The sequence below is a fragment of the Xiphophorus couchianus genome, chromosome 20 (genome assembly GCF_001444195.1).
Source record: "Xiphophorus couchianus chromosome 20, X_couchianus-1.0, whole genome shotgun sequence".
NCBI classification, from domain to species: Eukaryota; Metazoa; Chordata; class Actinopteri; order Cyprinodontiformes; family Poeciliidae; genus Xiphophorus; species Xiphophorus couchianus.
Window position 1 is genome coordinate 21,361,734 of NC_040247.1, and position 112,830 is coordinate 21,474,563.

At 38.4% G+C, this 112,830-nt stretch overlaps 5 protein-coding genes across 11 annotated transcripts; 4 read left to right on the forward strand and 1 right to left on the reverse strand.

Annotated features, from left to right (window-relative positions):
• Nucleotides 1-10,953: 10,953 nt before the first annotated feature.
• Nucleotides 10,954-19,552, forward strand: LOC114135694 (ATP-dependent RNA helicase DDX19B). The gene is made up of 12 exons (XM_028003198.1): nt 10,954-11,158; nt 11,504-11,543; nt 12,928-13,017; nt 13,133-13,268; nt 13,506-13,598; nt 13,751-13,853; nt 13,942-14,056; nt 14,154-14,331; nt 15,482-15,719; nt 15,963-16,125; nt 16,399-16,590; nt 16,708-19,552. The coding sequence occupies exons 1-12, from the start codon at nt 11,102-11,104 to the stop codon at nt 16,767-16,769; spliced, it is 1,467 nt and encodes a 488-aa protein (XP_027858999.1). The 5' UTR covers nt 10,954-11,101; the 3' UTR covers nt 16,770-19,552.
• An 863-nt stretch (nt 19,553-20,415) lies between these two features.
• pusl1 (pseudouridine synthase like 1) lies at nt 20,416-32,430 on the reverse strand. The gene is made up of 8 exons (XM_028004160.1): nt 31,872-32,430; nt 31,741-31,801; nt 31,073-31,260; nt 27,032-27,181; nt 25,206-25,376; nt 21,958-22,012; nt 21,608-21,770; nt 20,416-20,549 (listed from the first exon to the last, which is right to left on the reverse strand). Exons 1-8 carry the CDS (start codon nt 31,925-31,927, stop codon nt 20,500-20,502), a joined length of 894 nt encoding a protein of 297 aa, XP_027859961.1. The 5' UTR covers nt 31,928-32,430; the 3' UTR covers nt 20,416-20,499.
• A 739-nt stretch (nt 32,431-33,169) lies between these two features.
• On the forward strand, nt 33,170-95,621 carry LOC114134946 (arf-GAP with coiled-coil, ANK repeat and PH domain-containing protein 3-like). 5 transcript variants are annotated; one of them, XM_028001831.1, is made up of 26 exons: nt 33,170-33,436; nt 60,112-60,169; nt 63,752-63,871; nt 64,273-64,326; nt 68,266-68,324; nt 69,348-69,531; nt 69,696-69,740; nt 69,849-69,944; nt 70,743-70,817; nt 71,886-71,897; nt 81,284-81,396; nt 81,915-81,966; nt 82,170-82,270; nt 83,284-83,395; nt 83,503-83,735; nt 84,303-84,372; nt 84,555-84,649; nt 85,064-85,284; nt 85,363-85,455; nt 85,626-85,715; nt 86,304-86,530; nt 87,395-87,504; nt 87,993-88,103; nt 89,080-89,141; nt 93,358-93,407; nt 94,574-95,621. In XM_028001831.1, the coding sequence occupies exons 1-26, from the start codon at nt 33,390-33,392 to the stop codon at nt 94,640-94,642; spliced, it is 2,559 nt and encodes an 852-aa protein (XP_027857632.1). In that variant the 5' UTR covers nt 33,170-33,389; the 3' UTR covers nt 94,643-95,621. The 5 variants fall into 5 exon arrangements, with proteins under 5 accessions (XP_027857632.1, XP_027857635.1, XP_027857634.1 ...); XM_028001834.1 differs by having other exon boundaries at nt 85,635-85,715; XM_028001833.1 differs by having other exon boundaries at nt 33,171-33,436; nt 86,307-86,530.
• A 1,041-nt stretch (nt 95,622-96,662) lies between these two features.
• On the forward strand, nt 96,663-104,800 carry ube2j2 (ubiquitin-conjugating enzyme E2, J2 (UBC6 homolog, yeast)). 3 transcript variants are annotated; one of them, XM_028001839.1, is made up of 7 exons: nt 96,663-96,866; nt 98,832-98,991; nt 102,249-102,289; nt 102,416-102,518; nt 102,600-102,738; nt 102,829-102,909; nt 103,013-104,800. In XM_028001839.1, the coding sequence occupies exons 2-7, from the start codon at nt 98,861-98,863 to the stop codon at nt 103,301-103,303; spliced, it is 786 nt and encodes a 261-aa protein (XP_027857640.1). In that variant the 5' UTR covers nt 96,663-96,866; nt 98,832-98,860; the 3' UTR covers nt 103,304-104,800. The 3 variants fall into 3 exon arrangements, with proteins under 3 accessions (XP_027857640.1, XP_027857639.1, XP_027857638.1); XM_028001838.1 differs by having other exon boundaries at nt 98,837-98,991; XM_028001837.1 differs by having other exon boundaries at nt 96,668-96,866; nt 98,861-98,991.
• A 3,775-nt stretch (nt 104,801-108,575) lies between these two features.
• LOC114134905 (RING finger protein 224-like) lies at nt 108,576-110,011 on the forward strand. Its single transcript, XM_028001768.1, has 3 exons — nt 108,576-108,768; nt 108,879-109,217; nt 109,352-110,011. The coding sequence occupies exons 2-3, from the start codon at nt 108,910-108,912 to the stop codon at nt 109,431-109,433; spliced, it is 390 nt and encodes a 129-aa protein (XP_027857569.1). The 5' UTR covers nt 108,576-108,768; nt 108,879-108,909; the 3' UTR covers nt 109,434-110,011.
• Nucleotides 110,012-112,830: the final 2,819 nt, after the last annotated feature.

The window sequence follows — 112,830 nt, forward strand, 5'->3', positions numbered from 1 at the left end:
TATAATCTGACCCCAAACAGGTACTCCTTGAAATATTTTTATAGACTCAAACAAACACTCAAAAGAGTTTTTAGGAGCCAAATTCCACCTGCAAAAAACCCATTTAGTGGGTAGAACGCTCACAGTTTAAGATTCTCAAAATCTGACTGGATGCTTGTCCAGTTTCAGACATATTGACATATTATGACATATTATGTCTGTTATGTCCAAGAATTTAAAAGTGGGTTCTTCTTAGATTGGCTACATAAGCACAAGTAAACAGCAGTTTGTAAGAACTGCTAACATGCATTTTAACATTCACATGTGCTAAGTCAGTTGAACACTTTGCAGCTAGGTCCCTTTGCACCAGACCACACCAAGACATTAAAAATTAACGGGACCATGCACGGTCTCTGCAGGGTCTATGAAAAGATCTTCTGGGGATGCATGAACTGTATGAACACATGAAAGTCCTCAGACTGTTTTAATCATGTGCAAATCTTCAGCGGTGGTCCAAAGAAGTTGTTGCAATGCTGTTGGTGGTTTGGATGTTATGTGTGTTGCATATTACTACTGCACCAGCAGCAATCAAAAGGATCTCAGAACGTGTGCTGAGAAAGACAAGGAGAAGAAAACGCTTGTAAACAGTTGCTTAGAAGGTTTATTATATAATAATTCTATAGCAGTCACATTGTAAAATAATACCTAATTTCTGCCACAATATGATCAGGAAAACACAAAGATTTCAGACTTTGGTTGTATGGTTCTTTCTGAATGAACTTGATGAGATATTTAAACGGAGCGCTTTGTTGCAGCATTGTCATTAAAATCCTTGCACAGGATGACAAACCGACAATTGTGTTTGCATGTCTGTAAACAATAGTGCTGCGATTCATGGCAAATTTCAGAATTGTTCTGACAATAAAGAGTATTGCATCATATCATATGATACTGTATCATACTCCTGCTGACACACTGGTGAAAATCTTGATTGCTATTGTAAGACTGAAGCTGATTTCAGAAACCTCCCATATTTATTATAAAAATCTGTGGAAGCTGGAAGGAAACATTGTAATACAGAGGGAATACCTCTGAGCACGAAAGCACCAGGGTATAAGCATTTGGCAAGCATAGAGAATGTGGCTGCCTTCATAATGAAAAGGAGATTTTTCCAAATTTGCTTCAGTTCAGCTACGTTTTAACGATCCTATTCTGGCAAAAGGAGCGTCTGATGGAAAGGCTAAATCAAAAATAGTCTTAAGGTCATACAAAAGTGCATCAGAGTGCAGAGTTTGAAACAAATCATGTTGTGTATTTTATGTCCCGCTCACTTCAACAACACATTTTATAACTAGAACATTTTTGTCAGCCATGCTAAGCGAACTTAAAGGCCAAGGAATAATGATATCACCACGCTGTAGATGTCTTCTACCTCTAATTCAAGCTTACGCTTAAATTACTCTTCACAATAAATTGGTCCCCCATTATTGTAATTAATGTAGTGGGGAATTTAAGTCACTCAGCTAGTGTTTGGAAGATATTACGATAAACGGGCTTTGAAGTGAGCACTCATGAGAAAGTAATCACCGGTGCTGCGAAGGGGGCAGATGAAAGTCAAGCGCTGGATCGCTGCTGGGTTACATAAGCTGTGACAGGTGAAAGGAAGATACGGAAAGCGGAGGAAGAGGAGCATCGCGAGGGATGGGAAGAGGCAGGGATACTCAAGTAGGAAAGACTGGAGGGGCAGAGGGAGCATTCACAGGTCACTGACATAAAGGATACAGCCACACCCTGCAAAGGTTTATCCCAAAAAAACCCAGAAATCACTTCCTTCCTGGTGCACACTAAAATGTGACCTTTGTCTGCCGCATGGAAATGTGGACAGTGATCTCACACTCTGAAGCATTCACGGGAAAAGAAAAAAAAAATATCACCTTAACTTATTTTTCCTGTGAATCAATGGGTGCTATGTCATGTGTACTGCATGCAAATGGGTTGAGTCAAAATTAAATATCCCCTCCACTGCCTGCGCACTCCTCTGAGGTTTGGCCCACTCTGACACACCGGTTTTGTGTTCCTTTTTATGTCAGTATGCACACAAGTAAATATCAGCGGGAGCATGTGTGGTGTATGCAAGCTCACTTAGCAGTGGGATCAGGTATTCTCTGGCTGATTGAGTCTCTGCTGGGAATTTACAAGGGCGACTGCTGATAAGGAGGAAAAAGGAAAAGCATGCAGTCAACCATTGGAAAAATACTACGGCAGAATGTTCTGTTTGCTGAAACATTTGACAAAAAAATAACTACCTTGTCAAGGCTATGGTGGGTAAAAACAACCTGGCTAGATTTGTATTGCATGACGTCAATCTTTCAAGCAGAGTTTCTTCTCATCCTCATCTCCAGAAAGTGCCTGAACCTGAATTCTGTCTGGGTTTTTTTTTTTTTCTTCTTTTTTTTAAACAGATGGGTCTGTCAGGGCATAGTGATTTAAAAAGTAAAAAAAAAAAAAAAAAAAAAGCAGGACTGACAGCCAGAAAGACAGAGATGGAAAGACCACTCTGCGTTCAGAGAGAGGCGGGGCTGGCAGCTTGGAATGATAGAGCGAGATAAAGTGAGATAGAGAATGGCGCGAGATGGAGATGAGGAGATAAGGAGAGATGGAGGGAGAGAAGAGAGGGATAAACAAAAGTGAGAGCGCCGGGGTTGGGAGAGAGGACGAGAGACGGGGGTTCAATATGATGAAATGAAAGCTATGGGAGAAGCAGTTCAGACCCACCAGATGGTTACTATAGCAACCACATTCCCCAGTCTCTCTCTCTCTCTATTTCTTTCTCTCTCTCAGTCTCTCCCTCTTGTTCTCCCTCGCTCTCTCTTTCTCTCTGTTGCTTTGTTGCTGCTTTAATTCTGTGGAGGTAAACTGGAGAGAATGTGTGTGTGTGTGTGAGAGAAAAAGAGAGAAAGAGAGAGAGAGACGGCATTTTACATTTTTGGTGCAGTGGCATATTAAAGCTCCACAACAAACTTCTTTACATTTCTTATAAAGACTCTTTTACGTGTTGATTACCTCATTCCTGCAAAAATACCTGGGCAAAAGCAAACCAACGACCCTTCCTCATATTCACTAGCGCTGAGGTGTTTACTGTTTCTGCATCTGCAAACAGATTCAAACGCAACGACGGCGCTCCGCAGCAGACTATCACTTTCATGTGCAGAAATTCCAATGAAAGACATTTTCAAAACTAAATTGCGCAATCATACACAGATGTATTCACACACACACGCCCACCCCCCCTGCACCCACAGACACAACCCATGAAATATCCAAACCGAGATACTCAACAAAGGGAAGAGCTTTCCAGGCCCCCCTGGCTAATCTCATGCATGGAGATCATTTTCAAAACAGAACAAAATGGTGGGCCATCTCTGCTTAGCGGAGTGGGTTTCTGCAGGGCCCCCGGGGCAGGATAGCATGTAACTGTGTACGTGTGCCTCCTGAATAAAAGATGCTGACCTAGATGGAACGGCGCCATTGGTCACTTCATTTGTTCTACATGTGTGATTGGCTCATGCTCGGACACGACGTGGCCGTCCAACGGACTTGGAGCAAGTGTGTGTGCAAAATGTGCAAAACTTTCTTTTATCTGCCAGTTATTTGGGGAGGGGTTTTTGACAGAAACACTACCTTACAAGAAGATAATTTGAAACACAGTGCTCTGGAGTCAGGGCTTGGAATATATATTGTCATCAGTGGTCAAGCCTCGCACGTGTTCTTCCTTGTCACCTTCTCAGTAGAGGAGCTAATGCACTTTTCCAGCCCCCGTCACTGGAAACAAAGCTCAATTTCTCACCTCTGGGGCTGAATCCTGAGCACATCTTCAAAGATAGAGTTATAAATGAAAACATGAGAGGCATTTTTACCATCAGCCAGCATTACACGGCTCACTGATGCAGACTGCATGCGTGCAGCATGCCGGCCCTCGACCTCGTGGGACTAAACATAGTACATATGTCTGTAGGTCTGTGAGCATGAATGAGCCCAACTCAAAGGGTATTTTGTATCAACACTGTACTGAGCCCTACTACATAATTGATATGCAATTTGACTGCCTGCCATCAATAAATTATTAAGGAATTGAAAATTGTTGCGCTGAGGCCTGACAGCCCTGAGGCTCTTTTGGCCCAACTGGGTGAGTGAACATAGCCGCCTGATTGTCAGTGACTGCTAATGTCTGAGCGAACGAGTAGTCTGCGCAATTTTATTGAAGATTTTCAGGAGAAATCAAGGGTGCTCAGCACTGTGCTACAAGCTATGTGGGAATCAAGCTGGTATTTGTGGGGTTAAGTCCCAGCTGTGAAAGAAGGAAAGATAAAATTCAATGCTCAACATTGCCAGGAAAATACTGCAAGCAAAACCGATTCTTAGAAACAGAGAGAATATGCCTGTTCTTCTGTCTCAACCACACCGGCTGGTAAGCAGTTGTTTCATCCATCCATTTTCGAGATTGCCTAGCAGGCAGGGGACTGTTTCCAGCCACCAATGGCCAGGAGCGCATACCCTGACAGGTTGCTTGATTGTCATTGAGGCAAATAGGAAAAATGCAGCCACTCATGCGTGCTGCATGCACGCTAAGATGCATAATACTGGACTCTGAGAGGAAGTCACACAGGTCTAGGCAAACTCCACACAACACAAAATGCTCTCTGACCAGATTTCAAAGTTTGTCCAGACTTAGTGCATATAACTTAGTGCATAGCTCCACAATAGTCTAACATTTCATATTTGACTGTGTACAATTAAAATCAGCAAGTTGATGCAGATATACTAAAACATATATATTTTTTGAAATAAAAAAATATTTGCATTTCTTTAGCATGCATTCATTTATTTATTTTTTTTGCAAAATTCTTGCTGTTAAAAGAATTGTATTTAAGCCACACAACAAAACTGTCAGTTTGCATATAATCCTAATTAGCCTTCTAATTGTTTTTCGAAGCAGACAAGTCATTTTAAAAGCTTTTTTTGACACCAAAAAAGGCCGTACATTAGCCACTCAGGAAGTGAGTGCCATATATGGACTAGGAGCTGTACTGTGGATTTGCAGTGTCTGATATTGTTGTATGTAGGACAGGGATTGTTTTCTTGATTTAAAAAACTACTACCAAGACCTCAAAGGATGACTTGAGCCTCCATAGTTACCTGAAAGACCCAGGTGTGTGATGACGCAGGGTGAGACTCATCATATGAATAAAATTCTTAAGCCTTGGCTTCAAGGAAAAAACAACAGGCTGATAGACAGGGCGTTGTCTTCCGTGTGTTTATCAAGCATTTTATTCTAATTATTAAGTCAATAAAAGACCATTTTATGTGTATGCTTAAAATCATAATCAGTTAAACTGGCATTCCTCCCCAGATTTACCAAATCCTTTATAAAACGATGTATGCTTCAAATACGACTGAGAGAAAAAACCCTAATATTTGCAACCTGTTTACGTCACTTTTTATACAGTAAATAAAGCAAGGAAACAATGAGGGTCAAGCCAAAACCAACTCTGTGATTAACAGATTTTAAAGGCTTGAAAGGCAATGTGGCCCCAAATCAAATTTGGTTTTTGGCCCCAAAGTCCACATCAGGCTGGATCTACACTGTCTTATGCAGTAAATTCTTATTATTGTATTTTTGAACCACTATGTTATTCGATTTACAGATCCAAACTGGGCCCAAAACTAAAATTGTAATACCAGCCATTTGGGGGCATCTAAATGAAATGGTGTGGCTTCTATATGTATGATTTAAATACATATACAAGTATGTATTTAAATCAATCAAATGGAATAACTCAAACAAGTTTATGAACAAATTTGTAGCAGTTAAAGTTTCATAAACCTTAATTGCTGTTATTACCACAGTTTGTTTCAGCTTCTCCATCCCCAGGCTTAGGGGAAATCTCATCTTCAAACTGGTTCAGACCCATAAAAGCTGAACCCGTTCAAACTCAAATGGCTTCTAATTGGTTTGGAATCTATTCCAACATCTGGTAGAAGACCTTTGTCCACCATAGTGTTTACTAGTTCTAGCTAAACAGTTCCCGATCCTCTTGTGATGCCATCAAATCATGTACATGCAAACCACAGTAAGCAGGATTTTTGCTGCTGGCTGTGGAAATTTTTGCTTCCACTTGTTTTTAATTGTCAGTGTACATTTGCTAGGGAAAAATGTTCTGTTGTTCAGAAAAAGAAGCACAAGAAAACAGCATGTAGGAAAACTAAAATATACTCATTTTACGTTTAAAGGTCTTGTTATAAATATTTCTAAAGCACAACTTACAAGCTGTAAAAAAAAAACTTGAATTTGTGGTTGATTTGATGATACTTGACCTGATGAAACAGTTGCTGCTAAAACACCCAAGTTTATAAAGTACAGAGATTCAGACATAAGCAAGTTGTTGCACCCGCATTGAAATTCCTCAGTGATGTCCATTGTGCACCAGCAGCCTCTAAGCTAAGCCTCAGGAATACAAACCAGCTGTGCGCCCCCTAACTCTTCCCATCTATACTCACTTTCTCTCAGTATGCTCTCGCTTGTTGACTGAAAACAAGTGCTGCATCACCATTTTAGATTCTGGTGTGGGTGTGCAGGGTTTTTTTTTTATATTATTTGTTTTTTCCCCTCTCCCTCTCTGATAAAGATGCATGAAGAGAGCAGTAAGAAGTGAAGAATCAGGGGTATGAATCTTAATGACTTCTACCAGAAGAAAGTGGGATGAAGAAGTCTGGAGAGAATCCGCCCTTAATCTCGCTTTCTCCCCGATCGCTTGTCTGCCTTTCACCCACGGACCCGTTCTTACAGCTTGTTCATGTTTACAGGATTTGTCTCCCTTTGATTCAGATTAATTAACTACCAATGGACAGCCATGTCTCTAAAATCTGTCTTGGTAAAAAAAGAAATAAAATAAAAAATTACTTGAGCACACAAAATAAATCCTTGGGCAGTGTAGTTTCACACATGGCGTCGTTTTTGTGCAATAGTATCGATAGTTGTTCTGGTCATGGAAGAGATAAATGGTATAAGAGGTATCAGTGTTTCAGTAATCTGTTCACATATCTTTATAAACTGGATCGACAATCCCTTACTAAAGCCAAGATACCCATACTAACTGCAGAGGAGCTGCAGAGATTGACAGTGATACATAAAATGTTTCTGGCTTACATTCAAAATGCTATGTGGGACACAAAGCTAACACTGCACACCATCTAAGTACACCACATCCACATGATGAGACAATAAAATTGTGGAACTACGTTTCTTCAGCAGAAACAAGAAAACTTGTCTAATATGATGACATAATATAGCTAAAAACTGGACAAACCTATGAGAAACCCTTTAGGGGCAACAAAAGATTTCAAACTGAAGCAGACCTTTGTCCTTCCACAGCATGATGAACTTACATCCAGAGCTACACCAGAGGAGTTTAGATCACAGCATATTAAGATGCTAACGTGGCCCTGTCAAAGTCAGAACCTAAATTTTAATGAGGATTTATGTCAAGACTTCAATGTTTAAAGTGGTTACCCATCCAGTGTGGCTGAGTTTGAGTTTGTTTGCAAAGGATAATGGGAAAATGTTTCAGTCTGTTGATGTGTGAAAGACTTGCAGCTCAATTTCAATTCAGCTCAAAAAGATTTCACTAATTCCAAATTGAAATGAAATAATTATGGCTAAAGGGGTCCTACTACATGCTGACTTGGGGGCTGGAGGATCAACTTTTCAGATTTTTATTTGTAAAAAAAACAACAAAAAAACTCAAATCTCAGTCAAAAAGACTGCGGTTTATAGTTGTAATGTGAAAATCATCTAACTGTTCGAGAGTTGTGAATATTTTGCGAGGCATTGTATGTGTTATAGTTCATCCATGTTGATGTGTGTATATTTTCAGAAATATTATAAGTGCTTTCTTATGCAGTAAACCTTTCACAAATATGAACCAAGATATTCACTGTACTCTAATCACGTTTATCTCATTAAACTACAAAAAAAATCAAAACCACTGGCATCAACGGCCATAGGAAGAGCTACTAAATAAACCGCTCTGCCATTTTTACTGAAACATTTGTGGCTCAGAGTGGCAGCAATACATCTATATAAGCTGTCTGGTAAATGGGAATAACAAGATGCCCCATAATGTTGTGCCATCCAGATCTTGAAGGAGGTTCTCCGAATGAATTAGTGCCGTAATAACCTATCAGGATGTATTTGTTGGATGCCTTCCCTCAGCAACAGTACAGAACCCACAGATATATTCAATTTATTTCCAAAAACTTGAAGGGCCGTTAATATTGGATTTATATGCCCAGTCTATTTAAATGCAAATGTTGCGAACACTTGCTGAATTTGTAAAACTTCTCCGGCAAGCTGCAAAAGATGAGGCCTGACCGGGCCCATGGCAAACTGCATGTTTGCCCATTCATAAATCCTAGTCAGTGTATAAACGACTGTATGAATGACCAAGGACAGTTTTTATCTTTAAAGCCCTTTGTTGATATTCACTATGTGTCATTATTGAAAAACAACAAAAAGAACGGCACAATGTCATCTTTTAATTTCAAGACGTAATGCTGAAAAAAATCTCGACTGAATATGAGGAGATTATAAAAGCATCTATTGATTGTAAATATACGTATATAAAAATGGAAAAGAGTTAAGGTGACCCTTTACTATGCATTTCTGTGCTGTTTATTCTTTCAAATTGTTCACACAGTGTCTGCTTTGATACCCTCTCTGTCACATTCAGTGCTTGAAATAAGTCCTTATCTGGCAAATAAAGTCCTTCTCTCCTTGTCTTCCCAATTCTCCGGAGACCTCAAACCTTCCTTTTACTCTTTCAGTTGCTATGGATACCTCTGGCAAGGATGCTGATTGGAGGCAGTAGTAAACTCTTCTCTTTGAAATCTTTGTCAAATTTGTCTGCTAACAGATGTCTCAACAACCACCAGTGTACAGCACATATAGTGGAAGGAGGGGTGATATAAGCACAAAGACGAATGTAATTCCCTTCCACACAACCCAAACCCACTGTCATCCTCCATCTATCTGTCTCAGCAGAGTGGATGAAATGTTTGAAATCAATTCTGCATTCACTTAAAGGGCAGCAAGCCACTGCAGCCATGCTCCTGAGGTGACCGGGACTGATCCTACAGGCCTGTGGTTAGTACCTCAACTTACACTGAAACACCAAACTATTATTATGCATCTGAACCTGATTATGTAACGAACAGAATGTCTATGCGAACAAAGTTCGTTTTCTTCTTGTCAGATGGAATAATTGTCTTGGGCTTTGCAAGTGAATACAATTACATAGAAAGCTGTAAAAACGTATATACCGTAAGTCTTGCTTTTAATTACAATTTCTGATAAAATCATTTTAAAACAATTATGTCAATTTATTGTGCAATTGTTGATTTTACAGTAACCCCTCATACTAACAGTGGAGAGGAAACACTCCACTTCAACATGAAGAAATCTCCAGCAGAACTTGACTCAGTGTAAGAGGCTTTCTGGCACGACCGACTGGGGGATTTAGAAAGACAGAGCTGATGCATAAAAAAGGATACAAAAGAACTAATGTAGGATTACTCATGTGCTAGGGAAATGTAAAAAGTTAATAACAACAGAGGAGGAGCATTTAGTTAATGGCAGGATTATTTCTGCAAATGTAATTTCTTACAAAACAAGAATACATAAGAAATGCCCAACAGAGCTAAAAAAAAAAAAAACAGACTTAAATTCATGTTTTATGTATCCGATTGTGCTTGATGTATTATTAAAGCTAACTATAAATTCTATTTTGTAGTTGTGTATCACGGAAAAATGTTTTACCTACCAATTATGCTCTGTTTAGCTAATATGTGACACTAAACCTGCAGGTATTTTTTTTTTTTTTTTTTTTTGGAGAATTATGATTAGATCAATTTAGCTTGTTCCAATCCCTTATAATTTTGTATGACCAAGGGATCTGAATTTCTTCTGTGCTACTGTGTTTTTACAGGATGGTTTGACACACAGCAGATCAGATTGCATACTATGTAAGGACTTTGACTCCCTCTGCAGGCTGAGCGACTGAATAGTGCATTACACATTCACATTTTAATCATCTGGTTTTTACAAAATATTAAAAAGAAAATAACACTTTTTAACAACTTAGTTTCTCTGATTTTTTTTTTCTGTCAGGGCAAAAGTTAAATGTTTGTTCCAAAACTAAATATCTGGGTTACTACATGACAGACCAGCTCTGTGATGATGATGACATTTATCGGCAGTGTCACATGTTGTACGCCCAGGAAAACATTCTGGGGAAGAAATTTCATATGTGCACTGATGAGGTAAAAATAAGCCTGTTTAAAGCTCACTGTACATCCTTGTATACAGCTCCGTTGTGGTGTAAATTTTAAAAAGCTAGCATGCAGAAGCTTAAGGTTGCCTATAATGACTGAGAATTCTGCTTAAGAAACCCAGGTTCAGCAGTGCAAGTGAGATGTTTTGTAACGCACATGTCAGAACATTCCAGGTACTTGTGAGAAATCTGATATACAAGTTTCTGTGTCGTTTGGGCAGCTCATTGAACAGTCTTATTGTAATGTTTTCATATCCCTCTCTGTTTTCTCCAGTCGGCTCTGTGGAAACAATGGTATGCAAGTCTTTTATAAGATTTTATTTTATTTTATCTTGTTTTTTATATGTCGTGTTGTTGTGTATCATCTCTTTGTAGACCACGAGTCTGTTGAATAAAGCAATCAATAATAATAATAATAGTACACTATTATTGTTATCATTGTCATATTCGGTTTTGCATATTATTTATAAAAAGGATTGCATTTCTAAATGCAGTTTTCAATTATAAAGTCTTAGTTCAATTTTATTTCTTTTCAAAATTATCGTGGTAGGAACTATTGTTGCTAATGCCTTTAAGTCAGCCGGAAACATTAAGTCGTTACACCCCCGTCCAGAATCGGGATTGGCACGCCATTGTAACAAGTAGTTACTTTTACATCAGCGAGTGGTCATTCAGAGCCAGACTTCAAACTCATCTATCCAGATTGTAACAGTGGTATATCAACCTGTCCCATAATGGCTTCAGAGTCTTGGGCGCAGGCCGTGGATGAGCAGGAAGCCGCGGCAGAATCGGTAAAAGCCTAAACTTACGCAACGTGAGCTAACCTGTTGTTAGCCTGTTTAAAATGATGCTTTTGCCTTTTGTGGGAACTGTCTGTGTGAAAAATAGGTGTCAGTGGTTGGTTCATAACATACATAATTTTCCAGTGATAGTGCTGACAAAGAGTTAGCCAATTTCCGCGGCAGATTTTCCTTTTGAAGTTTTGTGACTCATAAAACTAAACTACCGGCTAAGTTAGCCCCATGGTAGCTTTAGCACGTAGCGGGCTAGCATGGAAATGATCCAAGCACACTGTTGTTAATTACTACTTACTACAACTCTCTGATTGAAAACTTGTATCATGTTCTTCTCCACAGATTAATAGTCTTCAGATAAAAGAGAAACCAGAAGAAAATGGTAAGTGTAGCTATATTACGAATAAAATAAAAATATAAATTACAGGGAAAGCGTTATTGTATTCCATAATTTTGTTGGTAATATAATTCATATATTATATAATTTTTGTACAGTTTTCCAGTGTTTGTGTAATGGTAAAATACAAAGTCGGTAGTCAAATGGGAAATGTCTCCTGTTTTTGACTTGTATAATAATGTAAAACAAGAAATTATCTAAAGAACTATTACTTTGCCTGATTAATATATTGATAGTGTAATCTAAGTCAGGGATGTCAGGCTCCTATTGTTGAGGGCTGATTCTGAATTTGTTTTTCAGCATCCAAACATGTGGTTTACATGGTTTAAAGCAGAGAAGCATCTAAAAGTTGCATCTTTGAGGACTGCAGCAGATGCCTACTTTATTGTGGTTTATTGTGGTTTTGTAGTTTTTCTGATTAATTTAGAAATTAGCGTTATTTACATAATTAAATGTATTAAATGTGCAAAGAAAGTTTTCAAGGTTGGCTGCACAAAGTCTTCATTTTCACACAGATACACACAGGCAGAGAGTTAATCAGTCAATGTTTCTGGGAGCATTTATACAGTAAAAAAAATGTTAATGTATGTCTTCAAAGTTTAAGCAATCATAAAAACTTTAGTTTTCTTCTTCTTTACTGCCTGTGAGTGCTGTGTTATTTCTTCAGCTACTCTTCATCCATCATGCTCATCTTGTTCAATTTTCAATCTAAATCTTAGAGAAAATCTTAATGCCTTGCTTGTTGTTGCCTTAATTGAGTGCTTCCATATTTATGCCTGTCAAAATAACAATTTTTTCTGGACTATTGTCCTGGAAATCACTGCCATAAACAATAATATTGTTGTTTTAACACCATTTTCTACTAATATATTGACAATGGCATAATAATACAAGTTCTCCCTCTCAAAGTATAATAGCTATTTTTTAATTTATCATGTGATTAATTGATTTGACAGGCTTATTATCTATGTCTTAATCTGGCTTTTTTTTTTTAAACATTAGCTCAGACGAACATGAACAGAACACCACTGACATACACGCACACACACACACACACACACACATGCTACAGGGTTTTTATGCACGCACTGCCGTTTGGAGGAAAACAACTGGAACTTTTGTTTAAAAAAATCAGAAAACAAACAAACCAAAAAAAATAAGACATTCATTAAAAATGGGCAACTGTAAATATTAATATGGATGGATTCTTTAATTATATTGATTCCCTGTTAATGTACTGTTTTGTATGTCTTCAATTGGTGCTCAGATGTACACAACTCTATCCATTTAATCATTTTATAACATGTCGTATTCATTTTGTAGCACAACTTTTAAAAGCAAAAATCAACTTGTAAATATTACTTTTTAGGTACCGTTTCAAATGCCACAGACTCCAGCAGTGGGGCTGCAAAATCAGAAGCTGAACGTGAAGCCAAACCTGCAGATGACGACGACAAGGGTGAGGAGCTTGAAATGTGGCTGTGTCTAAAATATGAGCGTAGGCTTTGATTACACCCATTCAAGTTGCTCAGTCTGTTGTGCTTTAAGGTTGCGTTGCCTTGTATGTCTTTCAGAGGACAAAGCAGCACAATCGCTGTTGAACAAGCTGATACGGAATAATCTCGTAAATACGACAAATCAAGTGGAAGTTCTCCAGAAGGATCCAAACTCCCCACTATACTCTGTGAAGTCCTTTGAAGAGCTACGCCTGTAAGTGTCTCCTCTGCGTTCTTACATTCAAAATGAATAATAAATCTGTTTTTTTGTCCTTTCTATGTCTTTCCTCCATTGATTCATTCCTTCTGTCCATTCTGTCTTCATCACTCTCAAATGTCCTTCCTTCATTGTGGGCGTTTCTGTCATACGTTGATCAAAGCAGTTTCATACAGTACTAAAAAAAAGTCACTAAAACAGTTTGCTTTGGGTTTTTTTTCCATTTCTTCACAGCAAACCACAGCTTCTTCAGGGTGTATATGCCATGGGGTTCAATCGACCATCTAAAATCCAAGAGACCGCCTTACCCATGATGCTGGCAGAGCCGTGAGTTCTACTTGATGTTTTCTATACCTCGTAAAAACCTCTGGTTGGTGCTTTGGGCTGTTATTTTTTTTAAAGAGAAGTTGAAAGAGGGCTGCTTTCTTTTTCTGAAATATGTCTTGCTACTTGGAATCAAATTTAGTCTTTTCCTGAAGTCCACAGAACCTGATTGCCCAGTCTCAGTCAGGGACAGGAAAAACGGCCGCCTTTGTCCTGGCAATGCTCAGCCACGTCGACCCCAACAACAAATATCCCCAGGTTAGAACAACATCTGCATGTTTATGTAAAAGTGTAACTCTCTTCTCAACACTTGAGCTGCAACATTTCTTTGGGTCTTCTCCATTAGTGCTTGTGTGTGTCACCAACATACGAACTGGCACTTCAGACCGGCAAAGTTATCGAACAGATGGGCAAATATTATCCTGAAGTCAAACTAGTCTACGCCATTAGAGGGAACAAGTGTGAGTCTCTCTACAGCACTTTGCTGCCAAAAAGAAAGCAAGCCATTTCTTTTGTTTTGCCTTAATCATGAACAGTGTCGTCTTGGGTCTTTTCCAGTGGAACGAGGCAGTAAACTGCAGGAACAGATAGTTATTGGGACACCTGGTACAATGCTGGACTGGTGCAATAAATTCCGGTTTATAGATCCCAAGAAGATCAGAGTGTTTGTGTTGGACGAAGCCGACGTCATGATCGCCACGCAGGGACACCAGGACCAGAGTATCCGAATCCAGAGGTAAGCTGAAACACACGTGTAACTAAATATTTGATCAAATTTAATTTCAAATTAGCCATATGTTAAATAATAATAATAATCTTGGATGTTAATTGAATTGTCAATTTTTTAATTTTAGTTAAATGTTAGGAGCCATATCAATATAGAAATAATTACGGGAAAAATCCAATAATGCAATCATATTGACCTCTATAGATTTGACATCAAAATGAGTCTGAAATTCAGAAATCCATTTTAAGAAGCTAACAATATAATGTAGAAATTTGAGTCTGTGAATTTGGAAATTTTATAATGAACTGTGATTATTTTACTACTTTGCAGTGTTGAATATGACCAATCTGTTATGAATTAACACAACCTACTTAGTTAAAAGGTCTACAACAAAAAAGTTAGAATTTGAAAACGGATTCATAGTAAGTTTTACTTTCAGAGTTTTGGCCCAGTCATTTAGTCATGTGCTGTAGTGCAGGACTCAGCGATCCTAACAGCCATTAATCATCTAAGATGGAACAACCTATTTGGCCCCTCAAAAAAGATGAATAAGTGCAATAAAACATGTTTTATGGTGAAATTAAACCCATTTTTTTCAGTTTGGATCTTTTAGAAAGAAAATAATCAGTGCTTTACAACAAAGGAGTGTATACATTTTCTTTTATAGAACATTTAAGGAAAATGAAGGGAAAACATGAAGTCATCTATGTTTATAGAGAAAATGACACGTGTATGTTATAAAAAAAATATTATGGCACTGTTAGGGTATTTTTTGTTGTAGACTTTCTTTGTGCACATAATGTGTACATTGAACTTACCTTTTGGATTTGTAAACACTCGGTCTTATGTAATGTTTGGCCAAAGTTAATGAAGATGCTCATCTCTTCAGAACTGCAGGCTGTGGACCTCTTCTCAAGTGACACACCTAACGGGTTTTCCTCGGACGCAGTCTAAACCTTTACCAGAAAAACGCTTTCATTTCTGACTCATGCACATGTAATAATCATTTGAGAAAGATTATTATGTGAGCGTTCACAACTAGAGATATAAACGTGTGTCTCAAAAGTTGAAAATGCAAAAGCAATAGATTTATTGTTTGAAAAGCTTCCTGTTAGCACAGTCGATGGTTTACAACTCTGTCCATGACCTCCGTCTGTAGGATGCTGCCGAAGAACTGCCAGATGTTGCTGTTCTCAGCTACGTTTGAAGAGAGCGTTTGGAACTTCGCGCAGCGCATCGTGCCCGAACCCAACATCATCAAGCTGAAGAGAGAGGAAGAGACTCTGGACACCATCAAGCAGTACTTTGTGCTCTGCAACAGCAGAGAGGAGAAGTTCCAAGCTCTCTGTAACATCTACGGAGCCATTACAATTGCTCAGGCCATGATCTTCTGCCATGTGAGCTCATTTTCTCACATTCCATGCATTAAAAACATTGTGCATATTTTTTTGTCCACTAAATTATTAAATCTTCCAGTTTAACAGAGTTTATTGGTTATAATTATGCTCTGAAAAAATTAGATGGTCATTTTTCCCACAATTCGCAGCACCTGAAGCTTGTTGTGTTATTCTCTTTGCCAAGTGGCTACAGCAACTTTATGGTTGTTTTTTTTTTGTTTTTTTTTCCTCTGTGCAATCCAGACGAGGAAAACTGCAGGTTGGCTTGCAGGGGAGCTGTCCAGAGAAGGCCACCAGGTGGCGCTGCTCAGTGGAGAAATGCAAGTAGAGCAGAGAGCTGCCGTCATAGACCGCTTCCGAGATGGAAAGGAGAAAGTCCTGGTAACCACAAATGTCTGTGCTCGAGGTAAGGATGATGAAGTGGAAAATAAAGGGAATATGAAGTACAGGCTTGGTCAAAATTTGCAACTCATGTTATTCAAAAGATTAGACTGCTGCAGAATTTTGTCTTAAATTATAATAACCAGCGGGAACGTTTTGCAACAATCCTGGCTGTTTTTGAAAAGAGCCATACTGCCTAATGGAGCTTGAAGATGCCTCAGACTTACTGTTATAAATCTGCAACTTAAAGTCTGATTATGCATCATAGTCAGATTTGATTTTCTTTTTTTTTATGCAGGCATTGATGTGGAGCAGGTTTCTGTGGTGATCAATTTCGACTTGCCAGTCGACAAAGATGGTAACCCTGACAACGAGACATACCTGCACAGGATTGGGCGTACCGGCCGATTTGGGAAGAGGGGACTGGCCATCAACATGGTGGACAGTAAGATGAGCATGAACATCCTCAACAGGATCCAGGAGCATTTCAGTAAGTTCAAGCAGCTTCACTCTCCTTCCTACACACACACACACACACACACACACACACACACACCTCGGATCGGGTGTCTGAACTGCTGTAATCTCTGCTTTCTTCCTCCTACAGATAAGAAAATTGAAAGACTAGATACAGATGATCTGGATGAAATTGAGAAAATTGCCAACTAAGCGGAGAAAGTGTCCCCACCCCCTCCTTACTCTCCAAGGACTCTACGCTTCTATGATGTTTTAAGCTTTTATTTTTTATTTTAGCTGTCAGAGAAAAGAGCAGAACCACACCAACAGATCATATGTTTACATGTGGACATGACTCCTTTCAGACAAGTGTTTTTTTTTTTTTTTTTTTGTAAATCTCTGGAACATACCCCATTTCACTCTTTGTACACTTTTTTTCTAAAAAAAAAAATAATAAAGTCTGTAACTTCAGTGCTGTGTATGGATCTTAATGCTCTAAACATTATCAAGTTATTTATTTGGAAACTTGTGAAATTTAGGAACGTTTTAGCAATTTATAGGAATATTCACAAGTTCAAAATTTAAAAAACAAAAAAAGAAGCATTTAAAGGTGCCACAAATGTTTTAATGTAAAAGAAAACGTAGCAGATGGTCGGTACAAAGGGTGAAGTTGGGTATGCTGCTCCAAGTGGTAGTTTGTTCAAATCATTTTGTTTATGAGATGGTGAGGGTTAGGATCTAAGGGTCTATGCAAACTTATCAACCTGATAGATATTATCAAATGCTATCAATATGTATTCTCATAACACAAATTAATCCTGAAATAACCTCTAGCATCAGGGTGTGTAGTCGGATGCCAAATTCGGCTGCGTAGAATGATACTAACTCATAGGCATAAAGGTGCATCTTTGCTTAGCCACTAGTCGTTCGCCAGCCATCAACACACACCATCTGTGTCACTTTTGAAAGCCAGAATGGCCACTATCTGAACAGTCCAGGCAGCCATTTGTCATAAGTCATCTTCTGTTTCTTCATTGGACTCATAAAATCTCATTTTAAGTCCAAAACATGACCTGCAGGGTTCAGTGTGAGTCGTTTTTCTTTCATGTCGTCGCTATCCCATCCAACTAGTTCTAATCAGGGTCTCCAGTTCAGACCTCGGCGCAGTTCCCATTCTTCACCCAGACTGTGCCGTCAAAAGGATTGTGAGTTACAAAATAAATACGCAATGCCTTCCTCAAGTGCATTATATATACGCATAGGATTTTGATATCGCTATTTTAAGACATTGGGCTTAATATTCTGGCTAACACTTGAAATTTTGATATACATACTGAATAATAGGGAGCCTTTAATTATGGGTGTGTGAACTACATTATCTTTTTGAAACCAAATGCTGAATTGAACTTGAGGACCTATGCTAATAATCAGACTCACTGTGTTGCTTCAATATGGTTGCGTGCATAGAAAACATGTACTTGTGTACATATTTAAGAAAATGTATAAGGACAAACATGGGTGAAGTATTTAGGTTTGTCACTTCTAAGAAGTGCAATAAAACATTCCCGACGAGGTTTAATTTTAATAGAATACAGTGAGTCTACAGGACCTTGCAAAAATATTCATGCCCCTGTCAACGTTTTCATTAAAACTGCAAACTTTAATGTCATTTATTTGAGTAGTATGTGATGGGCTATAGCTGTGAACAGGAAGGAACGAGGTGTGCCTTTCTAATTTCTAGTATTTGTTCATCCCCCTGATTCAACACTTTGTAGAAACCCTCTCACTGCAGACACCAGTCTTTTATGGCTAATGTTTGAAAACTTAATTTATATTTTTTCCCCAGCTTAGTCAGATTTGGTGGAAAGTCTGTGACCATCAGTTTTCAAGCTTTGGCTCACATTTTTCAGCCTCTCATACATTTTCTTGCATTTAATTCCTTCCTTCTATTTATTATGACCAGCTTTCCTGGCCTCGCTGAAGAACAGTGTTCAGGATGTTGTGCAGACATCTGACCAGAGCTCCTTCGTGGATTGTGGTGAACGTGAAACGGGACTTTTTTAGGATTTCCTTTTGCCACTCTTCCATGTTTTTGAGAGTGACTTAGACACACTCACTATTTAATAGTCAAGCAATGTCTGCAGTCAACACAGGGGGTTGAATACATATGCACACTACACTTTGCAGTTTCTTTCTTTGAAACCTTTGAAAGGTTTTCGAAAACCAGGCACCATGAACCCTTGTCTTTCCACCTTTCAAATTTACACTAGTTTATGTCTATCGCCCAAAGAAATGCATTGGTGTTTGTTGTCGCAATGAGACATGGGATATGAATCACTTTGCAAGGCACTGTAAATCAGTGTACCTTTGTATCAGTTTGGGGAATGTTGGAAACAAATCACACACACAAAAAAGTGTAATGTTAACACTGGAGCCTCAGAGCCAGTTGCCAGTCAGTGTGAATCTGCAACAAGCCTCAATCAGCAGCACAGAGAAGGTAACTGGTGGTAGTCTGGTTTTAATGGACTGTTAATGGACCTCAAAACTAGCTGAACAAATGCAGACAAATTAGGAGAAGCTAGGAAACAATGAGCATGAGAATACTCAACACTTTGTAGGTAAAAAAAAAGAAAGAAAGAAAAAGTGATGAATGCAGTTTTATTAGGACAACCGGATGTATACATCGAGTGTGTTTGTGTGCACTTTGTTAACCTGTAGTGTAATGGCTCTGTGTGAGAGCCATGGACACAGCAGCTTTTGCTAAAGAACACCACGCCAGCCCCCACCTAACCTCCCCACTTGTAGTACACTATGTTTTGATAATGTTATGAACCCAGTTCATAAATGTGTACATTAGCTAAACAGGCATCCAGCAAGTTGTGTCCGTAGTAGCCAGTGATAGGTTCAAGGTGTGTGGTGTTGTATAAGCGGAGCTGTGTTCATGGACACAGTTATGTATTCTTATATGTTGAATTAAATGAACATATAGAGGTTCACCTTGTTCTCCATTGCTTATTTATGCCAGATTGGAAACTCTGGTTCTCATCATTTAGAAGTGGTACCTTAAGTGCCACAACATTCAGAGACATTTTAAAAACAGGAATATAATAGATGTTGAACTTTAAAAAAAAAACATGGTCAAAGAACGTTGTTATATAATTGATGAGTTCAGCTAATCTTGAGAAACAAATTTTTCCTTAAAAATTAAATCAGACTAAATGTTTCCCGTTTCAGATAAATTAGCATTATCAAAATGATTCCCACAGGGATGACTATGCTTTTAGGTCATTTGAAGATGCCCAGATTATGTGATGACTTTGTAAGCTTCTTATGGGTGAATTCACAATCCTGTGGATGCACTTAAAGAAACACGTCAAACATGCTGTTTGACATTATAAAAGAGTCTGATAAAATATGTTTACCTGACTCTTCCTGTTTAAAGAGTCAGGAAGAATATTGGTTCATCCTTGAGTTTCCTGATGTCTTAAAGTGTCATTATTATATGTTCAAACAATTATATGTAAGTACGATTGGCACGCCAATGTTCAGCCATTTGACTGTTCAGGAAACAGACAGGCTTCATGTCCCAGAGACCAGAAGGACTCGACCTGGGAACTAAAGCACAAGACCCTCCAAAGACACTGACTGAAACTGGTAAGAGTGCCAATATTCAGTGAGAAATACATCTGACATGGGCTGAACAGATATAAAAAGAAACATTTCTAGTTATTTTATCTTTTAGCAAATAGAAATAATTCTGACAAACCTGAGCATTTTATTGCCTTGGAGACAAAATTTCCCGAGTGAAACTAAAGACGTCTAAAGCACCAAAGTTCAAAGGATAACCAATAACTCAAGATAGATGTTACTAAAAAACTTTATTATAGTCATTATCATAAAGACTTTACAAATATATCAAATATTTGTTATTCAGGTAGCATCGTCATGTCTCTGGATCTTCAGTGGCGTCAGGCTTTTGGGAGAACAGAAGGTCTGAGGAAATCAGACACAAAGATTTAACCTGAGACGTTTCCCGATGTACAAGTATGGGAAATATAACAGCATAGCAAAAATAAAACCCTGTAAAATATAACAGCTATATTTAAGATTAAGATAACTAAACCAGTTATGTAGTTCTATATTGTAAACTCTTTGTAGTCATTTTTGCTCCCTGTGTGACTTATCCAGAATGATGTTTAATAACACATTTATAAGACAATATAAGCTTAAACTGTTGATATTTATGAAGAAAGAGAGAGGAACACACATTTCAGCTATAAATCTTTTATACTGTAAATTTAACACAAAGCTATACAGGCCAATTTCTGATTGAAAAATAAAAACAAGCAATTTTAAAATGAATGAAACATCAAGACAATGTCTAATAAAAGCAAATACACATTATAAAATGTTGCTATATCCAGCTCTGATCAACAATGCAGTACAACTGTTGTTCATATCTACTATCAGTGTCTTCATGTTACTTAAATTTTCTGCACATACTGCATTAAAATCTAACTGGAAAACTGGCATAACTTGATATATTTTTTTTAATTTGGCACTAGGGACTGTTTTTATTGCATAAATGGTGTGAGTTTAGCAGTAGAGTGGGAGATGTCAGTTTTAGATGTAAGCCAAACATTATTTCCTTAAAAGCTAAATTGAACAAATTTTACCAAAAAGGTAAAATAAATAAATATACAATTGACGAATCTACATGTAGTGCAATGTTTTTGACCTACTTAGAGTTTATTTGATGGAAGAATGGTAGAGTAACTAGCCTTCATACAGCAAAGGATGATGGTAAAATATTCCCTGTTCATTTGTATTGGGAAACAAAAAGTTTAGAAAAATGTAAGTATTTTAAAAAATAATATAGAAGTTACACACAGGAAACATGAGTGTATTAATGTCCTGAATGTGTTATATTTCAATTAGCCGTCAGAGAGAACAAACTCTTAAAGGCTTTGGATTATATAACAGACTTGCTGTACACATTAAAGAAAAGAGATATTACATATGACTAAAGATTCAGAGTGATTCTCACTCACCGGACTCTTTGTAATCTACACTTTTAAGGAAGAGGCCGTGGGCTGGAGCCGCCACACCCTGAGGGAAGGCCAGAGTGTCCCGCGCATCCAAGATCTGTTTGACCTGGGACACGGACAGCAGCCCCTGGCCTGCAGCCACCAAGACTCCAGCCATCCTCCTCACCTGGATCACAACGACCACAGCTTCACTCTCAGGTTTACGTCAAACATCACTGCAGATATGTGATCGTTTTGGTTTTGATCCGACCCAGCCATCACCAGCAGAGGGCACCACTCACAATGAATTGGAGCAAAATCAGACAAGCACACATTAATAGAGCAGGTATTTGAAAGAGATTAGAGCAACAAACCTGCTTGTAGAGAAAAGATCGACTTTTAAAGGTCAGCTCCCAGAATTGTAGCTGTCTGTAAAAAAATAAAGTAGCGTTAGCAGCAATACGCATAAAACCAGGTTTTTAAAAAATGTTTGCACTTAACCTGAATGATTGATTAACAAAAACGATTTTTAGGTCTCATTTTGAATTATGTTAGGACAGATGTAATTATTCTAACAACCATCAGAGATGAGCAGGAAGACGGGAAACTAAAAAAAGAAAAAGGTAAAAATAACCCATGTCAGACAATTCAGGCGCAACCCGCGTCTGCGTGGATGAGGCTCATGTGACATTCACCCAGACATCAGACAAAATTCAAGAGTCTATTGTTGCATGGATTTGTTTAAATGTCACGTCACGAATATGCCAGAAAGCCACAGGATTTTGAGCGAAGGCATACAAACTCCATTTCTGCATTAAAAATCAGAGCAACCTTTCTAGTCCTTCTTTTTTGTTTTGGTAAAGAAAGATACAAATAAACGAAGAGACATGTGGCAAGAATTGGGTCAAATGCAAATGTGACTCGCAGCTTACTGTCTGATTGCATTTGACAAATATTAAATATAGACCAAGGTTCATTTAACAGGGCTGAAAGCAGTGTGTGCTAGACATCATTATTACACATATATTTAAACCAAAGTTACCAAAAACACAAAAAAACAAATAAAAGTTAAGAGTAGATCAGTATTTTTCTATTTAAGCTGGAAGTTTTACATCTGTTGTGACACAAGGAGATGAATGTGGGGAAAGTTGTAAAATACAAGCCTTTTTGAATTGCTGTTTTTGACCCAAATGACTGCAAAGAGTACCAGGAAAACTAATTAGAAAAATAAAGATATAAAACAACATTCATGCTGGGAGGCTGACACATATATCTTGGAAATATTAAGATAATATCGAGCTGCAGTTGATTTCTTTTAAATAATGATTGTGTGAAATGTAGCTCTAATGACACAGACAAGCTATTTTGTAAACATGCCTTATCATTGTGGTAGCATGAACATATTGACCCATAAATTGCAATTGAGACTTTTGCAAAAATTACAAGCAAAATATATAGATTTATATAATCGCTTTCATTAAAAAAAAGAAAAGCAACACATATCCCTATTGCTGATCAAATACAGTTAATTTGTTACTTTTTTTGGTAACTTTGGTTTTATAAATTCTATTTATAACATATGAAGATTGAGTAGTAATTTTCTAAGACTTACTGTGCAGAATAATCCTTCTCCCTTCATAAATATGCCAGAGTAAAGTATAGAGCATACTTTATAGAGTAAAGTATAAAGAGCTGGTTAATTAGTCAGGCTGTCTGCTCTGGTAGCCAGGCTACAGTCAGCTGCTTTGCAGACATGCACCTTGTGGCTCTACAACTGTAATTTTAAAACAACATTGTCTTAATAAGAATGATTGGTGCCGTCACCAACATACCTGTTCAGATTTTGTGCAAGTGGAAGGAAGCCCACAGAGTCAAATTAGTCTTTCTTGTATGCACAGGAAAACTGTAGAAGATTTTTTCATCCAGCTGACTAGCAGTTTGCATCAACCTTTTAGTGCATTTAGAGTTTACATGTTAAATATGTAGTGCTCTGAAGAAGTATTTACATCCCTACAAATTTACTTTGTTTGTGCTTTTTTGTCACATTATAACATTTTCACATTAAACAAATTTTAATAAAGATGACCTAATTAAATGTAAAAAGCAGTTTTCAAGTCAAATATAATTTATTAAAGGAAAAAAAAGGTCTCAACGTGGAAACCTTTGGGAAAAACGTAAATGGTCTGTTGGAGTTTGGCTCGTAGATGCAGATTTGTTTTTGGCTTTCTTCTTGAACAGCAGCCTCTCGTTTAGTGGGACACTTAAGTTTGTTTTTGTTTTTTTTACTTTTGTTTCATATGACAATAGAAGCTTACAAGTAATAATCCTTACAATCTGCTCACTTTTATAACTTAGAAGGCTGAATTATTTCTCAGTCAGTTCAGCACAAGCCTCAGACAAACTTACCCTTTCAGTGAAAGCACTGCACAGACAGCACAAGGACTCAATGTAGAGTGGTTTACTTGTAAAATAAAATTAGATTAACTTCATAAAAAACAAGAAAAAAACACCACCTTATTTTTAACTATCTACAGCCAGAGCCAATGAGTCCATCCCTTTTCACTGCCCTCTTTTAGGATAAAACCTTGAGGCCAACCTTTGACATTTCTTAATAATTTATCACCTAGTTTCGTTTTATTTTATCGCAGTTACTTAGAATAGTGACGGTCATAAAAAATGAACACTTAACTCAAATGCAGGCTTTCTAGACTAGTGTTGCCTCACATCAACACCTAATTATAAAATATGCAAAAGACTTTAATTTCGTAGAAATGCAAGCATGCAAGCTTGACTGGAAGATGTGCCATGGACCTTTAACCCTGGAGGTCACTTCATGCTGGTGCACCACGTGTGTTGGGGGTTAGGGCATAAGAAATTACATTTATTCTAAGAAGCACTAACCTACTTCTATAACGTGCGCCATATTTTCAGGATTAATAATTAATACTCATGGAAGTGTTATCTAGCATACAGAGTGACCCCCCATGGAAATGTAATCTCCCACAGCCCACGTGGCCCTCTCCATCTCTGCCATGGATTATACTGAATCCTCATTGTCTAAAGTATATAAACCTGCTTAATACATAATCACACACAGCTCCTTAATTAACACAAACAACATCTATACCTGCTTGATCTAACAGCAGGGAACATTTTAAACATCAGCTGTTTAAAAAGGCATTAAATAATACAGAGCGTAGCTGGAAAGTCAAGTCAGTCCAGTTATTAGCAGCTCAGCTAACAGTGTGGAAATCCAGGTCTTTGAGGCTGGAACGCCTGTTTTGCATCACCCTAATTTTTAGCACCCTCAACAGATTCTCTATCAGAATCAAGTTGGGACTTCAATCAAGTTGGCAATCTTTTTCAGAAAACATTTTTTTATCAGAAAATCATACAATGTAAATATTCTTACTGAATATTGTGAGAAGTGTGTGAGTAGCAAAAAAATGCTCTTTTTTTTTTTTTACAAATGTTTACAAAGAGCTTTCATATACATATTTATATATGAGGTCCTGTAAGTATATTAAAATTCAAAAGTAAAGTCCATCAACGCAAGAATTATATATTGACACGCTAAAGCTAAGCTGGGCACAACGTCTTGTTTTCCTGTCCACAATCCTACCTGTGAAAATGTGAATGTGCGAAGGAGCTTCCAGGCTGTATGGAAACCACATCCATCGTCTTCACAGGATTTTTAAAAGGCAAGTCAGAGTTCACTGCCCTGAAGCTGCTGAAATCATGAGTCCCAACCAGCAGTGCAGCGGCCTCATGCATGGCATCTATATCCAGCTCTCTGTAACAAACAAAACATTTGATTTTAAACGCACAAATGACGCAACTCCCGGCAGGCCAGTTTCCCAAAATCAGCCCTTTTCTGGTCTTATTGGGATTCCTTCATGCTGACCTGAAAGCGACTTGTCTAAACAGCTAGGTCAGACTGAAGGGTTCACACTAAGTAAGATGTACTTCTAGGCCTCCTTGTTCCAATTTCCCATGAACTTATATAATATTAACATTCTGAGGAACAAGGCCACGTGAGAGAGCAGAGGCATGTCGACGAGTGGCTCATTTCGAGCAGGGAGTGAGAGTGGGATCACGGCTTGGACTCTCCACAGCTTCACGTCACTGTGTAAATATGAGCCGACAGAGACGGGGATGGATGCAGTGAGGAGTGACTGAGCCATTAAAATCCTTAATGCAATCATTTAAAACCTCTGCCTTACAAAGAAATCTTAATTATTGACTCAATAAAGGAAAAGGTTTGGTACCAAAGAGTGAATGATATTGGATTACCATCGATTGTAGATTAATGTCCTGATATCTCTCTGCCCAGAGACTAATTCCAATAATTACAAGCAGGAGAAGGTTCCACTCCCGTACCATCACACTGCCACTGCCAAAAATCCATTTGCAAAGAGGATTTGGAAAGTTCTTCAAGGCTGTGATTTACATCCTCAACTCTGCTACTTAATGCAAAATGCATTTAAAAACAAGAGAGGAAAGCTGGGCCTGTGTACTTTAAGATTTATTGTCGAAAAGCTTTGTCAACATCAGAAGAAGCAAATTAAAAATGACAAAAACAGAAATCTGTACTTGCAAGAAAAAAACCCATAGGTGCATCTTCAAGAAAGTTTGAGAAATACACAATAAATAAAAAATAAGCTGCATTCATTTCTACTGAAAACCAGCTTGGGAAGTAAAGAACTAAAGCAATCTATCAGATATTTCTTGCAGTGGAAAAGCGGGTGTGATGACGTGGGAGAGGAGCGGCAGATCAAAGAGAAAACGAAGAGACGCTCCTGAGGCAGAGATGCTCAGGGGCAGAAAGACGAGATAAAGGCTGAACATGAGAGGGATAAAGAAGCAGACGACGGAGAGAGAAATTAGGGAAAAGGAGAATGAGAAGAGATTGAGGAACAAGTGAGGGATGGAGAAATGAAAGAAAAAAGGAAAGTGAGTGGAAAAAAAAGGAAACCTGGCTAAAATGCGTGGGTGTTGTTCAGCGTGTATAAGCCCGCAGCTTATCTTGCCCTACTTTTCCCTAAAAAAAAAAAGTAAGAAGAGAAACATACACTCTTTAAAACATTTTTCCTTCATGCTCCCTCGATGTAGTCACAGCCAGAAGAACATTGCCTATGCTTCAAAGCCCTAAACATTTTATCTCTTTGTACACGCTGTCCCTCCTCTCTCCCTCTGCCTCCTTCTTGTTTGCTTTTGGTGTGTCAGCTTACATAAAACCTTCTCGCAGTCCCTAATTTGTAGCTCCACCATTCCCAATTGGGGATTATTCATGCAATTAATATCCAGTTATTCTCTGTGAGCTCTGAGCTTACTGTGAAAAAAAAAAATCATAGTTCAAGCTTTATTTCTCGTGATGCAGCAGAGGAATGGAAAAACATGCAAATAATGGGGGAAACACAGCAAGCAAATAGTGATGGGATCACTCACGTGTTACGGAGACTCCAGCACAGATTCCAGTCTGTGAGAGGGAGCAGAGTGTGGTGGGTGACGCCCAGCGCTATTCGGTAGATGTAGGTCCGAGACTGAGCACAATAACGGGCATGAAAGTCGTCAGGGACGCGGTTAGCATGGGTGACCCTTGAAAAACATAAGACCAGTATTGATTCTGAAAAGTGGGAAACAGCATGTCCATTAATTTAATCTGAAAAATGTCTTTCTTAACCCATTTCCATTCTCCTAGTAATAACAATTCAAGCTAATTCCAATTTCTCTTTAAAGTCTATGAAATTGGATTATGTAAGAACTATCACAATGTTTTTTTCTTCGTATTCCTGAGCTTAATCATTTACATCAGAAGCAGAAGCAAAGCCTCAGCGTGTGTGAGAACTGCTATAAAACCAATCATTATCATAAAAAAAAGATAAAATCATTCCAGGTTTGCCATTTGGTGTTTTTATATCGTATATTAGTGATTATCCTGGTCATCAACTCAAACAACAGTCTCTTTGTGAACTCAAGAAAGAAATTCAACCTTTACCTCAGCTCTGATATTTCCAAAAAACTTGCAGCCGTTCTAAATCCAGTATGTTTCTCATCTCAGAAAGATAAAAATAAGCATCTTGTGAGCTGTATTCTGTACAATCTTCCTGTTATCTGCAAAAACGTAATGCTCTCTCTTGCTTCCTCACAGCCTGAAGTAGTCACATACAAGTTTTGTGTGGTAAAAAAATATTGTTTGTTTCTAAATGGCTTCTTTGATTTAAGTGCTTCCTCTTGACTTGTTTTTGAAACATGTGGTAGCTCTTTATATGCTGTGTTCCCTGATTGGAAAGGTTTTGGATTTTTGAGTTTGCCTGGTCTCCACCGGTTAGAGAGCGATCAAACTGAATGTTGCCCAAATCAGTGATGCACTCATTCAACACCAAACAGACATTCAGATAGGCAGCTGCTTATTTCCAGTAGTCAGTGGGCAAGAGACATGGTACACCCTAGACAGGTTGCCAGCCAGTCACCGGGCTACATAGAGACAACAGAACAATCAATCAAACACACTTATGCCTAAGAACGATTCAGAAAGATCAATGAACCCGACAGTCATGTTTTTAGACTGGGAGGAAGTCAAAGCACTGGGAGCAAAAGGGAGAACATGCAAACTCCATGCAGGAAGACTCAGGCCAGGATTCAAAGCACTTTCTTGCTGCCAGGCAACAATGTGACCAACTGTGTAACTATGCAAGTGTGTAAAGTATTAACTGAGTAAAAATCAGGTTAAGGTCATGGACATATACTGTGATGGATTATCTTGTAGTCCCTCAATATCTTGATGGTTTATTTACAAAATTTTCTAACACTTAATCACTGGATTAAAACAAAACCTGAAGTGAGTTTGAGCTACAGAAATTAAAACCAGGAATACATATCGACTACTAAAAAGGTCTGATGGGTGCATTGCAGATAAATTTAGTAGAGTTCACCACTACTAGGGCTAAAGTGGCAAACAGTATTCTTCAGGGTTAAGTCGTGAACTTGATAAAGGGCTGCAGCAAACTGTAGCACCATGAGAGTGACTGAATGTGACACATCAATACCCTTACAGTTTGTTCACACAGATTTGTGTCTGCAGTGCAGTCAGTCTGATGGTGTACATGTTTAGTGAGTGCTAGATGATGTGGGATACATGTAGCAGTCCCATTTAAGCATGCTCAAGCACGCAAAGGTATGACAACAGTGACAATAAGAAATTCACGCTTGTGTAGGGGTGTGTGCGTGTAGAATCTGAAAAACTAGGTTACACTACCAGGGGAGGAGATTTGAGTGTGGCGCACAGCAGAGAAAACCCTTGTGTATGCCTCTGCCAGCGCCTCCGATGTGAAGTGACGGCTTTTGCCCCCTCCCCACTTACCCACCACACACCCACATCAAATTTTCATACACAGTGTACAAAAGGTGGCTGCACAAATTTGGGAAAATGGGGCATTGTTTGTTGTGGCACCAGTCCATCTATGAGAAAACAGTCATTAACCTGGGCCTTAACATAGACCATTCCGTCAGGACATTTTCTCTTTTACAGTGTGCAGTCTATGTTTAATTCTCATCTTGGCTCTGCATCCCTGGAGGCGGCAGACCAAAGCTGTGAGCCAGCGTTGTTGTGGAAGTTGTCTTTATTTCGGTTACAGGCTCCCTTTGCAGCAAAAACGAATAGTGATGGTGATGAGAGACTTTATTCAGGCTTATTTCTAATGTGACGCAAAACAAAAACATACATGATGCTGATTTAGTCATACATCTATGGAAACAAGAGCATATTTATACTGTATATTCCCATTAAGCCAGATGAAAGCATCCTTGTGAGTGTGTGGAAGTGTGTGTGTGTGTCTGTTAATGGATGGCACAGCCCTAACAGCGGAGCTGGGATAATCCTTTCCAACCTTTTCTCTACAGGTTTAAGGATTAGCAGTATGCAGGGAGCTTCCCTTCCATCCTTCAGCACTTCTATGTGTGTTTGCCAGTTTGGGTTTCACACCATCTGTCCTCACAGGTCTGACTCTTCAAGACAATCTCTCCTTGTTAATATCCACATCTTTGTTGATCCAGCTTTCTCCATTGTTTTCATTTTCAGCTGTTTTTACAATTTAAAAAAAGCTAGTAAGTAACTTATCTAATCATGCATAACTGTAGTGCGTCTTTTGTGAGCACTTAAAAGATCTGAATAGTGCAGAGATCCCTAATGAAGAGATTAAGATGAAGAAACTGGGAGCACCAGAGTGGGGAAAAAAGATTTTATTGTTTATTAATAATACTAACACTTACAACAAGACATTAACCTAAAGTGTACAGCCAGAGCTACAATTTGGATAAAAGCATATGTATGTGTCAGAATGGGCCAATCAACGTCCACACCTGAATCCGTCCACATCCAAACAAGTGGCAAAACTTAAAAGTGTATTTTCACAGATGCTCTAGATCCGGTCTGACTGACATTAAGCAATTTTGAAAACTGGAATGTGCAACATTTTCAGTCTAGATGTGCAAAGATAGTAGAGATACAGATATACCATCAAAAGACTTGCACCAGTAGCAGTCTTTTGTAAAAAAGTAGTTCTACATAGTATTGACTTAGGATGGCTAAATACAAATGCAAGCCACACTTTCAGATAAACTATTTGGAAAATCATGCATCATTTTCAGTCTGCTGCACAGCAGTGCAGTTGCATTGCAGCAAGAAGGTCTTGGGTTCTTTCTGCACAGGGTTTCCATGTTCTCTGTGCATCCCTGGGTTCTCTCTGGGTACTCCAGCTTGCTACAACAGTCCACCAACATGACTTGTAGGTTAACTGGTCTCTCTAAGTTGCCCTAAGGAGAGTGTGTTTATTTATAGTTGTTTGTCCTGTGTGTCTTTGTGTTGCCCAGTGTCAATTACTGCAGATGGTAAACTCTTTATTATGTTATTTTGATGAAAACATCTTCTCAGGAAAAACATTCACTTTTCTCAACCATAAGTTTGGCTCTGTTACAAATAATTTTAATTTTTCATCTGTTCATTTCAACATATGTTAATGTGTCAGAAGTGATGAGGGTTTACAAACTACTTTCTTTTTTGAATCAAAAGGAGTTGTCAAGATGAGCAACAGAGGTTACAGACAGTATCGGAGCAAAGGAAATGGAATGACAGAGATAAATCTGCTTGAGAAATGAGTGAAAGGTTTCCAAAAATCAATAAATGAAAACATAACTTCTTCAAGGAAGACTTATTATACAAGCTTATGAAACGATAGTCTTGTACCAAGAGCAGTGCATGCTTTTTAGAAAATGTTCAATGTGAGATTAACAGAAATGTTAAATCAAATGACAAAGAAAATCTGGTAATGAAAGAAACGAGTGGCTGAACACTTGCACACATCTCAGAAATGTCCCACTGCCAATTTTGAAGGGTTTTCAGATTACAGCTCATTCATCCCATTTGATTTTGAATTTATTGTTTGTCACTTTACATATGTATGATGAGCTTTAACATGAAGCCTGACTCACCTGATTTGCTGTTCCTTGATGTGAAAATTGAGAGCTTTAACCAGAACGTCTTCAGTGAAAGGAGGCTTGTCGTCTTTGCGCTGGAGGTCAAAGTGAGCCGAGTTCGAGAGGGCGTGGACACCTGTATCTGTCCTGCTGGACACCGACAGAGACACTGGGTTGACTGGTCTCAGTCTCTTAATTGCTTCCTGCACAAAGACAGGAAAAAATGCAAAGCTTTCAGTGCATACAAAATGTAGAAAAAGCCTTGAAAAAGTGTGAAGGGCTCTTAATCAAGATTATTTAAAAAAATTTAAAATCTAGATTATATGCTAGCAGGTGATTATCACAGTGTAAGAATCTTGAGTTCCATGTTTTATGGTATTCGTGCAAAAATGAAAAACAACAACATATAAAATTATCTAAATGTTTTTAAAACAGAAAGGTAACAGTTTACATTCTAATAATTTCTATTTGTTCCAGTTATGACAACTGGAATGCTTAGCAGGTTGCAGACACTGTTTTTAAATTTTTTAAAAATACAATTTATATATAGGCCTATATATATATAATTAAGCACTGCTTGTGCTGGTATCTTTTCTTTTTTTTTTTTTGATTACAGCACTTATTGTTTGTGAAGTGCTTTACAAATAAAGCTGCATGGTGGAGTATAAATAAGTAAAACTTACCTCCAAGTGCTCCTGGACCCCCGACTGACCCAGCTGGTGTGGCGGTACTTTTACTACTCCCCTGTAAAAATGTAAAGAAGTAATAAATAAATGATTGCTATTATAATGTAACCCTTGCGCCGCACACTGACCTGTATTTCGTCCCAATGTACTGAAAAAAGATGAGGTAACGTGCCCAGTTGTGCATTGTGTTATGAGAAATCTTCGTTCACAAGTTACCACTTGTTAGTAAAACTACAAAGATGCGATAAAAACCCATTTCACGTTCATGTTTACAGCAACAACGTAAGCGCTGACTTTCACTGTCCTCTCGTATGGAGCACATGCAGTAACAGAAATCAGTGATAGAACCGCATTTGTAGTCCGGAAGTGCAGTAGTAATGCCGCTTACAGTCAATAATACCCAGGTCTCCTTCTCTTTTAGTAAATCAAAATAAAAGAGCAAGGCTGAGTGTATTTTCAATAAATAGTCTTTTTAACATTAAAAGGCAAAAACGCTTCGTGTCACCTTCACACTGGCGGGTAACATTTAAAGATTTGGCATCAGCATTTTAGCACATGCGACAAAAAAAACAACAACTGCTAATTTAAATGTTAACCATCGACAAAAACCCTCTTCCTTCCTAAACACAAGCATGAAATCATGTCATGTTAAATAAAGGCAAGCGCGTCTGGTCGCTTATTGATGACGTCATAGTGAATGAAAAAAAAAAAGGTGTCAGCTGCAAGCCAACCTTCATTGAAAGCAATGAACCCAGAGAGCATAGATGTCAGAGATATGTCAATTGCAAGTGATCAAAAGAGAGTCATTCAATCGATCAAATGTGCAGGAAAAGAGACAATGAGAAGGTTTGATTTATGCTGATTTTTTTTTTAGCTGTTTTATTAAGTGTAAACTTGACAGGTTAATATCTGTATTATTATTATTATTATTATTGTTATTGTTATTATTATTATTATTATTATTATTATTATTATTATTAATATATATATATATATATTAATATGTATATATATTTGCAGATATTGAAGCTTGAATTCAATCTCAATCATTTACAAAGGTAATTTGAATTACGAAGCCTCATTTACACCTGAATATACAGTAGCTGTGAACAGTCAGGTTGGAAACACCAATCTGGTATGTAAAACACAATAAATGTTGGCAAAATCTTCTAAAATTATGATATTAATTAGTTTCATATTTTGTGCCACTTTTACTTAGTAGTCAGAATATATTATAATAATTGTTATTATTATAATAAAATTTACTATTATTATTCTTCTTATTATTATTAAAGGTTCTACCTTTCTACCATTACTCCTGCCATCCTTGTTAGGGTAGGTTGTATCTGTTGGACTCTCTCCCCTCCTCTTTCAGGCTCTGTGTTGCGGCTACGCCCCTCTCCCTCCCCGGCAGCGGCAGCAGCAGTGTAGTAGTATCTCCGCCTGCCGCGCCGCGCCGCGCATTGCTTCAGCTCGCATTTTGTGTCACGGTGCCACCGGGCGAGAAGCGACACACTGCTGCTGCTGCTGCTGCTGCGCGTCAGGGGGGGATATACCCGTCACCATCCTTTACGGTCAAAGCGACATCCCTCCGTGGGCAATGACATTTGCAAATTGAAGTGGGAATACAAGATCACAACAGCAAAATGACGGTGGACTTTGAAGAATGTATAAAAGATTCGCCCAGATTCAGGTAAGACTCCACATCACAGGGTACATCTCAGCGGTGCGCAAAAAAAAAGGCGCACCTTCTTTTGTATGACTGAGTTAAAAAAAAAAAAAAAATCATATCACGCGTGGTTGTTTTTGTTGTTTTTTTTTTTTTAAATGTAGTGCTTTCAAGAATTAGAATGAAAGGATGCCTCGCACATGTGCAACAATAAGATGGCGTTTCTTCTGTCCATATGTCTGTTTCCTATGTGTCCTTCTGATCAGATTTTCAGGCCTTGGCTGAAAACGTCAAATAAGACTATGCAGGATTCATATTAACTTATGATGTGTTTGTTGGAATGCTCTTAGTGGCTGTGGTGTCTTCTGTGGTCTGTTGTTTGAATGTGGGCAAATTAGCTCAGAATTTATGAGAACGTAAATTCTCATAAATGGCCAGACACAGACAGGATCCATGTTGCTTACACGCAAAATCAAATTGCAGTGACTCTCCTTCAGCCTGTACATAATGCTGTGATATGTGGGACTCATTCATTGTGACAGCATGAGCAGATCCTGCTGTGTGAGAGTGTTGCAGCGTGGTATACGGTGTGGGTGCAGTCCTTTCGTCTTGTTCATGCTGAAGGTTGCGGTCAGAAACTGTGTTAAGTCTGGACTGATTGAAGGAAGGGTAGATGCTCTGGCAGCGGCAGCACTGGCGGCCAGGCTGAAAGAGGCAGCGGGAATGGAGCTCATCTAGCAGCCAGGCACACATCCAGATGTTCACCTCCATCACTCCCAGCTGTCTCAATCCTCGTGCCAGTCTGTGGGGTCCAGCGAGGAAAATGTGGAGAACCGAGCAGGCCATGTAGCTCCAGTTTATCCCCAGACACATCTGTTCTTCCTGAAAAGATTTTTTTCGAACCACACTCTTTTGTTGCATTTTTCCCTCCATCTTTTATCTCTGCAGATCAGCGTCTGCTGCCAGTTTGCTGTCTTGATCTCCAGCAATTGTTTCTACTTGCTTTCTCGTTTTGTGACTTGTAATCTATAGAGCAAATTTCGGAGGCAGATGTCCAACCTGCTGCTTCAGTCTTTCTTGAGTGTTTATGGGTGACTCAGACAGCAGTTCAAGGAAAGAAGCAGAGCACTTCCTTGTTTTCTCGCTACTGCTGTACTTTCCCATATTCTTGTGAAGAGAGTATTTGGAAAATTCCACAAAAGCCAAAGGAAACCGATGTGGTTGCTTCACTGGATCACAGTAGCATGTACAGTACCATAATTATAATGAAGGTGGTGAGCAATCTGACATCGTTTACATTTATGAGGCCTTAAATAAGTAATATGGAAATAAAATACAATAATTTGGCCCGATTATAAAGTTAAATCCTGGTTTTGATTTATTTTTTATGATGTAATGATTGTTCACCTGATAAAGCAAGAGAGTCTTATGATTCCAGTTTCCTGTTTTTGACTGAATATCCACTTTAAAACACTGCAGTGCTGGCAAACGTCACTTTTTCAGATTTTGTCATGGTGCAACCAAAAACAGTTATGAATTTTTCGGCCTTTCTTGTGATTGACCAACACAAAGTAGAGCATAACAGTGAAGAGTAAGGACAATCTTGCATGGTTTTCAGATTTTTTGCTAATAAAAATCTGAGAAGCATTTGTAATCGGCCCCTTTTACTCTAATACCCTGGCACAAAATCCTTCTCGGTTTTCAAAAGTCACATCTGTAGAAACCTGTTCCAGTTTTTTTTCAGTGTAAAAGCAGCTGTTCTGTGAAGGCCTTACAGATTTATTAGAGAAAGCGAGAAAACAAGAAAAGCTTAACAGAGACTAAGAAACACATGAGACAGATCAGAAAAAGTTGTGAATAAGTTTAAAAAGCAGAGTTAGGTTATAAAAAAAAATCGTCCAAGTTTTGGTGAAATCAAGATTATAGAGTTTAGTTCAGTTCATCATCTAAATATGAAAAGATTATGGCACAACTGCCAAAACAGGCCTGTCCGCATAAACCAACAAACAATAATTAGAGAATTATAGAACGCTTCGAGTTAATCTATCGCATAAAAACCGGTAAAGTTTGTAGTCATAATGTGACAAAATTAGAAAAAGTTCAAGAGTTTTGAATATTTTTTCAAGGTGCTGTATGTAAGTCTGGAAAAATAAATCAGGCTGTGAGCTATATCAAGACTCACAGCCTTGATAAAAAAAGATATTTTTTCATATCTTGTGCAGATATGAAAAAAAAAACCCAGCTTCCAAAGAAAAATGCTTCACTTGTTAGATGTCAGGATGTTGTGGTTCAACACGTACAGTCCGAAACCAGAATTGTCCAAATAGCATCTTTAGTTGAACAAATACCTTGGGAAGTAAGTTCAGTGAGAGTGAAGAAACTCTGGACCATTAAGAGTTTAAACTCGGCCGTAAAATGGTTTCACAAAATCTCCATAATCCCAGAAAAAAAAAATCTTTTAATCTTTTTAAAAGGAATACTTGTTCTAAAAACAGCAGCCGGCCTGTTTTTAAGTGCTGCGTGACACAACCAGGTAAATAAAGTCAGCTGCTGCAAAACTTTCTATTATATTTATTTTTACTCGCATCCAACTTTCTTCTTTCTCCTTTTGTCTCGTTGTGTCACTCTGGGGAAACGCGAAATTAAAGAAGCCGAGAACCGGTCCTGTCTGTCTTCCTCCTCGTGAAGTTTAAAGAGCTGCACCCTGATGCTGCAGGTCTGAACTTGTATGTGTGCAGTAGTTGTGTGTGCAGAACGAGAAGATGACTTAGGAGCATTTTAGTTAGGATTGCATACTCATAACAGACATCTTTTTGTTCCTGTTTTCTTTATTGTGCCATGCCCCTTATTCAGCAGTCATCCGCTGCATTCATTCTGTTTTGAAAAGATTTCCTCGAACTGTGTCCCTCAGTTCTGTCGTCACCAAACCATTGTAATATGATTTTGCTTGAGATACCCAGAAGTTTAGCACTACGCTTTTAAGAGTAGGCCGTCCATGTGAATCCGTAAACTCATAAATGCATGAGACAAATTTTGTCTCGGTTATCACTGTAAGCACAGAATGGCCGTAGAGTGGGCAACACAAACAGGACTGTCCTCATATTTTGCGCTCCAGCTAAAATACAGCAGCGATACTTCCGTAGAACGTTTCTGTAAAGCATAATTATACCGACAAGAACAAGCGGCATTATATAATGTGTCGACTGAGCCATTCACAGTTAAAATTGGGACATTTCATTGACTGAATCTTTGTGATGAGTCTATTAATACGCACATGGTGGGTGGGAGCTGTAGCCGACCAGCAGCTGCCGAAAGACAGACAACTGAGAGCTGGGGAAAGGAGGGCAGGAGATTTAAGAATGAAGGAGGAGAAGGGCTGCAGAGATAAGAGAATCAGTTTTTGTGTAATTTCTTTTCTGTCGCTTTCCGATCCAAAAGAAGTGTCAGGGGAGTCACTCTGCAGCATGCTCTACATTTATTGGCACTCCTGGCAAAAAAAGAGACTACTTTTTAGAACAAAGACAAAATTATTACAGATAACTTTTATAGCTGTCTTTAGCATTTTGTATTAGCATTTAAAATAGTTAGCGTGGCTAGCAGTACTCCAATATAGTGTTTGTTTGTACTCTTTAGGGAATATAGACTAGCACATGACGTTTCCGAAAGGCTGCCAATATTTCCAAATTTCAGCATATTTTATGATAGAGAGAGAGAGTTGAGAGAGGTTGAAAGCTCAAGAGAATAAAACGGAGAACTCTAGCTGGATTCTTCATAGTCTTCCTGTTATCTGCTCAAAGTCTTGCTCTCAGTCTGAATGAACAGCAGGTTTAGTTTCTTACACCAGTTTTTTCCGGCTTTCTTTTTAGAACCTTTTTGATACTGTTGTTGACTTGTATGGTGTTTTCTTTATAACCTTGTACTTTTATGTTTTTATTATGTAAAGCACTTTGAACTGCCTTGCTGCTGAAAGGTGCTATACAAGTAAACTTTGATTTGATTTTTCGATTGATATAATAAATAGCTAACTTACTGTGTTCTTCTCTCAGAGACCAAAGAAGTGTGCATTTCTTTCTGCATTACTGGAAATAATAGTTTTAAGGCAGATATGTGTGCTACATCACAAGCTGGGAAATGGGTATTTTCTTTAACTTTATATAATTAAAATGCTAAAAATAGCTGAAAAAATGACAAACAAAGCTGTTAAGTCTTCATATTAGTCGTAGTAGTGTATTATAGTACTGATCTTATACTATAGTTCTACATTTTACCACACCTTGTTATAGAACTCGAGCAAAATGTCTAAATTGTGGTACTTTGATAAAAATGATATTATTTTAAGATTTTTAAAAAATTTTTACCCTGGATGCCAATAGATATTATATAATTATGTTAAATGTAGTAGATTTAGTCATTTAAAAAAAAAATCCAGTCAGTAATAACAGCATGTGTGTGTAGGTGTGTTGGGCCATCTGTGTTGAATGATCACTGAAAACAAATTGAGAAGCTGAACGTGGGACAGCAGCTGCCGACTCCTGCTAGGTGTTGTTTAGTTTACTGTGTGTACAGCTGACAGTTTACAGATCTTAACAACAAACTATAACTTTCAGCTCGTCTCTGCCCGTTTTCTTGGGCCTTTAAATAGGACCCAGTTGGTATTAAGCTTAAGGTTGGTGATGAAAATATTACTTTTGGAATAGCTTGAATAATTGAATGCCTTCATATTGTTTAGTAAATGATAGTAATTAAAGAAAATTCAGTTTGTATGACTCACCACTGGATTATACTTGGCTAAAGACTTGACTGTGTCTTGTAAAAAGAAGCCATTTTTCGTGGTTTTATGTGAGATTTTCTCCATTACTTTAATATTACATCTCCCTTTATTGGCATATTAAAGCGCCTTTAAATGTCTGTCTGCTAGCCTGGTTTCTTTTAAGTGTCTGGATATTTATTTCCTACCTGCATCATTATCACCATCACCTCAAATCTTTCTTCTTCACACGTTCTGTCTCCCTGCCGGTCTGATTTAGTGGATCCTTTTTTTTTTTTGGTCAGATGTGTGTGAAGTGTGTAAAATATACATCCTGCTGTGTTTTCCAAGCAGGGGCAGGAAAGTAGGTCTGCCGTTTCCAAAGCGTGACCACTGGCATTGGCAGGGATGGAGAGTACCTGTCCATTAGTCTCACTGAGGGAGGGAGACAGAATGAGACTCGTATCTGTTCACACACAGCTGCTAGCGGCGTGCGCCGGTGGGAGAGGTTTGAAATTGGAGGGCACAGGATCGTCCTTGCATTTATTGGCGCCGAGAAAGCGCATCGACATGTTGAATTTGATTAAAGTTGTCCAAAGGACCTTGGCCGGACTGTGTGTTTGTGAATGTGGAGCAGACGTCCTCCAGAGCAGCATGTGAACCTTTAAACTTCAGCAGCATTAGATCCTGTCTGCAGCATCGGTGGCTTGTCAAAATGTTTAGACAGATTCCAAACCACTCGCATTAAGATGATAATGTCATGATACTCTTTCCCGAGCACTTCTGGTAATGCACCCATGCACGCAGCAGATGTGCACACAGAGTGCTGAATATGCGCCTGACTGGTTTCCTGCAGTCAGTAATGCTCCGCATGTAGAAGTTCCTGATTTATATTAAAGTCTCTGTTTGTTATGGCAAAATCATTTTCATTGAAGGCAGAGGAAGGAAGGCTGTGTTAAAGCCCAGATCCGGTCCCATACACACACAGAATCTATTTCAGCAGGTTTAATTCCAGAATACTCAATATGTAATATTATGGCAAAGCTTTAAGCTGACTTTCATGACAAACGTGTTTTTTAAGCTGGTCAGGTTTGACTCAGATGCTGCATAGAGTGTCATCTAGAATAATAAATGAATGAATTTGAGGATTTAGACAAAGTATTTAGACCACTGACTGGCTGAACTATTTATAGTAATTTTTTTTACTGTTTTCTGTTGCACTGCGCAAATGTTTCAAACAACCCCTATTTACTTTACAATATCTCCTTAAAACCATTTAAGGGGGATTTCTGTTCGATTCCAGCACCTGTAAAAAACAAAATCTGATGACATAGGCTGCAGTATGATACATTTTCAAGTTCAACATACTTTTTTATGTGCCAAACACATTATTTTATTTTTGTTTTTTTCATAAAGGCACGCTGCCATGCATGTTTTAGGCTTTTCTTCGCTTCAGCCCATGTGATTCCAATTGACAGGTGTTTGAATCACATGTGGTAAAGCAGGGAAGCCTCTGAAGCGAGCATTCCTCGAAGACCAGGGCTGGAAAGCACTGTCATAGATTAATTTTACAGTTTTTATTATACTTCAAAAAATGTGCAGGTATTTTGAAGTGATAAATATTGTCTTTGAATAATTACAACTTTTTAAATAGCAGTTTTAAAATCGGCATTATCTGGACCACCAGGAGCAACATGTATGGCAGCTAAGAGACCTTAACTCGTTTTATTGATAAGGTTTTACTTAAGAGATAACATAGATGTGCTGCCCCATAAATACTGTATCAATTTTCCCAGCACCCATACGTTCACATAAATATTTCAGCTCCCATTGAGAGTGTAAAAGTCTAAGCTTTAGTGGAGAGTTTTCATCGCTTCACGTCAGGAGCATGAAAAATGATTCCTGTAAAGGATTTAAAAAATTGCACTGTCCTGCAGGTTCCCTGCAAAATTTCTTCTAAAAATTCCTAGCTTCTCCACACTCAACGTTCAAAGGAGCCCTCGCTCCTTTATGCCAATTTTAAAACATTAAAAACCCTCACTGTGAGTTCACTTTGAATTTATAGCAGATATTTTTAAGGTGAACTAAATACTCAGAAGGAAGTAAGGACGGAAAGAAGGAAGCAAAGTCCATAGGAAGGTTCAGATTATTATTCAAATTATAAAAAAAAAAAAAACGTTTTATTAAATGGATGGTTGCATATCTCAAGCATACCCTTAAGAATGTCCCCATGTGATTTGAGGCAAAAATGAGCAGGAAGTAGACGAAAGATTCTCCACACATCTTTCTCATGAAGACTCTTTTCTCCAGCTGTGGTTTGTGTGGTGGTTAAAGCATTTGTTTACTTTGAAGCAGAGAGTGCACAGATTACAGCTGTGCTCACAAACCTGGGTTTCCTGCTTGGGATTCTGCTTTCATCTCAGGGATACAGCGCGCTCACTGTGATGCCTGATACCATAATTTAAAAATGTAAATGTATTTACATTATTCAGTAGTGAGTACTTGCTTTATCTAGTTTGTGTTCCTGTCCTCTTTGTCCCTGCCGTTCATTCCTTTACCTCCATTTCTCGGCCAGCATATAGGTTGTTATGTCCATGAGAGAGCATCGCTCCAGCACGTGGGCCGTCCCTCTGAATGCATGCTGCAGCAGATTTTCTGCCACCCCGCTGCATGTAATGGCAGAGGGGACTTGGTGTGGTAGCCGTGTATAAAACAAGATTATCTAACACTGATTAAATCAAGAAAGCAGCCTACACAACCTATTAAAGCTCACACACTATCAGCTTCTTAAACCCAATAACCTCAGTGTAGTTTTTCTATCCATACTCTGCAGGAATGCAGGGTTTGATGTACTGCAATTTTCAAGTTCTGATTATGCAGAATAATATTCTCTTCTGTCATTCTGCACTGTGTAGAGTGCCCATATTAATGTGGAATTAGAAGGTTAATAAGTTACTTGAAATTACTACCTACCCAGTCAGCCAGCCTGCAGTCAAGCTGGTTAAAGGCTGCAAACTAGTTTTAAAATACAACTACCTTAATAAGAGTGATGGGTGGTCCTCCTGTTTCCACATCAGGCAATGTTTTTTTTCCAAACAACTTGTTGAAGAAACAGTCATTAGCTTTTTTCAGCTATCTGTAGTACAGCTCTTCGTTATTTTATACATCATGCAGTCCAAAAAAACTCATGACAATAAAAAAGACAAAAACAAAATTGAAGTTCTATTGCCATCTTATTTTATGAAATACCACAGAGGACCATTAAAAGAAGAAAACACACCACATTAAATAAGCTTTTGGTTGCTCATGTTACTTTCTACACTGCAGGAAAGAATTGAGACGTCTGGGACTAAATTAGCCTTTCGAGCACCAATAATAAACGGGAAATAAGTACAAAGCACAACTTGAAGATATGCATAAGTTTGTTGAATACTGTTAAGTCAAATGCTGGGCTAGCTATCTCTGGACTGGTTATATGTGTCAACACATGCAAGGGTTTCTTTTTGTAAAAAAAAGTTTGAATTTTCTGTTTTTACAGAAAATGATGAAATAGTGTTTTTATGTGTGATTTTGAAGTGTTAGGTGGGGCACATGTCCTACTGGCCCTGCCAGTTCTGCATGTAACAATCGTATTGATCTTTAGTAACAGTCTGTTTACTCAGCCTGCTCTCACTAAGAAACACTGAATGCTTTGTAACCTTCAAATGTATGCTAATCCCATTAAATATACCCTTATTTAAGACTAATACTGAATCTAGAAAAGGTTTTTTACTCAGAAATTTTCACCAGGTTTTGCAATTAAAATCAAAGAAAGATATTTCAAATGAGTTTGTAATGGATTTTATATGAACCTGGTGAAAAATAAAGCCAATTGAACAACTTTCATTCTCTGTTATTTACATTCATCCATCTGCACTTTCAGAAAATTTTAACAAAATTTCAGCAGTTAGGAAAATTTGAGATTCAAATAAAATCTTGATACTAAATTGCCCACATTTTTCCTTCTTAATGCTGACACAATCAGCTTTTACATTGGATTTTTTTTTGTCTGATCCAACTAGTGGTGGGGCACGCTTAAAATTGTTCATCGAGGTAATTGTAGGGTAATTAACCAATTTAAAATTGGTGCCAAATATATTGATTAACTAAGGTGTCAGTTTGACAACAAAGATATTTATTGCTTTTAACTAATTGAACGTTATTGAGCCATTCAGTTGGTGCAAAGTGTTGTAACCATTCAGCTTGGAAGTGTTTCAGGAACACCTGATCACTCATGTAACTTCTTTGAAAAAAATACTTCATTAGAAATATCAACTGTGAACGCTAACATTAGCAATGGTTACGTCTCTGCTTGCTGTTTTGCAATGAGATGGTATTTTAGGCCTGAATAGTTCCAGTAATACACCAACTCATTTTTGCAGAACTTGCACACATCTAAAACATTCCATCAAATCATTTTCTTGACGCAAACCTTGCCATATGAGGAAAAATGTGATTAATTGGGTTAACATTTATGTAATTAATTAATCTACATTAACATGGTAAAGTCCCAGCCCTATTTCAAACCCATATTTTTGTTTATATTTTCGGTTGGTCCCATGCCTTTGTACTATAGGTGATGAATCTTTGCTGACAAATCTTTTCTTGAGTTTCACAGAGATGAAGCCTTCAAAACATAAGTTTGAGCTCGGTAGAGTTCACACCCCCATGTAAATGTAATGAAATCACATCATGAATTCATTACATCATTACAGGGAGAGGTATCTACAGGACCAGACACAGTTGTAATTAATAAAACTGTCACATAGACTATTAAGACATACTTGGAAAAACCTTTTTAGATATGATTGTATGTATACATACATGCATGAAGCTAATATACCTTAATGAATTTCTAGTCATGTTATGCATGGTGAAAAGATAAGTGAGTTGACAGTCTTAGTTTTAGTTATCAAAATAACTTCATTAAAGATGAACTCAGAATTGGGGTTATTTGTAAGACAATATAGAACTTTTACTGCAGTATATTTTAGCTAGTTTTGGTGTGGGTACACAATTATGCTAGTTTGTAAGCAATGTAAATACAACCCAGCCTGAATAATAATCATGGACCCATTTGGTGTTTTTGATTCTGGTCTACAGTATTTAGTAACAGGCATTTCTCTTTTGATATCAATGGGACTTAATGGCGAGAGATGCACTTAGACCTAATTTGGACTAGTTTAAGCTTGACCAGTGACCTCAGGTTTCCAATTGTTTTACGATCAGTTAATCCAACATAGTTTAGCAGCTACCAGGTTTTGGTAACATCAACACTGAAGTGTGAATGCACCTACTCAGTAAAGAAGACTCGATTTTAGATCACTTAGTGTCAGCCACTTCTGAAGAAGAGTATCAACTGTGGGAAACGGACTGGAGGAAAAAAATCATAGCTTACATATCATGATACTTATAGCTTTACAAAAACTGAAATCAAGAATACATTTTGGACTTTTGGTCCATCTCTAGTAGCATACTTTTAGTTCCTTTTCTCTGAAAAGACATGTGTAAGCCACAAGTGACTTGTCATTTATTCACAGTGCGGGGATTAGCTGGTGCTGACAAGCCCTTCTCACAATACAAAAAAAAACTGGTTTGGTTCTAAAAGACCAAAAAACAAAAAGAGAAAGTATGAGATGCTTTGTTCCTATATCCTTGTTGCTACTGACTGGGGGATCTACGTACCCGTCACTTTTCACATTTGCCTCGTTTAGCTGAAAAGATTGTACTTTATATGGATTATAGAAGGATGTTTATAAGAGGGAGGAAGCCTGAGAAGGAAAGATGGGGTAAATAATAAATAAATAAAATAAAAAGAATCAGAGGAGTGGACCATGAAGGCCAATCGGGCCAGGAGAAGGATTAATTGCCTTTAAAGCTATTCCCTTGATATATTTAGCAAATTATTATGCTCTTTGCATCACAAACTACATTATTTATGGTGCATGTCCACCTAAACGTGCAGGAGAAGAAGATATTTGTCTTGTTATATGGACGGTGCCGCTCTTTTAGGTGACCAATAAAGAAGTCCTGCGCCCCACTCTGACTCACTTCATGTGAAATAGACAGAAGGAATCGTGTGCGCTGACTCTTGCTCGCGCACATCTGGGATCCACCTAGTCATCTGGTTCAGATTTAGCCCAACTTTCTCTGCCTTTGTGTTTCCCTGAACACTTCTAATTTGCATGAACCACCATTTTCTGTTATTTTTCATCTTTAATGTGTTGTTTGTTCTTCCTGTTTACTCATCCACTCCTCGGCGCTTCTGCGTCCTCCTCCACCCACGTTCCTTTTGCCTTCAACGGTATTTGGTGCCATATTTGGAGGAGGCTAAACCAATTTGCGTCAGATTTTCTGGACCAGCGACATGAGCTTTGAGCGTGTTTACTAAACACCGCCGTTAACTGACTTCTTTTGGGTTTTTGTGATTTACTTCATCTTCTTTGTTTGTTTGTTTTTTCCTCTGCTATCCTTGCTTTTCTGTGTTACAACATCCATCACTGAATGTTTCATGATGGGCTGCTGATGCAGGCGATTGTTTGGCAGCCCACCAGACCTGAGCCTCGCTGAATCCAGACACTCCTGCAGCGCTTAACCTAAAATGCCATTGACAAGCTTATCTTCTTCAGAGACACAAGAGGAGACAGCAATGCTGATTGCACTCTTAGAAACTGACGGATTCCCAGTCACAATCCTTCTCCTGTTATCCAGCCTTTAGATCTCTATGGAATTCTCCGAACCCAAAGGAAAACATTCCCATCTGCTATGTCAGCAGTCCCACACTTTCTTGGATCCATCTCTCCCACCCCCTCATAGTCCCTCACACGTGCATCCGCTCAAATGAAAAAACACAAAAATCAGAATGCTTCCTCTCGTTTATTGGATGGATTGCCCACTGCGTACAACTGGAAGAAATCAGAAGTGCAGAACCGCAGTCACGGCTCGATAATGGACATTATGTCTGGGAGCAGGAAGGAAGGATGGCCATGTTAAATATACATATTAAGGCACGGCTGTGGTATAACAGGAATTACAGCGTGTAATCGCACACACATATGGGAGTGTGGAGCAGACAGATGTAGCGAGCTGAACAGGAAGCTTCTTTGGCTATGCCAGTGCTCGTTTTAAACGCCACATGAAACAAGCAGAACTAGAAATTTCACAGTGAAGGCAACTTGTGGTTTGTTTTGCATCAGAGGCTAATAAACTGAATAAAGGCATTACTTTCACTGCAGTGCATACGAGAAAGGGTTTCTGGGACATTTCAAGGTTGGAGTGAACAGAGAGAGGGATTGGGTTCTCACCTACCACATTGACCAGTAGCTAAAAGAAATGGACATGTGTGACATGTTATGTTTATACTCCAAGGAAACTGAAAGTTAGATGTTTATAGAAACCTATAGAAGTATTTCCCCTCATTTACAGAGTTCTTCTGCTTTTGCTGCTTTGTCACGCTTACATCAGATCATCCAACGGATGCTAATATTAGACAAGGTTAACTTCAGTAAATACAAAATGCAGCCTTCAAATGATGGTTTTATTTATTAATGGCAAAAACGAAAGCCAAATTAACTGGCCCTTGTCTGAAAAACTAATTGTAAATCATAAATTGATAGATTAACCAATTTTTTTTTCTTGCGGGATGGGGGGATGAGTTTAACTTCACTAGCCACATCCAGATATAGCCTCAAAGAGCTCAAAGAGCAACACTTTCAGTCCCAAACAATGCAAATGTGAGAATAAATGAGAAGTAAAATGATTGACATTTATCAATCTGGAATGGCTGACAAAGCTACTTTCAAGATTTAGGGATTGCAATGTACCACAATTTATCCACAAATTAGGAAAACATGGAACATGTGAACCTTCCCAGCAATGGTCGGCCTCCTGAATGAACCCAAAACAACATCTGAAGCACTTGGCTCTGTAAAAGTCAGTGAACATAATTTAACATGATAAAAAAAAGTCTCTTCCTCAGCCAAAATTGCTAACGAAAGCCCATTTCACATTTGCCAAAGAAACTTGATAATCCCAAAGAACAAGGTACTGTAAGTCTTTTTCAACAGAAATACTCCCAAATATCACAATCTGTATTCAAAACGTTGAATATTTCTCACTTTAACTATTATTTTTGTATATAGTGCATTTAATAGACGAACTGATGTATTTTCTGTACGTTGAAGACAAAATTATTCGGTACTCAGTTTTGGCTTCAGTTCTCAGCTTGAATATTGCCTTAAGCAACAACTGTCATAAAACTTTCCCCTTGCTGTTTCAAAATATTCTCTGTCAGCGTGTGAAAAGTCACTCATCTGTCACAAGGTAAAATATCTCCAGTCTACCCTACAGTGGATCATAATCACATTTTTAACTGTGTGCGAAACCATACCTACAATCTGTCATCAATAATTTCATTAAGTTTTCTTTTCACCGATTGCACTGAGGTTTTCAGTTCACCCAAGTATGCGTGTACCTTAAGACATAAAATTGTCTTGTTTTGGCTGTAGAAATAGTATGATTTACAGAAAAAATGGAAAAATAACTATAACCTGGTCCATTTTCTAAAAAATACAAAGGTTGTTGCTTTACTCAAGTTAGTCACACTATGGTATTTTATCCGATCAGGAATTTTGGAGTTTCCTGGGATGGTGGTCATCAGCAAAATCTTTAGTCATTACCAAATAATACACATATGCAGTGAATACTTATAACTGGCCTTAGTCCAAGTCAAGTACAACAAATTGTGGTTTTATTTTGTGTTTTTCAAACAATTTTTCTTTTCAGCTTTAACTTTATATTTATGTGAGGCTCTACAACCACTGGTATTCACTGGTTTAATGGTAGGCTTCATGTTGGTCTGGATGGTTCTGAAAAATATGACACTGTGGAGCTAATTTGTCCTTTTTCTCATCAATAAATATCATAAAGAAGAAAACCACACAAGTACACGCACTGCAAACCAATTCCAACGCAGCATTTGGAGCTGGTTTATTATGATAGCAGTTAAATCATTTTAAAGTCTTTATTTGCAATACTGTGTGACACTTGCGTGCAATAAGAGCCCCGCATATATTCATAAACTGTACATCAGTATTCCACATTAAACCAAACCAGACTTAAAGCCACTTTTTGGCCGGGCATGCCGTGGTGGCGTAGTGGTTAGTGCGACCCACATTTGGAGGTCTCAAGTCCTCGACGTGGCCGTCGCGGGTTCGACTCCCGGACCCGGCGACGTTTACTGCATGTCTTCCCCCCTCTCCTTCCCCCTTTTATGTCAGCCTACTTCATGAAAAGGGACTCTAGAGCCCACAAAAAGACCCCCTGGAGGGGTTAAAAAAAAGCCACTTTTTGGCCAACATGTGATCGATTTGCGTGGGTGTGTTGTACACTGCCAGACCTCAGTGAGTGTTTGACATTGATGAACCCTCTTCGACGGATGGAAGTGTAAATCTGTGGTTGTTCCCTGTTTGGCAGATCTGACTGCGGTGTCAGCAGGAGTCTTATTCCCCCCATGTTCAGCCAGCGCTGCCAAAGACAACAGAGCGAGATCTGGCTGTTGTGCAAAGCTTGCTTCTTTGTTCTGGTGCACAGCTGGCTTCAAGGCGGGATCTCTTTACCTCCACATGTTAAGAGTGATTGCTCTCAGACATGCATGCAGCGTCACATATAAACTCTATGATTGAGAGAAGAAATTTGCTGCTTTCTTAATGTGGGGTAATGGATCATATTTCATATTAGCAGACTCTTACAGTTTTACTCTTGCTAAACCTATACACTGATAACCTGCATGACAGCCTGGATCAAAGAGGTTTCCTTGCAAAAGGAATCAAACCAATTGAACACTTTTGCATTTTATTATGGTATGAGTAAGCAGGTGACATCCATTTTTACTGGGCTTTCATTGGCAATATCAGAGTCAAGGGGGCTGAATATAAATGCAGGCCATGATTTTCAGATTTTTATTCATAAAACCAAATTAAAATCAATATATAAATTTTCACCCATGCCTTTAAAAGCTTATTTAAACCAGAAAACTCTTTTGTGGTGAATTTATTAGCACTTAGTTAATGGAGAAAGTCAAAATAAACATTGGCTCAAAACAGCCCTGCTAAATAAGCATCTGCATGGTCTCATCAGATGTTCCTGCAGTTGCTGTGTCTGATCACACTTCTGACCTTGACAGTCAGCCAGGTGTGTGTTTGTGTGTGAGTAGCTTCACCAACTACTGTGTGTAAACGCTGTGCTTGTGTTGGTGTATGCATATAGGTGTGGTTTTGGGTTTCAGGGGTAACACGAACAGCAAGTCTTATCAGTGCCAGACATTCTTTAAGAAATATGTCATACCCTGCATCTTGTAGCAGACACAGTGTCTCTATTATGCTCAGCAAGACTCAAGGAATGCATGTTAAGCCTACCTGTAAATCTGTCTCTTTATCCAAACGGTGTAATAATGATAACCGTAATGATATGTGGGCTTTTCACACACCAGATTTAGGGATAGCCTCTACTTCCTGTGATGAACTCTTGAGTTTTTTTTTCCTGTTGTTGCCACTAACTGCGATGTAATTTATTGGGATTGACTCAAACTGTGGCACCACAGCTGCGGGCAAGCTCCCTGCCACCGGCCAAACACACAAAGGACAGGGAGCAGATCATTACACGCTGCATGACTTGCAATGGAACATTTATTCACTGGTTCAAATGGTATGTAGGTTTATTTTCCACGTTGTAATTAAATTTGGGTTTTTTTTACACAGTATGAATATAGCTGGTAGATCAGGCGTGCATTTGTATTCGACCCCCTATTTACTCTGATACCACTTATTAAAATCTAGCTGCCTTCAGAAATCTCTAAATTCTGTGTAGAGTAGAATGGTTGGTGTACAGGTTCTTTTGTCAGCATGGATTAAAGACATAATCTCATCTGTCTCCTTTCGCTTTCAGTGATGAGCTCTTCTTCCCCAGTTTTACCGCACAGAGCCGAGGAAATCTTGTTTCGCCGGAAACGGATATTATCAAAAGGGACAACGTTGACTTTCATTTTGATTCTCTCCTGGTTTTGGCTCCTCGCTTGCAGGCATGTGGGGGTTGTGATGCGTGTCCTGGTTAGTCATCAAATAACAAGATCATTTGATATTGTTGACTCATCTCTATATTGTGAGAATATTGAGTGCACTACACAGTGAGAATACATCGCTTCTGTGAAGCAACTGGAAACTCGTATTAATTGGGAATTTGTTTTTTTTGTTTTTTGCAAATTTCTCCTCATCCAAGATACAAGCTGCAGAGTGGGAGGACTGACTCATCCCATCTATGTTAAAAACAGCACAGAATACAGCAATTTATAAACTCCAGAATAATCTCTGGCTGTAGCAACTACATCCTTCTACTGTTCATTTAGCAGCTCATCTACTGCTGCTCGTCTTTGTATATAAGCAAAAAGAAGTAACTGTTTAATCAGAATGCAAGGAACCAAGACACTACAATCATTATGTTGGACTCAGTGGAGGACGCACAATCTCTAGTGGCTGTTTTAAATGTCTTCCTGGTCAGCCTAATTTTTTTTTTTTTTTCTGCGATATTGAAAAGAACAGAAGCACAAAAGAAAAATGAGTCCTGGGAACAAAGTGCTTAAACGTCACAGGGGGTCTTCCTCCTCTGCTTTTCACATGCAGGCTGCATCTGTGTGCACGCACCCTGTGCTGCTGGTGCTTCCACCCCGCTGGGAGATCAGTGAAGGTTAAAGAGGTTAGGGATTGGGATGAGCGCACAGTCCCACTTTTATGCTGTCCTTTTTTAAGCTTCCTGTTGAGCGCATTCTTTTGTGAGAGCTCTGCGGGCTCTCTTTATCTACAGTTTCTTAACTCGCGTCACACGCTGGTTTCAGAGTCGGAGGGTGTTGCAGCCAGTTTTGTGATCTTGTCATCACTTTGTCTTTGAAATCTTCCTCAAAACCTAATTTGCGATGGAGACCAAATACGTCTGATGCATTTGAGTAAAGAACCAGTGGATTCACATTAAGAATTTGTGTTTGGACTTAAATAGTCCAACAGCTTAGGTCCAGATACTAATTTCATGCTGCAGACAGAGGATACAATGCTTTGGCGTCAGACTTGTTTTCTTTGTCAGATTCAAAATATCCTGGATAAGTATGGACTTGCAAGTTTTGCAGTCAAGAATGAGAACTGCATTCTTCTACTCATTTGCTCTTGCTAAATAAATACAGACATGTATAAATATTTTGCTGACGAAACAGGTCTACAAATATACAGAAATGTGTCACCAAAACGGCATGTGTTTACTGTAAAACTGCAGTTTTGAAGGAATCAGTACCGTTTCTGTGACATGTTTGAGTTGTAAAAAGCTTCTGCTGACGAAGCAAAAAATGTCACTTTATGATGATGTAACTCAGGTTGTATTTTTCTAAGTCAGTGGAGCGACTTCCTGTGAAACCCTGTTTAGCGGCCCCCTCCTCATTCCTTTTGGAAAGCAAAGAAATTGTTGTAATTTACAAGTGGGGAAAAAATAGCTCCACCTGGCCTTAGCTGTGGTAATAATACATCAGAGGAAAATGGTTTCTGTCTGTTTCACACTCCATGCACGGAAGGTTTTCCAGCTCACTTGCTGTTGGCCTGCAGCTGGAATGCACTCTGGAATGACAGAAAAAGACTTTTCCTCGTCCAAGACTTTCGTTTATTACTAGAAATATTTAGAAATGTTTTGTTTACACCAAGAGTGATTTACAGAATGGCTTCTAATGAGCAGCGATAACAAAGATGAATCATATTTGGGTGAATGTTATATTTTAGTGAGGACAAGTGGTAGGTGGTCTGACAGCTGGTGGGAAACAGATGCTGTGTTTTCTCTCTAAATGTCAGCTTGCCTTCATGTTTTGGGGAATTACAACTACAGAGAATAAAATGCAGGCAGGGAAGTTTGAATTCACCATATTCATGTAGTTTTCCATCAGTCGTCCAGATGACATGTGAAAAAAGTTGCTCTGCTCAGGTAAGACCAGTATAAACATTGGCATGCATACAAAATGCTACATGTGTAAAAAAAAATTAGCAATTGACATCACATTAAACATGGAGACATGGAGGTCTCAGCATCAGGATTAAAGAATAGTTCCCTTCAATATAGGTGCAGCATTTAGGATTCATAGCTCAATGTAAGCCCCAAATGATTAAAACCCTTTGCATAATAAATAATATTTTAATTTTTACCAACATTGGTAAGTCATCAAATAACAACATCATAATATCATTTGATATTGTTGACTCATCTCTGTATTGTGAGAATATTGAGTGCACTACACAGTGAGAATACATCGCTTCTGCGAAGCAACTAGAAACTCATATTAATTGGGAATTTGTTTTTTTTGTTTTTTGCAAATTTCTCCTCATCCAAGATACAAGCTGCTCCTGTAAGAAATATTAGCTTATTTAAGTGGCTTAATCCTGATGTTTAATATGTGTCGGTTGCCATGTCTGTTGTCCTTATTTCCAGCATCATGTTTGGTCTCTTTGTCTCATCAGCCGACCGTCGGTGCAGTCAAATGCTTTTTTTTTTTCAGGGAATGAGTGTGATGTTTGTTGTGTGTAGGGAGGGGCGGCGGGGCTGGCTCAGGGGAAGCGGTGAAGGCGTCTTTGTTTGCCTCACATAGGATACTAGTGTTTGGTTTGGCTTGTTATTTGTGTTAAAGCGAGTGTGTGCGACATGTGTGTGTGTGTTTTATGAGAATAATTTACTTGAGGCTCTTTTAATTGACTCTGAACACTCGTTTGAGAATTCAGCAGTGATGAGGTCTGAATCCTGTTGAACAAATTCAGACTTTTCAGTGCAGCTTAGTCCTCTGGTTGAGACTCCCTTCTTCTTTGTTATAAGCTGAATTGTCAGCTAAGAAATGTGTCTTATGGACAGAGAGTCAGGAGGCAGACTGGTAGTGAAATGGACAGAAGGAGGCGTGCATTAATAAAAACAAAGAGGCTAACTGAGAATATAATTTTAGGGGAGGAGAATGTCGTTCCAGAGGACTGAATACCGTTGCTTAAATTGCAGTTTAACATTTTAGTGGAAAGGTAGGTGGAATCATATTTAATTGTTGTAGTTATAAATGCTACAACAATTATTTTCAGCCACAGGAAGTGGCTGAAAATAATTTCTGTTAACAGAACAAAGAGATGAAGGATGGTCCGTGGTTATTGTCCACACCCAAACACCACCTGTTCCTGCTCTCCCCAGAAACGAACTACGCTTACTAAATATGCTCTCTGGGAACACATTAGGTGAATTACTGATTTTATTGTTTTAGAAATGTTTTAGAAATCCCATGAGAAATTTCCAAACATGCACAAGAAGTGCTGTGAAAAGAGAAAACTGACTGATAGACATGAACGTGTTTCCAGAGCGTGTGACAGATCACTCTCTGTTTGTAGCTTTTTAAGAAATCTGTATGCAATTCAAGGGCACTTTCCTCTTGACAGCGGGCGCCGCATGCAGCTGCGAAGCCAGAGGTTCATGATTGCAACACACTGGCTTGATATTCTCAGGAGGGGACGGGGGTGAACATTTTTCCTTTCCTGTCTGACAAATAAGATGATAACATTCACCTTGGATGGGGGAAGGGAGACCTGAAATAGTTTCAGGGAGATGCACGACTCCAGACAGATCAGACAAAGAGAAAATTAGTCAGGAAAAAAGGCGTGAGTAATGGAGATGCCTGTTGCCATGGAGATTGGGGTCAATGAATGGTTGCTATGGAGCCCACGGCTTGGAATATGGGCAGAGGAAATTTTGACGTATGCATTTGTCGCTCTGTGTGTGTGCAATCTGGACGACAAAAGCGCATATTCTATTTTTAATGAGAAGGTGATGCTGAAAGCTCGGAATGTCTGCAGGAAGCAGAACGAACCACTGTTGATCATTTGGGAGGATATCAATCTCAGCCATCATTTTCAGACTGGAAGACAAAGAGACTCCATCCACCACGCTGACCAGATGTTTTGTATTTAATCTCCGATTTTTACTTTTTTAGTTCTTGTTGTGTTTAACAATCATGTGATTTATATTTCAGTCTTGTTTTATACCAGTACCAAGCCTGGAACAGCAGATGAAAAATAATCTTTGTGGCATATTTGCATTATTGACTGAAGTACTCCTGTGCATTAAATTTCATTGTCAAAATAAATAATCTTATTAAACACTACAAGGTGATAGATCTCACACCAGAGTTATTTAAGTGACCACATATGAACAGAATAAAACAAAGTGCTCTGAAACTTTGAACAGCCACTCAGGATTTGAGTGAGCCTCAAAACATTGCTGAGTTGCTTAATGATGCCCTCAATGTGCCAACAGGACCGATTAAATGAAGGCTGAGAAAAATATGCATGTCAACATCTGAGACGGCTTACAAATGTATCTTTGCCATGTCTGGTGCGCAGGTTCCCAGAGGCGCTGCGGTAATTAACATTTGAACCTGCTGCTGAGAAAAATTAAGCATGCATGTTGAGAGGACTGAAACTGGAATTGACAGGCAAAGTGGTTCTTTTTTTGTTTTGTTTTTTTCTTGACCTGAAATTTGTTGCTCAAGAAGAAACACTCCAGCAGATTGGAGGCACTTTTTAAAACTTGAATATTCTCATTATTTAGTAAAGAGCTAGCACAGCTACTTACTGGGCTAAATTTAGCTGTTTTTTAATTTGTCTGACTTTTGTCTGCAAGGGTTTAGACATTTCTGGCATAACCACATGCTCTTTAGGTTTCTGGTTTGGTGTACATGTGTTTTGGTTTGATTTTTTTAAATGCCCATGCCCATGTGTGACAGTTTTGTCTTCACATGAGAAAAAGATGCTCAAAAATATTGTCATTGTGCTCAAAATTACTATCCCAAATTACTATTTAATATGCAATATTTATTGAACAATACTATTCCAAGTGTCAGGAATTCTCATTTTACATGTCGATGAAATAGTCAGCCTTCTAGATGGAGTCTCTGATGTTCGAAGTTTATACAGATGATGGAGGTGGATTGTTATTACAGATGAAAAACAGAAGTAAGAGCACAATGTGGATTTATCGTAACTGTCACAACACATAACAATGATGTTTCCATTGCATGCTTTCCTCATTTTGTGTAAAATTGTTTCTAACTCCAGTTATTAGAATTTCCCAACTTAGAAAAAAATAACTTCCATGTATCAGCTTCATTATTTTGCTGTCTTTATTTTTTAAATATTAGTGAACCACAGGCCTGTATGACACTGGCTGCTTGCTTTCTAATGCACACAAAGGGATGTCACTCCTCATCCTAATATAAATAGATATTAATCGGTCATAGAATGTTTTTTTTTTTCTCAGAAAAGTTTTTGCGGTGCTAGTGGCTCGTATTTTTTCTACAGTAGGCAGACAGGAAGGAGGGTGAGGAGAGGAGGGTACACATGCGGTAAAGGTCGTCGGGACCGGGAGTCGAACCTGCGACGTCCGCGTCAAGGACTAAGGCCTCCAAACGTGGGGCATGCTAATCCCCTGCCACCACAGCACGCCCATAGAATGGTTTTTTTATGTCCCCTGCATAGAGTTAGGATCAAGATTATTGGAAGCTGTGGTAGATTTAGACATTTACCGTCATGTTTTGTTTAACTGGTAGTAATGTTATGATTTTTGCATTGGCCCAGCCAGAATCTGAACTTGAATCTGGGGAATCTTTCAAAGGTGAAAAAAAATTATGATGATGACAAGGAGGACTTTTAACCAGTGCAAAAAGTTGGTTATCAGTAACAAGTAGGGTTTGGTTACATGGTTTAAATATTCTTATTATACATTTTTGTCTATATCTGTTATGTAAGGGTGGTGTTGAGGTGGTGGGGCAGACGCAGATGGAACCAGGTTAGATGAATAATGAAGATTTAATGAACAAAATCCAAAAACAGTCCAAAAACACAGGCAGCACGACTGAGCGGAAGCCAGGGTAGCAACTGGTATAATGACAGGACAACACGAAGGACTGAGCACATTAGACACCAAATGAGACGAGGACCCGACAAAGACACAGACACACAGGTGACACTAAATACACAGGAGGTAATTACGGGGACGAGAAACACCTGGGGACAATCAAGGGGAAGACAGGACAACATGGAAACTCAGAAACACAGAAACTCGAAATAAATACACAGGAAAAACACGGAACATGACAATATCAGGTTAATATTCAACAATATCCAGTAGTTGAGCTTCTTTAATTTTGCTTGGCACATCAGAACATTCCAATCTTTTCTGCCATTGTGCTCGTGCATGAAGTGATGGCAGATTCAGTCTTGAAGACACCAAAGGTTCACATTTGCTCTATGTTTTGACGTGTGTGAAGAGATGCAAGACAAAATCTGTGCATGCTTCATGCTACGGTTCGTCATCTGAGTGGAGGAGAGCCTTGGACTCACTACTCTGTTGTGGACAGAGGTCGTGTGTGCTGAAGGGAGGGGGGACACGTGTAGCCGGTGCACGTGTGGCTTCCCTTCCCCCCTCCACATTAGCGATGTCAGACCTCAGACGACGTACACTACGCTAAAACTGGTGGTGCATTCAGGCCCATCCCCCTCTCTGAGTGGCCAGCATCATCATCCTCATCATCCACAGAGCTGCTTTGAGCCACTTGTTCAAGTTTTAAACCCAAAGTCACAGGAAGCATCTTATTATGACCCGTAATCCTCTTTAAGATTGAGTTTTACTCCATTTCACTTTAATCCCACTCAGTTAGTGGAAAAGTTATAATGCGTCTCATTTATTAAAATACCAAAAGAGGACAAGCATCTTTCGCATCTTGTAGGTCTGTAGCAGTGCCGTTGTGGATGCATCTAATCTTTCAAGAAACACTGAAGTTTGTAACTTTTCTGCAAAAAGCACAAGTAGCGCAGCCATCTTGTGCTGAAGCTAAGAGCTCAGATCAATACTGTTTTGGCTGCAGCTGCATCGAGTGTTGTCTGCAATCCTTGTCATCAAATCTGAGTCTGTGTTTATTGGCAGTCGGTGCTACTTGAGACACTGCGAGCTTGTAATGGGCCTGTACCCCAGATTGAACAGCCGCTTGATGGGACGGTATGTGGTTCTGAGTGATTTAACAGTGAAGAGGATGCTGCTGGAGCTGGTACAGAGATCGGGAGCAAAGCACAGCTTGGTAAAGTTGGTAGAGCCACTTGTGATGTAATGGGTGGTGCTCCAAAACACGGGATTTACTGAAAAATCAGCTGGTTACCAGAAATGGATGATGTTACACTTGACTGGCCTTGATTGGGGATTAACTACTTTGTAAACCAAATATCTAAGCATTTTTTATTATGCTCACAGAGAAATTTACATAAAAGTCCAATCTGCATTATGATGAGTGAACCTAGGACATCTAAATTATAAAGCTTGCACTAACAGCATCACGTTGCTACTGACTCAGACTTGGACTGTATTATCTCCAAAAGAGATCATTTTTCATAGCACTTCATGTATTAACGTACCATAGACAGATGTAACAAACCAACAATAGCAAAAACATTTTACACATGATACAACATTATATAAGTTCTGCCCATTAACCATTTACAACAAAACACTAAATCTTTACATTTTGAGCAGTTCTGCTCAAATTCACCCAGGTCTCTTATTAAAGGAGTGATAAATGAGAGAACCGTTCTTCTAAAGGGAATCTGTCTGTACTCAGTCCTGTACCAATGCTGTGAACAGGATGAAGCTGTGCCTAGAGTGGGTGTGTGAAATCCTTTTCTGTTGAAGAAAAAAGAACAAAGGAGCTATTCTACATCTTTTTAGTTTAATTTAATTTATAAAGATGTACATGTCCAATCACAACTTTGAATATATAAATAACCTTTTCTTTATAGTACTTGCAGTCTAAGTTGGAAGTTGTGCAAGCCCGGTGGCAGCCAGGCGGAGGCTTGGGTGTCATAATGCAGCTTTATCCCAATCAGTAAGCACAAGCACTAACATGTGGGGCTGATGGCAACACTCTTCAGTGTGGAAGTTGTTTCTAAATGAAGAATACCCAGCTTAATGTTTTCAGCACAGAAGATGCTTGAATATTAATTCAGAGTACAAAAGCTGCTAGAAGCTGGCCAACTATTTTCAACACAGGTGTAATAGCTGTTAATTAATGCGGCAACTTAAGGTTAAAAGGGAAGGAAAGGTCAGCAGATAACCAGAACATTGTGAATATGTTGCTGTGTAGTTTTTTTCCTTGTCCTTTTAACTTTTCATTATAAGTCTACCATGACATAAATTACTTTGTGGGGTTTACCAAAGATCTCTACATAGATTAAACATAGAGACAGTTATTAATGCTAACCTTGCTTAATGCAATAAAATTCTGCTGATAATTTGAACTATTACTATAATCATGTTTTCCTTGCTTTTGTACTGAGGAAAAACAGATCTCTTGTGGAAGACTAATGGAGATATGCTTTAGTGTAATTCGTTTCTACTCAGTTTTGCTTCTACAGATGTAGTTTTACAATAATTAACAGAAACGCATCACGTCTATCTATTGTACGGAAAGAGAAATTGAAATTGACAGTTCACAGTTCACAGCCTTTCAGAATCTGAAATTGGTCCCAAAAGCTCCGGTTGGTGCACCAGAACTAAATAATGAAGCCATCAAGGAATTTCAGGAGTTTCGTCATGCTGTTGTCATATTTAGGTGGGGTGGGTGTGGCTGAGAAAGATTTGTGGATATACAACATTTCTGTGAGCATAAATAAGAGAAAAAATGTCACAGTGGAGATCAGTGGGAACCTGCAAATTCTGCCCCCTCACTCCTCCCTTGGCGGATCCACAGACGGAGCAATGTTGTGTTTTATCTTCTGTTGTTCTTTAAAATAATTTACATACCATGCTGTGATAATAAAAGGAAACCTCTATACAATCAACACATTGTGTTAAGTGGCAAAGAACTCAAGAAGTCATAAAAAGTCAAAAAATTAGCATTTCTTTGCCTTACATTGAACCATTGGAGCTTATAAGCATTTCAGGAATGCCGTTCTGTGGAGCAGGTGAGAACAGATCTCCGTTAGCCCCTCCCACATCACCCTTCAGCCTGCTGTTGGGTAAAAATGGCAACAGCAGAGTTATGACCTTTGGAAAATAAACTAGGTTGGCAGGTGCTATTGGCCATATCTTTCCCCATCTGTAGACCGCATTTTTACAGCTGACGCATGGGATCAGCTGTAAACGAGTTGGGATCAGGGTGGGGCTGGGACTGGATGATGAGATCAGTGACGCTCTGAGGTATATGGTTGGCAAGTTACAACAGATTTAGGGGTGTGATGCTGATTCCTTGGCAGGAACAACTGAAATTGAAGAATGTAAATGCTGGCATGAGTTATATAAATTTAATTAGGGCTAAATAGGAGTTGTTCTGTGGTATTTTCCTCCACAGGATTACTTTTGAACCTTGTTTTGCCTTTCCAAGGAAGCGTAGAGTGGCGTCAGACAAATAAGAATGAAAATTTGATTTAGAAAGATGACCTTATGAGCAGCCTCTGTGACCCACTTAGAAAGAGGTTGCCATAACAGCTGACCCTGCGTGTGTGTGGTCATGGAGGGGTGTGTGTGTGTTTGTGTACTTCTGCGCTAATGGAAGAAGACCCTGAGGGGAGGGATGGCTAAGGCTGATCGCCCTCCAAAACCACCTGACACACTCCTGCTGAAGGCCTTCAAGTCTCATTACCCTCAGACTGAATAAACAGAGAAATGAAAACTAACAGTAGTTTAAATTCTGTGAAATGTCTGAAGGTGACGATGAACCCGTCCGTGTTGCTGCTGAGTGCTTTATTAGCTTTATCAGTGCAGACGTCTCTGCATGATGTCATTCATTGATTTTTTTTTTTTTCTTTACTGCTCTGCTGGGCCACTAATCTACCAGAGCGATGCCGCTGTTGATCTAAACATCAGGATTAATGCTCAAACCTGAGAGGCTGCGATGTCTGGTGGCTGATTGCAGCTTAATGTGCAGGAGGCTAAACCACAGATGTTGATGCGATGGCAGCTCTGAGTACACAGCGTTACGTTACAGTGCACAACAGCATACGGCTCTTCCAACACGACAGCCCTCCCTTTCTTTCCTATTCCAAAGACACAAAGTTTTAAAACTTTTCTATGTCTCTATATTCAGTCCCTTGCAATATCTTCACATCCGTTGCACTCTTAAAGATTTTTTCAGGTTTCTGTGAGAAACTGCATTGCATTTTATTGGGATTTTATGTAATCAACCAACACAGAGTATTGTAGTGGAAGGAAAATGATACTTAATTAAAAAATTTTAAAATCAGAATCTGTAAAATGTGACATGTTTGTATCTTGATGGCGCTTAATCCAATAACATCCTACAGAATATATGGTTGAAGTTGACGACAACAATGTTAAACATAAAGTTACAAATGAATAGTTTGATTAAAGCATATTCATGTGTTAGAAAGGCTTAAAGTCCAAAATTTAATCTGATTAAGAATCTGTGGAAAGACTTGAAAAGTGATGTTCCTAAACAGGTCTCGTTGGAAAGGGGGTGGATAAAAATACCTTCCACACTTTTTAGATTTTTATTTGCAGAAAGTTCAAACCCATGTATCATTTTCCCTCCACTTCATCATGATCAACTGCATTGTGTTGATCTTCAACATACAATCCTACAAAAACAATTGACAAAATGTGAAAATTGGTGTGAATACTTTTCCAAGAAACTACGAGTAATTGGAACAATACGAAATATTGTGTTTTGCTGCTTATCCAAGAATCTGTCCCAAATAATCTATTGATTCCTCTGTCTGTCTCTCAGGTTATCCTTCTGTCAGAAGTGGCATGAGAGAGAAAGCAGATCTGATTAACCGAGTGTCTTTGTGTCTTCCCCCTGCAGGGCCGGAATTGATGATGTGGAGACAGACGTGGTGGAAATCGAGGCAAAGCTTGACAAGGTATGAACCATTGAACTGAAAACATTTTGTCTTCGTGTGAGGATATTTCTGTCTTTCATATCCTACACACGAAGGCACGCACACAGTACACAGTACAAACACCAAGAACAAACACCAATAAATGCAGAGGAAGCGTTATGTTCCGTAGTACAAAGTGCTGCCTGTAATCAAGATAAAAGATGGTTCCCAAAAGCAATGACGCAACAGGTTTTTTGTTTTTTTTGGAACGTTAGTGTTTGTTAAATATAAAATAGGGTAGCTTTAAAATATAGTTCCCTAGAAACAATGTATTTATTAGGGATTGTCTTTGTAGTATGACTTTTTGAGTGTTTGTATTGCAAACAACAACCACATTTTTGTTTAAAGTTGTTGATACAGACCACAAGCATGGGCAAATCAAAACAGATTTGAATTAAGAAGAAAGAAAATAAGCAAATAAAAATCTATAATTGCACTATTGTAGCGAACTTTCAGACAGCATCCTTTAAAACCCTTTGCTTGTCCTGCTTAGATAGTTATTGCACATCAGAATTCAGGTTCATAATCTAACATTTTAAATTAACTACCCCATAAAGAAAATAGAAGCCCTTTGATGGATTATTCCTCCAGCCGACAGGTCAGGACCGCCTGCTGAACTCTGATCCCTGACTAAGCTCCACTGAAAGATGAGAAAAGGTCGGAGAAGAGAGATTGGAGAGGTTTTGAATCAAGGTGATTTGCTTGCTTGTTCAGCCAGCCCATGTTGCTGCGCTGCTTTGACATCACTGATGGGTTTTAGTGGATAATGTTACCAAGATTCAGAAAAGCTGATAAGAAAGTGCCCCCCCCAAAAAAGTGTTTTGCAATAACCAAAAAAGTGATTAAACTGAGGACTTGCATTAGGATATGAATTAGTTTCCTTATCATAAACAACCAAAAGACCCTGAAACTGCTGCAGATTATCTTTAACAAGGCAAAATCTTTGCACTGCCAATTCAAAAGCTTACTCCTCTGCAGAGATTTTGCATTGCTCTGCCTGTTTTGGTCCTGCAAACACATTTATTGTACATCTAATGACCTTGCTCACAGGCTGAAGGCTTGGTACACCACACAATTAGATCAGATTCACATATATGTCAATGTGTTTACATACACTGCATGCCACTGCTGGCCCGGAGGGGTCAGCATGTGTCACGCTCCTTCACATTTTCTGCTGCTTCAGAAAAACTCTCAGCTCTGCACACGTGAATTTAAATGCAGATTTTGGACAGTGACTTTTCTACACAAGGGAGCACGCTTTACATGTCAGAAACACACACACACGCCCACACACGCCTTCATTCCAGCAGCTCATTTTAGCAGCAATCATTCACGTAGCCGGCGTGCATGCATTACTGACGGCAGTGCCAGCCTCCTAGAAAAACGCATTCATACAGTTTCAGCCTTGGGAACTTCTGCTCTAAATGAGATAATTAAAGGTTTACTGCACGCCCTCCATGCATCAACATTCTCTCTCTGATGCTGTTTTATGCACAGCTGCATCAGTGTGCTGCTAATGACAACTTACCACTGTGGAGCTCATCATATTACCTCTTAAGTGGGGAGGTGTAGTAGTTGCTTCCTCATGTGGTGCTTAAAAGGGAAGCTACCATCGTGCCTGCTTCTTGTTATATGACATAAACTTTTTTAGGCATCAAAATGATGCTTTAGTAGTAAATTACATCAATGTTTGCTTTCCAACTTTATAATTTTTTGTTACATTTGTATGAAACTCGTCTTACAATAGAGAGAGACAGAAAATTGGAGTGTATGAAACAACAAACCGAAAATGACGAACTCTGTTTACCCCGATTCCAGAAACATATTTTTTCATGTATTGTTCATCTTAAAACATGCTGTGGTTGGGCTCAAGCAGGCGCACCATGTACTGAGGCTACAGTACTCAAGGCGGTGGTCCCTGGTTCGATTCCCGGCCCAGGAATATTTGCTGCATCTCAACTCTTTCTGTCTTCCTTTCCATATACAGTTGAATAAATGCCACTGAAACCTTTTTAGAAAACACACAGTGGCTTTTATTCTAGTTTCATTATCTAAAAATCTATTTTCTCCTATGATACTGACAGATCATACAATATGTCCTAAATGCTCAACTGTCATGAGACTCCAAGTAATCTGCCTGATGTCCTGCAACCATGAGCACCCTTAAGACAATCTGTGTCATGGGACTGTAGGCTACCAGTTGTTAAACTTCTCACAGAACACTACAAATCCATAATTTCAAAATGGAAGAAGAATAGCATAGAAACATGACCGTCAGGAGTCTGTAGACAAGACAACCATTAACCAAGGATCACAAATCTGACCTTAATGGACGAATGGCAAGGACAAAACCATAACATGTGCTGTTTTCATTTTTCCTCAAGCAACGTAGAAAACACAGCAGACTTGTGGAAAAAGTTGCCCAGGTCAAACGGGACCAGATTGAACTTTTTTTGCTGACATGTAAAATGTTTCGTAACACAGGGTGGTGGCAGCATCGTGCTGCCGCTTACTTTTCTTTGATAGTGAAACTGGTGATTGAGAGTCCTGTAAGAAAACCCTTTACAGGCTGCAAAAGACTAATATGAGGTTCACCTTCCAACAGCCCAAAACACACAGTCAGGGCTTCACTGAAATAGCTTAGCTCGAAGTGTATTTATGGGTTTTGTCATGGCCCAGTCAAAGTTTAGACTTTAATCCAGTTGAGAATCCATAGAGACTTAAAAATTGATCTGATGCTTTCCCAGCGATCTGACTGAGCGGAAGCTAATTTGCAGAAAATATTAAACAAACATGTCACTCCCTAACTTGCAGCTGTAGTAAAATGTAGTTCTGTAGTACTTTTGAATAGCACACTTTTCAGGTTTGTGTTTGTAAAAAAAGAAAAAAAAATCAGTCATGTATCAGTTTCCTTCTAGCTCTTTAACTATTTTTTGGTCTGTCGCAAAACTGTGAATGTAAAGTAGCAAAATGTGAAATGCTTTTTAAAAATATGGTAGCTGTAATATGAATGTTAAAGATTTATAAAAAAGAAACCACAAAAGCCTTGTTGGAAACAATAACAAAAAGAAAGAACGATTAACAATCTTGTCATTAGGCATATTGATCAAAGGCACCATTGCTGCTGCCTTTGATCAGTATGTTAAACCTTTAAAAAGGGCCACAGTTAAGGTTAAGGGATGCTTTTTTAATCAATATGCCACAAACTGCATATTGAAAATCACCAATAAGAATATAAAAATGCGTATTTATTTTATCTTAATTATCGTTTAGAGATTTGTGACTTATGATGTAAGTGCTGATGCTTTGTCATGTAAGGTTTTGTCTTCAGATCATTTCGTCTTTTCGATCTGTTTAATTCTTGCTTTTATTTAAATATTGTCATTATAATTTCACTGGTCTTTAACAGCTCACAAGCAGAGAGAGTAATTCTTCTTTCATATGACTCAATCACTCATCACTCATGTGATGGTCTATTATTACCCTCGGAGCACATTGTTTAAAACATGTGACCGATCAAACAGGCTGCTGTGCTGATGCTTTCTTTTTCTTTTATCATGTTAGCTGGTGAAGCTGTGCAGCGGGATGATCGAGGCCGGCAGGGTTTATGTCAGCGCCAATAAACTTTTTGTGAATGGCATCAGAGATCTGTCCCACCAGTGCAAGAAGGAGGAGATGATATCGGTGAGTACAAGCTGACAAAAAAAATCTGAGCGTTTTTCCCAACGGACGACCAGCCATCTATCTCTGGAAGTGCATTCCTGAGATTCCCCAACATTAAAAATGATTGCAAGGTTGGATAAACAGTTTTGTCCAGACTTGGACGAATCCAGCTGTTCTGGTGATGAAAGAGGTGACCACAGACAGACACAAATGTTTACGCAAAGCCTGTTGCTTTTTTTTTATTAAAACATTCAGGCTCCTTCTCATGTCAGTGTAAGTGTCCCTTAGGGAGATAAAAACTCCTCGAATCACTGAGTGTTAGCACCGACTTGTCCAAAGAGCAGATCTAAAATCTGTCGTGAAAACAGTGCTGTGCACAGAAAAGGAACTATAATGACATTTGTGTGTTGGCAATATTGCAGGAATGCCTTGAAAAGTGTGGAGAAAGCCTCCAGGAGATTGTCAACTATCAAACGGTAAGACAATTTTACACACACACACACACACACACACACACACAGAAACCCCACACTGTTGTTGCCACAGGCGAGAGGGGGAGGAGAGACGCCCCCACATGCCCGAATCTTTCCAACATCTTTCTGTAATCCGGCTCCCCTTTAGGGCTCGACACCCAAGCATCACACACAATCAAACTCCCACTTCTTTATATTTTGTTGGGTCTTGTGTGCATGTTTAACGGAAAACACAGTTTTACCTGCATGACACCAGAGTGGTTCTTCTTTATGACTAAGTGTAATTGGAATCTGCTGAGATGAATCAGACCTTGATATTATGACATTTCAAAAACTCTCATGTTGGGATCTCAACAGGAACATAAACATGACTTTCTGCTTCCTTTTTTTGTAAGCTTGTAAAGACAAAACAAGCTCACAGTATGGTGGGTCTGATTGTCTTGCAGTGTCAGAGACCAATCTCCTCTACAAAAATAGGAAAAATACATTTCCTTTATTGTACAATCAGGAAATTGTTGATGACCAGAAAGCACCAAAAACTCATTTTGGAAGAATTAACCAACATAAATCATGTAACCTTCTACAAAGTTACTAGATAATTACAAAGTAACTGGGGAATTACTTTAAAAAGTTCCTTTTAATTACTTCAGTGTTGGGATGTTTAGAGTTGCTTCCTGAGGATGTTAGTACTCTCTGGTTAGTCTTTGTATGACATTATTTGCTAAACAAAGCAGTGGAAAGTTATTTGCATGTATTTGAAGGTTAAAGTAATAACTCAGCTGAACAGTGGCACCATTTTACGAGCAAGAAGGTCCTGGGTTCAAACTCCTGCTGGGAGTCTTTCTGCATAGAGTTTGCATGTTCAATCCATGCATGCATAGGTAAGCAGCGTTGGATGGGACTAAAACATTAAGTGAAGATTGACCTCTGGAAGTCATAATATAACCTGTAAATCTCCCCTCACAACAAATGAAGTCCATACCACAGTCTGCAGAAGGACTGTGACTATTCAAAGATCAGCTGGACCGAGGAAAATATGAAAATGGAATTTTATTCTTTAGGTAATCGTGGTTGTACATTCTCAGGATATACAGGTTTTCCTGTGTCTGTCCCTGGTACTCTGCCACAGTACCAGCATCAACAGCATCACTGTAATGCTTCAGCACTGAGTCAAATTTTCCTAAAAATACAAGAGGTTTCTGCACCTCCACAATTAACTTCAGTATTTGTTTGTAGGAGTTTTGTCTATTTTTTTTGTTTATAAGTACCTTAAGAATTTTTGTGAGTTTGTCATTAGCATGACAAGATGCAGATAATCAAGTTGTTTTTGTTTTTTTAATTATTTTACAATGAACTCCAACAATCTGACCATCAAAGTTTCTTTATTGCTCAAAATAATCTGAGGTTTTCTCCAAGATCCACAAGAAATGTTTTTTTTTTTTTGTAGCTGATTTTTCAAACATGCAGTGATGGAGAACTAAACTGAAAATCTGATAAAAGGGTGAAATAAAAAGGAATATCTACAGTATCTGTTCTGGATGTAGGAAGCTGAACATTCAGATAACTCAAGAACATGAACTTTAATGGATGATTTGTGTCTAAATTTGTTGAGCATGTTGTTGAACTTGCATTGAATTTAGCAAAAGTTCTTAGGTTCTCTGCTGTGAAATCAAGTTGAGCAAACAGAACAATGTTTCAGACCTACAGAGCTTGGATAAACTGTGTAGGTACATTCCTACTCTGCCTTGTTCGTGTTGCTGCACTGGAGGCTCTTGTGATGGTGTTAGACCAGAAACCACAAAAAACAACCCCATCTTTCCCTCTTCAAACTCCAGCATCATTCTTTGACCTCACACAAAACTATGCCTCTCTAAATCTGAAAGGCATTCCAGTCTAGTTGTAGCACTTTGTATTTAATCTGTCATTTCCCTTTGTGGTTTTAGTTTTGAGTGGAATTTCCACTTAAAACTTTTGGTTTTGCATGGCACACAAGGGAACAAAGAGCAAATCACACAGCTACTATTTGTTGCATATTGGTTAAATCAGTAGAGGGGCTTTCACAAGAACAATTTCTTAGTAAGAGAATACCTTCCAGCTGTGTTCGGAGAGCAGTGAATCACATGCACAACATGAAGTACAAAATAATCTGTTGATCCCTTCTTATTTCTCAGTAATTTGTCTGTTCCTATTCCTGTAATCTTTATTCATATCTCTTCTTCTCTGGCTTTTTAAGCCTGTTTAACCATGACTTTTAGGATCAAACTGTTGAACTGATCAGTTCCATGAGGCTGATGAGATCTTCTGTGGGGTTTTTTTTAAATTCATAAGTCCAGTTTAATCATCTTTTATTCATTCTGCTGTTCAGGTGTGCACTGTGCTGCCCGGCTGCAGTCTTATGAACCACTTTCAGAAAACAGAGATTTTGTATAGATGCCGTTAGTTTTTAATTGATCCTCTTCCCAGCTGTTGTTTTTCTCTTTCCCCTTAATGACTTTCTCACATTACTCTTCAATAAATGTGTCCCAGTCCTCCAGTCTACCACCTCTTCTTCATTAATGGAGTCATGGTAGTGTGAGACTGAAGGACAGAGAGACAATAAATCTGTCCTTTTGCTGCTTTTCACAGTTTGTCTCTTTGTACATCTTGTTCAACAAATGTTTAGAAATACAAAGCCAGGATTGAACAGATGAAGAGGCAGGCCATGGTGTTTACGTTTTAGATCACAGACCTTTTTCCATAGATCCACATCATAATCATCATGCTCCCTTGTAAATTGGAGCCTTTTTCCCCCCCAATTAGCTTCACTGAGTTTCCTTAAAACTACAAAAATGTTTAGTCTGTTTTGCTCTTTTTGCATTGTGGTTATTACTGTCATCCCAATATTTGTTTTTCTACATTTCTCCTGGCTGGAAAATGTTATCAGTGATCAAAAAAAAAAAAAAGATTTCCCTGCTGGGATGAATAAAGTAATTCTATTAATATGTAGGAAGTAACTGTGGATTGGCAGAAGTTAACTTTGGAGGGAAATTATGCCTTTTATATTTCCACAAAGAGCTAAAGAGACCCTATTTGGAAATGCATGACCTGTCACATCCAGAAACCTATTTATGTTGCACGACCTGATTCCCTGATGTCATCGGGTGCTGCGGGGTCATTATATGGATGGAGGCTTACACATAAACTAAGCCTGTAATCTGCAATGTGTATCTCCAGGCTAAATAATGGTTCTCTCTATAGGGTTTAATCCCAGCCCAAAAGAATTGATTGTTGATTGTTGTGTGTGATTATGATGCAATCACAATTTCATTCAAATCTTATTCCTAATACGACCATCACCACCATCACCCGCTGGGTGCTTTATTGCAGCGTTTCCCAATTCCGGTCTTCAGGCCTCCCTGCTCTGCATGTTTTAGATGTGCCTCTATTCCAGAGCAGCTGATTCAAATGATTGCATGACCATCAAGTGCTGCAGAAACCTGTTGATCACCCATATATTCAATCCAGGTGTGTAGCAGAAGGGAAACACCTAAAACATGCAGGGCAGGGGGGCCTGAGGACCGGAATTGGAAAACGCTGCTTTATTGCACATGAAACAAACAGTAATGGAGGGAAAATAGTTTTTGCCAAGATGGAAAGAAAACAAAAGGAAAAGAAGAAAACGCAGTGGGAGGAGAAATGGAAATCCTAAGGTTAACAGGAAGGGAAATGTGAGGCCAAAAATCTGTTGATGCAGCAGCTGAGTCTGTGCACATGTGTCCTTCCTCTCCTTCCTCTTCATCCTCACCCCGTGGCATCTTCTACTCTCAAAGGGTTTCTAGTGCCATCTTGTGGTAACACCTAGCCACTACAAATTCATGTGCAGTAATCGTCAATGTCTACATAAAGTGAGATATTTATCTGCTGCTTTAATGCGACTCCTTGCTTGTGTTTGTCTGCGTATAGATTTTGTTTGACCAGGCTCAGAGGTCGATCAAACAGCAGCTTCATACCTTCATTAAGGAGTGAGTATCCCAGCTGTCTCCTTGTGGAGACACTTTGTTCAAGATTGTTTGAAATTTTCTCACATTTTATCACATTAAAGCCACAAATGTTATGCATTTTCCTGGGATTTTATGTAACAGAGCAAGACAAAGAAGTGTCTAATTATGCAGTGGAAGTAAAAAAAAAAAAAAAAAAAGGGTTTTAAATTGTATCATGTATTTATTTTGGTCATTTTAACTTTTTCATACACAAGTTAAAAAACAATCAAACAAAGGGGAAAACAACAAAACTAATACAGAAATAGATGAGCAATATTTAAATTCCTGTTAATGGTAAGAACCTACCTACACTTTGTTATACATACAGTTTTAACTCCTCACAACAATTATTTCACACATGAATCCCTCTAACTGAAGTGCATTTGTTTAAAATATTAGTCCCGACCTTTATTAAACAACCCATTTCCTCTTAAATCATATGTTTTCTTTATTTTCAAACCACATCTGTATACACCTTGCAAGGAGTTTATTGTAATCTTTGTACATAATCAGTGCTGTTCTGAGCTCTTCTAAATCATAACATTTTAAAGTATGCAGCCTATTATTCCCAATTGATTTATTTGTAAATTCTGAAAACTATACATCATATTTTATTCACTTTGCACTCCTAATAAAGTGCCTCGTGTTTGCAATTATGACATGGTATTTGTACAAAACAACTGCCACAGAAACAGTTTTTTCCTCCAGGCTGTCTGTCTGATAAACACGATGGACTCCTTACAGCCAGAATAGTCAGCTACTCTGCTGTGCAACAAAATAAACATTTTGCTCATCAAACCCTTTTTTTTTCTTTCTTATCAATAAAAAGACATTGACTACCAATTTATACTTAATAACTGTACTCTACATCTATAATTGCTTGTCAATCAAAGGCTAATTCCTTATTTATGCAAACAAACTTGGTCAACTAAGCTATTCTGTTTTTGATGCAGTGTGTATAGTTTTAAAGTTGTACTTGGGATTTTTGTGCTACGTCTGCTTCAGGGACATCCGTAAGTTCAAGGACACCAAGAAGCAGTTTGACCGCGTGCGCGAGGACATGGAGCTGGCTCAAGTGAAGAACGCTCAGGCACCGAGGAATAAGGTGCACGAAGCAGAGGAGGCCACACAGGCGCTCATCCTCAGCCGCAAAGCCTTCAGGCACCTTGCCCTGGACTATGTGCTGCAGGTGAGACACTGCAGGTTATGTTTTCAGTATTGTCCAGTAGGTGGCACTCACACACCACGGCTGCTGAGGCTTGTGTGTCTGGCACAACAAATCAGATCAGATCACCTGTGTTGTTCTCAGATTCGAATCTAAATCTGCTTTTTGTTGCTGTTGTTTTTGTGCAGATTAATGTCCTTCAAGCTAAGAAGAAGTTTGAAATCCTTGATGCAGTAAGAAACTCACACTCTGAAACATTTGCAGATGATCAATATGTGTCCTTTCTATGGTTTTGAACATCATTTTGTGACCATTTTGTTTTGTTCCCATGCTTCCTTAAGATGCTGTCCTTCATGCGAGCCCAGTATACTTTGTTCAGGCAAGGCTTCAACATTTTAGATGAGATTGACCCCTACATGAAAAAGCTGGCTGCACAGGTATACAGTACTCTTATTCACAACTTTCAATGTATTCTGTTGGAACTGTGGTCCAAAGCAGAGCAGTGAATTACTGTGACGTGTGGAGAAAAATTATGTGATTTTAAAAAAAAAAATTTATTATTATTTACAAGTGAAAATATGAAACATCTTCATGGTCAAACATGTGGGTGGCATCATGGTTTCTTCTGAAAAATGTAGACAAGTTTTGTGTTGGTGTTGTTATATAAGCTTCCCCAAATTTCCACATAGTAATTCAGTTACTGTGTGGAAATCTTAAAAAAAACAAAAACGGTTTTTTTAGCAAGTGCAGTTAAAAAACAAAACAAAACGTAATTTTTTTTTTAAGTTTAGATTAGAAAGCTGGTGAATTGATGAAAATCTGAATGCAGCTAAATACAGGACAATCTTTCAAGACTCAGTCATTCCAGCAGGACAACAATCACAAACATACAGCCAGAGGAATCACATGGATAAATACGTATTCACATGTATGAATGGCCTAGTCAAAGTCCTGATCTAAACAAAACTTAGATGAACTGCCACACTTTTCTCATGTCTTTATTGTTAAACATGTTGAAAACCATCATACGTCTCCTCCCCATTTACAGTTACGTACTAATTGTGTTTGTCGGCCACCTAGAGTCCAAATAAAGCATATCTGCCTTTGTTTTGGTAAATCAAAAAATTCTTCAGTTAAACTAATACTTAGTCTCTATAGATGAAAGTGGTGAATTAAAAAAAAAAAAAAGATGTGAGGCGTACTCTCCCTCTGACAGCTTCTGCTTTATGTTTCAGTTGGACCAGCTGGTGATCGACTCTGCCATGGAGAAGAGGGAGCTGGAGCACAAACATGCTCTCATCCAGCAGAGGGTGAGAAAACAACTCCGCTCTCATTTTCCAGCCCACGCCCTGATATTGCATCTTTTCTTAGCGTCACATTTTTTTTCTCCTCCAAACATCTGAAGTGAAACATAAACGTCTCCAGCAATTTTTTTTTGCTGGAGAAAAAAAATTTGCAGTATTGCGTAACTGATTACGCGGTTAGTGATTGCTAACTGCGTAATCTCAGTTAGCAATCACCACATTTTTGGGGGGTTAGATTTGTCTGGGGTTCACTCGCAAAGTTAGTTCTTTGTCGGTTCTTCTTTTTTTTTTACTTTCCTTATTCCTAAGCTTGTTGGTTTGTAATGCATTCAGTTGAAGACACAAAGCAGTCTTGAAAAGATAACAAAAGACTTATCTTCAATGGCATCAAAGTTTTTGTTTAGCCTTCCAGAGAAACGCCAAGGTATTTTTATCATGTATTATGTGTTTTCTTTCTGATTTCAGTGAACCTTTAAATTGAATGCAGGATATTTTTTTTACCTTCGAAGTTCAAAGTAAAAGATCACAGTTGAAAAGAAAATCAAACATTTCTGTTCTAAAATCTCTCAATGAGTGAAAAGTAGCTCCTTTAGCCCAATCTGGCTCCCGCTCCATATTCAACATTCATGCACAGATGCACAAAAAAAAACATCCATCTGTTAGGGAGGGCGATGCCAACTACATGCCTGTTTTTCTGCCTGACTTGGCCCTTCCCTGTGATCGATGTAGTTGCCCAGTGAAGGCATCCTGCCAGACTTGACGAACAGCCTCGTGCTCTGCTGGCCTTTCAGCAACCTCTTCTCTTTAATCGGGTGATTTTCTGACTCACTGTAACTCTCTATGCATACTTTTGGCTTGATGAAATATGAAAAAAACAAAACAAAAACAAAAAAAGCAGCCCATCAAGGAATTTTAAAAGCTGTTTCCTGGATAGACAAAAAAATGTTAGAGTAGTCTGAAAACCTTTGTTACACTGTTTATTACATTTAATGCATTCACTTTAAACACTAATATTTTATTATTCTCCGTTTTTCTTCTCCATGCTAATGTGCGGCCTTGTTCTTCCACCTCCAGACTCTGATGCAGGTGAGTGTGTAACCTTCCCTAAATGAAGCTCCAATTAGAAACTTTTATATTTAATAAAAGTGTTCTGGTTCGGCCTGAACAGTGAGGTTGTCTATTTTAACTGGTTTGTGGATAATATCTGTAAATCTAGATGAAAATGGAAGTGTCCAGCATCTTTTAGCCCTTATTTTGTTCCAGATTGTGTTCTTGGTCACAGTTGATTATTTTGAAGTGAAACATTTTGGTCCTTTCAGATAACATTGTCTCTCACCAAAGATCTCTGCGACCAAAAGAAAGAAAATGCAAACAATCCTCTTTTACCTTACTAAGGTGCATAGCAATAAATTAGAATATCACTCAATATATTTCCCAAACGTTAAGCAGTTAAAAGTTTTATATTTCAAGCATTTCCTTTTGTTAATTTCAATGATTATTGCTTACAGCTAATCAAAACCCAAAGCTCAATTTCTCAGAAAATGCAAATTTCACATAAGACCAGTAAAAATCAATGGAAGACTGCTGGCTTAACAGATGTCCAACAGACAGTCACTGACAGTCACCTTCTATACATGGGATAACATCTAATCTAAAGGTCATTGCTAAATGAGCTAGCTGTTCACAGAGTGCTGTGTCCAAGCATAATTTGAGTGGAAGAAAACGCTGTGGAAGAAAAAGATGCACAAGCAACAGAGATAATTACAGCCTTGAAAGGATTCTGAGGGCTCAGGCTTGGACTGTAAGCGGATCAAAACACATTTGCTTTCTTGTCTTTCCCATTTTGAACAATGCCTAAGTAGAACTACAGTGAAAAAATGCTATGGGTGATTTATTAAAAGTTCCTAGAAACTGTAATAAATATAAAAAGAAACTTATACATTTTAATGTAAATTCAATTATAATTTTTCTAGGAGTAATTTGGTCTGGCTTGGTCTCGTTTACTAACTTTGGTCAAAAGTTAGTAACCGAAACGTTTTCAATTTGGATTTTTACACCTACTGAAAATATTTGTCCAATATGTATGTTGAATTTTTGTCATTTTTTCAGTGTGAGATTTTGCTGCTACAGTAAAAAACTTATTTTCAGCCTTTGTTTTCCTCTTCACAAAGAGAGCAATGTTAGGAATACAAACTTACTCTTGCAAAGCTTTATAAGAACCTAAATATGTTCTGTAAACGTAGCAGTAGAAATGAAAAACTACTACAAATCAAAATGTTTTCAGAGCTCAAAAAAAAAAAAAAACAGGACACTAGTAGGATGATCTGGCTCTGGTTCGAGATGCTGTCCTCAGTTAAGCTACAGGTTTGGTAATTATGGTGCCAGAAAGGTCGATTTGTTGCCAGTGATTGTGGAGATGTGAGCGCACACGATGCCAGCCTGCCTCCACTCCCTCCTTCATCCGCTGCCAGCTCCGGCCAAAGTCAACAGATGGCATCATGAGGCGCAGCAGGGCGCTGAATGTGAGGCAGAGTGGTACAGACAGAAGACAAGCAGATAAAGAGAGATTAGGATTCAGCGCCAGCTGAGTGTGATGGAGAATGAAGCTGTGAGGAAGAGGGCGTCTTCGGTTGCCTCTCAGGGCGCCTCCCCACTAAAGTGGCTGCTTCTGTAAAGGTCTCATATTGTCTGTCAAAGGGAAGTGGAAGGCAAACGGCATTAAAGTAAAGATGTTTTGCACAACAGCCTGAGGAGACATTTAGACAGATCGCCTCCCCTTTCTTCACACGTTTCCTTCAATAATATGCAAATGCGGTGCAGCCTGAGGCACAGTCATGAAGCAGCAGATTTTTTTGAATTATAGATGCTGACGTTTTTTATTAATAGGTCTCTAAGTTACTTCAGACAACACAGTAAAAAGAAAAAAAAAAAAGACTCTTTGGGGAGTAAAGTTACATGTGAATGTTTCTACACCCTCTGGAAAATAGAGAAAATCTGAAAGTTTTTTGTGGTATTTTCCAAGACTGGATGAGGATAGAAAAAATAAAATAGGTTTGTTTTCTTCCTTTCTTTTCACTCTCCTCCTTCAGGATCTCTCTTTCTTTCCTCATGTTGTGTATTTTCTGCTTCAAGTCCTAGTGTCGTTCCTGTTTCTATTATATGCTTTTTTCTTAATTTCCTTTCTTCCCTGCATCCGTCCTTGTCTCTCTCTATAGATACACAGATATTCTTTCTGTTTGACGCCCAGTTTCTATGTGAGCAGAACTTTACTGTGTCTCCCAAGGGAACCGTTTCGTCACCCTTCCTCCACCCCATTTTATTTTACCAGTAGAAGATTCTGGATCAGAGAAATGTTAACTGAAATAAACACAAAAGATTAAAAAGACACTCGGGTGCCAAAGAGTAAATGTCTTCTGGACGAAGTTTGTGGCAGTTCAAGCTTGACTCTGAAGCTGCACGTGATTCTAGTAGTTTTATCCTGAATCTATGCATTTCATAGCATACAATCGCTATGAAATGCAACCTCTTTGCTTACAGGTGTTTAAACTCATGGAGCCATTTAATTGGACGGTTGTTTCACATTCCTAGTGTCCTTTAGTGTTACTGTGATTGTGACTGACAAGAGAGGTTCTTCTGCTGCAGCAGCTTTTACGTAACACCACTAGAACTACCAAAGATTCCCAAAATGGGAATCTTCGTCCAGGTACCAGAGAGGGGCCAGTTTGGCCCTGTCCCTAGAGCTACCAGAGAGGGGCCAGTTTGGCCCTCCAAGAGAGGGTGTGAAGAGGCGCCTTTGTTATGTAAATAAGGCCATTACTATCCTGTTCCAAGGCCAATCAGCGTGAAAGTTGATGTAAGGCAAGGCAAGACAAGGCAACTTTATTTATATAGCACCTTTCAGCCAAAGACAATTCAAAGTGCTTGTACAAAGAAGTTAAAAACAACATACAACAGAATAAGAATAAACAAAATAAACATTACAAATTTGAATATAGTTAAAAAAAAAAATAATAAAAAATAATAATAATAAATACAAATTTAAGAATAGGCAACGTCAAATAAGAAGGTTTTTAACCTTGTTTTAAATAAACTCAAGGTAGGGGTAGTCTTACAGTGAGCAGGAAGCTTATTCCAGAGTGTTGGAGCATAAAAACTAAAAGCTGCTTCACCGTGTTTAGTTCTGACTCTTGGAATGGTTAGAAGGAGATCAGAAATGTAGTCTGGGTTTCTATTATGAAGTGCTTTGTAAACCATTAAGGAGATTTTAAATTCTATTCTTCGAGCAACAGGCAGCCAGTGCAGGGATCTTAGAACTGGACTTATATGCTGATCTCTTTTTGTTTTAGTTAGGACTCTTGCAGCAGCATTCTGGAGAAGCTGGAGCTGTCTTATTGCTTTTTTTGATAATCCAGTAAAAATTCCATTGCAGTAATCGAGTCTACTAAAAACAAAGGCATGAACTAATTTTTCAGAGTCTTGTGGGGACATGAGTCGTGTAATTTTAGCAATATTTTTTAGATGGTAGTATGACGTTTTTATGATATATTTGATGCGGTTAGTAAAGTTCAGATCAGGATCCATGATCACCCCCAGATTCTTGGCTTCGTCAGAACATTTTAATCCAATGGACTGAAGGTGGGTGATTATATTTAGTCTATGCTCTTTTGGCCCAAATACTAATATTTCGGTTTTATTTTTATTTAGTTGGAGGAAGTTTTGGCCCATCCAGACATTAATCTGCTCAATACATTTAGTGAGTATTTGAACCTGACTGTAATCTCCTGGTGAAAGGCTGATGTATAGCTGTGTGTCATCGGCATAATTGTGGTAGTCTATCTTATTATTTCGTATAATTTGAATTAATGGAAGCATATAGATATTAAAAAGAAGCGGCCCCAGGATGGAACCTTGGGGAACTCCATATGTAATTTCATTCAGTTTGGATTTAAAATTGCCTATGGACACACAAAAGGTTCTGTTGGACAGGTAAGATTTAAGCCAGCTGAGTACTATACCAGAAATGCCAACCCAATTTTCTAATCGAGATAATAAAATATCATGATCGACTGTGTCGAATGCAGCACTCAAGTCAAGTAAAACTAATATTGACATTTTATTACGGTCAGTGTTTAGACGAAGGTCATTGAATATTTTGACAAGAGCCGTTTCAGTGCTGTGATGTTAACGGAAGCCTGACTGATGGACATCAAAACAGTTGTTCAGGGCCAGAAAGCCATTTATCTGCTGAAAAACAATTTTTTCTAGTATTTTAGACAAAAAAGGTAAGTTTGATATTGGTCGATAATTGCTTAAAAGTGATGAGTCTAGATTATGCTTTTTGAGAAGTGGTTTAACTACTGCAGTCTTTAGAGCCTGAGGAAACACTCCAGAGGAGAGTGACTTGTTAATTATTTGTAAAAGGTCCGGAGCCAAAACCTCTGAGACCTTTAAGAATAAACTGGTGGGTATGATGTCAAGGGAACAGGTGGATGATTTCATACAATGTAAAGTGTAACTCAAATCCTTTTGAGTGATCAGGTTAAAGTGGGTCATCAAAGGTAAGTTCTGTTTAGGGGAAAACATAGTTAATTGTTTCCCAACAGCAGTCACAGAGGAGTTTATTGTTTCCCTTATTTTCACAGTTTTATTTATAAAAAAAGTGGCAAATTTGTCACAGGCCTCAGAGGAGAAAAATTCACGGTTAACAGAGGAAGGTGGATTTGTCAATCTGTCAACAATCGAGAACAGAGCACGAGAGTTGTTGATAGAGGTAGAAATGATATTTGAAAAAAAACTCTCTCTTGCATTTCTTAGTTCAGAATTAAACATTTTGAGTTTGTCTTTGTAGATATCTAGATGAGTTTGTAGTTTAGTTTTACGCCACTGACGTTCTGCTCTCCGGCACACTTTTTTCCCTGTTCTAACCGACTCAAAATTTCTCCAAGGTGGTTTACGTTTCCCGGAGATTACTTTTGTAGTAACAGGAGCAATGGTGTCAATAACCTTCTCAATTTTAAAATTAAAATTGTCAATTAGATCACTCAGAGAAGTCCAGGAGTGTATAGCAGTTGAAGAAAAAGCCTGAATAAATTGATCCACAGTAGTTTCCGTAATGCATCTTTTTGAAATTACTTGTGTATGGTTGTCTTTTTGTGCAGGGAGAAAGCTGTCCCAAAAAATACAAAAGTGATCTGAAAATGCTACATCAAGCACTACAATTTTAGATATAATGAGCCCTTTAGAAATAATAAGGTCCAAAGTGTGTCCATGATTATGCGTGGGTTCCAAGACATGTTGGATCAGTCCGTAGTTATTCAGGATCTGGCGTAGCTCTTTACTGCCGCGATCCAATGGGTTGTCGATATGAAAATTAAAATCACCAACAATAAGAACAAAATCAAAATCCACCAAAATTAGGGACAATAGTTCAGTGAAATCATCAAAGAAATTTGCACAGAGTTCCGGAGGTCTATATATATTCAGCAGCAATATACGCGTGTACGAGTTTAGTTGCAAGGCAACATATTCAAAAGATAAAAAGTTTACATAGGATATCTGCTTACAAGTAAAGGCAGAATTAAACAAGACTGCAACTCCACCTCCTCTTTTGTCGGTTCTGGTCTGGCTTATAAAGCTAAAATTTGGAGGACATGATTCAATAAGAATAGATGAGCTGTTATTTTGATTCAGCCAAGTTTCGGTCAGGAACAAAAAATCAAGACGATGATCAATAATAAAGTCTTGAATTAAAAATGATTTTCCTGCCAAGGATCTGATATTTAATAAGGCCAATTTTAATATGCAGCATGAAGCTTTAAGATTTCTGTTTGGTTTCAACATTGGTTGAAGTGGAATAGAGACTAAATTTTGCAATCTAGAGACCTTTTTGTCTCTGTGTGATGTTACTAATTTTTGTCTGTTATTTATCAGAACTGGTATTATTGAGGGTTCCTCAAAAGTAGAAGTAGTGAGTAGTGAGATGTAGTGAGTTTGGCTCTCCTCCCCCCTGCTCATCTACAGGGATGCTAATTAGACCATTCAGAGTCGTCAGTTTGGCCACATTTGGATGCTAATAACCCAGTTTGGCCCTCTCTCGGTAGAGATAGGAAGATACCCAATTTGGCCCCTCTTGGTAGAGATAGGAATTTCTCAAAATCCTGGTAGTCCTAGTGCTAATGTGGTGCGCTTTAATGAATGGCATGAATGTCGCCTGTAGCTAATTATTCACCTGTGCGCAGACACACCTGTTAACTGCACCGCATGCTTATTGTACACTGCAAAAACAAAAGATCTTACCAAGTATTTTTGGTCCAGTTTCTTGTGCAAATATGTCCGCACAAACACGACAAAACTAATTCACAAGTAACCGGCGAGATATAGGAGCTTGTTTTAAGTTAACAGTTCTTTAATATTGATGGAAAAAGTGCTGGTTATAAATCTACCACTAGCTCAAGATATTTTTTCCATAAGTTAAAAGAATAGTTAATTATTGACCCAAACAAGCTCCTATATCATGCTGAAAAGTTACTTGTGAGTTAGTTTTGTCTTATTTCAAGTGTACTGAGATATTTACACTTGGACTTTTCAGATTGGATGAAAAGTGTTTATGATTTTGAACTTGAAACTACACCAAAATCGAAATATTGTGTGTTTTTGCAGTGTATCTAAGTACCAAAATTAAAGTTAGACTGTCAGGATCTGTGTTTTTCTCTGTGTTTATTTTGAGTTTCTGAGTCTCCGTGTTGTTCTGTCTCCCCTTGATTGATCCCAGGCGTGTCTTGTTTCCTTGATTACCCTCAGTGTATTTAACACCACCTGTGTTCCTTGTTGGGTCCTTGTCAGTTCTGTCTCATTTGGCGTCTCGTCTGTCGTTGTGTCCTCCGTTGTCCTTTCGATTCACAAGTTGCTACCGGCGTTGAGCCCTGGCTTCCGCTCAGCCGTGCCGCCTGGTTGTAGGACTGTTTTGTAGTTGGAGTATTTGGATTTCTTTATTAAAACCACCATCATTTCCATTTATACCTGGGTCTCAAGCGTCTACCTCACCACCTCCTCACCCGCACCTCATGACATAGACTCTATCAAAGACTCTACAGGGATGCATTCAATATGCATAACTCAGTCTCTGTGTTGTTAAACTGGCCGGATTCTGCAAACTAAATGGATTTCACTCTGTAGGGCCCCTCGTTCTGCAGCCTCCTTCCCTCCAGGCACTTAAGCTCTAGATTCTCGCAGGATCTCGGCTGATTTAAGGTGGGAAGAGGGGGTCTTGCCCTGGTGCTTGGGGAGCAATAATATCAGCTTGATTTAACAGGAACAATTTTCAGAGCTGCAGACAGATGGAAAGCTGACTCCCCTCAGAACACACCGGGCCTCGGGATTGTTGCGAGGGTTAGAGGGGAGCTTTAAATTGTGCTGCAGGGCGGAGAGGAGAAACAGGACATGCAGCAGAGAACACCCCGCTTCCCCCTCCTTTTACCCGCTGCAGTAAAATGAGATGTTTGATCTCTCTCGACGGGGTCAGCGGGGCACGAGTGTGGCAGCTGTATGGTAATGAGCTCCAGCTCCACATCCACGCGGCGAAGACTGCTAGTCTGCTGGCAGGTGGCGCAGTGTGAAGGAACGGCACGAGCGTGCTGCTGCCGCCTGACAGTCTCTCATCTGGTCTTGTGTGACTGGCACGCCTGACCACTGGGTCCTTCAGGATACATACAAACATTTGCTGCTCTGTTTATATTAGCTGACTTTGTTGTTGTTCATAATGTTGCTAGATGTCAGCTTGGCGAAAATGAAGATATTTGGCAGGCTGGACTTTTTGCTGGTGAGAATCATTTCTGATTGTTTCTATTAGAGCTTTTGTTTGTCACATTTCCATTGCTCTGCATGATGATGCACCTGAGGTTTTCCAATCATACTCGGTAGAGAACTTATTTAAACCGTCATGTTTTTGCACATCCCTCTGACTATGAATAGGAATCAGAGGAAAATGTATGTTTTGATGGTGGTTTTATGTATATATAAAACCTTTTTTTGCTTTTCTCTGCAGTTGCAGTTGCCTTTCGGTGTGTGCCGTGTTTTCCAAAAATGTTGGTACCTTTTGAACTTTTTCAAATTTCAGGACAGTACAACCACAAACCTCAGGAAAACAATCCAAGGTGCAGCATCTTTCAGGCATTGCTTTGTTGAACCAGCTTTTGCTGCAAGTGTTTTTGGGTATTTCTCCAGCAGCCTGGCACATGAAGAATTTTTTTGGGCCATTCTTTTTTTTTTTGTGCAAATATACTATATCTAGACATATTGGATGAAAAGTGTTTATGATCTGCAAATTTCACATATTTGCCACAGATTCACATTTGGATTTAGGTCTGGACTTTGGCTAGGCCTTTCTATCACTTGCAAATGATTTGATCTAAGCCATCAGGAAGGTGAACCATCCCATTTTATTTTAAACATCCTCACAGCATAATGCTGCCACCACCCCCTCACACCATGCGGATGGTGCATTCAGGGTGGTGAGCAGTGTTGGTGTTCTGCTGTACAATGTGTTTTACCTGAATGCTTCTTCTGAGATTAAATCACAGACATTTTTTAGTAATCAAGTGACTTCTGAAGGCCTTTGGTTGTGCTGCATTATATTTTGAGCTATCGAAATGAAGGAGACTGGATTCCAAGACATGCCACAGTTATTTTGGAAGCCATGTATTGTATCATTTTTCATTCGATTACCAATTATGTACTGCTCTACCATATAGAATCACCCCAAACATGCATTGTAGCTTGTTGTGGTAACAGGACAAATGTGGAAAGTATCTGGGAGTGTGAATTCTTTTGTGAGACACTACATTCATTGCTCTTGAAAATTGTACACAGCCTACAAATGCCTCAACAAAATGACAAATATTATATTACCTTCCCCATTTGAGCCTTGATTTTTGGTGCTGATTAAAATCAATCAACTGGAATTGATACTTGTGCGGACACTGTGTAGGCGTGTGCGGGGTGTGTGTGTGTGTCTGTCTGTGCCCAACCTGCCATATGCTCAGTGTTACCTTACCGGTGAACAGAAGCTGTCTAACCGAAGTGAAACATAATCACAGTCTATGTAAAATGATAGCATGTTTTTTTTTTAATCACGCTCAGCAACTGTCATCTGTTTCTCAGACCTTTGTAAAGACAGGCAAATGTTTTTAGCAGAGCTCCAGATGTGATCCTGGCCATGCCACCGCTATCTGCTGTAATTTGATTCAAACAGGCTGCACAGCAATATCACAATTAAATAAGGTAGTGTGAATCTGAGAGTTTAAACCTGCAGTTTTCCATGGTTTAAACATCCTGGCTGAGAAAGTGACTTACCGACCTCATGAGAGACTTTGTTTTACTACTGATCACCAATCTAATTGGTCTCTGTCTTCACATTAAAAGCTTGATGAAAGAAAGCCAGACCTCAACGTTTTTTTCACATGTTCCATCTGCAGGATTTTTCCTACGATGATCCCAAGCTTGAATTCAATGTGGACGCACCCAATGGGGTCGTCATGGAGGGCTATCTGTTCAAGAGAGCCAGCAATGCTTTCAAAACTTGGAACAGGTGAGGAACCAAACAATACAATGAATATCTACAGTCATGGTTCTATAATAGTTTGGAAAATGATTTTTTTTCTGGATCAGGGTGGAAAAAGAAAGTAGAATATGAAAAAATATCCAGACTTTTAGATTGTGTGAATGTTGTGTCCTTCCTTGGTTCCTTATTTCCTCTTTTCCTGCCTTCCTTTTTTCCTATGTCCTTTAGTTTTCCCTTCTGTATCCATTATGCGTCCTACATCCCTTTGTCTTTCCTTCTTTCTGTCATTTCTTTCCTTCATTACATAACAAATTTCTCTCTGTGTCCTTTCTTATTTGTGTTCTTTCTACCTAGTGGTCTTCTTTCATTAAGTTATTTCTTTTCATTTCTGTCTTTTCTTTAATGTTTACTTTTTGCTTTTGTCCTTTCTTTCTTTAGTTTTTGAATGTTCAATTTTCATAGTGAAATGATATATTTTTTTAAACTTTGAAAATCTAAATTTTTTTTATTGGAAAATCACATTTGTTGCATTTTGCTTCCATCAGACGGTGGTTTTCAATCCAAAACAGCCAGCTGGTCTACCAAAAAAAACTCAAGGTAAAAGTAGCTTTTGTTCTTGAACTAATTTCATTTTAAAAAATATTTCCCTTGCGCAACAAAACCAATACGTTGCTTCCAGAAATTCATTTTTATTAGTCATTTGGCAAGGAATGGAGGATCGCTGCACTGACTTGCCTGAGAAGTCGAACCTGCTTTCTGTAGTTTGTGGTTTCTGTGATACTCTTTTCCTAAAACAACAGGATTCTCTGACGGTGGTGGTTGAGGATCTGAGGCTGTGCTCAGTCAAACCATGTGACGATAATGAGAGGAGATTCTGCTTTGAGGTGGTTTCGCCCACAAAGTAAGTGTGTTAGTATGTGTCAAACAAAAGCAGTTCTCTGTGGTATAAACACAGCTGGTGCTGCTTAGATTCCCTTTCTGCTTCTAATTAGCTTTCCATTAAGATAAAGCTAATTAACTTTGATGCTAATACACAGAAGGACCCAAAACAATATGCTTTCCAATCATTACATAAAAAAGAAATGTAATGTGGAAGAAGCAACAGCATAATGTGACGTTTTAGAAGTGAACAAGAACAAATGTCGTTTGCTTTTCGTTCTGCACTATGTGTCTCACAATTTGTCTCATTTAGTGAGATACAAACTCTGTGCAAATAAACATTTTATTCCTGCAGCTTCTGCTACAGATTGAAAACATGGTGGCATTTTTTAATTTTGAGGTTGTGGTTTATGAAAAACCTGAATTTTAACTTCAAGGTATCTTCTACGTTATTCCAAGCTAAAAGTTGAACAGATGTCTGAGTGAAACTATACACAATTAAGCCTTCAGCAATCAATGTCCTTCAACATGCTGTGCCAAGTGGATATTCTTATGTGTATAGGAATATACATTATTCAGTAACACTTTATGTGAAGACTGACATGATGCTGTCATTAACAGCTATCATGAATAAAGTGCTTACAACAGTTGTCATTAAGTGTCATTTGGTAAATAATGACACAAGTTGAAACTTGTGCATGCATGCAACGTTGCATTAAACCTTGCAGTCTTATACGCAGTCCTTCAAAGTGTTACCGTTTAATTCTTTTTGCTTTCTTTTTTGTTGGCTTCATGAGAAACAAAACAAACGGCCTTATCAATGAGGTGATTCTTAAACATAGTTTTTAATTAGGTGATATTTGTGGCCAAAATATCAACCACTGTGAGTCAAGCATAAACTATTTACTCGTAGTATTTTTTTCATATTTCTTTACTACAGGTAGTTGTCTCATAGCAGGCTGTGTCATAATTTAAATGGGCTATCACTATTCACAGCAATCAAATAAGGCATGTTTTATGATTTGCTTTGTGCAGGAGCTGCATGATGCAAGCAGAGTCTGAGAAGCTGCGGCAGGCTTGGATCCAGGCGGTCCAGGCAAGCATCGCTTCTGCTTACAAAGATATCGGCGACAACTATTACATTGAGGTACAGCCCAGAATCAGAAAGCAACCAAATACAAAAAAAAAAAAATCTGTTTATTTCAAATCATTTCTGAAATGTAAGCAAATCTGAACATTTGCCTTGTTCTGCAGCGTTTGGACAGGACGGCTTCACCGTCCACCAGCAGCATCGACTCTGCCAGCGAGCCCCGAGACAGGGGGGAGAGGGCGGACAAGGCGTGCCGGGGCGGCGGAGAGTCTCTCCTGCAGCGGGTGCAGAGCCTGCCGGGCAACGAGCTGTGCAGCGACTGCGGCCAGGCGGCTCCATGCTGGGCTTCAATCAACCTGGGCGTGCTGCTTTGCATCGAGTGCTCGGGGATCCACAGGTATTTGCATGTTTGAGGAATCTTGCATATGCATGTTAACATACTCCAAACCAGCTTTTCTAGTTAGCTGTTGCTCTTCCGAATTCTTCCTGATAGTAAAACCAACATTAAACTGTTTGAGGAAAGTATTTTTAGATCACACGATGGAACAAAAAAATCTTTGCAGACATCCTGTGTTGTTTTATTTTGCTTTATTTTACCTTCCATAAAAATAAAAATGTTTAAGTGTCAATCTCTTAACACTTTAATTTTTCCAACATTTCACTTGTAAAATCACAGGGGTATTATGGTACTTAAACGAATATATTTTATTAAAGATAATGAACCAGGGTACACTGTTGCAACCTACAGTTTTCAGGAGCAGTAACTGCATTTTAAAACACTTCCATCCGTGTTAAATATAAAAACTGAGATTTTCACAAAGATTCTCCCAGACTGTAGAAAATCTTTAAAGGACTTTGACATATGCCACTCCAGGCAGTTTAAAAAAAAGTGGGGTAAGTTAAAAATATAGAAAGAAAAACATTACACGCTTTATTGCATCTCTTTCCCTTTTTCTATTTTCAGGAGTTTAGGCGTCCATTTCTCTAAAGTGCGCTCGCTGACGTTGGACTCGTGGGAGCCAGAATTACTCAAGGTGCATCTCTCTTACCAGTTTCCCCACAGCTCGTTCTGCCTGTCCAGCATTCTTTCTTCCCAGTGGTGTTGCAATATTAATTGACACCAGCATATTGCCACACTGCTACATTTTTAATTACTCCTTTTAAATGTATTTTTCCTGTCAACTTTGCCCCTGTGTTTTTCTCTCTTTGCTTGCAGCTCATGTGTGAGTTGGGAAACACTGTGATCAACAACATTTACGAGGGAGCCTGCGAGGGACTGGGAGTTAAGAAACCGGGACCGTCTAGCTCGAGGTAAAGCTAGCTCCAGCGAGAAAGTTTGACTAGAAAATTAGAACGAACAGTTATTTTGTTGATGCATATTTTTTGGTCACGATTTTCTGACCCAATACAGATGGTCATGGAAGACCAAGGAGGTTCCCGTATCCAACTCCAGTTCAAAATATCATTAAAATCTATGCTACGTATTGGTAATAATACAGCTAGTGGTTCAGATTTCAGTATTTTCAGCTTTTTGTCCTGCACTAAAAGTCCACAAAACATTTTTTCTGTTTATTTTTATACATTTAAAATAATAGCAATGTGTCACTATGCGTCAAAGGAAGATGGAAAGATGACATATTGATATAAAATAATAAAATAAAATAAAATTTGATCGGAAATTGTTTTACTCTGTGCCCGAGATGATATTTACTTGTCTCCCTCTAGGCAGGAGAAAGAGGCCTGGATCAAGTTTAAATATGTTGAGAAACGCTTCCTGAAGAAGCTGAGTGGGAGTGAGGCACTGGTGGAGGGCGAGAGGAAGTCCCGCCCCTGCATGGTGAAGAAATGCCAGCGGCACAGCAGCTCTGTGCGGGCCCCCAACAAGGCGCGCAGGAAGTACCACCGCTACGAGCCTGGCAGCGCCTCACCCGCCAACCTCACAGCAGGTCGGTGAAGAGGTTAAAATATCCGTCATCACAAGCATGAAGCAAAATCTATTTTTCAATTGTTTGTATTTTAATCAGCCGCTGCAGCAAAATTTCGACGGGACTCCTTGTTCTGCCCAGACGAGCTGGACTCACTGTTTTCCTACTTTGACACCGGCTCTGGTCCTCGCAGTAAGTCCACAACTTGGATAATAACATAGAGAGAAGAAAATTTCCGTTTCTTGCTTACATTGACTATAGTGATTTTGGCGATTCGGTTCCAGTGTAATGTTTGTGTTTGCTTAGAAAATGGAAATTGTGCGTGTGTAATGATTAACGTGTCCGTGGCTTGGCGATGCTTGGCCCTGCAGGTCTCAGCAGCGACAGCGGCCTGGGAGGAAGCACAGACGGCAGCACCGACATCCTTGTGTTTGGCAGTGTGACGGAGGAAGGTAAAACGAGTCCACCTGTAATTAGGATTTCTATTTAAGAACTATAATTAAAGGAGAAATTAAAAAAAATAATTTCTAGCTTTCCTGCTGTGAGTATTCATTCTTTATCTTATGTGCAAAGCGAATGTAATGTTTGTGTGAGAGAGTAATTAGTTAAAAACAAATCAATATAGAGTTGATTTTCTAAACTAGCTTTTAGTGTTTTATAGCTGCATAGCAGTTCTTACAAATGGTGTGTCCACTGGTCAGAAAAACGTATAGTATTTTTTTTTACTTTCTGGTTGGTAGTCAGGGCTGATAAAGGTAAGGTAAATTCATTTATATGGCACATTTCAAGGCAATTCAAAGGGCTTTACATGAATTAGAAGGAAATGCAACAAAACAACAAACCAAAGGAAAGAGCAAAAGAAGAAAAAAACAAAACCAAAAGTAAGATAAAGATAAAATATAAGATAAAGCAGAAAAAGAGCCGAATCACTGATCAATTTTTTTCGAGCATCTAGAAGAGTAAAGGGGAGCTTGAACACTCCATTTATTTTGTGTTTTATAAGATAAAAATTTTAATTGCATTATTCGTTTGCTCACTAACAGAAGAGGAGTCGGAGGAGTCCTCCAGTGGGGAAGTGGAGATCGAACAGGAGGGGTCTTCGGATCCCGAGGATCCCAGGGAGTTGCATCCTGGGGCGATGCTCTATCGCTCCTCTCGTCTCCACAATTTGCCCCTCATGGCAGAGGCACTGGCGCACGGTGCTGATGTGCACGCTACCAACGAAGAAGAGGAGGGAAAAACGGCTCTCATACAGGCTGTGGTCGGGGTGAGAGGCTTTTTGGTCTGTCTGCAGGCTTAGTGTTAATGTAAACCTGCATAAATATATTTTTAGTTGGCATCATGCCTCAGATAAATTTAATGTCACATCTCTTCCTTCTTCCTCACAGTAGACACTGTGATTTAAATGGAAGACGGTGCAACACCTGTTGTGTTTGGTCCAGTAACGCCTCACAGTTATCAAACAGATGTGTTTTGTGATTTTTAGGTGCCAGTATCATCATTTCTCATCTGAAATGCCCATGATTAAACAGGGTTCCTACGTCGTTCTGAAAAGTTTGTAAATGGAATTTATTTTTATAGGTTTTTTTAAAATTTGCATAAATATGAAAAACTGAAAATTAAATCAAGAAAGAGATTTGGCTTTTCATGCTTCGTTCCATTTCCTATCATATAAAAATATAAATTTCTAAAACAATAATAAAAGAATTTTGCTTTTTACATTCGTTTTTATTTGATAGCAGCCTTTATCTTTAGATTTTATTACATCACAAAATGAGTTTCGCTTTTAATTCAGTTGTAAGTGAGTCATTTGCGTCTTTTTTACGGGTCCAGATAACTGGAAATTTTGTTATAAAAATTTCCACAACTGCTTTGCTTGCCAGAACACGAATAGTTGAAATGTAATTGTTTCTATTATCATTTTTATTGCAGATCACAAACTGAATTTAAACATGTTTTGACAAATTTCACTTGCATCAGTATGTGTTTACTATGTTACAAAGAGCATGACTTCCCCTCCCTTTTTTTGCTCTGGGATCAAATACTGTTTAAAGTCAGGCTTCGTGTATGTTAGCTAATAAGTGATTAGCTTCCACAAAGTGAATGGCATCTCTGTCTGATTCTCTTCCAGGGATCTTTGATCGCTTGTGAGTTCTTGCTACAGAACGGAGCTGATGTGAACCAGAGAGACATGAGAGGCCGGGGCCCGCTTCACCACGCTACCTACATGGGCCACACCGGGTGAGAGGCTTTCAGAGGACTAACTACCTATCTATCACCAACCAGTGTGGGTAATAAGAAGACTGGGATTTAAAAGAAATGTCTGATGGCTTTCAGGAAATACTTAAGTTTCCAAAAACTAGTCAGTGGCACATGACGTGGTGTTTGTTGTTGTTGTTCGTGAAAATTTTTCTTCAGGCTACATTTCCGTCATGAGATTCAAAACTTTCCAGTTGGGTACTTCTTCAGTGAGGCAATACTGTCTGTAACATCAACAGGACCAAAGTCAGCATGTCACACTTGAGCCCTGAATCATAAGCCTGTCAGTTGGCTTAGTCATTGTCTCTCATGATCTTGCATCATTTTGGCAAGTATGAAATGTTTGGATACATTTAAAAGAAGGAGGATGGATAAAATATAGTCACAGACAAATCGGTTGCCTCCATTGTTCCTTGTTCCCTGTGTTTGGAATGATGAGTTTCTTGTCCCTTTCTGTCTCTGTTGTACAGACAGGTGTGTTTGTTTCTGAAGAGAGGAGCATCGCAGACGGAAGTGGACGAGCAGGGTAATGACCCCCTCAGCATCGCTGTTCAGGCTGCCAACGCAGACATCGTCACGCTGTAAGGAATCACAATTATCACGTGCTTTATTAATAATCACCCTGCTGTTACTGTCTGAATTATTCACGGGGTTTTCCAACCAAACCTGCTCTGTAGCTAAACTGGTGACAGAACTTTGAGTTTCCACACTAAGACACTGACTCACTGAAAAGCTGAATATTTCTCCACACCAAATTCATAACTTAGAAGTATGACTTAGAAGCAGTAGTATAAAGAACTGCCTTCCTTGCAATAAACTTCTCTGCCAAAATTCAAAATACAGGACTCTTTTATTGAAAAAGTGGTTTAACTGGTTCCTTTATTGGAGATGTTAGGACATGCCTTGAGCACCAGTGAATGAGTTTCCACCATGGGAGCAAAAAAGATTAATTTAACACTGTGATTGAATTTGCAATAAATTGAGCATCTTTACTGATCAGTTTTAATAGTTTTCTATAAGAATCCTCTACGTAATTAAAAACACTACTACACAATTACATTAGCAATGGATAGTTAAATATGTTTAAAATCATAAGAACTGATTTTTATCTTAGTAACAATTAGCTTTTCAAGTTTTTTCCCCCCGCAAATGATTCCTTAAGTCTGTCAGTAACTTTCCATTGATTTGATATTATATTTAACCTTAAACTGCTGTATGAGATATTACCAGAGCTATATACGTAAATCAGTATGTTATATTTTTAGCAGCAGCAGGAATAATTGTTGCTTTTAAATTGAAACCAGTTTGATCATTTATTGTACTTTTTGCTTTAGGTTTCTGTGTAATTACAGTGAATCTGTGGTATTTCTCCTATAGGCTACACCGTTAAAATCAAATTTCCGCTCAACCCTTCCTGCGTGCTACAACATATATCACCACCAATCATTTCCTCCCTTTGTGTGTCTATTTGCACTTGCTCTTAATCTGTTTTTAACCCATTTATTTCACTCCTTCATCTCTTTCTGCCCCTCTACTCCTCCTCTTTTCCTCCTGCAGGTTGCGACTGGCGCGGATGAACGAGGAGATGCGCGAGGCGGAGGCTCCACTGGGTCAACCAGGTCAATATCCAAGCAGCAGCCCCACTGAGCAGCAGTATAGGAAGTGCATCCAGGAATTCATCTGCCTCAACATAGACGAGAGCTAGTGGTCCATTCCTTAACCGGGAGCATAAACTCTTTTTTTTTCATCCAGACTGAGAGCCGATGGGGTTGAAGTTGCCCCTAGACATTGATCTCAAGTCAACTGTAGATCTAGATCTTACAGGCAACTTCTTGCCAACAGGGTGACTGAGTGGGCGAGACCCCTGATGGAGCTGTCTAACTCTACTGACTATATAGTCACCTTCTCCATTTTCCTGCATCACTGCTAAGTCTCTGCCTGTTACTTCTTGGCACCACTCATGCTGTTGCTGACTACATTACATACACTTAAACTAACTTCTGCTTTTTGGCGTTGTACTAACAGGGTTAATCTTCTAAGTTCACCGAACGCTGCGCGCTTTGAGTTGATTTCTGGCCCTCACCTCTTGGGGATCTAGCTGCATTAATCTTCCACATTCTCTATCTATACAGACCATCTGCGTGACATCCCATTCGCCCATCTCTTCTTTAACAGAGATGTGACTATAATCGTATTTAGAGGACTAGAAACTGTGTACTGTAGCATGAGGTTACAAATGGTATCTGTTCAGCTACTAAAAAAAGAAAAATAACAACTGAGAAGCTACATCGGAGGTGCCAGGGTAGTTTACTGTGACAAAAAAAAAGATACTGAAGAGCTTGTGGAGAAGAGTCCTTGGTCTGCTGTGTAAGATACGATGTGATATGAAGAGTGAGTGAACAGGAGAGCAAGAGTTAAATGTGTTTTTTTTATATATATATATATTAAAAGAAAAAAAATAAACTGTGCACTTTTCCAATAATAAAGTATTATTAATTTTTGTTTGTTTTACATTGTTCATGTCTAGATTATGTCTATGTGAGTGGGTTTTTTTTTTTATCATACCAGAGAACCAGTGCAATTTATCCTGGAATGCAGTTCCTGTCTGCATATATATAATGATTGTCATTTTAATCCCAAAGCTCCGAACTTATGGGAGAAGATAGGGAATAGCCTTAATTTGCAGTTAATAAACTCACTGATATCTCGGACACGATGCTTTTTGCTAAATTGCACAAGCTTTTGAATTGAAATTCTGTTTAACTGAGTAAACTATAAAACTGCAGCCATTAATTTGCTGACTTGTAAAGTACATGAGCCAACAAACCAGAGCAGGAAGCTTACAGTGCACTTGCACAGCGCCATGCAAAAGTAGTTATACTCCTCGACCTCTTTATTGCGTTGTGACGCTACGACAACGAACATCAAACTACTTAATTGGGATTTTATGTGATAGACCAAAACATCTTGCATGTTTGGAAAGGGAAGGAAAATGTCACATCAAGTGTTTTTTTGTTGTTGTTGTTTTTTGTTACAAATAAAAATATTGAAGATGTGGCATGCAGTTGTATTCAGCTCTAACTCAATACTTTGCAAAACTAACTTTCGCTGCAGTTACATCTTCGGTTTTATGTTGTTACCAACTTTCCAAAACAGCTCAAACTTAGTCTGTGAACATCAGTTTTCAAGTCTTACTGTAGATTGCCCAATCAGATATGACCTTTGACATGGCCATTCTAACTCATGAATATACGTTTTTCAAACCTCCACATTGTAGCTCTGGCTACATGTTTAAGGAAGATGAACGTCCTCCAGTTTTAACTCTTTACGGCCTGTAACATTTTTTTTCTTCCAAGTTCACCCTGTATTTAGCTCCTTCTATCTTCCCATTGACTCTGACTAGCTTCCATGTCCCTGCTGAAAAAACATATGCCCACAGCATGATGCTGCCATCACCATGCAGTAGAATTGGTGCATTTAGGGTGGTTTTTAGTGTTTGGCGCTGTGTGTAGGGGTCTAATTTGGTCTCTAGTTTGCACAATCTTCCATATACAGTATGGTGTGTGGGGAAACTGAAGTTAGGGCTTTGTTTGGCTAGGGATTCCTTTGTGGCATTTTTCAAGATTTGTAGAGTGGACAAGTTACATCTCAGATTCTGCGACTAGAGCTGTGGAGCTCTTTCAAAGAACAGCTTAGTATTTAGACTAAGCTGGAATAAAGAACTTACTGGTGTATTTACAGCACAAATTAGGTGACTTCTGAAGAAAATAGGTTTCTTGGATTTCATTCAATGGGGCTGAATACAAATGTACCCCATTCTTTTCTGATTTTTATTTGTGAGAAAAAAGTTTCAATCGTTCTTTTCCATCCAATTCCCAGACACATGCCGCCTTGCGTTGGTTTGTCTCAAACAATGGAAGGTTTTAACGTGTATAAATACTGTTGCAAAGCACTGTACCTTCACTTCCATTTCCATTTCACCTTCTTCTGTTTAATACCATGTATTGAAGACGAGTGACTTGAGAGACTGTATATGAAAAGACCTCCAACTTCCTGTAAATACTCATGTATATTAACCTATGTGAGGGGATAACAGAGCACCTTGTGTGGTCAAAGGATCTCTGTGTGTCTGGCTTCCCTTCCAGGTCAGTACTTATGATATTCTATGTATGCTTTTGCCAGAATTACTATTTGGGGGAGCTCAGCATCGTTTGCATTCTAATGCATGATGAACAAATTTTCTTTTGATAATTTGATGACTTTGTACGGTGCAGTCCTGTGGAATGAGCATGTACCACCGTGAGAGCCCACTGGTCTTTGGTGTCCTTTCTGCACATCTGTGCCATTCCTCCATCCACAGCTTTGAGGCTGTGGCCTCTGTATCTCTGTATCTCTGTATCACAGTTGTTTCTTTCTCCATTTTCTACAGCTGTGCTTTTATTTTCCTCTGCCAAAGACTTTTATAAAGGGAACGTGTAGATACAGAGTAGTCCTGCCTTGCTCTGTGAAGCAGCAGAGAGGTAGAAAACACTGTCCGTGTCCTCTGAACGAGGTTCCGGAGAAGTCCTGATAGATGCAATAGTTGAGTGTACTTTGAGTAGAACCAGGCTTAATGGGCGATGTGAACCTACTGTGACCAAACTGTCAAGGGCCGCCGCCGCCTTCAAGGAAGTATTAAATGTTTTATGTATATTTGTGTGTATTTACTTAAGAGTGGTTCAAGGTACTGTCGAAAGGAAATGTACTGTAAATAGTTTGGGTGTGTATTTTATCTTGATGCCAGCTGGCTGCCTCTCAGCATTCTAACACAGAATCTGATTAACTGATGATGTTTTATGTTTGTCTTTGTATTGTGTGAAAAAAAAAAACAATGACACGTGTCAGACGGAAATCACTTCTAAAGTACTTGGAGGCATTCTTCTGATTCCTTACATTTGAATATTTTAGGAATACTTCTTGTCTTTAGAAGCACTAAGGGGAAAAAAACAATGCAAATAAACCTGAAATTCCTGAGAAACTAACCCATGCTTCCTGCTTCTTGCTCCCATTGTTGTTTCGCAACATCCTCCCAGCATGACAATTTCATAAATATTGTGGTTGGAATTGCAGTTTATATCTTAGTACTATTTTTTTAGCAATTAAAGGTGTTGGGAGAATGTTTCTTTTTTTTTCAATCAGATCTTGCCTGAGTGTGTCTGTCGTTGTTTTTTTATTATGGTAAATTGTTTACATCACTTGACTTATTCAAAGAAATAAAATTCCCACTAAACTGTATAAACTCACCCCACAATTGCTGCCAGGAAAATATGCTTTCAAGTATAACAAGTACAAATGAAACTAAGAAAAGACTATAAAGCATTTTTATTTGGAAAAAGAAAAGTTGAACCTGAAAAACTAAAGATGAATGTCAAGTTTTAATCTGAACTCTGAAAACACAACAAATTGATTTAAAATAGAAAGAAATGTGGCTAAAGTTTACTCCAGTTTAAATAAAATAAGATTTTTTTTGTTGTTGTTACTTGGTGGATTTTATGTTTGTTTGAAACTGAAAGAAACTTGAGCATCACTTAGTACGTTTTAATTTATTGTTTGTTTCTCACATTTGAAGACCAAATCTCAACACTCCGATTCTAATTTTATTTTTTTCCGTTTAAAATGTTCTTAATTTCCTTTAGTTGTCTACGGTAATACTTTTAGGCTTTATTTAGCGCCATGCACATAACTGAAAAATATATCTCACGAATGACTAATTTTTCATCTTACACCAAAAATGTAACACTTGTCCATGAGTGGAAATAACCCATGACTGACATGTCATTGCTTCTGTTGCCACAGGGGTTTCCACAGGCAGCAGGAAAGATAAACACAAGGATGTTCGGGATAGAGTGAGTGAAGCAATCTGGGCCGTCTGAGTGGGATCTTTCTTTCTGATCTGGTGATTGGGGGGTGATTCTTCAGATCCCTTGGTTTGCAGCTCCTTTACCTGAGCATTTCTTTATGGAGAGTCTTTGCAAATCCATTCATGTTCTGCAGACTTTTTCACATTTTGTCAGATTATATCCACAAATATTGGTAGGTTATTTTAGATGGGCATTGGCTTCTTTTGCAGCATTTAAACAGTTGTCCTTCCACAATTACAATTTTTTTTAAGCAAAATTAATCTTCTGACCAACTCTGATCAACTTCCCATTAACTGTCAAAGAATCGGATCCCTGCAGCATGATGGTGCTACTACCATGTTTCATGGATGAAATATGGGCTCATCTGGGCTTTCTTTCAACAAAACCTTTCTTCTTATATTACGTTCACAAAAAGGACTCTTTTTACTTATTTTTGAAGGGGACTGATTGCACAATTATTTACGGGAAGCACCTGCTCCTCTGAGTCATTCCCACTTTTGGATTTTTTTTTTCTGTGTAAAAAACATCAAAGTGGCCTTTTACTTACACTTTACAAATATATACCACTTTAATTTTAAAAAATTAAGTATGTTGTTGAAATGTGACAAGATGTGAAAAAAGCAGCATGGATTTTGCATTGAATTTATAAGGCTAGTAAGTGCACCCTGTCCGACCTTTACTTGGAATCACAGAGAGAAATCTTTATTGTTAACAAGCTAAAGTAGATCAGAATGTTCCAGCAATAAACTGAAATATTATGTCATTCACCCATAAAATGTGAAATATGCTGCCTACTGTGAAATCACGTCTGATTTTAGGTCTAACTCAATCAGAATGGCACAAACATTTAGGTCACTGGTAAGTAAGAAAGAGCAGAATGAGAACTTCTCATGTGAAATTAATTGAACTGTTGATAAAAGACGTATAGGAGTGACTAACTGCACGTTTCTCTGTAGCTCTACATTTGCTAAAACATGAAACTTGTATGTAAGATGGAAGGCAAACTTCATTTCATTATGCTCTGTGGGTTTTTCTCTTTAGGTGGTCGTAAAGGTTTTTGGGGATTTCCTCCTGAATTCTGAAAAGAGGTTCTGAAGAAAATGTGTTTAGGTCTCCATGGTGTCGCATTGATTTCAATATTCCTTTTCCAGGTGACATCTCCAGTGCTGATGTCTTTCGCGAGTTTTCTGTCCTCGCGTCTCTCCAGCCCGAGAAGCTGAGGAGAAGAAGCATACAATTCAGCCTTTATCAGAAGCTGCAGTGACCGACAGACCACCGCTTTGTTGCCCATTCTTTAGTCAATATGTGTTATAATAAAAGCAGTTGTACTGCATGTTTCATATTACTTAAATTGCTTGAAAGGCTTAACCTTTGTTACTTGACTCCTGCTTTTCTAGTAAGATACCTCAGGCAATAAATCTAGCTTCTGCCCAGTACTCTGCACTCTCAGTATATGGAATTGCATCTCTAATCTTTGGCATATCACTTCCTATATTAATTTATTTATTTTTTCCTTTCTTTTGTGGCACACTAATGAAATGGGTGTGGATTTTGTTTCTTTTGTTGTCAGCAATGAGTTAAGCTGGTGCTCAAACGTGATGAGAAATGACTGTTGTCTCGCACTTTAAAGAAAAAACAATGGTGAAGGAAGCCATGATTCAGCTTTGCATTTTTTCTCAATGAGATTAAGTTTGGGTGTTGGTCATGCCAAAGTCTCAAGTTTATCCCAATGAATTGGAATAATAATAAAAAGTTTATTTATATCAGTAATTCCAAAATGGTGATTATGATGATGATGATGGCTTACAGATAAAGAAAACCCAAAATTCAGTTTCTCTGTTGATTAGAATAAAATCATAAAATGAACAAAAAGCTGTTTAAGTGTGAGTCAACTGAAAAGTTTGTCTATATCAGCTTGTGTCTCTGCTGATGCCAGGTTGCTTTGATAATGGCCTTCAAACTATCTCCATTGTTGGGTCTGGTGTTTCTCATCTTCCTCTCAGCAAGTCTTTATCAACTCTCTCTGGTCTTTTAGTACATTTACCAATGTAGGTAGATGTCCATTCCTCCTGGAAAATTAAAACATCTCCGAAGCATGAAGTGCTCTTAAATTTCCTGATTTGTTGGCTGCATTGATTACGCTTAGCATTCCTTTAATATGCTAAAAATAGGAATAAATCCTGCAAGTCAGTTACTCAATACAATTTGCTTTATTTGATTTTTATAGAAAACATTTTTAACCAATTAGAATTACAAACTGAACATAACTGGATTGTTGACTCTATTTATCTCTCCAACTCTCTCTCGTTTTCTTTCTATCTCTAACTGTTGAATTGAACCCCCACATCTTCAGTAATGATGTTTTGTGTAAGATGTAAATACTGTGAATATAAACCACAAGTGCCTCAAAAATAATAATAAAAGATCGATTTTTAATTATTTAATATTCTAATTTTCCCTTAAAAATGAACGTGAGAGTTTAGCTGTAAGCTCTGATAATCAAAATATGAAATATGAAATAAACATAAATATAAATAAGTATGCAATAGATTTTTATAATATATACATTTTGTTTTTGAATGTAATTATGAAAAAAAAAAAAGGAGTTCTCCACAAAATACTCTAATTTATTGAAATATATGTACTGTACCTGTAGCCTGGTTTACACATATCTATTAAACTGGTGTTATTTTGGGTGTTTTGACAACTACATTGATAATAGCTTATTTAATATAAAATGTCAGATCAACTTGGATATAAAGTGACAGTTATAAAAAATATTAAAAAACTGAGCTTGCAGCCATTTAAACTTTTTTATTTTATTTTTTTCCACATTTTGGATCTTCTCTTTATCCCAGTCATAACCGGAATTTAACCATTAATCATCTTCTTTTGTTGGTGTCTAAAAATAAAAGAAGGCTTAAAGAGCAGTCGGAAATGGTTTTGCTGGAATATTCATACTCTGTGATGAGTATGCATCTCAGGGTAGAAATGAAATAAAATAAAGAAGCAAATTTCAAGGTTTGTGTGAATATTTTGTTCAGTCTGTTTAAATTTGGTAAATGAAGAACCTTCATAAAAGTGTTGTCTACAAGGCCTGTCAGCTGTTTGATGAGGTAAACAATGTTGAAATCGGACAAGTTGCAGTTCTTAATGGCAACTCCCTAAAATAAATAGGAGTTTTTATTTGCCAACCACATTTTGTACGCCTTTAAAAAGGATTAAATGGCGGGTTTATTCCACATCAGCTGGCGACACTAAAGAACCTCTCAACGAGCTGCCCATGAAGAAAGAAACCGGAAGTGCAACTGTTCTCGCTGGTGACGTTAGCTGAAGCTACGTTGGTGTCATCGTCTTCTCGGTGTGGAGGCTTGACAACAAAAACAGCAGTCTTAATTTCGTGCCCAGCCACGAACAAATATTCTCATTGGAGTCCCTGAAGAGGTATGTCGACATTACACACCCACCGGTAGGGAAAGAAATGAGAGACGTTGAGGCAGGTCACCTGTGTGGGAGCTGTTCATGACAGCTGGTGGCTAAAGCTAGGTAGCAACGGCCTCCGTTAGCCGTTAGCGCTGCGCTACTGGAAGCAGCTTTTTTAACGGCTGTACTTGCTAGCTGGAGGCTGGTGCCGGGAGAAGTTCACCAGCTGTAACAGACAGTATATAATGTGATTTCACGAGTTGTCAAAAAAGATTTTGGGTATATTTCTGTAGTTTAACAGCTGCTCCACATTGATCTGGCTAACTTATCGATCTGTCGGTGTGTTAACATTAACTTAGCACGTCAACTAGCGGATTAGCACTAGCTAAGTAAGTTGAGCTAAGAAGGTGTTGTTTATCAGGAAATGTTCTCGTCATACTTTACACACCTTTTCAGTCCACGTATGACTCATTATTAGTTTGCTGTTTGGCCACTATAATAGGTCAATGGATAGGAGGACACGCTACTCATTTTCACTTGAACGGCCAATAGGTGAGCGGTTGGAAAGTACATTTCGAATGTAGTCATGTGATGGAATAGCAATACTTAGTTTCATATTTGATTTGTGGGAATGGAAACCTGTTATGAAATTGCATAATATGTTATAGTTGCTCTTATGGTTATCATTAATGACATTGTCCAGCTATCTAAAATCTGTTATCTTCCAGTCCAATGTTTTTTTTTATTTCAAGATCTCAGTAACTACGTTAATGGAAAACAAAAGGTCACGATGCTTTACAAACAAAACTGCACAATATTAAAATTTTGCCTGCAGTGTCGATTTTTGCAATAAAACAGTTACTGCCTCCATGCTAATGATATTCAGCATTCCCAAATTTATATAGTTGAAATTCAACGTCTGTTTTCAATATTCAGCAGTAACATTGCAATGACTGTTTTCAATATTTTGTGGCCCTAAAATGTCAAAATGAAATACAGTTGTTCCAGCTTTTTCAGATATCTACAGAGCACAAGTGTATTTGTTTTGAAATTAATTTTAATTGTTACATAAGAATTAAAATTGCATACACAATTCACTTTTTGATGCTGTCCTTGAGCTAGTAATGGACCAGTCGCTGCCACCATTGCTCTCAGCGAAGTACAATGCTACATTTGGCCAGCTTTGACCCCGCTACCTGTGGAAAAAGTAATTATCAAATAATTATCAAGTACTGTTAATGTGAAAATCACAGTTTAATATCTTGCGCAGAATGTGAGGGTTTACATAATCATACTAATATGCATCACCAAATTATATACTTTAATTGTAAGAATTATCTCTGCTCTGTTAAAGTGAAATGTACTTATATCTGCAGAGTGTAATGGTAACTTTAAGAGGTAGTGAAAGTCTAAGCCTCTCCCATTCACATGACTGAACTTTGTTCAACTGCTGATGACATCACAGATCGTTTTGACTGGGATGTTGTGGTTTGTTTTTGCTGTAATAATGTTTTCCACTCAGATGGCACACACTACAGTGAATTCCACTCCTTTTAGAATAAACGACTTGATTACCTGTCTCAGTGTATCGTGTTATACAACATATAATCTCTGTGCTGGACTCAGATCCATCTATCCATGCAGCTATTCCAGGAATGTAGTTCGGACAAGTTTTCACTCAATAAATGATCTGGAAGACATTTGTAACCATTTTAGTTTTTTTGTTTGTTTGTTTGTTTTTTAGGTGTGCTTAAAATAAACAAGGACTTTGGTTTTCTGCTTATTTCTGTTTTTATTATGATGCTAATGTTGGTTTTATCTGGTCTCTGATTTAACATCGTTATTCATCTTTTAGTTTTATTTTTATATGGTAAATAAAAAAAGCTATCAAAAGTTTTGTTACTTAAACACAGAAAAGTGTTTGAATTTTATTGTTAAGCTAATTTGCACATTAGTGAGAGTAAGATGTTCATTTTTCATTCTCAGCTTAGTTTTTTTTTTCTTCCTGATCTCAGATGAACAACACCGGGAATAAGAGAGCTCCAACGACAGCCACACAGCGACTTAAGCAGGATTACCTCAGGATAAAGAAAGACCCAGTGCCTTACATCTGTGCAGAACCTCTCCCCTCCAACATCTTAGAATGGTGAGATTTCCATCCACAGTGCTGACCAGCGCTGGGCTGAAAAAGCAGAAGGCTGCAAAAGATGTTTTTCTTTTTTTTTTTTAACCATATTTCTTCAGAAGTTGTTGGGGAACGAATGTATTTATAAACAGATTTGCACATGCTACAATTTACTTGAGATCAACAGTTATCTCCAGTCAGCTGGTTGTCATTATTAGCACAACTAATATAAGCCTGTTTAAAGTCCCTGATGAAATGGATTCTGTGCCGTGGTCTGGCAGCGTGGGTCATGTTGTCACTGTAACAGGTTTGTTTCCTTGACTTTATTATCACTGTTGTGACGATTAAGATAGAAATAAATATTGCTCTGAAACTAGAACTGCTGTTGGAGGGGGGAAAAAACAGCTTGAAATGCACTCACTGGTCAAATAGTGCATGTTTGCATAATAATTAGAAGTAATTATTATGTTTTTTCCTCTGAAGTAATTCATGTTATAAGTATATGTATGACTTATTTTTAAATTTTTAGACTTTGTCCACGTTAACTTTAATGTTCTTCAGAACTCAATTGAAATACACCTTTAAATGTAATTTAAAGAGCTGTTGGCACGATCTGCGTCAGACTGGCGACCTGTCCAGGGTGTACCCCGCCTCTCGCCTGGAACGTAGCTGGAGATAGGCACCAGCAACCCTCCCGACCCCATTAGGGACAAGGGTGAACAGAAAATGGATGGATGGATGGATGGATGTTGGCACGATTATAAATTAAGGTGTAAAACTACAGTCTTTTCTAGGATGAAGCCAGGAGGAGATAGTTTGGAAATAGTCAGTTAACAGTTTAATTATTAATCAAGGTTGTGATAGTTAAAATGTTAACACAGCTACCAGATGTTATAAAGACATCACAGAAGTGCAGATATGACTGGTTCTGACTCATGAATCTGTAGAGCTGTGTTTCCTACCAGCTATATAAATTACCACTCAGCTAGAAGGTATAATTGGCATATTTGAGGTAACGCACACACTTGTTTTCAACCTCAGTGTCAGGAGCTGGTTGTGCTTTTATGTTGTATGCTTCATGTTTCACTTGTACAAAGGTACTCCTATTTTTTAAACGCAAATTTGTAGGAAGTGTTTACTACATATTTTGTGTCTAGATCACTGGTCAGCAACCTTTACAAACCAAACAGCCATTTTTGTGCTTTTTTTCAGCTTCCAGTTAGAGAGTGTAGTACCCTCAAACTTGGATAACCTTTTCTCAAGATTTATTAATAGCCACTGTTAAAATGTGAAATTAAAGAATGATAGTAATAATTTTTTTTTACGGTTTTCAAAATAAAGAAAACTACCAAAGATTTTACCTTGATGGGGAAAATGCATTTACTAATATTTTTGTTATTATTTAAATGTACAAACTTATATTAGTTTTGGTAAAAGTAGTCAAGGGCATGAAGAGCCTCGTTCTGAATTGAACCATCAGGTTGTAAATGCCACATCTAGATCGACTCTTATATTTACACACGGCCCCTTGACTTTTTCTCCCAAAACTTCAACCACAAGTAGCAACTTGTGATTGGCTGTAATTCCGGACGTTGGCAGAAAACTAAACACATGCTGTAATTGTCACATGACAATTCGTGTTGTCATGCGACAACAGGAATTGGCGCACACATTCCTGTTGGTATTGAGGTATTTTATTTGCTTTCTGTTAAGGAGAGCGATTGCTGAAAATGGGGAATTCCAGTGTTGGTAACAGATCAGTATTTGGTTTTGTTCTCTCTCATGCTTTTGTTAACAGATTATTAGTGACAAATAGGATGTGACAACATGTTAATCCTACTTAATATGTGTCACTGTTATTTGGACCTTTCTGGTTCCCTGTTAGAATATAGGTCAAACAACAAACTAAGTGATTCAGGGAGAATATTTCTCAACAAAACCTCACTGGTAAGGTTGTTGCACGTGATTGTATGTCAGGTTTGATATATTGTTTAGTTGGTACTATTGGGAGTCATACAAGAGTTATACCTAGGTCAAGGATTCACCAGCAGCAATTTAAGGTTTAAAATAAAAATTTAAGTAGGAATAAAAAAATGAAAAAATGTTAATGTTTTCTGTTTTTCTAGCTTTCTCATATTAAAATGTATTTGTCCTGTTAATCTCTTAATTTTTTTTAAAATTAAAATATTATTTATTGTCACACACATCCACTTTCTTTAATAAACATGTAATTTGCAGTATTTGTCAAATCTAGTTCTTGGAAATAAAAGAAATTATAGTGTCGTGTTTAAAAACCCAAAATCTGCTTTTAAAAAGACATGAGTTCAACTCTGACAGCCCTGACTTTTGTCCTGGTATGTGAATTGTTGCTTCAAATAAACCAACAACTGAGCACTTTTCTTTTTTCTTTTTTTTTTTATCTATGTAACGTGACAGTGGTATGTCAACAGCCTGATTTCCGTGGAACAGCAATGTGCTGTCCAAACTGAAAAGGACCAGTTGGCAAGAAACCAGGAAAGAGCTGCTGTTGAGATTTTATAGTCTTTTTCCTTGCAGTAAAATGTTCACACTTGTCCACAGCGTTTTAACAGTGAATTTCTCTGTTCATCTTTGCTGACCGTTCCTTGCTCGTATAGGGTCAGCTTTACAGTTCAGTTGAAATGAAATCCTTTTATCGTTTAAAAAAAAAAAGTTTTTTCTTTACAAATATTTTTAAACTATATGAAGCTCTTTTGCTGTGTTGCAGAATCACAACCTAATTGAATTTTATTTAATAGAAATTAAGGTGCAAACACTTCGCACCATGTGCAACTGAGTGAATTGCGTTACTGAAATTGAACTTTTAAGAAATATTTATTGAATATGACAAGCTCAGCATTTCAATTCAGTAAAAGAACCTTGTAAATTATAGAGCCACACGGAGGGATATAGTTCAAGCTATTATTTGTTCATTTAGATTATTATGCCTTATGATACTAAAAAAACTAAATCATTTTTATCAGAAGATTTGAATGTTACATAAGACTATTGAAGTATTTTTATTTGAGAGTTGTGTTGGTATTCTGGCTCTTAACTTTTTTAATAAGTAGTACAGAGGGCAGAATTCCTCTCATAGAGGGATAAAGACTTTTAATTAATACTTCTAAATGAAGGATCAAAAATGAGATTTTTTTTTAAAGAAACACTTTGGAAAGTTGGTACTGTTTCCAGGTCATAAATCTGAAGCTTACAGAAATCTGGAATAGTTTGATTAACGAAAGTCTTTTATTTCCCCTCAGGCATTATGTAGTCAGAGGTCCTGAGAAAACTCCATATGAAGGTAATGTATCCTTACAAAACCTCTGTACTGAGAAAAATTGTCATGTGATGTTTGTTCACCTCAGCCTGATTTGTTGTTTCTGCAGCACCTATTGTGTTACCTTATCTTTTCTTTTGTCTTTTATAGGAGGATATTACCACGGAAAACTCATATTTCCTCGTGAATTTCCTTTTAAACCTCCAAGTATTTATATGATAACGCCAAATGGAAGGTTCAAGTGCAACACAAGGTAAAAAACAAAAAAGATTGAAAATCAGTCTGGATATAGCTACTGAAGATTATTTTGCTAAATGTTTGTGTTTTTGCACAGGTTATGTTTGTCCATCACAGACTTCCATCCTGATACGTGGAACCCTGCGTGGTCTGTCAGCACAATTCTGACGGGTTTGCTCAGTTTTATGGTGGAAAAAGGACCAACACTCGGCAGCATTGAGACGTCTGACTACACGGTGAGCAGAACTATCTGGAATGACAATAAAACTGTAGATCGACTTCATTGAACCAGATATCTGACGTCTTTTGTTGTTTTTTTTTTCTAGAAAAGACAGCTCTCTGCCCAAAGCCTGGCTTTTAACCTCAAAGACAAAGTGTTCTGCGAGCTGTTTCCTGATGTGGTAGAAGTAAGTATGAGGAGATTTCTTACAGATTTGCTCTTTCTCCTTTTTGTTTAAAAAATAAAAATCTTACGTCTTCTCTCCAACGATTTCTCCTTTTCTCCTCTAGGAGATTAAGCAGAAACAGAAGGTCCAAGAAGAGTTAAGCGCGCGCACACAGCCTCTCCCCTTACCAGATGTGGTGCCTGATGGAGACCCTCAGCAAGCTCATTACGGCCTCCCGGTCCTCAATGGAGGGCCAGTCCCTGTGGGGGACGCCAACCCCGCCCCTGGCCTGCAACAGGGAAATCGCAACCATGGACTCTTAGGAGGAGCTTTAGCCAACCTGTTTGTGATTGTAGGCTTCGCTGCATTCGCTTATACAGTCAAATACGTTCTGAGGAGCATAGCTCAGGAGTGAAAGGAGGCGTCCGCCCTTCTCCAAATGACTCCAAACTTTATACAGTCAATGCGTGGAGGAGAGACGCTCAGTCCTGAGTTCTAATCGCTCCACAGCAACGTCTGCCACCATGGACCTCACCAGAAACAAACTCAAAGCCCCTTCCCACTCTCCACCCCATCCAGAATGGCTGGACTGAAGGAACTGGGAAGTGGATGGGGTTGGAGCAGTTTTTATTAAAACGGTTGTAGTCCACTTTGTGCTTCAGTGGTTTAATAGAGTTCCTGGGAACAATCTTGGCTCATGGGTTGTGACAAAAAAATTCATCTTAGCAATTCCCACCATCTTTAAAATAAGAAGTGATTTTGTCCTAAATAACATGGCCTGTCTGGGGGGGAGATGATTCTCCTGAACTTTAAAGCATCAAAGTATCATCTTTAATCGGGTGAAGCATCCATGCTTTTATGTTCCACAGAAAAGGAGCTGCCTCGGCCTGACATGCATTTCCTGCTCAGGCGCCCCACAAGGCATAATTTAATGCTTAAACTTGCCTCTACGTTTATAAGTTTACATTGAGCAGGTTTCATTTTGCTTTCCGTACATGAAAAGACGAGTTTCACATCATCACACCTCACATGCCAGCTCACCTCTCTGTGGGGCGTGTACCAAAGGAAGTCATTTCCAAAGAACCTGGCCTATTTTTAACAGCCGATGTAATCCTGGAACCTCGCACGGGTTTGGATTATCACATTACTGTCAGTTTGCTTTTTTGTTTGTTTGTTTTTGCTAAAACTGTTTTCTTACCAAAAGTTTGCTAAAAATCCATCCCATTGGCTTTGTCAGGTCGCTCCTTCAGTGTTCAGAACAGAGACTTTTATCTTTGGGTTTAACAAGAAAACAGTCTTTTAATAAATGTGCATCTCTCCGTAAACAGCACAGATTGGGTTTGATGCCCTGATATGAAAATGCCAGTAAGAGTTTCCCAGTCAACCCATGAGCCACAAGTGTAAGGTACACATTGGAGACTTTCTTTTTTTTTTTTTTTTTTTTTTTTAAATCGGTTTAGTTGACCAGTATAGCGCCAGTCTATCCAGGTCCAAATAAGGAACCAACATTTTTATTTGTTAATCAAAATTTTCTTTGATTAAAGATATCAATTTCCTCCTTACCCTTTTTTTTTTGTTTTCTTATTTATAGAAACTGCCAGCTGATTGTGTTTTGTGAAACACACAGTGCAAACACGGGCAAAGACGCTGCCGCTCATTATTTGCTGATGATTAACTCCTGAATTTAGAATAAATGGTTCTACTGCGTATCTGATGCTTCAGCGGTAAACGGATGATTCTCTTTTTCTCTGCACCTTCACAAACAAAGAGCGGGGAGACTGATGATGGGAGTGCATTTGTGTAGTGATACAGCAAATGGCCATATTTCCATGCTTCAGTTAACCTTGTGTGACCTTGTATGGTTTCATAGTAAATGCTAATAAATACCCTGCTTGTTGGGGCGTTTAATAAATCTCCCTTTGAATCTGCTTTTGTCACAAACTATATCTGTCGGTGTTTAGCAAATAGTTGCAGGTTAGAAAACAAATGAAGGTCTCTGCTTTCTTTTTCTACAAATAAAAGTATTTGATAAGCCCATAAACTCGTGTCACAAAAGCTTCTTTTGTTATCTTAGGCAAACTTCCTATTCCGCAGAAGGAAGGCAATTCTTATCTGGAAACTATGCCTTGCAAAAATGTTAATACTTTCTCACCTGAATTGACTTGAGAAGTGAAGCTACAAGATTCCACACAAAAAAGTGAAACATTACATCCATACAGCCGAGTGAAAATAAAGTTGAATAAAATTATTTGCTTAAGACTCACCAGGGGGGAACAGTGAGAAGCTTTGGATCAGAGATCATTGTGTTAGAATGGCTCAGTAAAAATACAGTGCTTAATTCGATTGAGAAAATGTACCAAGAATTAAAAATATCCTATAAAGAATTATGGGCAAAGTTTTGCTTCTCAGTGTGGAGTGGAAGGAAGCAGAAGGTGATTCAACATGAGAGAGATGACTAAACCCCTCACCCTCTTTTCGATGAAAAATGTGAACCTCTTCTTTTTACGTTGAGTCTGAAACAGAAACTAAGAGACTCGACAGCTTGATGCTTCACGTACCTCCGTTTTGATCATGGGGCTAAATGCTGATGTTTTTCAACTGAAGCACACAAGTTTACAGCCAGAGCAAAATGAATGTTTCTAACCAAGAGTTTAAAATTGAACTGCTTTTTGACTGTAGTCTTATACCCTTGCATCTCATTTTTCTTGAGTAATCAATTACTGGAATAAATCTTATTTTTTTCCCTATTTATACACATTTTCAGGTGAGATAAGATAAGATAAATCTTTATTGTCATTGTCACAAGGACAACGAAATTTAAAAGGTGCCATCAGTCAGTGCATATGCTTAAAAACAACTGTCTCACAATTCACACACCTCAGGATATAAAAACGTATTAATGCACCTCAATCATTCCTGAAATTCACCTGGCGAAGCTCCATCCTGTCTGGCTGTACCTGACATTTTCTGAGTAAGTAAACTCTGACTCATTTTGTTTCCATGTTCTGTGGAAAATAAGTGTGTTAAATTAATCTTTCATTAAAATTCTACAATTACCCCGCTATGACAAGATGGAGAAATGTTTGTGGGAGTTTTATTTCTGCAGAACTCAACCAATCATGTATGATCAAGCAGACAGATTAAAGCCACTCCTTAAATCTGGGGTTATGTAACTTTTACAAAAAGGAAAAAAAAATTTTTTTTGCATATTTGTTAACACTGACCATGATGTGACAGGGTACTATAGATAATCTGTGAAAAATATCAAGCTTCTACACCTCTTCCCAATGCTACCAGGAAGGTCTTAGCGCTGTCAATCATCTTGTGTACACGCTGCTAAATGTGCTAGCGGCGTAGAAATCACTTAATGCTCTCATTGGTGGCCGTGCTAACTAGCCGTAGCGTTCATGGCTGCTTCACCTCCATTGCGGTGAAGCAGCTGAAGTGTAGCAGAGATCCAGAGGGGAGGCTGCGAGGTGAACAAGCATGATTGACACCGCTAAGACCCTCCTCCTGGCACTGATTGGTTGTTTTTGACCAAGCTGCGTATTTCTGTAGCTATTACAATTTTGGAATAGCAAATTACTTCATTGTCTACAACTCAACCACCATCATCATCGCTTATAAAATAGGCCTCAAGACATAGTTGAAACCTATTTTAAATCAAATTAAAGCCTGAAAACCTGGAGATTTTTGAATAAATAAATAGAGAATGCATTCTTTTGTACAGCAAAAACTTTACAGAGCTCACGAGAAGGGAACTAAGGAGCATGTGTGATTTATTGCATGAAAAGTCTGATGGCAGAGGGAATGAGAATGATTCTGGAAGCGTTCAGGTTTTACACTGCGGATGCCGCCGCCTGAGTTCACACACAAGGTAGAAGGAGTTAATTCGTTTCTGCCAACACGGTCCTCCTGCTGCTGGTTCCTGTGAAACAGAATTAATTACTCTGATTGTCACAAATTAACTGGCAACGTATTTGAAAGGAGAGATTTTATGGTTAAAAAAACGACATAATTTTTAAGTTAAAGAACTATTTGCTTTGACAAAATGTTCAGGATTTACTCCTTTTGACTCGCTTTTTTTGACTTTTACTGTACCTTACTGTCTTTTTTTTTTTTTTTTTGTAATCTTTGTGTCTGTGTGGTTCCAGTTTCCAGTCACTGGGAAACAATAGATTCTGTTCTATTCTATTCCGTTTGGATTCTGAAACCCAGCAGTCTTACGCTCTAACTCCAATTAATTGCTGTTGCTCAACGCAATTTCAGCTACGCAGCTTTTCTCAAATGCTCTAAATGACTCAGACTGCAGTGGAAAGCCGTCACATGTAATGGAGAAGATATTCTGGATGCAAACGAACAGAAAGCTCTCAGGGATTTTCATGATGACGCCTCTAACTCAGACCTGAAAGACAAAAACTATCAAACCATGAAAAATGTAGTCAACAGACAAAATTTCACATCATGCCAGACTGGATCCTTTTTAAATCATAAGGTTTTTCTTTTTTTATTTAAAAAAAACCCAAGTGAATGTTTGCCTGACTGCACATGTTCTTTACAGACAGACTGTCTAAATCACATGTGTGAGACTCGAGGCCCGTGGGCTAAATCCGGCCCACTGTAGCTTTTTATGTGGCCCTCTAGATTCTAGACTAAACACTAAGTGTGCTTATTTATGTTTTCAGTCAATGCAGTTTTTATTTGTTTACTGCCAAATTATATCAACCAGTCCCTTCAGTTTCTTGAGAATTATGGAAATTCACGCAAAATCATCAAAGCTACGCACTTTTTTGCACTAATAATTGGGAGATTATTGCAGATCTTCCTCAAAAATTGTCAAAACCTTTCTTACTTGTACTAAACAGCTGCCTCAGCCTTAATTGAGGTCAAATTATAGTCCTTGATCTACACAGCGAGGAATAAAAAGTTGCATTTACTGTCATAAATAAAATATTCCCAAATTAGTACCACAGACACTTTGATTTTTATTGCAAAAAATCCCAAAATGTTTCACGAAATTCTGGAGGGACAGAGAAGATGTTCAATATTATTATTTAGTTTTAAATTCATTGATATTCATTGATATATTAACAGATGGTGAACAGGAATGTATGTATTATCAGTACATTCTGGCACAATCGGCCCATAAGCATTTTTGGGCCAAATCATAAATAAAAAAACGAAAATGAGTTTGACACCGCTGGTCTAAATACAAACTCTGCTACACCACAAAGTGTTGTCTTAAGGCGACTTTAATTTTATATCAGAGTAATTTAACCACGTTGAATACAAAGCTTAGCTTTCTGATGATGATGTCATTTATTAAAGCGGAAGAACTGTTGGCATATATATAAATTTGCACTCTTGTCCAGCTGGCAGAACTTTTTTAATAAATGGAATCATTGTTTAAAAACTGATTTTTGCATTCACTCACTTTGCCTTGACTAATACAGCAATTTCACTTCAATCGACCTCATGTGATTATCTACTAAATGCAAATAAATATCTTGCCATACAGGTGATTAATACAAATCTCATAGAATCTGCTTAGAAAAGACAGATGATGTCTACTAATACACCATCTATTCTTAAAGATTCCTGCTTTTTTCTATATATATATGTGAAAAAAGACTGAATCCATACTGAGCCTATAAGGTTTTCCTTCTTACTCTGAAGCCTCTTATAAACAGAAAATTCCATAGAAGGCATGTTTACTTCTGGGCAGGTGGCTCTTCTCTGGAAAGGTAAGTCATGAGACCGCCTCTTCAGGCAGAGTGGGAGGAGAGTTTCGTTTAAGAGCCAGCCAGTACAGCCAGTCGGTACAGCCAGTCAGTCAGTCATTATCCTTGAATACAACTCTCAGCAGAGGAACCCGAACAAGTGAGTACTTTACGGTCTTTTGCATAGCGAGTATGTTAACAGTATCTCAGTTTTAAACATTCACTTTTCATGTGAGCTCTAACGTTTTTTTCCCTCTACTTTCTTTGCAGCCCTCTTGCCTTCCTGTCTCCTGAAATCACCATGTCCTGCGAGGACCTTGAATGCGTCATTTGCTGCAACGAGTACTCTCGCACCAGCAGGGTCCCCAGAGTGCTCCACTGCCAGCACACCTTCTGCGCCCCGTGCCTGGAGAAGATGTCCACCCTGGAGGGAGCCATCTACACCGTCTCCTGCCCTCTGTGCCGCTGGGTCACCTGCGTCCAGGCCCGCCTGTCTCTCTCGGGGGCTCTGTGGATCAACACTGAGAAATGGGACCAGATCATCGAGCACAACAGCGGGAAGCACAACAATCTGGAAAGCAAACAGCCCCAAGTCGTCCAGACACCTGTGTAAGTTTAAATTCTCTCTTTTAAAAAAAACAACAACAATATATACTGTATCTGGTTGTTGGTGGGTTGTAGTTTCTGCACAGCTTGTGTCTAAAGACAAACATCTTTCTTCTGTTTTTTATTTTATTTTTTAGATCTCGCAAGAAACGTTCTGGTGCTTTTTCTGGACTCCAGCGACTGTTCCGCTGTGCGCCGCGGCACCAGCAGAGCTGCTGAACGGCTGAGAGAGAAAAGAGCGTCGCTTCTAAGGAACCGAGACTTGGGAGCGCTTAATGTGAAGTTTGGACGTCTTCTAGAAGGACTGTGTTTGCTTTATGTCGAGTTTTATTTTTTTAAAGATGTGGATGTGAGCGTAAGAGAAGACATACAGTTTTATTTGTCAAAATGAAATAGGAAAATGTTTTAGGTTGTTTAAAAAAAGAGAGAGAAAGAAATCAAAGGCAGACCTCAAGCATTATATCTACAGATGATGCAAAAGTAGTTGATTGAGTTTTCCTATAATAATAAGTAATTTATTGTAAATAATATAATAATTTATGAATGCAGTATGATTTTGTTTTTAGAATTATTCCTGATTTGTTCCTGGATATGTGTATGTAGTATCAGGCATCCTGAGTTTTATTTTATACATGTTTGTCATTTTTAAAACATATCTGTGTTTTTGTTTTTGTTATTTGTTTGTTTGATTTTGCAACATGTACCTGCAACTGTGAATCAAGTGCCTGGAAAATGACGAACAATGTTCTAATATCAAGTTATTTGAAGCATTTGAATAAAACTATTTTTCAAAAGAGCTTTTGAGTAAATGTCCTGTTTTATAGCAGTGCATACTTTTATAGTAACTAAGTTGAAGACATCAAAATGCTCATTTTAATTTTAAAATCCTGATTATGTTGTTAAAGTGCAAACTTATCCACCCATCCATTATCCAACACAATTATCCCTTGTAAGGTACCTCCAGCCTTCGTTGTTTTCTTTCAAAATCCTCTTTTGTACTTTGTAAGGCTTGGATAAGACAACATTTAATAACAAAATATAGCTGAGTAGATGGGTGAACTCTTACACAAAAATACAGACTCAGTCTCTACATGCCTAGTTCAGTCCTTAAATCTCACTTGGGAAAATCTTAAAAATTAGAAAAGAAGTTGTTTTTGTGCTATTTTTTGACACGATTATTTGTGTTGCGGTTCCTCAAATCACTTTATGGTATTTTCATGCAGCTGTCTGTAATTCATGCATGAGCACAACTGCAGTTTTCTTTTGGCTCAGACACACACTGCCGCAGACGTGCAACAAGAAAAGGCAGGAACAACCACAAAATTTGCATGAACCAAAAACAATAGACTTACTTGGAAGGAAATCAAGGATGAGTAACGAGGAACCATAAAATCGAATCAGATGGCACAGGTTCCTCGGCTGCTGCTGATAAACGCCCCATAAATGTCTGGATTGATTAACACACAGAATAAGAAGCTGAAATCTAGAATGACTGCACGTACGACAGCCATGCTCACAGTAATGCTCAGTCGTCGCATGTTTTGTTTAGACAAACGGCGAAAGGAAAAGGAATGAATCCTGGCGGACGTGAGGAAAAGTCCATGTCCATACGACTGACTCACAGGCGTCCTGAATCAGAGGGGTTTTTGTTCTACAGATCTATATGGGCGGTTTCTCAGGGCGGCATTAGAAATTGAGAGTCCAGATTAAAATAACATACACATTATTATTATCTCTTACATTATTATTATCTGTCAGCTGCACCTTCAAAAAGTTATCAAATGTTTTTACGCATGCACAGCCAATGAGTAGTTGGCGCCCCCTGATGGGTACTGAGAACAGGGAGACTGTAACGTGTTTTGAATAGGCCAGTATCCCATAGTTTTCCCGTCCCCAGAATCGGGATGATTTCCAGCTTTTGGAATGGTTGTAGAGGCGCCACTCTGGAAGAGTTAGACTCAATACCACACTCTGAATTACAAGTAAATACAGGGAATCATGTGATTGCACAAACCACATCCACATCTCCTGCAGTAGAAAGAGAATCTGACCTTTCTAAAGAACAATTCGCTCACATTAAGGATGCTTTATCAGCAACCTTTGAAATATAAATGCTTGCTTCATATCTAATTTTTGCCATCGACCTTGAAGGAGACACTAAAACCAACAAGAAATGCCAGATGTCACTATTTGGGAAATCTAGTTTCTCATTCAGCTACAGCAGCGACAGAGAAAAAGAAAAGTGGATTGAACTGAAGTTTTATGTCAGCAATTTATAACAGCATAAAATATGTGGCTTCGCCACTTGATTACTGTCAAAACAACTTCAAGCTGAACGATAAAAAAAAGAAAAACTGGCTAAAATCCAAATCCAGATGCAGGTAGCGTTCAAGCAGCCAAAAACATCAAAACAGGCTTTACGGTCGCAGGCATGCAAACAGAAACCGGTTCTGTGTAGAGGGGATTCCTCTGAGGATTAACATTTTTTCAAAATTCCTAAAAAAAAAAAAAAGTTGTAGAAATTCCTGATCAGAAACATTGAACGTTGTATTTTGTCGTGTGGTTTGTCAAAATCAAACCAAATCTGGAGCCAGTTCTAGATCTAGAACTTTAAAAGAAATGTACATTTTAGAAAGTGAAATTATATAGATGCATTAGAATGAAATATTCTAAGCCATTATTTCTGGTCTTGATGATTCTGAACCTTGATTTAAGAACATAAAATCCCTGCTGCTTTGAACAACTGAACACTCTGCTTTTCTCCTAAACTCAGAAAAGTCGCCTGTGTCCTGCATGTGGGATTTATCTAAGTGGGTTCTTGATGTGCTGAGTCCAGCCTCGGTCCGCTCCTTGTGAAGCTCCACAAAATGTTTTAATTTTGCTCAACAATCTTCTCAAGGTTATCCCTGTTGCACTTTTACCTTCCACTCAACCTCCTACAAATATGCTGTCACAGTATAATTTTCAGAATGAATGTTTTTTTGGTCATCTGTAAGCCATAATCATCAAAACAAGAAAGAAATATTTCATTCTAATGAACAGAGTTTCACTTTCGAAAACAAGTGATCCCTGCAGCGTTCAGTGCTCACTGTTTGAAACGCAGGAACACATGGATGAAACCGGTTAGGAAATTTGAAAGAATTTTTAATAGATTGAAAATTTTTGATTTTTATTAGCAGTCTGAGAATGTGCCCCTTTTTAAACTTTCATCCGAATTGTATTCTTCAAAACATTTCTACATCTTTTGGTCTATATCATTAAGCACTTTTAGATGTTTAGTAACGGTTAAAACCTTTACAGTTCCTTTTTTTCAAATAAAAAAGAAAGAAAAAAAAAAAAGACAAAAAGAACCGTCTTCCCAATAAATTGATTTGGGTTTTATTACCCCACAGCTACCATTCTATCTTAATCCTCCCTTTACTAAAAGTCAATGTTTTCAACCTTGAAGGAGTTTTCTCTAAAACCAACTTACTTTACTCGCCACTAAACTGATAGTAAAAACCGACGCTTGCTCTGTGCAGTTTTCTGGGTCACGTGGAAGAGTTAAATATAGAGACAGTTCTACCCGATAGCAATAACAAAACTAAATGCAATCAAAAACGATCATTAATCATCA

Excerpts from the sequence above, each read along its gene's own strand:
- ube2j2 (XM_028001839.1), top strand. The coding sequence starts at position 98,861 with ATGAACAACACCGGGAATAAGAGAGCTCCAACGACAGCCACACAGCGA. Across the intron at positions 98,992-102,248 it reads CCCTCCAACATCTTAGAATG|GCATTATGTAGTCAGAGGTC; the intron begins GTGAGATTTCCA and ends ATTTCCCCTCAG. Across the intron at positions 102,519-102,599 it reads AGGTTCAAGTGCAACACAAG|GTTATGTTTGTCCATCACAG; the intron begins GTAAAAAACAAA and ends GTTTTTGCACAG.
- pusl1 (XM_028004160.1), bottom strand. The coding sequence starts at position 31,927 with ATGCACAACTGGGCACGTTACCTCATCTTTTTTCAGTACATTGGGACG. Across the intron at positions 31,802-31,871 it reads TACATTGGGACGAAATACAG|GGGAGTAGTAAAAGTACCGC; the intron begins GTCAGTGTGCGG and ends ACATTTTTACAG. Across the intron at positions 20,550-21,607 it reads TGTAGATTACAAAGAGTCCG|ACCTTCTGTTCTCCCAAAAG; the intron begins GTGAGTGAGAAT and ends TGATTTCCTCAG.
- LOC114135694 (XM_028003198.1), top strand. The coding sequence starts at position 11,102 with ATGGCTTCAGAGTCTTGGGCGCAGGCCGTGGATGAGCAGGAAGCCGCG. Across the intron at positions 14,332-15,481 it reads CAGAGTATCCGAATCCAGAG|GATGCTGCCGAAGAACTGCC; the intron begins GTAAGCTGAAAC and ends CTCCGTCTGTAG. Across the intron at positions 16,126-16,398 it reads CACAAATGTCTGTGCTCGAG|GCATTGATGTGGAGCAGGTT; the intron begins GTAAGGATGATG and ends TTTTTTATGCAG.
- LOC114134905 (XM_028001768.1), top strand. The coding sequence starts at position 108,910 with ATGTCCTGCGAGGACCTTGAATGCGTCATTTGCTGCAACGAGTACTCT. Across the intron at positions 109,218-109,351 it reads CAAGTCGTCCAGACACCTGT|ATCTCGCAAGAAACGTTCTG; the intron begins GTAAGTTTAAAT and ends TTTATTTTTTAG.
- LOC114134946 (XM_028001831.1), top strand. The coding sequence starts at position 33,390 with ATGACGGTGGACTTTGAAGAATGTATAAAAGATTCGCCCAGATTCAG. Across the intron at positions 81,967-82,169 it reads TCTACCAAAAAAAACTCAAG|GATTCTCTGACGGTGGTGGT; the intron begins GTAAAAGTAGCT and ends CTAAAACAACAG. Across the intron at positions 88,104-89,079 it reads AACGCAGACATCGTCACGCT|GTTGCGACTGGCGCGGATGA; the intron begins GTAAGGAATCAC and ends TTCCTCCTGCAG.